Below are 129,823 nucleotides of genomic sequence, written 5' to 3'. Positions count from 1 at the left end.
TCGAAGAAAATAAGTAAAATATATTTGTCAATTATGTTTTATAAAATAAAAATTTCTCTCTCTTAATGAACTTCAAATATAAAATGAAGATTGCATAAGACCCTACCTACATAAAAAATTAAAAAAATATTTCTCAAATATCTTAAAATATCTCATTTATAAATTAAACTTTACACTCTAAATCATAGTTTTAAAACCCGTCCACCCCGGCAAATCGACCCAGAACTCAGCCGACCCGGGACTGAAACCAAGTTGGGTTAAAGAAAAAACAAGGAAAGGAAAAAGTCGGTGTAACCTGGTTGATCCGGTAAAACCCGATCAAAAACCCGGTTGCAACCCGTTGATTTTTGTTTGTTTTTTTTTTACTAAAACGACGTTATTTTGATTTTTTTTTAAAGAATCAACCCAGACAACCCTGTCAAAACTCGAAACCCGGGCCTTGGACCGGGCCGGCAACCGGACCAGGTCTAAAAACTATGCTCTAAACCCATAACTTGACTCGATAATTTTCAACATGATAGATTAAGATTAGGGCAAGTGTATGCTGAATTAATTTCTAACATTTAATTCTTGCACCGGTTTCAACTAGCTAGTCTCATTATTAAATACATCGTGATCTATTCTCTTTCTGGCATGCCCGAAGGTCATATATAGTCTAGGCGATTAATGGTGGTCGAAGACAAATGTTTCCAAATTCAATGCCTACCCAATTATGATGGTTTGAACTTTGAATTCAATATATTATTCCTTCAAAACCTCAATCAAGGGCCTGAAGAATCTAGCTAGAGATAACTTTTTTCCACGATACGTCTCCAGGGCTCTCTACAAATATTTTCTACGTGTAATTAAGCACAGAGGAAGAGATGCCGATGCATCAATTAATACACCTTTTTGTTTGTTTGATAGGCGAGGGAACAATAAGTAGTTCGAGAAATTCCACCGAGAAAGTGTGAAATAGTCTCCATTGACTCGATCCAGCTATGCTTTTTCCACCAGCATGGGCAGCATATATAGCGAATAATATCATAAAATTGTGAGTGACGTTAGGAGAAGGGAAATATGCCTTGAAGATGCCCCACCCTCACCTTTCTCGATGACCCGCAAGAAGCTTCGATTGGAATCACAATCGAGGAGATTATAAGTTCAAGGGCGTCCTGTGGCACAGGGTTTGACCAAGATAAGTGCCCAATTTCTATACTTCAATCATTTTCATCAAATACACATTAAAAATTATATCCATACAATAAATTGTCAAGACAAACAATGACAGTGCACACCACAGTTAATTACAAAGAAAATGATGCCTTGTAAAGCGAAAATAACAATAATAATAAACACCACCACCACCACTTATCTTATGTTTAGTATGCCTTGATAAATTAAATATCATTGCTTATTAATCTATTGTATAATATAACATATTTTGACTACAATTTTAAAGCTTTTTTATATATTATTGATTATTGTTTTATAATTAATATCATATTTTTAACTCGAGCATTGATTTTTTCAACCGGTATTGTTTTAGCAAGTACTACTTCGACAGTGAGGATTCTATCATCACCTTTTATAATGCATGGTGAAAAACTTGAAAAGTTTAATGGATTTAACTTTAAATTGTAACAACATAAAATATTGATTTATATACTCACCTCGAACTTGGTTAAGTTCTTGTAAGAAAAAATATTAAAGTTATCAAATAATAAAATTTGATTTTATTATTATGGTAGTTTTGGACATATGAAATCATAGTGATTTCGTGTAAAAAATTACATTTTGAATAGATTAAACAATATTCAATATGATGTGTATAGTTCAATAAAAGTGCAAAGACACTTTGAAAAGCTTTTAACAAAAAATTCAAGGTTGAAGTTGTCATTATGAAAATGTTTATAATCAGCAAATTTTTAAATTTAAGAATGACAATAAAGTTATTTGGTCATAGTCGTTCATGTATACAATATTATTTACATATATGTTACTATATATATAAAATTTAGTATGGTGAATATATATGATCTAGTAATTTTTATCTAAAAAGATTGAGTTTTAAGCGGGTCGTATGTGACCCCTTTAGTATTTTCTAGAAACTTAGTTAAAATATTATTCACACGATATTATTTTTATATACAGTATAATTCATAAGTAAAATGTTGATAATTAAACAAATTACAATGAATAAAATAAGGCTTAGCTAAACAACCTAACAAAATAACTATTATTAAAGTCAATATCAATGCGATTAATCATGAAGTTTTAGAAATGAACATGTTTATTATTTTTAAAGTCAATTTGATTATTCAATTATTAGTGATGGTGAGTTAATACTAGTGCTACAAAACATATATATGTTGAAAAAATGATTTTTTCCACTTATAAAGAAGTGGGTGGAGAAAACCCATACATTAAGAACTCATCAACCTCCAAGATACTAGGTATTAGAAAGGTCATACTCAAAATGATATCTAGAAAGCTTCTTATTTTCAACAATATATTGCTTGTTGATGATATCTAGAAAAACTCAGTGCCTAGCTTATTATTGAGCAAAAATAATTTTAAAATGGTTTTTTAGAATGGTAAATTTATACCAACTAAGAATTGTATGTTTGTAGAAAATAAGTATCTTTGTAATGACCTTATGAATGTAATGATTATTGTAATCATTTATAAGAATAATAATAAGAATGATTTTATATAAAAATTAATAAATCATGAATTATAATATTTTGTTATGATATTTGTATTGAAACCATATTCACTATTAATTATCATTTTTTTCAAAATATTATAACCTTTTATAAGATACACAAACTTTTTCTAGGCTATCAAAATATAGAATTACATTCTCAAATAATATTTAGTTCTTTCATGAAGGGTTTTTTCTAAGTGATGTAAGAAATCCTCTCGCTCGAATACATTCTCAAAATAACTCGAGTGCAACTCAAAACAACAAGGATGGCAATGAAGGAGAGAGATTTCAATATATATATATATATATATATATATATATATATATATATATATATATATATATATATATATATATATATATTCCTTTGTTTTCAAGGACCGACAGTACTGAAGGAGAGAGATTTCAATGGGTCAGTCCAAACCAAGTAAAGGCCCAATACATTTGGACCTTGAAATCAGGTTTAATCCAACACCGAGTTAGGTGCAAATTAACCAGGCTCAATCCAGTAAGTCTCACCTGAGATTTATTCATCAAATCTGTAGGTTTTAAATGGTTCTGTTCGAAGGAAGATGACAATTGACTTAAATGCAGTTTTTAAAGCAGGAAGTTTCAAATCATCACCCGCCCATATAACATTTGTTTTCTCTTGTTTCTTTAAAATTTTTGCCTCTATTTTTTCTTTTATTACACTTTATCATCTTTTTTTAAAAAATATAAAAAAACCGCCCATCCATTTTAACAAATCACACACACACATAAAAGGAGACGGAAGAAAAATAAAATACAAAAAAATTTCAAAATGCCATATTTGCTTGATTCTTATAAAAACCAAGTTAATAATGTAATATCAATAATACTAATGAAATTACATTTTTTATATTAAAAAAATATACTTAACTCTAATAACAATGATAAATAAGAGAGAAGAGAAAATGCTAAATGCCCAAGTTTGTTTTTACCCTTATAAGCATAGTTATTAAACCCGGCCCGGCCCGGCGGGTCGACCCGGTGGCTGGACCGGTCCGGGTTTAATAAAATACCGGCTGTGGCAACAGCCCGGCCAAACCCGGGCGACCCGGCGGGTCAACCCGGGACCCGGGCGACCCGGGCAAACCCGGACGAGACCCGATTTTTTTTTTTTTTCAAATGTGGGATTTGAAACCCATTAGTATATATACACTATGTTCCCATGAAAAAAACAATATTTTTTCAATGTGAGATAAAAAAAACCTTTTGGTTTAAATACTTCAACTTAAAAGGATAACATAATATCTTTTTAATGTGGGATTTGAAGCCCTTTCATATATATACACTAAAAACCATGTTTTTTCACTGTGGGATAAAAAACCTTTTGGTTTAAGTACTTCAACTTAAAAGGATAACAAAGTATCTTTTCAATGTGGGATTTGAAGCCCTTTCATATATATACTCCATGTTCCCATGTAAAAAACCATGTTTTTTCAATGTGGGATTTGAAACCCTTTCATATATATACATTATGTCTCTATGAAAAAAACCATGTTTTTTCAATGTGGGATAAAAAAACCTTTTGATTTAAGTACTTCAACTTAAAAAGATAACATAATATCTTTTCAATGTGGGATTTGAAGCCCTTTCATATATATACTCCATGTTCCCATGTAAAAAACCATGTTTTTTCAATGTGGGATTTGGAGCCCTTTCATATATATACACTATGTTCCCATGAAAAAAACCATGTTTTTTCAATGTGGGATAAAAAACCTTTTGGTTTAAATACTTCAACTTAAAAGGATAATATATTATCTTTTCAATGTGGGATTTGAAACCCTTTCATATATATACTCTATGTTCCCATGAAAAAAGTTATGTTTTTTCAATGTGGGATTTGAAACCCATTAGTATATATACTCTATGTTTCCAATGAAAAAGTTATGTTTTTTCAATGTGGGATTTGAAACTCATTAATATATATACTCTATGTTTCCAAGAAAAAAGTTATGTTTTTTCAATGTGGAATAAAAAAAATTTTAAAATATTCTTTTAAACTTCATAATATGTATAATCTATATTTACATGGATTTTTTTCATATGAAATATTAAAACTTTATTTTTTTTTTAATTTTTCCAGGTTAATCCGGGTTGACCCGGGTTGACCCATGAAACCCGAAACCCGGCCCCTTGGCCGGGTCAACCCCCGGGCCGGGTTTAATAACTATGCTTATAAGTATGATTTTGGACCTTTTAAAATAATAAAATCACAAAAGTTGGAGCGAAATACAATAACTCGCTCGTGGATCTCCCTGTATACGTACGTATGCATTTATTTATGTTTTTCAAAGAAATAAGAAGAAGAAAAAAGCAAAAAATTAAAATATTTATGTCACATGTGATCTATTACGGGCTAGATATTTTTATTTTTTATAAAAAAATTATATATGTAATGTTTTCAATGTATTTTTATAGTTTAAAAGATCTAAGTTCAAAGAAATTTTTTTATGTATACATATATTCAAATAAATCGAGAACTTTGTGTATGAATAAATAAATAAAAATTAATTAACGATACCTAAAAATAAAACTTGAAAAATCAAGAGATAAATATATATCAAAATATTTAATCTCGAAAGAAAAGATATTTACATGGTTGGTTTGCTAAATTTGTTTATTAAAATAATTTTTTATTTAAACAAACAATAATAAAATATAAGCACAAATTAAATCGATCGAATAAAATAAAAGAAAACAAAAACATGATGCAAGGCTGCACATATTAAAACTATTTTCTGAAAATAAAAAAATTATTTGAAAAAATAAAGCTCGTCCATACAAAAGAAAAAAAATAGATGAATCAGAAAAACTCTTCAAATTTAAATGGATAACTAAAAAAAAATCATCATTTAAAATAAAATCTCTAAAAAAATGAAAGAGAAAAGGGGTACCAATTTAAATATAAATTAAAAAAATAAAGAAAAGGGGTACCTCTTGACACACCTCTTCAACATGAAAGTCAATTAGTAGGATGTCTTCGGGAACATCCTCAGTTTGGACTGTGGAAATTTTCTCAATATTTATTTAAATGGAAGACCTAACCCTTCGTCTTCACATCAATGGTTGATTATTTTTAGAAGAGGAGCCGCTACTGGAAGAGGGCATAGCCATATGACTAGGCATAGAAGGGGTAGACCCACTGAATTTGGATTGATCGAACCTAGGTAAAGACTCTGCAAAAAGAAGCAGTTAAGGAATGAAAGGTATTGAAATAAAAAAAAATATATATGAAAGTGAAATTATCTAAAATTCCATATAGCCCTTTAGCTAAATAATCGATGCCATATTCAGTATAGAGATTGTTCAACCTAGTGCAAACTCTCCCCTCCTCTGAGCTCAAGAAAGGCTTGTCATTTACACTCATTAGGGGTGTCCTCCAATAATAGGTATAACCTTATATTGGACTATACTTGTTCGGAGGTCTGGCTAGGCCATCAAACCTCATTATTACCTATTGCTCCTTTCATTTTTTAAAGCAAGTGGAATTTCCCCTCATGATATTTTTCATTGACCCATTTTGCCTATTGATGAAAGTAAAAAAAAAAAAAACAAGGGGATTAAAGGTTTCTCTTCAATGTTACTGATCAAGATATAATATTACCTAAATACTTTGATCGTAAGCTCTTCATTCAGGATCCTCAATAACTCTTCAAATGAGGATAGAATGGTCCATCCATTACGATGAATTTGAGCAGGACTAAGGTTGTAGTACCTCAGAACATCATTTACAAATCCCTGTAAAGAAAATGAGTATCCAAACTTATATAGGCATAGGGGGCAATAATGATAATATCAACCTCACTATATTTGCTTTGCTGGTGAACTGAGAAATACAGTCACCAATTTCAGGGATGACCACTGTGTAATCTTATGGATGACTAGCATTGGCTAGGGTTACTTGGTCCCAAGTCACCAAATTCCATGTGTCATCCACAAGAATCCAGGTCAACCTCGGTTGTCCCTTCTAGTTTGAAACCTCTTGAGGAAAGTTCTCATCCTTTCTAGCAGTAGAAGAACATTGAGCACTATCCCTATCAAATCTAGGATCAATCCTTATGATCTGAAACTAAAATCATCTTCAGGAGATATGTTTCCTTTCTTTTTTTTAGAAGTCATAATGGTATAGGAAATAAAATATTGAAAGAGATTTTACGTAAACACAAGGGGAAAAAAATCTAGTTTACCTAGCCAAAGAAATCCTCTTTGCTGTTAAATTGCTTTCTTCTTATGAAACATTGAGAATTTCTAAATTAAGGAATACTGGAAAAAAGGTTTAGTAAAGTAATAGAAAGGAGAGAAGATATGAATGAAATACAGATGGCATCTCATCTATAACCTTAGACGGGTCAAAAGCCTATGATATTTATTGTGCGCCATTAGGTGGTCTTCCTAAAATATTTTTTGCTTTCTTTTCCCTAGAAAATCTTTTAGATCAATCAATAATGCCTCTTCACAAAGGAAAAGAAGAAGTGTACTGGCTCATTATCTACTTGAAAATTTCTTAAGCCTTCAATGCAAGATTACGCATTAAAAGCTTGGGGGAAACTGATAAGTCTGATTATTTGGTTAAGATTTTTATAAATAGAAAAAATCTTAACCAAATAAGATGGGCCTGACAACATGCTAGACCTAAAAAACTTGGCCTTGACAATCAGCAAAGCACAAGGTAGCCTAGGTCTGGCAAACAAGACAGACCTAAAGGACTTAGACTTGAAAACTAGCCAAACTCAAGATAGAATGGATATGACAAACATGTTAAATTTAAAAGAGCTTGGATATGACAATTAGTCAAGTCCGAGGTAGCGAGGGCCTGGCAAACATATCATGCTCAATGAACTTGGACTTGGCAGTCAGCTAAATTTAAAGTAATATAGGTCTGACAAACATACTAGGCTCAAAACATTTGGGCTTGACAGTCAGTCAAGCCCAAGACGGTGTAGGTCTGACAAGTATGACAAACCCAAAGAACTTGGGCTTGGTAGTTAAACAAGTCCAAGACAACATAGGTCTAGCAAACATGTCAAACCCAAAAAAGTTGGGCTTAACAGTCACCCAAGCCTAATATAGCGTGGCTCTAGTAAACATTGCAGATTCAAAAAACTTGGGCTTGACAGTTAACAAAGCCCAAGGAAACGTGGGCCTGGAAAATATACCAGACCCAAAATATTTTGATTTAACCATTACCAAATTCTGAAGCTATGTGCCTGAACCTAGATAATCCCTCTAAGTAAGAGCATTGAAGGCATGATAAATTGATATACTTCTCGATCTAGAATAATCATTCGTATTGATGTAATGATTTTCCTATACTTACAGGTGTATACAAAATCTCTTAAGGGACCCATTATATACTTGTTGTTTTATTAATATATGTAAATGATATTTGTTTCTCATTAATTCCGTCTAAAGCAGAGGACTTTTCAGTCTTTCCCTTCTCTGAAAATCACAAGATTCAGGGGGTATAAATACCCTCCCTGTACCATTAAAGTAAGGGTTCATAATGTTGTATCTTATAAGATAAACTCCTATAGATTTTAGAGCATTAACCCACTTAAAACTCAAGAATAAACATTTTTGTTTCTTGAATTTAAGGCTCTTTTAAGTCATTTATTGCCTTAATACATTTATTCTCTTTCTCATATATACTAATTTTATCATCGGAGGAGGGTCTTTAAGTCCTCCTAATGGGAACTATTTTTACAGGTACTCAAACTTTTACCGTAAGCCTGGAATTACTTAGACTAAAAAGAAGAAATTCAAGTACTTGAACATTGAACATAATCATCAATTATTATCTCAAACACTAAATAACTTATCAAATGCCGAATCGCTGAATAGGAATGCCTTCGATATATCATATTTTGATGAAAAGATTAATGAATGATCTAGTCCACTGGGAGTAAGGAACACAGGAACATATAATTGCGTCTTAGAAGGTGAAAAACCTCCACATAAGATAGGGTATTCTAATAACCAATACGCCGCAGTCTGTTCCTCCCAGGTTAGAGAATACAAGGTATGTAGGAAACTCTCTTCACCAGGAACTCAATTGAGACCGCATGTAAAACATTTTATACAACTATCTTTTTCAAGAATTCCTTTTTGTTATTTACATATCTTAGATTTTGAGACATAATTGCATGAAACAACTGTATGATATAAAAAAATTATCCTAATCTATTAAACTATTATTAATTCGAAGATAGTATAACAATATTAATAAAGAATGGTGCTAACGAGGCCTTCTTTTCTCTGGCAACCGCGGCGTCCCACCGGGGACCATATTAATTGAACCAGAACCACCCATCTAGATATGTTCTTCCCTAAGTGGGTCAGCCGGCCAGCATCAATTGCCATTTAACATCAACATTATAATTGTTGTAATAAATAATGTGCCTTTGTCTTCAGCGACACTTGGGTTCCAGCCACGTGGCATTTACAAGGTTATAATATTAATTAGGTGTCCTTGACCGAATACAAGGTTATAATATGTTTTCTATAATATCAGGTGTCATTGCTTTTTTAAAAATAATTTAAAATAAATAAAATATTTTTAGAACACAAAACGTGATGAAGACAATTTTATTATATATGCTTCCGGCCTAAACTCTTTCTTGCAAGTTTGTTTATCCATCCCAGGTCAGATTTTGATTTTCTTTCCCTTGCTTTTGTCTTTCCGAGTCAGGTGATTTTCAGACATTATATTTGGGACACGTCAACAGAAAAAATCAAAATCTGACCTATATGATTGTTATTTTTATTATTTTTTAATAGTTCATTGGTATTATTTTATGAGGATGAAAGATTTAATTAATATACATACTGATTTCATGACACAACTTATTATAAAATAAAATAAAAATGGTAATTCTATTGCAAACAAGATTAGACGGCTAATATTTATTAGAAATGTATAGTCGCACAAAAAAGACAGCATTTAATAAGGATATAAATAATGGGTGTATGCGCTGTTTCATCCCTCGAGTCTTTTGAGTTGTTTATATCGGCCCATGTACTTACACCATAAACATATCAACTCTTGTACTATGTAAATTCATGGTCCCTCAGTGATGCTTTTGGTGCCGATTGGAGCAGTGTTTTTTTAAATAGTGTTTTTAAAAAATATAAAATTTTTATGTTTAAAGTTATTTTTTAATATTTTTAAATTATTTTGATGTGTTAATATTAAAAATAATTTTTAAAAAATAAGTGTTAATATTAAAAATAATTTTTAAAAAATAAAAAATTATTCTAATGCATTTTTAAGTAAAAAACGCTTTGAAAAACAATTGTTACCATACTTTCAAACACCTCTGAGATCCATTTGTAAGTGTACATACGATGGACATCTAATGGATCGAGCCCATTTGGTATTATAATAGCAGTTGCTTTTCATTTAAAAATACATATAAATAATATTGTTTTCATTCTTTTAAATTTATTTTTCATATTAGTATATTAAAATAATATAAAAATAAAAAAATTATTAATTTAAAAAAATTATTTTTTTTAAAACCCTTTTAAAATATAAAATTAAATAAATTCATATAGAAATGACCGAATAAAAATTGAAAGTACATAAATGCTAATGTCCAAGATTAAAGTACAATGGTTGATTAGACGAATTTATTAAACATTATGCACTACCTCATGAATTGTACCATATATTAAAAGAAATCAATATTTTACTATGTAGTTCACAATAAAATATTTTTTAGTTTTTTTTAGTTGTTTTGTTTTTTATGCACTTGGGGCTTTGTTTTTTTTCTTCTTTCTTTGTTATTTTTTTATTTGTTTTTAATTTAGTTTGTTAATGTTAAATTTTTTTATTTAGTTATCAGACTTTCATGATACGCATCCCGGGTTTAACAGGTTAACCAGGTTTAACGAGTTAACCCATAATTTTTTTCTTTTTAATTAATTTTTGTTCGTTTAGTTTAGTTTGTTAATGTTAAATTTTTTTCTATTTAGTTATCAAACTTTCATGACACGGATCCCGGGTTTGACGGGTTAGCTAATTAATTCTGGGTTAACCTGTTAATTTTTTTTTCCTATTTAGTTATCAAAATTTCACGACATGAATCTCAGGTTTGACGGGTTAACCTGGTTTAAAGGGTTAACACAATTAATTCATATTTTTTTCTTCATTAGTTTTTTTTTCTTATTTGTTTTTTTTCTTTGTTTTTTTCTTTTTAATTAATCCATTTAATTATTACATTTTTATGACATGATCTTGCAGCCAAACTTATATCCAAAGCTATTGGGCCTGGTGTTGCAGCCAGACTCGCTTAAACCTGGATCATGAAAGTTTAATATTATTAATAATATTATAAATATTGCTCCAGTGTTAGATGTTGCAGCCAAATTCAAGATTTTTTAGTATAATTATGCAGAAAAATCTAACACTTTTAAATCTTAATTTTTTTTAATATTTTTTATATAAAAAATTTAACTCGCAATATCACGTGGATGAATATAACTAGTTTAACCTATAAATAATATCTCGGTGTGAATGGTTTGTTTTAAATTGGGCAATAAGAAAATGAAATTAGTACGGACACAAAAATCAGTTGAACAAAGTCAAAATCAGTATTTAATATATATAAATATAAATAAATAAATGTGGCCTCCAGCACTGAACATGAATTCAATGAAAACCTCACGAAAATCAAATAATGTTCCTTGTACACTTCGATTTGATATTGATGTCAGAGGAGATACTATTTTTTGAGGGAGCGGCGATCATGTACTTCTTTAGCAGGTGAACTCGGCAGGTGCATGCATTTGAACAACAATTATTATTCTGTTACTGTTTATAAACAGTGTTAATTGATGACATATGTCATGAAGTAATTAAATTCCATTTACAAATTATAATAAACATTCATGGCTAGATTTTCTTCAATTTATAGAAAAAAAAAGGTTAATTAAAAAAAGGTTCAGGGTTTTCGGTCATTTACTACTACTACACTCGAATTACTATTTTTTTTTCCTAAAAAAAATAAACAAAGGACTCTCTCTCCTTAGTTGTCTATAAAACCAGCGACAGCCTACGCCATCTACCATATTCATTACAACTCTTGTATCATATGGAGGAAACTCATAACACCGCAACCGCTGCCACCCCTACCATCTCCGGCGACCTCATGAGCAGTCATTTTCAATTCTCCGATCAGAATTCATTGCCTAAACCAGACGTCCAAATCCTCACTTCCAATGGCCTCCGCATCCCGGCTCACACTGGCATTCTCGTACGTCCCTTTTCTTTTTTCCTTTGTAGCTTTTGGCTTTCCCTTTTCTTAATTGATTCTCAAATCGAGTAATCTTCGTAAAACATAAAGGGTCCGAATCTTTTAGATCCTTTTTTGTTTCTATCATCAGCAAAATGTTAACAAACGGCAGTTTTGTTTTGAATTTTGATATTCTAATTGCTGATTTCTTTTATATTTATGATATGCTGAATTTTATATTTTGTTATTTTTGCTGGCAGGCATCGGTGTCACCGGTACTGGAAAATATCATAGACAGGCCACATAAACACCATAGCTCCGAGAAGATCATCCCAATCCTCGGTGTTCCATGCGACGCCGTTTCCCTATTCATTCAATTCCTCTACTCCTCAAGGTTTATTTTCATTATTATTTTTATATTATTATTCAAGGGTTATTTATTTTATTTAATCTTACACGTTTTTTCTTTTGGCGTAATAAATCTACATGCTTATCTCAGCCGATCATTCCTTGAAATCCAAGTAAATATCCAACGACCGAAAATAAATAAAAGTTGACGGCTTATTATTAAATTTTTTTACTTTTCTAATTTTGGCGTCCGGATTGATGTAAAACCTGACCACACGTATTTCGAGGGTATTTTGGTATTTCAGCTACGTAAGAGAAAATCTGATTAGTTTGAAGCTTAATTAATTGGCCTCCAGTTTCTGGTAAATGACGAGAGAGAGCCCCCCTGGTGCAGGTGCAGCGAGGAGGAGTTGGAGAAGTATGGAATCCATCTACTGGCGTTGTCACACGTGTACTTGGTTCCACAGTTGAAGCACATGTGTTCAAAGGCTGTTGGTCAACGTTTGACCGTTGAGAATGTGGTGGATGTACTCCAATTGGCTAGGCTCTGCGATTCACCGGATCTTTATGTCAAGTGCATGAAGATGTTGTCTGATAATTTCAAGGCCGTAGAAAAGACAGAAGGGTGGAAGTTCATGCAGGAGAACGACCCTTTTCTTGAGCTCGAGATTCTCAGATTCATTGACGAAGCTGAATCGGTGAGTTCTGATCGTTGGATTAAGAAAACATAATCAAAGAAAGGCAAACAGTACGATTGACACTGTTCAAATTGAAATTGTGAAATGGTGTGCAGAGGAAGAAGAGAACAAGGAGGCAGAGAGAGGAGCAGAGATTGTTCATGGAGTTAAGTGAAGCAATGGAGTGCTTAGAGCACATTTGCACAGAAGGGTGCACAACCGTCGGTCCATGTGACCTGGGACCTAGCAATAAACGTCGTGGTCCGTGCAACAAGTTCTCCACATGCGAAGGTCTTCAGCTCTTGATCAAGCACTTCGCCATGTGCAAGAATCGGGTTAATGGAAAATGCTCAAGGTGTAAGCGGATGGGGCAGCTCTTAAGACTACACTCATCAATCTGTGACCAAACTGATTCTTGCAGGGTTCCACTTTGCAGGTATCTGAATAAAATCCCTTTATTTTGTTAATTTCTCTAATATCGTTTATTTTAACTTGTTGGATCATGCTTAGTTATGAGCTTTGATGGTGCATTTGCATTATTATTCTTAATTACAACTAATTGGCCTTGCGTGTTTCTCAGGCCATCAGTTGGTCAAGGGGAAGAGAGATTTTTATTGGGATTAATTTGCCTCTTTTTTTCCCCCGGAATTGGAAGATTTTTTTAGAGAGTGATGGTGTGGTGTTTCATTCATATAATCCCCACCAATTAAGGAAGCGCTTTCAAGAATCTAAAGTTGAAGCCTTTACATCTTGGCTTTCTTCGAAAATATTATATGGTGGTCAAGAATAATTAGAAATATTATATTAATTATTTTTTAGATTTATTAAAAAAAAGATAAATATAAAGAGAAAATAAAATAAAACTCATAACTCATAAAAAAATTATAAAAATATCAGAGAACCACGTTTTAAGAGAATAAAACTCATAACCCCAGAAAAAACAGTCATACACTATTTTAATATGACTTGCAGAGTCTATTTTGCCACACGATACATAAAAATCATTTATAGTGGTTGAGACATTGCGTTTTTATTCAGAGAACCACGTCTTAGTAGCTACTTGTCATGTAGGTTTGGCTAGTGGATTGCTTTTGATTTTTCAATGTTTTTTTTTTCCTCCACTTGGAAAAAGTGGCCGTTGGCTGGTCACAATTGCTTAGCCTCCCCCCCCCCCCCCCCCCTCGAAGCTTCTAGTTTTTATCTAATTTTGTGTGGTTATTCTTTTGTTCTGGGTTCTGCATAAAAATCTAAGAGAAGGGTTATTTCTGCCCGTTTATTCCAATGAAATGATGGCTGGTTCAATCAGTTTTTGATGGAGAAGAAAGGGACATTGCACTAAGCTAATAAGGCTAAGCGAGGGCTACTTCAATGTGACAGATAAAAATGATATTTTCAACAGATTTTTTTATCTTCATTATGGTTTGTCCAACTATGTCTTCCGGCTGTACCTGGGGATGGCCCAACTGGACCGAGAGGAAGGCATGGAGCCGCATGGTGGACCACTTCCCTCTCAGCTTCCAGAAGGCGTAGCAACCACCAATTTAGCCCCCAATTAGGAACAATTGAAGGACTGTCATCAATGCTTCGATAACATACATGGCTTTACCTAGTCATAATTTATTGAAGACTGTACCAGTCCTGCAGTAACTAACATGGCTGCCATTTTCTTCACCTGTGACAGGCAATTCAAACTGAAAATGCAACGAGAGAGAAAAGGAGATGAAACCCTGTGGAGCTTATTGGTGAAGAAGGTTGCGTCTGCGAGGGTCATGTCTTCTCTATCTCTCCCCAAGAGGAAAAGAGAAGAACCGAGGGAGACAATACATGATCATGGTATTAGAAACTTCAGAAAGTAGTCGAACAACTGTACAAGACTACTCATTATAATTTTTAAGTTGTTTTTGTAGACAGTGAAGAGCTTGGGTTAGGCTTTTGTAAAAAAAAAAAAAAAAACTTATGTTTTGATAGTTTAGTGTTGCTTCTAGTTCTAAACCTATGTAACCTAGTCTTTGTTTTGTAGTCTGGCTTGTAACCCTACAGCTTCCATCATTTCCTTGTTGTAGTTGTGAAAATTATATAAGAAAGAGTATCCGATATTATACAGACAAAATTTTCAAAATTCAACGCCAGAAGAACATGCCCTTGATGCCATCTTGTACACTAATAAGATCGATGAAGGGCAAAGAACTTCCAATTAGCAATTATAGAAGAGCTCTGTGCTTTTGTATTCTATCTGGAGAGCATATGAGAAATGTTAATGGAAACCCATCATAATAAAGAAAATTAAATAATAAAAAAAATTCATCACTCTTTCTAGATTTCAAGTTACTTTTTTTTTGGGAGCAATATTGAAGTCCTAAACCACTTCAGTGAACTCTCTCATCTTCAATATAAATCCAAGTATGACATAACTAGCCTGTAAGATAATTGTTCATGAACAGTGCAACTAAATTTATAACTATAGAATATACTGTAAAACATCGTTTTTAGCTTTTTTATTTTGTTAATTATTAATTAATGTTAGTTGTTAATTAATTTTATTCTCATCCTATATATCATCTATAATACCTCCATGAAAACATCCTAGAATTAACTAGGCCAGTAACACTATCCTAAACCAATTCAAAAACATTAATAAAAACCTGAAGGAGAATATTGAGAAGTTATTGCAGCTCTAGGAAGAAATCACTATTCACTGAATAAAGATTTGATGAAATTATTCCTATCCCAAAAAACCTTTACGTACAATAATATAATTGTTCTTTACAAATTATATGGAGTTGGATTAATTATTTTATTTTTTATTGTAACACTGAAATAAAATAAAAATAATGTCAATTACTCAAATGCATTTTGGTATTTTTAGTTTTTTCAAAATTATAATAATGCCAACTACTCAAATGTGTTTTGGTATTTTCAACTCTTTCAAAATTATAACAAAATCAACATAACTCTCTCACAAGGATTATTTTGTTATTTTATATTGATTTTATTATAAATATAAATGTTACTCAGGATAATTATTGTAATTAATATTTATTAAATATTATTAAAAAAATTACTAGTATTTGCAAACAACCCCTATATTGTTGGGGTGACGTGTATAGAGCTATTTGTCTATCCAATATTATCTTCTAAGATGGTATTTGAAAATTCTCCACCCTCCTTACATGATGATGACTTGACATATTAACCAGACATGCCTCTAGTTTGGTAATGGAATTTTTTTTTCTTTTAAACTCAACATCAACCCTTTTAAAAAATCAGAAGAGCCCCTTAAAAAAAAATACAAGAAGACCGATTTTTAGTGTATAAATTTTTATCGTTTATCAGGTTTTTCGATAATTAATAGATGGAAAAGGTGGCATGAGAGCGGTTTTCTAAGTGAAGCTGAGATGTTCAGCTTATACGAGCACTGTTAAAGGCAGCGCTCATGCAAACAAGGAATCCGATCATGGCCCACTAGGATATCATTGCTTCCATTAGGATCGTCTTTTGCAGTTTTTGTGCCACTTCCTGGTTCAAGGGGCTGAGAAATGACCTAAGAGGGTCTTGCATCATCATGAATTAAGGTTTTCGAAGCAGAAAATGCTTTCTTTTTCGTTGAAAAAAAAAAGGCCATCGACAAATTGTAACCACTGGTGTAAAAGAGCTGCAGCCATTGTCGAGGACAGCTTTCTCAATTATGACACAAATTTGTAATTGGCCTGCTCCATCGGAGCTGGTTGGGCTCCACATGGGAAATTACAGTAGATCGGATGGGGGTGGCGATGAACTTCGATTAGCAATTATGGAACACGTACGGGGAAACTTTGTTCAGTCCTGAGGATTGAGGAGCCACTCTCTAACCTTTCTGCACAGTTTCTTTTTCTTTTTTGAATGATGTTCCTCTGCTAAATTTACACGCGGTGTCTCAGCGTGGAAAATAAAAAGAAAGGGAATGCTTGTTGAATTGTTCCTCTCGATCCGGCCGGTAACTTGTCTATTTAAAGCTTATCGGAGAGTTTTATTTCAAATCACTTTAAAGATTATCTGAATCAAATTCAAGTTGAATCCATTAATACAACAAGACTTGAAATTATATTAGATGAATTGTAAGATTTTTTTTAAAAAGTACATTTTTGTTTAAAATCATGTCATTTCATTAAAAAAATAAAAAGTTATTATTTTAAAATTAATTTAAATTTACTCGGATTGATATAAAAAATTTAAAACCAAAATCAAAATAATGTTCAATAACAATGATATTTAGGCATGTCTCCTTAAATTTCAATTGTTTTTTTTTAAATATATATTTTTTATATTTTTAAATCATTTTAATATGCTAATCTTAAAAATTATTTTTAAAAAAATAAAATAACATTATATATTTTTAAATAAAAAATATTTTAACACGCTATTGTTCTCACAATTCCAAATAATTTCTTAAAGTAATAGCAGGCAGGAAGTGGGTTCCTTTAGGCCTGCTCCGTCGTCCACATCTTCAAAGTTCCTCCTTTTCTGAATCATTAGAGGCCACACGCCGAACATGCATCCTGGAATGAACTAGCCCGGCAACATCTTCCTAAATCTGTTTCAAAAAACATTAATGTACTTATTTAATTATAATCCTAGACTAATAGTATCTTAATTATTGTTCCTGCCACAAGTAGTTTTTTAAACTAAGAAACTCATGAATGTATTCTTCCCCTTCCAATTTTCTATATTGCTATCCCTCCCATGGAGGACTCCGGCTAGCTCAGGAGTTTACATGAAAGTTACTATCAATAAAGTCTCCTCGTGTACTGAAAACAAGAAAAAGTATTATTTTTAATAATAAGAGGTGTAGTTTAATTGATCAGATTCTGAGTTTGTTCTTTAGAGATCACCAGTTCGAGTTTCACAAATCTCAGAGTCACTGAAAGCTTATATAGTTATTAACTTCAAGACTCGTTGGATTAGTCGAAGTGCATGCAAGATAGTTCGAATATCCATGTTAATTAAAAAAACAATTTCAATTTAAAAAATCTATTAACTTAAAAATTTTGTTGCAATGAGACTTGCAAAAACTATAGTTTTTGATTATTTAAATGATGATTTGATATAAATAAATGAAGATATGATGTACACAGATATAGATGATCTAATATATATTTTTATTGACTAGATTTAGTTAAAAAAAATGATAGCATTAATATATTTTTATTGACTAGTAGCATTAATCTGAGTCATCAGCTTAAAAAATATATATCAAGAAACCTGAATATTAAATCAAATTTAAATTTTTATGAGTAATTCTACTAGTAATTTTCTTAAAAACAATTATCACGTATCAACCATAATTATCATCCAGGACCGAATGATTTTGTTATTTTTCAAGTGGGATTTTCTAACCTTATAAACATATAAGTGACATACTTCATTAATTAGTTTTCTTTCAGAAAAATAAATTTAAAATTTTCATTTAAATTTATTTTACTTATGTAAATTGTTGTGAGTTTTATGTTGTTATTGTCTTCGTAGCTTTTCTTTCAGATGACGAAAACGGAATCAATTGGAAGACTGAAATTGCTGAATATGTGAAGCTGAAAAGTCTGGCATATACAAGCACTGTGATCTATCGTCATTGCTACGATTTTAAAGCTATTTTCCAGGTTCCAGAGGCTGAGAAAAATAACATAAGGGGGCCTTTAACGTCATGAATTACAATTTTTTTAGCAGAAAGTACTTCCTTTTTCTAGGAAAATGAATGTGTTCGTCATAAATTAATATCAAATGGGTCTCCACATTCATTCAATCCACAAAACTTGGAAATGAACTAAATATATACTTGCAACGCGTTTTATTATTTTTTCAAATAAAAATATTATATACACAAGTTTTCTCAACGAGTTTTTATAGTAAAAAAAATTTTAAATAAAAATAAAAAAGTTTACACGCACACACACACACACATATATATATATATATAATTAAATAAATTAAAAACTATATGTGTTAATAAATAAATAAAATTATAAATGATAATTAAAAAAATAAAAAAAAATTAAGAAACAGATGTAGATCAAAATATTTAATCTTATAAACCGGGAAATTTACCTAGTTGTGTTTGGTAATTTTTTTATTAAAATAATTTTCTTATTCAAACAAACAATAATATAAATAGAGGCACAAATTAAATTGATTGAATAAAATAGAAAGGAAAAAAAATACTATGTAAAGCTACACGTATTAGAAATATTATCCAAAAATAATTTTTTATTTTAAAAAATAAAGTTCATCTATACTAAAGATAAAAAAATAAAAATTATAGATGAATAAGAAAAAATTCTTTAAAATTTAAATTTATAATAAAAAATAACCATAATTTAAAAGAGTATTTCTAAATAAAATAAAATAAAAGAAGACATATTAATCTAAATATTAAAAAAAATTAGAGAAAAAAAACCATATAAAAAGGCATTAATTTATAAAAAGTAGAAAAAAATAATTTAGAAAAAAAAAAGAAGCAAAAGCAGCCTAACCCATTTCATGAAGGCCCGCACGATTAGGCTCTTATTTCTTTTTAATTGCAACTAGGATGAACATCATGTTATCTACCTTAATTTAAAAAACAAAAAACAAATCGGACGATGTGTAGTCTGATTTACCTAAATTCCAGCTATTATAGTGGATGGAAAATTAGACCTTATCTTTTTTGACCCAAAATTCTATTTTTCAACCTATTGTTTTGTCCAAAACATCAATAAAACACCTTAAAAATCATGATTAAACTAATTATTGGCATAAAAAAGACTAAAAAATCATTCAAAAAATCAAAATCAACTCGAATATAAAAATCAAACCGAGCTCAAATATGATTTTTCATGAAATTTAATCGATGTTAACGATCAGAATTTGATGATCCCCCCCCCCCCCCCCGATTTTATGATCCCCCCCTGATTTTAACTAGGAACTAAAAATAACAAAAATAAAATTTTGTATCAAAATTTAATTTGAAAAAATGAAAACAACAAAATTGTATAATTTGTATTATTTTTAAAGTTAACTGACTAAAGTATATCTTTCCCGAAACTTCTAGCATACCATATATGTTTGGCTGGGTTCTTTTTAATTTTGATCTTTATTCTTTTAATTTTATTATTGTCTAAGTAATTAAAATCAATTGATCTTTAATTAAGATTAAATCATTTAAAAATAAAATTTTAAAGATCAAAATGAATTTTTAAAAGATGAATAGAGTTATCAACAATGTATAAACAATATAAGCTACACAACATTCACCCACACGTTTTAGTTCTTAAGTAATTAAAGGAAAATCAACAATCGGAGAATATTATTTAACAATATCTTCATCATGAGAGAATAAGCATTACTCATTAACATTTTTTTTTTATCACAAAGAATATTGTTTTCATCAGTTCATAGGATATTTTTTCCAAAAAAAAAAAATTAGTCTCAAATTAGGCCTCATTCAAAACACCAATTCTCAATTGTGTCCCTAGTGTATCAAAGTTTATCAATTAGGCCTACCCATCCAAATTAGTTAATATTTCCCATCTAAAGTACCTATTATATACAGTAATTTTTTATGATAACTTACAAGTCTCGAAAATAAAAATTTCTTCAAACATAAACCCACAAAAGGCAACAACAGCCCCGGAAAAATAACAAATTTGGTGATCGTTGACCAAGGAGTACAATCTTTGCATGTGCCCATCAAAAAGACTAGATTCATTCTTTTGATTGGTGCCCTGTTCCCTGTCTCAGCATCCCAAGGAATCCATCGCTTCATCTCTCCCTCGCAACTTGCTGCAAAATCCTTACATATATTCAGCCGCTGAATATCGAGTCAGTCAACGATACAAAAGAGCAAAACCAGAAATGGCAACCCACACCACCAATCCTGCTCTGGATCCGGATCTAGACCAACCAGACAACCCCAATCACGAGTTTGCTCAATTCGGAGCTGGATGTTTCTGGGGTGTCGAGCTTGCCTTTCAGAGATTACATGGTGTGGTCAAAACTGAAGTAGGCTACTCTCAGGGTAACGTCCCTGATCCGACTTACAAACTTGTATGCACCAAAACCACCAACCACGTTGAGGTTGTCCGGGTCCAATTTGACCCTGAAGTTTGCCCATATACCAACCTCCTCTCTCTTTTCTGGTCTCGCCATGATCCCACCACTCTCAATCGTCAGGTATTGACTTGCTTGACTTTCCTGACAAATGGGTTTTAGATTTCCAATCCGTTGATGATTTTGTTTTGATTTTACAGGGTGGCGATGTGGGTACACAGTATAGATCAGGGATATACTACTACAACGAGGCTCAAGCTAAGTTAGCCCAGGAATCAAAGGAAGCTAAACAGTTGGGATTGAAGGATAACACGGTTGTGACGGAAATCCTGCCAGCAAAGAGATTTTATAGAGCAGAGGAGTACCATCAACAGTATCTGGAAAAAGGTGGGGGTCGAAGCGCTAAACAGTCTGCTGAAAAAGGTTGCAATGACCCTATTAGATGCTATGGTTAAAGCTTAAAATACAGCATCATTTGATGAATAATAGAGGAATTATATACTATTGGGGCTAATTTGAATGTGGAAAATTCATTTTGTTTCAGAATGGATTCCACATTTTAAACTGGTCTTAGCAGTTTGATTTCACTCTACTAGGTTGTCCTGCCCACTTGCACCTAGTATCAATAAGCTCATAGTGTGATGTTGTGTAGTGGTTAATGAATATTATGAAGACATCCTCGGTATCAATGAACTTTCTTGTTTTGTTTCATGTTTCATGTTTCATGTTTCATTTATGCAGACAAGATATTCTTGAAATATTTATTCATCCTGACCAGTAAATAGATTGGAATCATTTACAAATGTTTGTATTTATTCAAGAGACAAGAAAGCTCCGAACTTTGGTACAGTAAAAAAAAAAAGATGAACTGACAGAAAATCTGAAGTCAAGAATTTGCGTGCAGTTTAATCTGTGGGTCCTTTAGGATTAGTTGAGGAGTTCTTGATTGGGTAAGAAGCCTCCATTGCGTACCACATAGTCCCGCTTTGTCAGAGATGTCAGGCTGCATCTAGTTATACCCTTTTTTCTCCCCATTCAGGTGCCCAAGAATTACTTTAGTTCCATCTTTTGTTGTTCCATAGCCTACAATTGCAGCTCCATGACCAAGCTCTTTTCCATACTCTCCAGTAATACACCCTGCATTGATGCAAGTGCTCTATCACAAATGGCTTTGCATTCAGAATTTCTCAGCATCTTGGCTGGTGGCAATTCCTTCTTTCAATTCACTAGTTTTCAGGAACTTTTCTAAAGTTATAGCACCTCTCAGTAGAACAGGAAATCTGAACCTCCAGCATCAATAGCTATAGATACAGGTTGGTGGGCAACAACTTTGAGTAATGTATCTCGTTATTATGAGACGCATTCTCATGTCAATCAATAGATACTGCTGGCTTGTTCGCCTGCAAAACAAAAATAAAAAGAGTTTTTCTTGTAAGTTGTGCTGATATATACTCAAGCAATTGAATAATTCCATAAATCACGTTTAGTAGAACGTGAAAACCCCTTTTTAACATCACAAGCTCCATCATGAGCACGGTAAGGATAATTAGCCTCTGTTGTTTTGCCTCCACCTTTCTTAATGAACTCAAAAGCATATTCCTAAAACCAAAGATTAAAAAAGTGCATGCAGCAAGTATGAGTTTCTTCATTTTCATTAATTTGCTAGACTAGGACGCAACACAAGATGGGATATGATTAGGAACTATTGATTGCCATCTCGTAAAGAATGGAAGGAAAGGAATGGTGGGAGATACGTAGACCAAACTTCAAACCAGAGATAGTAAAAAACATGAAAAATAAATGAAGAAGTTACAATAGTTCCTTAAGGGCATCGATTATCTATAATAATAATAATAACCGATAAAATTACAGCAATCACCATCATATACTTTCAGTTCTTTTCATTGATATGAACTCCGCTCCCCTCCGTTTCCTTAGTTTTTTCTTTTCTTTTCAGAGTTGATCGAACTGTTAAAAAGATTATGAAATTGAGTGAAGTATTCTTTAAATGAGGGAAGTGGTAGCTGATAATTAATTTATTTTGGATTTTCCAGCAACTAGCTGACGAGATCATTTCTGTTTATTATTACATAGATTATTCAAAAAAAAAAAAAACGGTAGCTGATAAGTCTACTGCTTGCTTGTGATTCTGAATTTCTCCTTTTGCAGAACCAATTCGTCTTCTTGTTGCTGATAAGACCTATCAGGAGAACATATGATTAAAAAGTAAGAAAATCAATCACGGAGAACTACTACTCCTTTCTCTAAGGCTTTGACTATTCAGTTTGGCAGCCATGCATCTCTGTTTTTATTTAGGTCCCAGTAGTTTTTATAAAAAAAAATAAAATAAGGAAAGTGAATTATTCTGTGACGTTTGGTAGTGTAATAAAAAATAAGTTGGAAAAAACTTTTCAGTATTTGGTTATGTCATGAAAAATAAGCTAGAAAATAACTTATTAATGTTTTATTTTTATCAAATTTATTAAAATAATGAGGAACAAATCTTACAAATTAAAAAGTTGAATAAGAATGAAATTGAAAAAAAAATAATTTCATAAATTATCTCAAATAAAATAAATAATAATCAAAATAATAGAGATCAAATCTAAAAAATAAAAAAAAATGAAAGATGAAGAAATTAAAATAATAATAATTAACATTTCACAAATTATTTCAAAAAAAAATAAGTAACAATCAAAAGAATGAGGATCAAATTTGATAGATAAAAAAATTTCAATAAAAAAATGATAAGAAAAAAGCAAATAACAATTATAAAAATGAGGACCAAAGTTAATATAAAAATTAAATTTTAAGAGATGAAATTGAAAAATAAATATTCAAAACAAAATATATATAGCAATCAAAAGTTTGAGGACCAAATTTAATATAATCAACAAATAATATGACATTTTTAAATTTTTCACAACTTTCGGAAAGTGTTTTCCACCCAAATTTTCCAAGAAAACACTTTCCTGGAAATCAAGCCAAATTTTTCTTTGACTGGAAAGTGTTTTCTGTTGACCAACTTTTCTAATGTCAAACAAATACAAGAAAGTTTGAAAAGTAGTTTCTTGAAAAGTGAATTCCAAGAAACAAACATAGCCTTAAAGTGAATTCATGCATTGCTAGGCTCTTCTAAAATGAACAATATCATATTGAAATTTGGAAGTGGTAACTTCAGGCTCCGGTCACCACGTACCTCTGTGCCTAAGAAGTCAGTCAGTCTTCTGATTTTCTCAGTAGAAAGAGTACATGCTATAAACGTCCTTCTTCTATAAACAACCTAGCTAACATCATCCTTAAGTTGACTCAGAACATAGTAATCTGCCATTTGATTACATCATACTTGTAAACTGAAAAGTCTTTGCATCTATTTTCTTACGCATCATAGTTGTCCCTAAACTAGGTGAAAAATAGATGTCACCAATTTTTAGCATAAAAATTAGTTCTGATTGATTTGGTAATATTTTGAAATAAAGAAAGGTTTAATAGTAAATAACAACAATACCATTGGAAAAGTAAGTTTTAGGTATAAATAGATGAAGGGCATTTTACCAATTGAACAAAGAGTTGGTAAATATAAATAGAATGAGAAAAAAAAATTTAAAAATAGAGAGATCTGAAATTAAAGAGAGAGAATCAGAATGAGAGAAAAAAAGAAGAAAAATAAGAGAAAGGAAAAGAAAAGAGAAGAGAATTAGAAGAAATGACCTATATAGGTAAGGTTTATGCTTTAGATGATTTTGTTAGGAATAATGATTTTGAGATTAATTAGTTTAAGAATATTGAGAAATTGTGAAAGATCCTTACTGGAAATCTGGACAGTATGGTCTTGAGGTTAAAAATGATGAAATTTCAGTTTAGTCCCTCAATTTTAAAAATTTATAGTTTAGTCCTTGAACTTCGAAAAAAACTAAAAATTGGTCCCTGAAGCATAATTCTATATTCTGGACATAATTGAGATAAAATTTCATTATAGTTATGAATTTATGACATTCTTAATTTGGTCTTCCAATTTAAAAAAATTACAATTTAACCCCTAAATATCTGAGAAAATTTAGATTGGTCCCTAGCTAAAATTTTAGTTTTTCAAATTGGTTTGTCGAATAATTGAGGTTTATTTAATGAATTATTATCAAGTTATATGATTTGTTTTCTTTTGGATTAGATTTCGGGATACTGTTTGATTTTTTAATTTTTGAGTGAAAAAAAAAGATCAGTTTAGTTCATAAACATATAGGGTTATGCGTTAGACTATAAGTTAAGTGTATTAAATAGATTTTATGTTTTTTTCGAGTTGTTTTTTAGTATGTCTTATTTTAAATTTAGATAATCCTGATATTCAGTAGGATTGCATGTGACATTTATTTTCGTGTTATTTCTATTTTTGAGTCAGGTGAGTGGATAATTTTTTATGTGTTAGAGAATTAGTATAAATACTTAATTTATTAATATGAAATTGATCATGCCTCTTGGTAACTCTTATATTGTTATTTATTTTTTATGTGGTTGATGAAACAAGTGTAGGGGTAACTTACCCTGAGCCTGTTTCAAAGTTTCAGCAGCTTAGCTAGATCATGTGGACCTGGATAAAGTTAACTATAAAGAGAGATAAGAGAAAGGATAGAGATATACAATCATCATCCCACACTATTTAAAGAGTCAATGTATTATTAAATGACTTCATGAAGTTGACACCTTCTACCTTCACTAGGATGGACAACTCAGAGGATCCTTAAAGGTTCCTAGACGACATCTGGTGATGGTGTGAAACTTTGGGATGAACAAACCATTGGACTATGAGTTTGGTGTCATTTAGGTTGGAGGGAGATGTGGAGATCTTTTGGTTTGAGTATAGGAAAAGAGTAAAGTCGGCAAAGGCTTAGTGGACATGAAAGGAGTTTAACATCATTTTCTTAGATAGGTTTCTCTCTTAGAGTGTTAAAGATGCTTGATTTTATGATTTTGAGAGGCTATCTCAGAGGATCATGACATTTAATGAGTATGATCTGAAGTTCATTCAGTTGTCTAGGTATGTGGAACATCTTCTACCCACTGAGGAGCGAAGAGTGAAGAGGTTTATTAGAGGACTCAAATCCCCGATGTATGTGGTGATGGTATCTCAAGTGTTTTCATCCTACTCCTTAATTGTTGATAGCGCTATGTTGATAGAGGCGCAAAAATTAGAGGACATGGTCGCAGGCTAGTCTAAGAGGCCTAAAGAAAATGGTCATTTTTTTTAAATAGTAGGGATCAAGTGCAGGTCCATCTAGAGGATGAAGTGGCCGTCAAGGCTCATGGGTTCTAACAAAGATGGTGGCAGTAATTTTTGCTTTGAAGGCACTACCTGTATGGAAAAACGGATGAGATCTTAACAGATCATAAGAGTTTGAACTATATCTTTCAATAAGGGGATTTAAATCTGAGGTAGAGGAAATGAATGGAGCCGCTGAAGGATTATGATTGTACCATACAATACCACCCAGGCAAGACAAATGTAGTTACCGATGTTTGGAGCAGGAAATCATCAAGGAGTTTAGCTTATATTCAAGAGGTACAAAGACCTCTGATTAGGGAGATGCATGAGTTAGTAGATGAAGGAGTCATATTTGACCTCAACAAAGCTAAAGTAATGATTGCTCACTTTCAAGTTAAGTTAAACTTGTTTGACAAGCTAAAAATAACTTATAAGAGAGATGATTCGCTGCTCGAGATCATAGATAAGGCTCAACAGGGTAAATCTACAGGTTTTGTGATGGGTAATGATGATATGTTGAGGTATGAAAATAGGTTTTGTGTACCTGATGTGGATGATCTAAGGAGAGAATTGATTACAAAGGCACCTCAGACAGTTTACACAGTGCATCCGAGTTCTACCAAGAAGTATAAAAATCTTAAGGTGTGTTATTAGTGAAATAGGATTAAGGTTTACGTAGCAGACTTTGTTTCTAGGTGTTTGACATGTTAAAGGGTACATGATGAACACCAGAAACCTCCTGAATTGTTGTAAACATTATTTATTTTATAATGGAAATGAAAAAGGATCACAATGGACTTCGTAACATAATTGCTTAGGAGTCGGGAAGGTTATGATGACAGCCAACTTTCCTTGTTTTCTTTCATGTTTCTTAAGTTCTGCAACTTAAATTTTTGAAACTTTTATTCATCTTCAATATGTAGTTTAAGATTTTAAACAATTAGATCAAATGATCAAATGGGTGACCTCTAATTAAGGAGATGCATGGGTTAGTAGATGGAGTCAAGTTTAACCTTAACAAAGCTGGAGTAATGATTGCTCACTTTCATATTAAGTCAAACTTGTTTGATAAGATAAAAATAGCTTAAAAAAGAGATAATTCGCTACCCAGGATTAGAGATAAGGTTCAACAGGATAAATCTGCAGGTTTTGTGATTGACGATGATGATGTGCTAAGGTATGAAAATAGGCTTTGTGTACCTGATGTAGATGATTTAGGGAAAGAATTGATGACAAAGACATATCAGATAGTTTACATAATGCATCCAAGTTTTACTAAGATGTATAAAGATCTTAAAATGTGTTATTGGTGGAATAGGATGAAGGCTCATGTAGTAGACTTTGTTTTTAGATATTTGACATGTTAGATGATAAAGGGTAAACCCTAGAAATATCTCGGATTGTTGTAACCATTATTGATTCTATAATGGAAACGTGAAAGGATCACAATGGATTTTGTGACGAGATTGTCTAAAAGTCAAAAAAGTTATAATGACAACCAGCTTTCCTTGTTTTCTTTCGTGTTTCTTAAGTTTTGCAATTGAAGTTTTTGAAACATTTATTCATCTTCATTCATCTTCAATATGTAGTATAAGATTTTAAGCAATTAGATCAAATGGGTGACATATTATTTTTAAGATGCCAATATGATACAGCAGGAAAACAACTGAAATGGGTAGCAAATCTGAAACCAAATCATATGGAATGTGTAGTTCAGAATTTATCCGGGGGGGGGGGGGGGGGGGGGGTTCCGGTTCCTGAAGGATCAGTTAAGGAGTCCTGTCCTTGATAGGATATCGCATGTGTAGTTTAGAGTTCATCCTTGGGGGAAGATCTGGTTCTGGTTCCTGAAGGATTAGTTGAGGAGTTCTTGATGGGAAACGAAGCCTCCATTGCAATACCACAGAGTCCCTCTTTGTCAGAGATGCCACGCTGCATCCTGATGTAACCTTTCTCTCCCCATTCAGGTCCCCAGGAATTTCTCACGACCCAGTACTTAGTTCCATCAAGAGTTGTTCCATAGCCCACAATTGCCACTCCATGATCCAGCTCAGTTCCGCATTTTCCAGTAAATACACCCTGCATTTCACATTAAGTTCGTAAATTTATTGATTCATCTAAAATAAGCTTGTAAATATGTTGTTTTAAATGCTAGTCGTTTTTCCGACTACACAAATGAACATGCCAATTTATCATCTTCGCACAGTGGGAATGCTTGGATGGAATTGAAATTAACAAAGTATTTCAGTAACTTTCTGAAATTCACCTCCGAGTAGAACTGGAAATCTGAACCCCCAGCATCTATGGCTACCGATATTGGTTGGTTTGCAGCAGCTTTCAGCAATGCATCCTCATCATTTTCAGGAACTTTCTCATACCCATCAATAGACACTACCGGCTTGTTTACCTGTGAAAACAAGAGTTTTACTTTTGTGTTGTGCCGATCATAATTTAGTTCAATGTGACTGTAATATGAAATAAAACCTTTTCAACATCACAAGTTCCAGCTTCAGCTTGATAAGGATAAGTAGACTCTGTTGTTACACCTCCCTTTTTCTTAATGAACTCAAAAGCATATTCCATCAGCCCTCCATTACATCCTTGATTTTCTGTAGTGTCACAATCCACCAACTCTTGTTCAGACAAAGATACTAGCTTATTTGTCTTAATATAATTGATACCCTCAACTGCAACGATGGTCGAAAATGCCCAGCAACTTCCTGTACCACATTGAAAAGGATTTAAGGATTAAACTGCAAGCAAGAAAGGATCAAAATAAGCATTACTGTTTTATGATAGTTCTATGCTCAAATGTAGCCTTTCTTTCTGCTTAATCAAATGTATTTTTTGTTCCTTTGTACATCGGTGCTGGATGCATGAACGAATTATAAAATAGAAACAAATAAGGTGAACCTTCACTATAAGAAATAGAAAATGAACCTCACCACATTGACCCTGGTCCTTAACTGCAGTCACAGCACCCTTCTTCCTCCAGTCAACAGATGATGGGACTTCGTCAACCTTCTCATACATGAAGCTCCCATTTCCTCGAGGTGTCGTCCCACAAAACATCTTATGACGTTTAACCTTCGAGCCAGCATAAACAGACCTAAATTCATGGTTAGTCATGTCTGCAAACTTGTTCAACTTCAACTTATAGGGCTTATCCATCTTGTTAGTTTTGTGAACATGTATGACATTTTCCTTGAACACATTGAAACGCTTGTGTTTCTCATCAAGACTTGTAGAAACAGTGTGGTGACTCCTCCACCTCTCATATAAATCCCACAAACTTTCCTCAGATTCCAAATCCTTTCCATGAAAATCCAAACTTTCAGTGATTCCTAAAACCAAAGCTAAAGAAAGAGCAACAGGTAAGAATTTCTTCATTTCCATTTCCTAGACTAGAACTCAACACAACATGGGGTATAAGGAACTACTATTGATTGCTTTATATAGAGAAATGAAACAATAGTGGAAGATATTTAGATCAAATTGTAGAATAGAACAAAAGATAATAAATAAAGAAGTTACAAGTTTCTTATGGGCATCAACTATGTATGCATATAAAGGAGGATATGGTGATAGTTTTTTATAAAAATGGAGAACAAACTGCGTGTACACATGGAGTGATTTCAGATATACAAGCAAGTCCACATATAAGCAAGTTTAGTTCAATTCCCATGTAGGAAAAGGGAAGGATACAAGTTGTGCAGTTAACATAGAAAACTTCTGGGCATAGGGCATTTTACAGGATGATCATTGCATGCAAAACACGCTATTGCACAATATTAATTATGATATAAGAAAGAGAGCCGCAGATAGGGGGTGACGACTGATTAATAAAAATGGTTGCGTCCATGGAAGCTTTTGATCGAGCCACGATAGTTTTGCAAGTTGGAATAAAGTTGCTTGCAATTGCTTTGGCTTGAACTGAATCTACTCATAAAAATCTTTGAAATGGTTTTGTTTTAAGAGGAGAAAGAGACTGGAAAAACTCTCAAGGCATTGAGTGAATTCTGCAAGTAATTCTATTTTCAGACCATGAAACATGAGAACTCTCCAGATTATGGTATGGAGCCACTTTCTTTGCATATGTGTGCCCACAGGCCACTGCCAAACTTTCCCATAAATTGAGCTTAAAAGAGTGTTGAATGAAATGTTGATTTATTACCACCTGCTCCACCATGCAAAACTACACTTTAAGCTTTTCTTTTTCCCTTTTTCTGTTTTTTTGGGATTATTTGAAGGGCCACTTATCCCCAGGTAGGTTGATGATGTGTAGTGGTGAGACATAATGAATGGCGAAGTCCAAATTCTATAAATTGAAATTAACTACATTTGTGGGCAAGGTATTGCTTGTATGACTATTCTAGCGTAGTGTGCAGGGGACTTATCCCTTTACAACACAAAACACGCACAAAATAGAGGGAGAGAGTTATCACATACACGGTTACAGAACATCCATGAAAGAGAGCGAGTCCAGCTTAGCTGTACAGTTTCAGAATTTTTCAAAAAACTAGTGATCTCCCTTCTTGAATGATATTGATCTACTAATATTACTTACGAGCTACAAGACTGTCATGATCTTCTGCTAGAATTAAAGAGATTCCGTGCCTTAATCTTCAAAGAAATTATTGTAGGCATAAACTCTAGCTCATATTAAAACTTCATTAGATAACAAGAAGATCGAGCCTCAACCTACAAGGTGGGCATGAGAAATATATTTTCAAGACCAATGTGGTTTTGTTACTACAAACAGTTAACAGAAGATAATTGCAGGATGCAGGACCAACTGCAGAATGTAGAAAAACGAGAGTACCAATTGTCATCCATCTAATATTACGGAAGATCTATAAGCTACATGATCAACAACGGAGATACAGCAGTCCACTGAATCAATTTGACATTGCAGAATCATCTTAAAACAGTGGTCATGCTGTTTTTAGCATACCATATCTACCACACCTCAACTCTTATTGTCCCTTGAAGATTTTAACCCCCAGGTAAGTCCATCTGTTAAAGCTCAAGAACTTCATGTTCAGTAATTCAGTGATAGCAATTGCAGGTAAAAGAATTTTAGATATGATGAAGCTGAAATCACATCAAGCAGTCTAGGAAATGGAACGCCTATGTTCCTCTTTTGTCTTTAGAACCAAAGAATGCTGAAGAGGGTTTATTAATTAATAGCTCTTCATGTATGATCAATTACGGCATGTAACTCTTTCAATAATTGTAGTTATTGCTTCAATAAACATTAAACAATTTTGATATGTCATCCGTCAGGAATGAGGAACAACCAACATGAGGTAAGAAGTGTTGGCACGACCAAGCTAATTTGCCAATTCCTTTGTTTTCAGTGACACTGTTTTGTAAAGAAAGACCAACCAACCATGCAAGTAACTCATACAAGAGCATCCTTTCCTTTAGCTTGCTGCAATGGCTGTTCTTTGACACTCTTGATCTCCATCTCATTTTCAAGTCTTTCTTGCTGAAATGGTGAAAGAAAACCCAATTGATGGTGAGATATTTACACATAAAAACTGAAAATCCAAACATGAATTGATAGAACAAAAGGTATAAACGACAAGCTCCCTAAAGTAAGAAGAAGATGAATTAAAATTGTTCTTAAACGGCTAAACAGGAGATTTTTCTGACTGTGTATAGTAACTCTTCATGCTTTGCATGCATACTTTCAATTAAAATTCAGTCTCCTTATACTGTTATCTACAATACACAAAATTGCCATTCCTTCTCCAAACAATGAAATCAACTCAAACTATTTCAAAACCACTATATTTGTGTTCCGAAACAATTGTAGCTTTATTAGCTGCAGGACATGAGTTTTCAGCGAAAATCAGCCATATCAATGATAAATTCCCATGTCTGCTTAAAAAAACTTGTATCCACAAGAAAATGTTTCAAGCTTAGCCTCCAGAAACTTTACCCTATCAAATAACCTTCTCAAGTGTGATTGATATGAATTAAAAAAAAAAAAAAAGTGGCTTTGAAATTTCTTTTTTAGAAGTTAACTCATATTTTAATTAAATTGATAAAGTAAACTTTGAATTGACTTTTTTTTTTTTAAGGTCCAACCAAAGTTAGTGACGGATTAGCCGGCCTAATAACAATGCATTGAAATTGTAAATTAGTGTTTTCTATAATTTACTTCCTGTGTTATATTATGAGTTAGACTAAATTAAATGTAAAAAATATTCAAGTAGTTGGGAATCTTTCGATATTGTTATCAAACTCGGTTTAATGAGTCAAAATTGAAAGTTCTTGACTCGAGTCCTTATCAAGTTCAGGTTTTCAATTAAATCATGAGTTTTTTTTATATGACCCAGTTGACCTAATAAGTCCAAAAACAAATAAAAAATCAAAGGACAAAAAAATAACATAAAAAATAGACCAAACATGCATGTTTAAAGAAAATCTGGAGAACTATTAAAAAAGCTTTTGACTTTTTTAAAAAATTGAAATTGATTTTTTTTAACATTGAAACGATGATTTATTGAATTAATCTTAGTCAATTAATTAACTTATCAAATTTATGACTTGATTTGTGGATTTCAATAAGTTTAATAACATTTTTTTTATTTTAATTATATGATATAAAACAAAGACCAATATAAAATCAACTCAATATTAAATAATAAAATTAAAGAAAAATCATCATCATATATATATATATATATATATATATATATATATATATATATATATATATATAAACAAGTAAGGCCAAGCACACAGCCCTAACTAGCCCACCGTATTAATATTAAATAATAAAATTGAAGAAAAATCATCATATATATATATATATATAAAAACAAGTAAGGCCAAGCACACAGTCCTAAGTAGCCCACCGTATCAGGGCCTTAAAAAAAGCCTAGACATATGGGTCTGGTTCAAGCAATGTAGACGACCGATAAAAAGTAGTTTGTCTTTTAAAAAAAAATAAATTGATATCTTTTAAAAAAAAAACATTTAGACGATGACATATTAGATTGATTATAGTTAACATGAGTTAATACACAAAACTCGTGACTTAAGTTGTGAACTAATTGAAGTCCAAATCAAAATTAATCAATATTAAAAGATGAAATAAAAAAATTCATCAAAAAACCCAATGTTAAAAGTTTTTTAAAAGTGGTCCGGCTGGCGTATGGGCTTGAGTGACCCAACATAAAATCCCAAGTGAATGGGCACGAGTCATTCCCGCATTTTTGGGTCATTTTTTTTCTCTTATACGGGGTAGATGACAAAAACATATAATAAACACTATAAAAATCTTTATAAACCATATAATAATATCAAATACCCCAAAATCATTCAAGAAAAACAAAATCAACTGAACTCAACAAATCAAAATGAAACTCGTTATTTTTTTCCAAACATATTTTAGAAAAAAACCTACTATCATTAAATTCTTCTCGTCAAATAAAACTAAATAGCACCAAATTTAATCATTTCTATTGTCAATATTATTACAGCCAATTATTTGTTTTCTTCCATTGTTTACAATAATTTTCTCTTTTTAAGTCAGAAATTAAAAAATAGATAAAATACAATTTTAAATCAAAATAAAATTTATCATAAAATTTGAGTAAACAGTGTTTTAATTTAGAACTTAATTATATATAATTAAACAGTAAAAAAATACAATTGAAAAAAAATATTCATCAATGACCGACCTTAAGCCTTTTCTTAGTTTCTGGTAATTGGGACAAGTTTTGGAGCCTTTTCTAAAGGATTTTAAGAACGACCTTCAAGAAAAATTTTCACATCATGCGCACTCCAGCATCAAGATGCTGTAACATACAGCTACTAATAACTGAGACTAAAAGAACTCCATTTTCCATTCATTCAACCAAAGGAAAACAAATAGAGGTTAGTATAACAAGCTCTACAATTCCATGACACAGTTCTGTAACAAGAAGCAAGGCACACACTGAAAACCATGAATTAAACCAAAAAAAAAAAAATGCCCAAATAATTTCCCCATCCTTTTCTTTCCTTTCTACTTTCTTATCCCCTCCCCTACAGCATATTTAAACCATCAATTTTACAAATGATTTTGTATAGTTACCGAATTCTCTCCAACCAGTCGACACTCTTCCGTGCCTTCTCTACCTGTACGTCGACACTTTTTCTAGATTTATCATAATATTCCACGCTTCTCCGTGATCTCTCCATGTGCTCAAAGGAGACCTTTAACTTTTCTAGCTTGTCTGTGTGTGTAAACTTGAATTCGTGAAATTTCATTTTTTCAGTCCTATCAGTGCTCTTCCTCGGTTTCTCCCTCCGATCAGTACTCTTCCTCGGGGCCTCAAAACAATCAGTGCTTCGTCTGGCCTGTTCAAACCCATCTACACTTCTCCTGCCGGAACTTCTTCCAGACGGGGATTTCTCCACTGTTGTTATAAACTTCTTTAGATGCCTAAGATACTCTGGATACAGCTCCAAATTACAGTGATTACCTCCTTTGAGCCATAGAGGTTCATATTTCTCTTGGCACAGCTCCCAAAGTTGCTTGCCATGAGAACAGTCAACCACTTCATCAGCAGTTCCCTGCAAGAAGACAGTCATAAGGATTGATGCTTGAAATTTATTAGTAGGGTCCAACAAGAAATGGCCAAAATGGGAACAAGAAAGCCGAAAAGCATTGCATCACTTTAAGTTCATTTGCATTCTCTGAATATGCAATGATGTGCACTCCAAGTTCTAGAACAGGCTAATATCAATGGCTGATTCACAAGAAACAGCTTAAGAGCTCATCATTGCAACTACCCCCCCCCCCCCAAGCTTTTAAGCCATGGGCTTATAAGAAGAATGTCACCTCCCAATAACTAATACCACAAACCAGACCAGCAAAAATTTTCAGCCCCTAATAGGAAAAAGTCTTGTTAAAGATGATGATAATTAAAATATGGATCATTATATGATAGACTCTGCTCCTAAGTTGAAATATTTATTTATTGTATTTTTCTTATATAATTTTATAGTTTCTAAATATCAGCACTTTCTAATTGTTGTTGGAAATATAATGTGACTGTTGAGGAATGCATAATAAATTAGTGTCTGCATAACTTGAGTTGTTTTCTGGAAACAGCTAGAGAGGAGAAGCAAAATCTCAGACTGAGTTATCCAACATCTGATGCATTAGGTTATTGTTCTGTATAGAACCAAGAAGCACTTATAGGATGTGGTGGATAATTCCGGATTATGTTATTTAAGATTCCTCACTGCAAAACATTATTATGATAAAAACTACTGATTTCTGCCTATGAAGAGCTACTACATAAGATTTTGGGCTTTTGGACTGCAAGAATTTACAAGGTATGATTACATAGACATATTAGAAGAGAGAAAACATAGCCAGAGTCCTGAAATGGAGGCTCCTGCAAGGCGTATGCATAAGATGGCCTTTAATCGTCCTTTATCATCGGTGAAAATAAAAATGACAAGGAACACGAGATATAGTCTAACCAAGGAACTAGGGAAAAGGTACATTTTGTCTAATCTTCCAATAATTATTAGCAGTCAATTTTCAGATTGTTTATTTTTTTATTACTACAAGAACTTTCACATATGCGTTAGCCTAACTCCCTACAAAAAACACTTCAGTGTAGCTACACATCTTTTTCACAATTTATTGTATCCAGCTCAAACAAAAGCCTCTGCTTATAACCCATTCTCTTAGTACCTGAGATTTCAATGAATTTATGCAGTTTGTTCCAATTGCCAAAAAGTACCATGTCTAACTTCTCATTAACAAATTTCATATTATATATTTTACTCCAAGGCCACTCGTTTCAACCAGTCTTCTTTGTCACAAGAACCTCTGATTTCATACCTCTAGTTTCTAATAAATGTATTTTCATATTCTACATTATCTAAATGTTGTGCATTCAAATGATATCAAGACTAACTGAAGGATTTGCAGAAGGTTTTGACTACCCCCAACAGTTATTGGCTTGGAGAATTATAATTGCATGATTTTCATTAGCAGTTGACCAAACACCAATTAGAAAATGGAGAAAAACCAAAAAATAAGCTGTGTAATTTAAAACCACTGGATATAGAATTATAATACTTACATGGATTACCAGCACAGGACACTTCACCAGTGGAATTTTGTCTATATTCTGGAAAAATTTAAGCAAAACCATGTTCAGCCACATGGTAGATGAATAGATGTTCTTTAAAACACAATACATAACATTTAAGAAGATCAAGAAACCAAATATTAACCTTGTAGATGTCAAACCAGTATGTGCGCTTCACAGAATACATCACTCTTAACCCTGATAGTATAGGACTATGCAATACAACAGCTTTTAGTCGAGGTAAACGCGCAGCAAGATCCACAGTGGGGCCACTTCCAACAGATTGGCCATAAAGGATGATATTTTCCTGCTTGGCACCGTAGCTCTCTTCAAGACACTTGTAAGCAGCTTCAATATCTGCATATGTATTTTGTTCACTGGGCTGCAGAAAGCAATTGCATGAGCTTCAGAGGGTCCGTTTGCCACAAAAAGTTTAGATACATAAAATTGAAGAAGATTCTACATGGCTTACCTTTCCTGATGACTGTCCATAGCCAGAGTAGTCGTACCTGGACAAATTGGAAAAAAAAAAAAAAAAAGAGCTTAGATTCTTTTTCTATATCTGATGCTTGAGCGTTGGATTAACTACATAGAAAACTTAAACAAGCATGGATTGACCTCTACTCTGTAAGAGATAACCACCAATATATATATATATATATATATATATATATATATATATATATAAAAGTAGTCTTTGACCACTTAATTCTTTAGTAGGACACGGTAAGCCTTCAAGTGAGTGGCATTGGCACATAGTGTCAATGTCTACATGATGGTAGAGACAAAATACCCAGGTCTAGTCCCCCATAAAAATTCCTCTTGCATGCAAAAAGAACTCCTTATCACACCAGATTTTTCTCAAGTTTGTTGCATGCTTGGCCAGCAATTTTAAGTTGCACAACTTGATGCAACAAAAAGCTCTAAATAATAGATCCATTCCAGATAAGATTCAAATTGGGCACTTGCAAGTCTAGAATCATGCCAGTGAGGCAGATCCATGCACTTTTTTTTTTTTAATTAGCTGCCATGCACATGGAGTTCTGTCAAAATCTAGACAGAGAACCAGCAAACAAAAGCATGCTTCTGGATTTTTCTGAAACAACCCTCATGCATAAATGCTCGTTCTTCTTCAATTTTCTGGCCTATATGTTTGCTTGCCAACTTTTTATCCATCAAGCCACCCCAAATAAAGATTCAACTTCATCTTTCTTGATAAAATTGCAGAGCAAATAGAAAACACTAGTCCAGTGTTAACAACTTACAAGACATGAAGAAGATGGAAAACATGAGTGTATGTAGAACACCAGAAAGTTCTAAGCAGCGAAGTTAGTCTCAATTCCTTTAACCAACTTTTCGCCTTGAAGCACCTAATCGATCCAGCATGATAATTGCTTAGATCAAACCTCATAGGAGATCCCATCACTCGCCATCAAAATATCATAATTCTGGGATAAAACCAAGAATCTTAACCGATCTAAGAATAACATCATAGAATTATGATATCATAAAGAAGGGATCTACAATAAAAACAACTTTGCTTAGCTAATCTGTGAATCGCTCACAAACCAATCACTTGATCTCGAATTCTTCCACCCCCTTTAACCAAATAAACAAAGAAACTTTATAAGAAGATTCATAATTCCACAAAAAAATAAAAAATCACACTTTTCACCTACTTCTAACCTTTTCCAGTAAACCACAAAAAATCCCTTCCTTCTACACAAAGCAAACTAAAGTTTACTCAAAAATCCAACTGGGTATCACTAATTCTCATAATTTTAACACAAAAAAACACTGTCTCCACATGCACACTCTCATAAACCATAAAAAACCACACAAATCTTCAAAATTAAACAAAAGGGTACGTGAAAAAACAGTGAAAAAAATTACCCCATGAGATTAACCCGCAAATGAATACTCAATTCGATGAAGAGCTCATACATCTGACCAATATCAGCTGCATTTCCATGGGAGTATAGCAAAGTAGAAGTTGCCATTGGGTACCTAACATGAACAGCAACAATCTCAGTCCCTCGCCGAGTTGGGAGACGCAAGATATCAACGTTTTCCCGGTGAGGGAAGTGGTCTAGAAGTAAAAGGCCAGTGGCATCATCTGTAATTAGCTTGTATGATGGTGGGTTTGGAGGAAAAAATGCTAATTTTGCAGCCATTGATGAAGTCACCCCTCCCATCTCTCCTCCCCCTCTCTCTCTCTCAAATAAAAAAAAAAACTTCCTTTTTCTTCTCTTTTATAGTAACAACAATCTCAGCAGCAGTAGTGGAAGTAGAAGAAGAAGAGGAGGATGCAGGAGAAGAGCGTTCCTTTTTCTTTTCTTTACTTTTCTTTTGGCTTGTGAAGTGATGAGTGTTTTTCAAAGAAGCAAAGGTGCCCGGAGGGCAGTGATATGATTACAGGTTGGCTCATGCAAATGTGTGTGATGCCTGCCTGACTCACGTGCGAGACTGCTGTCCTGATTTTCTTTTTTTTTTAAGGAAGGTTTTGGTTTCTACTGCAGAAAACAAATAAATGTCCTTATTGGTTTTTGCGTACAACTTTTATTTATTTATTTATTTATTTATTTTAGGTCTCAAAAGAGACGAGGGAGAAATATGTGGACACCAATTAGGTCATGTCTCGATCATTAGCTACCTTTTTTTTTTTTTTTTTTTTTGGATAGCCTATCCAGAAGAGAACTGTCTTTATTTTGGAATCCGAACACTTTGGATCCATGTACCGGTCAAACCATTATGATGAGTTCTTGGTTTTTCGATTTTTTATTCTTTTAATTACTTTTCTTTTGAATGATTTTTTTTACCAAACAATTTAGATTTGTGTTCTAAACAGTGTTTTATAAAAATAATTTTTAATTATTTTTTTATGTTTTTAGATTATATTAAAAATAATTTTTAAAAATAAAAGAATATTAATTTAATACTTTTTCTAACAAAAAATAATTTAAAAAACAATGATTTTTACACTTTTAAACAACCATCTACTCTTTTCATAAAAGCTTGAGAGAAATTCAAAGCATATATACATTGTATGATTTTCTTTATCATAAAATTACTTTTAAGTTTTTTTAATTTGATTTGATAAAATCGTCTTCTTTTGGTCTATTAGAAAAGTAAGATATTAAAAATTATCAAAATAATATTTTTTTTAATTTTGATATCAGCGTATCAAAATAATTTAAAAACATGACAAAATTAATTTGAAATAAAAAAAATAAAAAAATATTAAAACATAAAAACAAACAGGAATTAAATTATTACAAACACTATTTAATCAATGAATTTCCTCGAATCTAGGTTCAAGGCAGGGAAAATCAATCAATAATGCATTTATTTTTATGTCCACTCCCTATCTATAAGGGTTTAGATTTAGTGAGTTATTTTATTTTTCATGTGATGCAGAAGTAGAATTCTTTTACACATCTTTTTTTTACTTCTAACTCATTAATTTATCATCTGAACAAATTGCATTATATATATATATATATATATATATATATATTAGAAATTAGAATTATTAAATTGATTTTTTTATTAAGAATTAAAAAAAAATGTGCCTGTCCTTTCCAGCATGGGGATCATTACCCTATTTACGTTTAAAATGAAAAACAGGAAAGAAAGTAAACATTGGCTTTGATAAAAATAAATAAATAAATAAAGACATCACCGCTAGAGGCTCCCTCCTTCCTAATAAACTCAACACAAGGGCATCCAGGCTGTCCCATTTTATTACACGTGTCTCTACTATTCCCAACAGGAAACATCCTTCTTCAACGTATAGAACCTTGACAACAAATACCTAAATACAATACACATGAAGACCGTCCTGTCGGTGATGTCCTAGTTTTTTTTTTTGTCTTGCACTTGGCAATGCTTGTTGATGAATAGTAAATGTTTGTTATTGTCTGATTAAAAATATGGTTGTGGTTGCTTTTTAAAATGTTTTTCATGCTGAAATGCATTAAAATAATTTTTTTTTATTTTTTTAAAAATTATTTTTGAGATTAACACATTAAAACGATCTAAAACATATAAAAAAATTGAATTTTTTTAAACTCGGGTACAACTGCTTTTCCAAACTCTCGCTAGCAAGCAAAAATTATTAATCTATTTATTCAATTTTATAATATATCAAATCAAATGAGCAATAATATAAACTATTAAATGTTACTCTCACTTCACCAAACCTTGAACTTTAAGGAAATGATCAGTTTTTCTTGAACTTTTTTATAAGCCATGCAAACTTTTTATGTAAACTCTTGTTGTTGTATGGACTAATAAGAATATGTAATATCCCTCATACAAGTTTTTATAACTTATTTTTCTCTAAAATCACAGTTCAAAAATAATAAACTAATAAAAAACTACAATAACTAAATAAGCAAGTAAACCCTAAAGATTATGAATTAGTTTTAGAGCGTGTTTGGCAGTGTGGTTGCGGGTGCTTTTCAAATAACTTTTCGTGCCAAAATGCATGCCAACGATGTTTTTTCATTTTTTAAAAATTATTTTTGACATCAGCACATCAAAACGATCCAAAACGTATAAACCATATTAAATTTTAGCAAAAAAAAAATTTCAAATTTTTTGGGAACGCAGCCGCAGCCGCGTTCCCAAACAGTACATTAATGTGATGGATGTGTTGTTTATGAAACCAGGGTGGACACTTGTATGCTGGGAAATCATGCAACATGCACAAATATAAGGTGAATATTATCAACATTGTCTTTAAATAAAAAAGGGCAAAATAAGCTTAAAAATATAGACGAAACAAGTAACTGTTTAATTATATATCAATCAAAATATTTTAAAAATATAAAAATAAATATTCAAGCCTTCAAAAATTTATTGGTATTGTTATTAAATTTGATTTAGTAGGCCAACATTAATAGCTCCTGAATGATTTTTGAGAAAATACCTCTTGTTGTAATTAAAAACTTAGAAACTAAGAAATTGTAATTTAACATAGAAAAGCTTCTATAGTATATTACATGGTCAAGCCCATTTTATTTCTTTAAACTGCAACATATATATTTGATTAACTCCTTAAATATACAGACACACTTAATTAATTGTTTATGTAAATATAAAATATATCAAAAAGATATTTGAAATGTAAAAATAAATTTTAAATTTTAAATTGTCAAATAGAATAAGAATTTGAAACAATGATCAGAGAATGATTTTGTACTAATATATATATATATATATATATATATATAAATTTTTGCTGAAATTTTGATAAAAAATAATCTCAAATTAAATTATGATATTCTTATTTATAAATTTAAGTTTACATAGTGGAGATTGTTACAAACACACAGTCATATACCCCATGCAAGAATGATTGATTGAGAAACATAAAAAAAAAAAAAAGAAAAAAAAAAAGAAGAAGAAGAGTAGAACATCAATGCCATCCCATAATAAGAATAGTAGATTAATTAAGAAGAGAGCACCCCAAAGTTTTGTTATGTGGTGGCGAAGGCATTTACAAGTCACTCATGACTAGACATTATGTTTCGTCACCAACCATATCTTGCCCAGATCCCAAAGTGATTAAAGCAGGCACTGCTCTGAAAAAAACTAGGTCAACAGTCCTAGGTCCCATTTTCATGAACATGGCAGCTTCCTAAGAAGCAAGCCCACTCGATTGTCACTGCTAGTGGTAGCTGGAGCCTCTTGATTTCCATATTTGTAGATCATGCTTCATAAATACACTATAGTGACCCTGCACAGATGTGATATACACACAGATAAACAGTTAAACACCCTCACAGGCCTGTAAAGTTGCTATACGGGGCTTGATGCACATGATCATAAAAGAAGAAGAAGAAGAAAAAGAAAAAGAAACCTTTGATGGAACACGGACGAAACAATTGACTTTTGCTAACTTTGTTTAGAAAATAAACACACAGATCATAAGAAAAAAGTGTGGTGTGAAAAAGATGGCTTAGGATCCTCTTCAATCACCTTCGCTGCGTCTCGGCTGCAGGAGAAAAGCTTCACAATCTTCTGTGTTATTTTTGTAAAGAATAATGGCTACACTATTCCTACTTACAGTCTTTTATGTGTTTGTGTATTAGTGTATACACTTAATTAACTGCTTAGTCTTTAATTAGTTTTTTTGTCATTTTTTTTTCGTTCAAACTATAGATTTTGGCATGTTTATTACGCACACCTCTGCGCTCCAAATTAGACAACTAAGCCGAGAAGCAATTGATTCATGCGCAATTCATATGGGAAAGCAAATATTTTGATAAAACAAATCGAGGCATCTTTTGGATCATATTTTGGATAGTTATCCAATCAATACAATCACTAATTATTAATAAAATAAGTACTTCATCGTAAAATAAAATCAAGAATTTTGAATTATTAATTAGTTGAAAAAGATACTTCTATAATTATTTGGTTGCATTCCTATATATACATTTTAATTAGTTGACATCTTATCATGGATTTTTTTTTATTTTTTTTAACACGGTATTAGAGCATGTGATCTTCTTATATTGAGTTCTTTGATATTTTAATTGGTTTTGTTGAAAAAGATACGGTAAGAGTGACATTGATATTATTTTAGATATAATTAATTTAATATCTGAATCTTTAAAACCAGTGTCTATTTTTGGATTCATAATTTCTTTTAATTATTAGATGATAATTCCATTATTTTTATCTCTGTTTAATTTTGAAGAGTTTTGCATTCATCACGATGTTATGGTATGATAACTAGTTTTATGTTATGGAATGAAGCATTTTCTTTAACATGAAAAAGGATGCAGACATTGTTAACATTTTTTTTACCATAAAGAAATATCTTGTGTACAAACTAAAAAGTTTACATGCATGTTTAATAAAATAAATTGATAATTATACGTGTCAATAAATCAATAAATGATAACAAATATGTTGATTCAAACTAAAGATTAGGTAAAAAAATTGAGATAAATATTTTATTTCTTATAAAGAAAAGGAGATTGAATATTTATTTCAGTTTTAAATTGGGTCTTTAAAGTTTTAATTGGTTTAAATCAATTAAATTAAAATTTAATTTGTCAAATCGAGCATTAACTTAGCATCAAAACTTTTATTTAACATCATAAGAGTTCTATGTAAAGCCAAACAAAATAAAATATGAAACTCAATTCTAAATCAACTTAAAATGAAATGATTAAATCAGAAATAAAAAAATTTAAGTGACAAATAAGATTTTTTTAAAAAAAAAATATTGTGGGTAATTATCGCAATTGTGTTTTTCTCCTATGTTGCATTTTCATCATTTTTTTTAATATTTCTTATATCTCATATTGCCTTTAAGTGTTCATGATTTTAAACATAATTTCATGGTTTACTTAGCATTAATTTTATGATACTGAACTACAATTATATATTAAAGGGAAGCAAAAGGACTCAATAAACACAAAAAAAGGAAATGGAAAAAAAGGACCCAATAAAAAAGGATTGGGATGATTTATATTTTGTAATTCAAACACCATTTCATGGTTTATCTATATTAAACCTTTTATATCAAACTAATCAAAAAGATATTGAAAAAAAAATATTATAACATGGTTAACATGTATATTTGAGGTGAAATTAAAAGTGAAATTCACTCATATTTGTAGTTAAGATTTTCTTTAAAGATTTTCTTCAATATAAGTTCTATACTATGAAATATTAACATATTTAAAAGCAATTTTAAATGAATAAAAAATTAATTTTAAAAAATCCTTAATTGGAAAAATTCTCAAACCTAAACTAAAAGTTATATACCATATTGAAAGATTGTGAGTATTTTTAATAGCTTAAATAGTAGTGTCTTGAAATGAAAAAAATTGGGTTCCTAAAGAAATCAGAGTTTTTGCAGGGGAGATGATCTAAGCAAGATCGACTTTGTGTAAGAACATAAGTGAGTACTTGGATTTGAGTTAATTGTATTAGTACAAGACATTATCTTCGTCAACCTATTATTATTTAATTTTTTAATTTTATGAAATCTATCAAGATTAATATTTTGTCCATCAATTTTCTTCTCGTTAATTACTCATAGTTTTGTCACTCCAAATAAAAAATTTTCTTTGATTTTTTGAAATTAAAAAAATTATAATTTCTATGAATTAATTCAAATTAATTTTATGGATATTTCAATTAATTTACTCACCCCTTACATAAATAGGGGTGGGGGCTTTTGTTTTTTAATAGAGAATTTTTTTGCTCTCTCTACTTTCTTTGTTTTCATTTGCTCTTCCTACTTTAACTTAAATTTTTGTCTTTGTATAAAGATGTTTGAAAATGTTTTCTAGTTTATTTGTCTTGATTGGTAATATATCCTTTCAATTTATTGTTGTAAGAATTATTGAATGCTGCTTGCACTAATGCCTGACAATAACTTGTTAATTGCTCTTTTTGAATCAAAATTTTGCAAGTATATTATATACATAGTTTCATGATTTGTACTCATCTCTAGTTTCATTTGTTAATAAATTTGTATATTATTCTCTTGATTACATGTTTATAGTCCATAGTAAATAATTTGAATATTCTCTTGATTACATGTTTATAGTCCATAGTAAATAATTTGAATCTCTCTCTTTCCACAACACACACACAAAGTGACCCGTGCTCTTGTCACGAGCTAAACAAAAAAACTTTCAACATAAAAAAAATGTTAAGGAAAAAAAAATCCAAGACCCGAGTCACTAGTTTATTAAATAATTTAAATAATATGATTAAAAAAATCAATAACAATAAATAAAGACAAAAAAATGACAATGGAAAAAAGGTAAAAAGAACTCAATCTGAGCCAACCCGAATTATAAAACAACTTAGTGATGAAGGGAGAAATTAAAAAGAAAAAAAAAACTCAGTTAAATCAGGTTAACTTGCAAACTTTATGACCATAGACAAAAAATTGGGATAATCTTATAAAAAGAAACACAAGAAAAAAAAGTTAGAAGACCAATTCTTAATAAATCAAATGAGAACATGATAACTCTACAAAAAAAAAAGAAGGTGAAGCTTAATATCTAGGAAGGATGGAAATTTAGAAAAAAAAAGTAAAAAAAAAAAAAACTCAATCTAAGTTCACCTAGGTCAAGATGCAAAATCTCTGATCCATTCATGATATCAAGGTGATCGAGTTCAAAAGCAAATTTAATAATATCATAAAGCTCAAATATCAAACAACTTAATGTTGAAAGACAAAAAATTTTTTAAAAAAAAGTAATGGAAAAAAATGAGTCATCCTGGGTTAATCCGCAAATCTTGCGACCAGGAAAATCTTGAAATCCTTGAACGAAGCTCAATCCAAAATCTCAATTCCCAACTAATTTAGTTTTGAATGATGAAATTATGAAGAAAAATATTAAATTAGAAAACTTGTTAAAAGAAAAATGATAGGAATAAAAAAAATGAAGATCAAATTTGATAGGAGCAAAACCCAAGAAGGATAATATTATATATAGAAAAAATGATCGGGATAACCCAACATAAAGGAAATGAAAAAAAGTACAATGATCAATTTTTAATAAATTAAATGTTAAAAGATGAAATTGAAATAATTTAATTTTAAAAAAAGTCCAAAAATAAGGTCAATCTCCAATAACCTTTGAAACCAATGATTTTAGTCATGAACTTGAGATAAATCTCATAACAACAAAACAAAAAAATCTTAGTTAACTCAAGTTAATTTATAAATTTTGCAATCATGTTGAAGTGTTAAATTGAAAGCATGAAGACCAATTTCAAATAAATCAAATGTTGAAGAATTAAATTGAGAAAGATTAATTTAAAAAAGAAAAAAAAATCAACTCATATTAACCTTTAAAACTTGTGACTACTAATCCCATAGAAAGCAAACCCTGAAATATAGTAAAGCAAAACTCTAAAAGCATGGTACAAAAAAAGCTTTTAAAAAGGAAAAAAAAACAAGCCAAATTTAGACGAAAACTTCTAAACTCGGTTTAATCTTTAAAACTCGCAACTCATAAAATCCTTGAACTAAGTGTAATGAAGAAGTTTAATTCTCAACTAATTTAATTTTAAATGATGAAATTTTGAGAAAGATATCAATTTTAAAACTTGCCAAAGAAAAAAAAAGATAGAAAAAAAAAGAATGATGATTAAATTTGAAAAGAAAAAAAAACTCATGGAGGATGAAATTGTAAAAAGAAAAAATCTAAAAAATGATCTCAAATAAAATAAATAGCAATTAGAAAAATAAAGATCATATTTGAAAGAAAAAAAATGAAAAGGAGTTGAAATCGAAAAACAATTGTAATTCTATAGCTTATTAAAAATAAAAATAAATTACAACAATATCCTTGAGTATCCTTGAAATTTACAATAAAAGCAATGGAAATTAAAAAAAAAAACTATTTGGTGAGAGTTATGTTGGTTTTGTCTTTAAGGACATCAAAGTAGTAATTTTATTCTAACACCATATAATTTGTAAAAAACAATTATGTCATAGTAAAAAAACTAGGAATGTCTAGTGTAAATATTTTTCTTTTTGTTCAAAGACAATTTTATATTTATACTATTATAATAAATAGTATTTTGAGTCATAGTGCACAATAAGAAGAGAATATATATATCGAAGTTAAACCAATGTTTGTTTTACATTTTTAAAAATAAAACAACTTAAACTAATATCATTTAAAAAAAATAAAACAAACTAAGTTTTGATTAAGTAAGTTAGATTTTAGGTTGATTAGTCAGGTCAACTAGATCATCAGGTCAACTAGATTATCTGAGATCAATTTTCATAAAAACAAAAAGTTACCAAGTTTTAACCAAGTTGAGTAGGTTGCAGGTTAATTTATTTGATATCACATAATATTACATCAACTGATTTAATTTGAAATTAGAATAAATCAAGGGCAAACTCGGTAGATCACTAGGTTCAGTAAAATTAGGCAAAACTAAAGATTTCGCACAAAAGCCTCATTCTGAATCATCTTTTTTGGCGTATTGTGAACTGAGGTCTTTGTGTTGGTTTGACAGATCAAGAACAGCGACTATAACAAAAGGGGCCTACTTCTGTAGTTCTGTACAGATCACTAAACTAGCAACAACAAAAAATCATAGAACAGATCATGGGAAAACAATTAGCAGAATAAAAGCAGATTTATGTTTCCATGCTTGTGTTCATATCTGAGAATGGAGATGGAAACATGAGAGGCCAGCTTGTATCAAGATGGACCCTTATGGCCCCAAATTAAGGGAGGGCACAGTCCTCCAATATTATTGCATTTGCCCTTTTCTAGGGAAGTGCAGAACGTAGAATCTCAGGGAATAAGACGGGTGTGAAATCTGCAGAATCATAGAGAAAGAGAGACCACCACAAATCTTCCTGGCCCTTGACCCTTCCATATATCTAAGACACCCACCACAGGAATGTAAGCAGCATGTTTGTGATGCCCAAGACAATATCCTCGAGAAAGAGAGAATACCCACATGTCTCGTCTAAACAAAGGGTTTGTAAGTTAATTGTATATAAAAAATTTAAAATATTAACTGAAAAGCTTAATCATTGTATTTATTAAATTTATTTATTTAAATTTTTAAAAGATAAATTCATATCCTAAAAATTTCATAATTTAAAAAATAAATATAAATAAAACTGACTAAATAAACACATGCTATAAAAAAGTATTAGTAAGGCCGAATACATCAACAATATCATTTAAAAACAAACTTTTTTTATTTTTAAAAATGAACTTCATTTGTATGAAACAAAAAATAAATTATTGATTAATTATAATAATATCTTGAAAAATTAAACATAAACAAAACAACTAAAAAAAACTTATATTAAAAAAAGACATGCATAACTTGTGATTTAAGTCATGGAATCGGAATAAACCTATAGAAAAAACTTGAAGAAAATCATAAAACCAATATTTTAAAAAAATTAATGCAAAATGATAAGATCGTACGAAGTCGAGTCCCCAACAAATTAAATATCGAAAGATGAAACCAAGAAAAAAAGTAAATTACACAAATGGATCTAAAAAAATGAGGGTGAAAAAAACATTAATTAGAGAGATAGAAAATTTCAATTGAAGGGTTAAATTGAATTGAAAAAATAGCTTTAATAAAAATAAAAACAAATCAAAAGAATAAGGGTCAAACTGAAAAAAAAACAAAAAATCTGATTGAAGGATGAAATATAAAGCTAAAAAAACTTCAACTAAAGTGCCAAAGAGAAAATTTAAAAAAGAAAAATGAGGACCAAAATGAAAAACAAAACATAGGAGAAATTGCAATTGAATGACTAAATTGTAAAAAAAAAAAAACTTCAATAAAATGAATAAGAACAAAATAAAAAATTAAGAGAATGAGAACTAAAATTAAAATGAAAAAAAACATACGAGAAATTGTAATTGAAGGACTAAATTGAAAGAAAATAAACTTTTATGAATGGAAAAAGAACGAAATAAAAAATAAAGAGAATGAATGAAAAATAAAAAGGACAATGATTTACATTACCTGTCAGAAGAGAGAAAAGAAAGGAAAAAGTCAAACGACCATTGGAGACAATCTGATCACCGTAAGCTGCCACATGTCACTCCACATGAAAAAGGATACAATGACGCATTTAGAAAGACAGTGAAAGACCAGTTTTGACCACCAAATGGTGTAACATGCATCATCTGAATAGCACGAACGTCAAATACTCATTGAACAACTTTTCTCATTAATAGATTAAAAAAAATGTGAAAATACAAAAATGTCTCTCATGACCCTGATAATTAAACAAAATACTCGTGTGAACATACAAAAATACCCCAAAATGCAAATGTTAATTTTTTTTGGTCTTTTTTAAGGTTAAAAATGTACTTTCACTATAAATGGATATTTAAAAACCTTAAAAAACCTTTATCTGGCAGTCCAATAATTTTTTGACACAAGGAGCAAATAAGTATTTTTACTTTTAAGAAAATTATGAAAAGCAAAGAAAGATTGGTTAACAATTCTAAATTTTATTAATTTTAAAAATAAAAAAATATTTTTACTGTAATGGGAAGTAAACACTCCCGTAGAAATTTTTAATGACCAATAAGCTATTAAAAAAGACCAAAACACTTCCATTCTCAAGATTTTTTTTTTATTATTAAAAAGTTAAATGATAATTTTACTGTAGCAATATATTGCACTGGTGAAACCCTCATAGATTTTAGAAATTTTGTTAATTGTTAATGCTATTATGGGTTGCCAACCACTGACCTTAGAGTCTGCTGGCTTTATGACCGTTATTTCTTTTCTAATTAATTAGCCAGAGTTCTTTGACAAAATGATAATTGTGGGAAATATACGCAAGCTTGACATTATAGAAATAGAATATTATCTACTCAACTAAAAAGAATTGGGGTTTATATGAACAATAAAGGAGCTTCATTCATTTTTTAAAAAAACATTTTATCTTCCATTTTTTTAATGAATTTTTTTTAGCTTTTTTTATTAATTTTATTTTTCAATATTACATTAATTTTAAATTAATCTTTATAATTTATTTTAATTTATTTTTTATAAAATTATCTCAGTATCAAACAAACATCCTGATATTTGTTTATACTCAATTTTGTTAGAATCTATTTTCTTATTATATCATTAAATGAAAAATAGTTAAAAAAATTACTAAACCTAGTAAAGTCCATGATTCGGATCAAGAGTTTGACAATTTAAACCGCCAAGCTTGAGTCAATTCAATATGTCATTGTCTTAATATTCAAAAAAAGACATCTTAAAATTTCTTTTAAAGTCAAACCACTCTTTTTTAATGATCGTCTAAGTTACCTTTAGATTCATCAAGTTAACTAGATCATGTTGAGGCAACTCTTACACGGGTTAACTTTAAATCCAGGATAGACAAAGAGTTGGGCCGATAGGGTTTCAAGGTTGAGTTGCTAGGTAAGGCACTTTTTGTCTCTTTACCTTTGTTCTTCTAAAAAAAATTCCATCTTCTAAATTTTTTTCTTTTCAATTGAAACTTTTTTGGCTATGTTTTTTTATTAATTTCAGCTTTTAATATTTGGTTGATTTTGAATTGGTCTTCATAATTTGTTTTGATTTATTTTCTATGAGGTTATCACAATCTTAAACAAATATCTTGGTATTTGATTGATGTTTAGTTTTGCGATTGTTTAATTTTGTTATCATGTCATTAAGTAAAAAATAGTTTTTTTTTAAAAAACAAAGTTATCAAATCTAGTGGAGTCCATAATCCGAGTTGCAGATTAAGCTACGAAGCCCGAGTCAATCTAATAAGTCATCACTGTCTTAATATTAAAATAAAAAAAATCATCTTAATTGTTTTTATAAAAAAATCAAACAATATTTTTTATTGATCATCTGGTTGCTAGTCAATTAAGTCAAGTCAAGGTAACTTTCAGGCGGACTAATTTTAAACCTGAGTTAGATAAGGAGTCAGATCGGGTGGTTTAAGGTTAATCTGCTAGGTCGGGTTTAATAACAATACTAAATAATTTTTTATAATATAAATAATTTTTTTCATGTTCAATATTTTTTATTAACTTGCAGCGTAACAAGAGATACTAAACTAGTTAGTAAGATATATGATATACAAGGGGATTAATTAGAATGAATACTTAAAGCCCTATGAATAAGAGAAATAACACCCTCCAGGGTTAAGCCTTTCGGGTCAAACTTCCACCGGCTCTAAAGAATTTTAGTGGTTTTTGGCTATTATAATTGACAGAAGGTGTGGGAAAAAAAACCAAACAATACTTATTAGTGGGTTTGTTGTGATGTTACTAAATATTTTACATAATTTAAAGTTGTTGAGAAGTAGAATTCAATCAATTAACTAAACATGAAAATTTATATTTTCTTTTAAAAAACACCATATCCATACATATAAGAATTTTTTTTGATGTAATTGTTGGGTTTCATAAAATACATGCACGTAACGAAATAATAAATTTAAATTTTTTCAAGAGTTTCAATATCTTGTTAAATAGATCTAGAGTTATTTAGAATTTATACAAAGATTACTTGAAGATCAGATGTTCTTTTTTGCTTTGAATAATTGCTTCACGGTTAGGTTATTACAAATCACAAGTTGTCTAAATGTCCGATCTCTAATGATAATTCACATGAATCACTAGTGAGAAATCTTCTAAATCCTTTTAAAAGAGAGAAATTGATACGCCTTTGAGTGTTATCTCTTTTATTTTATGTTTTCAGGTGTTTTGTACTATATTGTATTACCTAGAAAAAAAAAGGCATACTATTCTATTTATAGGAGAACCTGAAAACTTTATAAATAATAAAATATTAATTTTTCCCTTGAATAATATCAAATATATTATTTCAAGATAATTTTAAAAATTTATTCATTCAAGTCTATACTTGATTTTTCTTGGTTTAGAATAGTAATTATCGGTATAAATTACATTCTAGTTTTCAATTTCTAAAACTTATTTACAATCAAGTAATACTTGATTAATCATTACAATTTAAGTTATAACCAATAATTCTTTTGTGTGTGACCCATTATGTTGCTTAATAAGTCAAACCAAATATAAATTACAATCCTAAATAAAATAAAATAAAATAAATTATTTTATTATCAATTTAACAATTGTTTGATTTATATTTAAAGATAAATATAATGTCTAGCAACTGTTATGATCTCTTAAATATTAGAAAACTCATAAGTGGTTTGACTTAATCTTTTAGTATCAAGTTTCTCGATATAATTATTATCACTCCATCAACAATATTCTAATTTAAACATTATAGTATGAAGAGTATCTACTTTATCAAATCATGTTTATTCTTAATATCATAGCCATTGATTATTTGAATAAGATTTGAAATTTTTTTTTATTTTTTCTCACGTAAGGATTTATTTACAATCAATTATTTAATTGTATTTCTAGATTCTAGAAAAATAATTATTTGAATAAATATACGTTTGTCTAATCTTATGTTATACTCACCGTTTGGTTTTTCTGTCAATTGTCTTGCCCCCGTGTTCGCAGCAGTTTCGCCTTCGCCATGGATGCATCTCACTTTGTTCGCCCAACACCTCCTCTTTCTATCTTATATTCCTCATCCTTCGGCGATATTATCTTTGCAGAGCATGTTTATAATAATGATTTTTTTAAAAATGATTTTTTTAAAAAAAATGTGTTGCAATAATATATTTTTTAATTTTTAAAATTTATTTTTGATATAATCTATTAAAACAATATAAAAATATTAATTTTAAATAATTTTTCTTTCTAAAAATGCTTTTAAAATAAAAAAAAGTACTCATCTGCCTCAAATCCATCGAATAGTGTCCCTGATTTGTCTTTTTCATCAATAATAACTCATCCATATTGTCTTCGATCGTTACCAGGGAAGAGAAGATTGATGTTGACGTAGGAACGACCCAAGAGTACAGACCAGTTTTCTGTCCACACTTTAGTTTAAAGAAGTAGCCCGTTATGTGACGACATGTAGATTTGTAACTGTTGTTTTTTAAAATATGTTTTATTTAAAAATATATTAAAATAATAATTTTTAATTTTTTAAAAATTATTTTTAATATTGATGTATCAAAATAATCTAAAAATATAAAAAAAATATTAATTTAAAGTTAAAAAAAATAAAAAATAAAAAATTTATTTTAAAGTGATTTTGAAATGCAAAAACAAAGAGGGTCTTAGTGTTTTTCAAAACGCGATAAACTGGTTTTTTATAATTTAAATTTTTTATTTAAAAATATTTTTTAAAATTTTAAAATTATTTTGATATATTAGTATATTAAATAATTTTTTAATATTGATGTATGAAAATAATCTAAAAATATAAAAAAAATATTAATTTAAAGTTAAAAAAAATAAAAAAATTTTAAATTTATTTTAAAATGATTTTGAAATGCAAAAACAAAGAGGGTCTTAGTGTTTTTCAAAACGCGATAAACTGGTTTTTTATAATTTAAATTTTTTATTTAAAAATATTTTTTAAAATTTTAAAATTATTTTGATATATTAGTATAAAAAATATTTTTTTAAAAATAAAAAAATATTATTTTAATATATTAAAAAAAAAACATTTTAAAGCATAATCTTTACCGTATTCTCGAACCAACCTTTAGTAGTTTTCATTTGTAGTGTCGTTGAGTTTGTCCAGGACATAACTGAGTTGGGGTTAACTCGTAATTGAATTTGAAAAATATTTAAAATATAAATGAAGTAAATAGATTGCATATTGCATTAATAGATCATATTTTGCAACCAGCATTGACAGTCTACAACTTGTAACATGGAAATGGATCCCTAGCTATAACATCAAACAATCCATTCATTGTTCTGTAGAGAATCTTGCTCGTTATCTGATCTAGTTTGGGTGAGTCAAACAAGTAAGTTTTTTTTAAAAGTCCACTTTATTAGAAATTATAGAGCTTACTGATCACTTAGTAGCTTGTGTGTCTTGATAAAGGCAAACACTGTCTTCAAAACCCTGTCTGGTAGGATCACCTGTTTACGACAATGCACAGAGATAGAAAGCGAATTCACAATAAAGGTGACACTTGATTTGTATCAGCCCAAAACCTTTTCAGTGAATTCTAAGACCAGAACTGTGCTGTCTCGAAAGCAGGCAATATATTTGGACAGGGAGGTTCTAATTACTATATAGAACTACTGATTCCATGCAAAAACAAGTTTATGGTTTGGCTCAGTGGTATGCAACATGTCTTATTCAGTAGCAAAACAGGAATGACACACCTCAACTCCAATGCCAACCACTGTAAAATCGAAAAGGTAATAGCTTTATGAAACCCAGAGGACAAAATTCCACAACAATGATCAGCAAAATTTCAAATTATTGAATTCCATTCTGTTAAATAAGCACAGTAAACAACTACAAGATTTAGTACTTCCAAGCAACAAAAGGAAATCATTTTGCCTATGAGAATTTGTAAGCAAATACCAGAATAGCCACCAGGACATAAATATTATTACAAACAGAAGAACCTGAATTTTTCAAGTAGCTCAGAATCAGAAACTCTTACCCAGAGGAAAAAATTCCACAACAATGTTAAACAATTCAACATAATTGCCTAATGTTCAGAGTTGCACAAGCATTTGGCATTTATTCCAATGAGAGATATCAACTGACCTTGGATAACTTGCATATCTAAAACATAGTAGTAGGTGAAATAGCCCTTACGTTAACTGATATGCACAGCATGTTTTAAATCCCTGAGAGCATTGAGACAGGCAACATCATAAGGTATTATAATGCTTGAATATCCACAAGTTTCTCAGAGATTTAAAAATAAAAAAAAGAACAGGGAAATGAGCAAAATTTGCTTGCTATAGAAAGTAAAATCCACGGGCAATTAATGAAGGAGATGGAGGAAAGTTTCACAGAGCATAAATATTGAGAAAACTTTCAATTAATGCCTGCGTAATGCTGATTGAAAGTTTTCCCAGGTTGTTAATAACAAAACAACTCCTCTTGCCGCAAAAACAGCCAATTTGCATACACTAGAAAAGGCCTTTTACTCATTAACTCAAGTATTAATTGATCATTCCCCAACTGAACTTCTTACACATTGCTTTTATATTCAACCACAGCAACTAGACCAGTGCCCAATCTCAAAACTTTAAGGCCTAACAAAATCAAATGCAAGCACTGAACACAGAAAAAGAAGAATGAAAAAAGACATGAACTTTAACTCTAAAGAAGAATGAAAAAGACATGAACTTTAACTCTAACTTAACAAATTTATCCTCTACTCAGATTCAGTTGAACTCCTGTCCTGTACAATAGCCAGCCACAAAGGAATCAGTATATTGACAGTCAACAACTAGTAACAGGAAAATGCGCACAAGCTATTACATCATAGAATTCATTCATTATTCTATAAAGGTTCTTGTTTATGATCTAAATTAGTCTCAAGTAAAGTACCCGAGCAGGAGCTTTTTAGAAAACCCACTATGTTAGAATTCAAACTCGCTGATCAATTTGTACCTTGGGTGTCAAGATAAAGGCAAACACAGTGTTCAAAACCCTGTCTGGTTTCGTCATCTGTTTACAACAATGCACAGAGACAGAAAGCAAACTCAAGATAAAGGTGAAGCTTCATTTATAGCACCAAAAAATTTTCAGAGAACTATTAGACCCCAACTCTGTTGTCTAAATAACAAGTACCACACCCCCTTGTCTTTGCAAAGTAAGCAACATATCCAGACAGGAGGTTCTAATAACTATATTGAACTACAGGTTCCTTGCAAAAACAAGTTTAAAGTTTGGCTCAGTGGTATGAAGCTTTTGCCTTAAACATGTCTGATTCCATAGCAAAACAAGATAAGTACACCTCAACTCTTATCCCCATCACTAGCATGAAAAGGATGGCGGACTTGTGTGACCCCAAATTACATATTTCTACCCAAATAAACTCCCACAAGGATTGTTATCAACATTTCAAACTATTCGCTTCCAATTCATCAAGTAAACCCTTTATTTCAAATATCACTACAAAATTTAGTACTCCTATTCTACAAAATAAATAAATTGTATAAGCACGCCTGAGTTCTCCTCTCTTCTAATCCCTTTTGTTTATATAATACTACAACTATGCTTCTTAAAAAAAGAAAAAAGAAAAGAAGTAATATCTCTATGAAACCCAAAGGACATAAGTCGACAACAATGATCAACAACATTTCAAATTATTCAATTCCATTCGGTTAAATAAGCACAGTAAACAACTACAAAATTTAATACTCCCAAACAACTACAACATTTCATTTTGCCATCCAAAATTTGTAAGCCAGAACCAAAAAAGCCACCAAGACACAAACTTCTTTACCGATAGAAACACCTAAGAAGACTTTCTCCCGAGACGCTTCCTAAGCTTCTGGTACTTATGCTTGTTCATCTTCTTCTTCCTCTTCTTCTTCACACTATCAGCCCACAAAGTCCTTGAATCATCAACATCCTCCTCCATAGCCTTCACTTGACCAAAACCAGTTGCCGAAATAGGATTTAAGCAAAACCCAAAAGGGAAACTCGGGTAATAAAACTGCAAGGGTTTAACATCCTGTGTGGGTATAGGGTTTAAGAGAGGAATTGGGTTGTTTGAGAAATCTGATTTTGTTGTGCTGGGAAGGAGCGAGGTTGTTGTTGCTGTTAGGTAGTTGGGGTCAGAGAGTTGTGGAGTTTTGAGGGTTGAGGTTATGATTCTTAAAGAAGGTGTTGTTGGGGTTGTTTTTGAGATTAGTTTGTGGATTATGTTGGCCATTTTTTTTTAACTTTTCTACGAGAAAGAAGTGATCTTTGCCAAAGGAGAGAGAATCCGAGAGCATGGACTGCGTCTGGTTTTGAGGTTTGCTCTTCAAATCTTGCGGCTGCGAGGTTTAACATGGAAAAGGAAAACCCCAGAAAAGAAACAGAGTTTGTATCTGAAAAAGACACGTCGTCGTTTCGAATGAAGTAAAAGGAATTGTGAAAAAGATGCCCCCACGCAGTATCGAACTACGGACCTTCAGTTTACAAGACTGACGCTCTACCACTGAGCTATAGGGGCTTCCACTTAAACATCCAATTTATGTTCATTATAACAATCTAAATAACTAAACGACATTTAATCATTTATAGTTGTATGCAGGAGTGGAGAGGAGAAAATCACAAATAAAAAAGGAGGGAAGGGCTTTGAAGTTGCGAATGGAGGAAGTCACTTTCGATCCAGTATGCTTCTCTTTCTTTCTTGAATAAGGAAATTGTTCATATATATATATACATTGTTTGTTATCTGTGTTAATTTGTATGTTGTTGACATAATTGTTTAGGGTTTGATTCAAGCTATTTTCAAGCACATCTGGACCCGGAGAGCCCTAGGTTTGCATTTCCCATGACTCCCGCCTTTTTTCTTCTTATGGTTTTATTTCTTCTTGTGTTTGGATTTTAATAATAATAATAATAATAATTTATGAACATTCATGGCTATTTCAGAGCGCGAGAAAAACGAAGGCAATGACGGTACGGACTGCGAGGTAATTAACTCTGATGATTTCTTTTTCCTATTTTGTTTCAAATTCGGATGTTTATATTATTATTAATTTAGCAGGTTGGAACTGGAACATTGAAGAAGACTCGAACCACTTCTGGTATTTCATTATTCATAAGATTTCTTTCTCTTTTTTTAATGTGTAATTATGTGCAAAATGTTATTGATTTTTTTTTTGGATGCAGCTAATTCCAATGCCCTAAAACTGAGTTGCGAACTTCTCCGAATTTTTATTACAGGTTTCGAGCTTGATGATGGTTAAATGTCTGGATTCTTGTTTTGTTCCTTTACTATAAAGCATTGTTGTTAAACGGTTGGTATCATGGTGTGGTATGCATGTGCAGAGGCAGTGCAGCGTTCTGCTATGATTGCTGAAGCAGAGGGAGCTGGTAAGATTGAAGGGACTCACTTGGAGAGGATTCTTCCTCAGTTGCTTCTGGATTTTTAAGATATGTACATGGCATACATAAAGTTTGGTTTTTTTCTTTTACTTTTCTCTAATCCAAACTGTTCAATTTGTGGATTTAGATGGTAGTGCATTTTTTTATTGTTAGATAGAATTATTGACATGAAGATCATTTGATAATCTATAGTTGTCTTCCTGCAATACAATGGAATTTCTTTTCTTTTTTCTGTATTTCTTTCTTATTTGGTTCTGCGCGTGTCAATGGAGTTCACAATTTGGTGCTCTTGGTTTTTGTTGGTTTTGCCAAGCTTGCTGCGGCAAAATTAAGTCATTGAATGTGACTCGGGATTGTTTTTCATATGGTAGACATATTCTTGATCAACTGTTTTCTTTTAAGAGTAAATGCATTGTTCCTTACCAGTAATTGGATTTATTTGGAATATCAATCAAGCAATTACGGAATGGATGGTGCCGCTGAAACACACCTTTTGTTCAATAGAGCTATATTGGAAGAAGGATGAGAAATTGCTCCATGTTTCTTCCATTTTGTTCTTTAAGTTAATTAGGCTGATGTATCGAGTGCCTGTTTATTAGTTTGTAGAACTGTAATGTGGAAAACTTATCTCCTTGTCTGATGTGACCTTTTTTTCTTTCTGATATCTGGGACAACTTATGGGCTGTGTAGTTCTGAATATTGACCTAACAGAGATTGCTTGCAGAGTGTTATTTTACAACTTTTAGGTCTGACAATTAAACCCATGTAGAATTCCATTCTAGGAATTTAAATAGTTTTCCTTGGGCTTCATGTTTAACAAGCTGAAAACCATTGAAAAAGTGAACCCCTGATCCATTTCTAGCACTTGCTTGGCGTGGAAAAAGATTTCTAGCACTCTTCACATGTTGAGGGACAATTATCACGCTGTCATGGAAGTGTTGACTTGAATGTTTCTTCCTATTTGGCTTTCGATGAAAAGAGGGAATGATTACAAGTAGAAAGGGATTTTGTGGACTTGATTGGTTGCTTTAGAGGAAAACTCGTTTATTTTCCCCAACAATGTAGTGGAAGGCAGTGTCATGGAACTTGCATTCTTGAACTCTACTGGCTTGATCTTGTTGCAAAAACCCTGCCTTTTCAAAGTGCTTATTTCAAGAAAAATATTTTCGTGGTATGATTGCAAGTTGAAAAAACTTGGCATAACCACCGTGCAGTTCAACCATCCATGGATTTTTTATGCACTCGATTTTATGCAAGGCTTGTTTCACATATTGGTTGCATTTCCTGCTGATGTTTCTTCCATGTTAACCCAAAATCTTTTAGCTGCTTTCGAGCAAGATGATGTCTAACAGTTTATTTAACAAAGCAGCCTTTACGAGGCTGATTTTTATTCCATGGATGATTTCTAGCCCCAGATCTAAGATTACCTGCTCCCGCTCCCTGCAAGCATGACTGGATTTGTAATTGATTTGCGTGGATATCACTTCTGTTTTGATTCAAATGAAGAAATGAGTTCCTCGTCAAGTGTGAATCCATATACTAAAAGAACGCTTAATCAAGCAGCTTTCTTCCCTGGAAAGAGCAGAGGGGAGAGAAAGATTCGTGTTCCAGTTGCCCTTGCCACCTTCAGAATCAACGCAAACACGAGTTACATGCTATACAAATGAAAAGATCCGATTGGTAATCAAGATTTATCCCTTTTTTCTTTCTTTCTTTCACATTTAATTTCATAACAAGAGCTACCACTTTCTTTCCTTTGCGATCCGCTTTGTCTATAAGATTATCTTCTTCCCCTGTCTCTCGTTTATAGCAGAAAACTCTCCTGATCGTCAAGGGTGTATCTATGTATGCCACACATTTTTCCAAGTACAGTTAAGAAAACTTGACAGTAGTAGCCTCCTTGTGAAACTCCCCATTAGCATATGTAGTCCAAAACGCAGACACAAGGGAAGAAATGGGGGTAGGTCATGGGATTTGTACTGAACTTCGATATAAACATGAACTAGCAGGATGTGATGAAAATGTTAAAGAATATGTTATGTAGTCAGTTGAAGAATATTTTATGTAGTCAGTTGATTGGTTATATATAATATTGTTTTTATTTATGAAAAATATATTTATTATTATTAAAGATTTTTTTATTTTTAATATTTAATTATATTTGATTAATGAATTTATAGTAAAGATAAAGTCCGTAGAACAAAGATATTTTACATGGTAAATTATAAAGTTATTATAATTACGAGATTCTTATTACATTAAAACATTGTTCTTAAATATTTCTGGTCAATGTTTTATTAAAAGTAGACATTAATTAGAGTTATTGAGATCAATACATATTATGTTTCTTTTTTTATGGAAAAAAAACAGTTGCTCTGATAAACTAAGGTATGAAGGATACCTAAAACTAATATTCAGGTATTTGTCAAATGACATGTACATTGAACTAGTTTGCAAGAGAATTATAAATGGAGAGATCACTTATTTCTATAAAAAAGCTCATGTTATAGTTGTGTAACTGATTTTTAGACTTGAAATTACTACTTTATTTTATATAGGTAGTGTTATGTTTTGATCATGATTATATGTTGTCCTAATCAAGGGTAATAAATGAGCAGATATTGAGTTTAACATAAACTATATAAAGGTATTTGAGTAATCAAAAGAGAATTCATCAACTTAAGTGAACCAGGAAAAATATTTTATTTGTTCTTAAATAATACCGATTGTAAAACTCTTAGCCAATGTGGAATGAGATTGAAAAGAGTTTCAATTTTTATTTAAAGAAACATGACTATAGTGTTGAGAACTAAAATGATTTAACAAAATAGATATACTTCATGCTATAATATCTAAAACGAAACATTCTTAATAAAGGAATATTAATTACACTGAGAAAATGATCATTAAAAGGTTAAGTTAAACAACTTATGACTTTCATAATATTTGGCTACTTGATCTTCAAATATAAATCAATCAATTGTTGAATTGGTAATAAATTATATTATTTAATTAATTTAATTTAATGTAAAATTATGATTTATATTTGGACCAACTTATTAGAGAACTTAATGGATGACACACACAACAACCAATGGTAATAAATTAAAATGAGATGATTAATCAAGTGACTTGAATGTAAATAATTTAGAAATTAAGGACTACAATGTAATTAATACATGAATTACAATTCTAGATCTATATAAAATCAAATAGGGACTTAATTGAATAAATTTATAAAATTATGTTAAAATAATATATGTGATATTATTTAAGAGGTAAATTGATATTTTTATTTATTTATTTATAAGGTTTATAGATTTCTCTATAAATAGAATATTATGCTTTCTATTTTCTGCACATGATAGTACAACAGTACAATACAAAAACATCTAAATACAAAAGAAAAGAGTTAACACTCAAATGTATATCAATCCCTCTTTTTTAGATGGGTTTATGAAATTTCTGATTAGTGGTTCATGTTGATTATTGTTAGAGGTTAGATATTTGGACGACTTGTGATTTGTGATAACTTGACCTTGAAATAATTTTCAAAACAAAAAAGAAATGATCTTCAGATAATTTTTATATAAATTTTAAATAATTTTAGATCTGTGTAACACAATCCTTATAATTTCTAAAAAAATTTAAATTTATTATTTTCATTGTGTATATATGTATTTTGAGAAAATCAACAGAAATAACTCGACTAAAAAATGGGATAGGTCATAGGACTCGAGTTTAGTAAAATTCAGATTGAACACACTCAAATTATGTATTTTGGACAAATAACAAGAAACACGTTTTACAGTCCTTCCTTAGATATAAACTTAATAGTAACAGTGAATACAAATTCGAAAGATAAAATGAAAAGACTTTACGAAGCAACCCTTCTTTCATGCTTCATTATTCTTGGTTTCTTACACATCATTGCCTTCCATGCTTGTACTAGTGTTTGATTTGTGACAGCATGCACCCAACATCCTTACTGTTAGGCCTCTGTTTTGGGTCATCCCTAGTGCAGAAGCAAGCAATTTTAAGAACTAGCAGCATTTGGTCCTCTAGCCCATGGCCTATCAGCTTTGGATCAATAGCTTGACTTGGATTCTCTGATATCATAATATTTCTCATCCACTTAACTAAACTTAATTCACGAGTACTTTGAAAGAACGCATCAGATGGAAGCTTTCCCATCACCAACACCCCAAGTACCACACCAAAACTGTAAATGTCACACTTGTCTGTGAATTTGAGTGTTTGGTGATACTCTGGTGCTATGTATCCCACTGTTCCAGCAATATTAGAAGTTGATATGTGTGTTTTAGCGTCCGGCATTGCTTTAGCAAGTCCAAAATCGGCAATTCTAGCTTCCATGTCGTCGTCAAGAAGTACATTTGCGGGCTTGAGATCTCTATGGATAATCTGTGGACTGTGACTTAAGTGAAGGTACTCAAGTCCAGATGCCACTCCTACTGCAATTTTGTGGCGAGCTAACCAGTCCAATTCTCTTTTCCCTTCAGTAACTTGGTTCAACACATCTTGTAGACTACCATTTTTCATGAATTCGTAGACAAGATAATGACAATCAGGACGAGACACGTGAGCTAGAAGAGGAAGAAGGTTTCGATGCCGAATGTGGCCGACGGTATTGATCTCTGATTGAATTTGTCTCATTTTCTTATTTAAAAGCTTGCTATCTTCTTCAGATAACTCGGCAGCATCTTTTGGAGGTTGAATTATCTTCTTTACAGCAATCATTTTTCCATTACTTCCAGGCAATTCAGCTTTGAATACTTCTCCACATCCACCTCTCCCGATGACTTCCAAGTTTGAAAGCCCCTCATCTTTTTCCAAGAAAGCTAAATCCTCTGCTTTCTTGATCAATGGACTAAAGATTGCAGGGCCTACATCTCTCCCTCCACCTTTTACTGCTGCCAATACAATCTTAAACAATAATGAGAACACGAACCCAGATAAGCTCCCAGCTACTGAGCCAGCAAGAAATCCAAGGAGCCACCCGGCGAGCTTTCTTTTGCTATTCTTGTGCTTGTGTGCTGCTGCTGATGATGGTGCAGGAGCTGGAGCAAGTTCAGTATATTTGCTTGCAGAAGAATTATTCTTTGATCCTGTACTTGTATTCTCCTTCAATATGTAACGTTTTGGGTATTGGGGCCTTGAGGATTCACCTTTGCCAATCACTGGCACAGGTCCTTCAAGAAAACTGTTTCCTGAGAAGTCGAAGAATTGGAGATTGCGAAATGAACGTATAGACTTTGGAACCTTTCCAGTGAAGAGATTATTTGCAAGAGAAAGACTTTCCAGGTTGGGGAAGTGCTTTAAGAAACTCAAATTCCCAGAAAACTCATTGCTAGAGAGATCAAGAACTCGAAGACGAACAAGTGATGATAATTCAGAGGGAATTTCACCGGAAAACTGGTTGTTTGCAAGCTCAAGAATCTCTAGTTTCTTGCACTTGACTATTTGGGCAGGGACCTGGTCAACGAGCTGGTTGTTGGTTAGTGAAAGTTCCTTGAGCTCAGACAGCCTTCCAATTGCCGGAGACAAGAACCCTGTGAGCCGTTGAGACTTGAAGACGAGTCTTGTGATTTTGAGCACAAAGGTGCTGTTGGGAGAGAGCCTCCTCTCACAAAACACCCCAGGGGTGTTGCATGGTGTAGAGGAGGAGCTTCGTTGACTGTTGACGCCCAAGTCTTTTTGGATGGTTGAGAAGGCTTTGAGGTCCGAATGGTCAAGGTTCAATCTTGCATCAGCGAGGAGGAGGATAGATAGGAGAACGAAGATGGAGAGGTGGTGTTTATGGTGAAGGACGGCCATTTTTGGTGGTGTTTTCAGGCTATATTTTGGCTTGGGACCAATATGTATAGTTTGCTTGATTTTATAAGCACACACCGTGTGGAGAAAACTGGAACAGTAGGGTCCACGACACGTGTGGAAAAACGGGAACAGTAGGGTCCACGACACATGTATTTCGTGTCTTGTTCTGACTAGCAATCTCCATATTATATTAATACATAATATCATATTTTAATTCGAAATTTGGGCATTAAAACATGATTATGAAGCTAATTGCCAAGAACATTTGAAGCTACCACTGAGTAATACACTATCAAGAAAATATGTTACAATTAGTTAGGAGCAATGGGAGCAATTGACCACTAAAATATATTTGAAAATGGAATAACAATTGTGTTTTAATAAAAAATTTATTAAAATAATATATTTTTTTAATTTTTAAATTTTATTTTTGAGATCGACAAATTAAAATTTAAAAAAATATATTTTTTTTTTGAATTTTCATCCAAACTACAATCTTAAAGATTTTTCTTATCTTTATTTATTTATTCTAACAAATAGCCAGCTAACAAGGTCACTAACATAACCTCCAAATATTTGCACTGGATTATAACTAACAATGCCCCACGTTTACGGCGAAATTAATCAAATGAGAAGCTTCCCCGAAGTCTTCAAGTCAACAGGTCTGGCGTTTTTTGGCTGGGTCAAGTCAAGCAAAAAAGTGTAAAAATCTTTAGGCTATTTTGAGCTGTCGATGTGATTGTGCCCTCGCTGTGCAAGTTGAAGGTTTGTTTTTAATTCTTTTTTAAAAAATTTGAAATATTTTTATTTTTTAAAATTAATTTTTTTTAATTTAAAAAATAATGATCAAATATATAACTAAACAAATGATAAGCTATTAAAACAAAATATGACGATTTTTATACAATTAAATATTTTTCTTAGAATTTGAATAATTGTTCAGTGTAATTTCAATTTTATAGTATGGTAGAAACCTGTCAATGTATCCTTACATATTACATCATTTATAATAAAATTGCTTATAAAAAAAACCCGACCGGTTGTACCATTTAGTTTATTCTTATTTTTTTAATGTAATAAAATAATTTATGTTCATATAAACTACATGAAATATTTTCAATATAAAACCATACTTTTCTAGGATCGAATTATGCAATATTATATTGACTTGTTTACTTTTCTTAAATAATGATATATTGATGGGTCTCTCTTCCTCTTCTTTTTTTTTTATTTTTTTTTATTTTAACGAGTTCTAAATTATTGGTAGATCAAAATAGTGTATTCTCCCTGTCCAATCACACTTTGCCGTCTCCACAGGTCACGGGCCATGAGAAAATTCTTCATGAAAGCTCTATCGAATTTCCAAGTTGTTTCCTTTTAAAGTGAAGGGCTGATCGTCTCATATACGAGCAAAGTTCCAAATCAAGTTAAATTTCCAGGTTAATCCGTCCAGGACACATCCCTTATTGGTTTGCTTGATACCAATCAAGTCAAGATAGAAAAAAAAAAAAACAATAGAGTAAGTGTTCTATAAGAGTTTGGAATTAAGTGGTTTACTTTTCCTGTGATTTCAGGTTCGAACCACGTGGTTGTTAATATGATGACCACTAGAGATTTACATGGTCGTTAATTTCAAGGGTCGTGGGATTAATTGAGATACACGCAAACTAACCCGAATATCCATGTTAATAATAATAATAATAAAAAGTCAAGTCATTCATCAATTATCAATTAAGTACACGAACTTTAATTTTTGTTTTGTTTTAGTACACTATTTAAAAAAAAACAAATTTCAATCAAGTAATTCTATCATTTTTTTGTATTTAATGACATGTTATTTTTCCTTAAATCATCACCGGAAGTCCAGCTTTTATTTTATGATAATGAAGTACATGAACTTTTATGTAATAATTGGCATTTGATCTAGCCCTCAGTGAATTTAGGATGATGTTATTTTCAATCATCAGCTATTAGCTTGTTATTTCTATTGTACGATCTGTTTTTATTATTTAAATATACCAAGATAATCCTGCTGATATTAAATATTAGTTTTATATTTATTTATATCTAGAAAATATAGCTAAAAGTACATATTCTTTTTTTTAATAACGATAATTAAGATTTACCTTTTTAGTCACCAAATTTAATTTCCTGGAAGATTTTTTTTTACTACCGTTTTTTTCCTTCTAAACATTACCCACCAGAAAAATATATATTTCAGAGAATTTAATAGAGTAATAAAATTTTTAATAACTTCAATTTTTATATCTTATTATTTTTTAGTTAATTTTTAATTTTAAAAATTAATAAACTACATTCCAATAATATTTTAATTATGTTATAAAAAGATACCTCATCATTTTACTAAAAACAAAGACCAATATGTTCTATCAATATAATTTATTAATAATTTTATAGTAAATATGGTTTTGAACAGAATATGGTTTTTTTGTTATTTTTTTTTAAATTAATATTTTTTTAATATTTTCAGATTATTTTGATATTTTTAATATATTTTTTAAATATTTTCAAACAAAACACATATTTCTAAACACCTTCTCAATTATAGTTTTGAAACCCGGCCTAGTTCAGGGGGTCGACCCGGGGCTGGAACCGAGCCGGGTTGAAGAAAAAACAGGGAAAAGAAAACACAGTGTGACTCGGCTGACCCAGCGACCCGGTCGACCCGGCAAGACCCGACTACAAATCCGTTGATTTTTTTTTATTAAAACGATATCGTTTTGATTTAAAAAAAACTGACTTGACCGGCCAGGTCAAAACCCCGTAACCTGATTAAAACTCGAAACTCAAACCTTGAACCGGACTGTATCATAATAAAACTATGATCTCAATGCAGTCTTTCCAGTCTTGACTGCTAGGCCTCTGCCCCCAAAAAGCAGCTTGATCATCTTCTACCCGAATCGCTTATGTGACCTCAACATGATATCATTTTTTTTTTTTTAATTTTAACGAGTTCTAAATTATTGGGAGATCAAAATGAATTATCTCTGTCAAATCACTCTGCCGTGTCCATTGGGCACGGACCATAGGAAAATTCTTCATGAAAGCTCTATTGATTTTTCAAGTTGTTTCCTTCTAAAGGGAGGGGCCGGTGGACTCATATACGAGCAGATATCCAAATCAAGTTAAAGAAAAAAAAAAAGAGAGTCAAGTCATCCATCAATTATCAATTGAGTGCACGAACTTTAATTTTTTCGTTTGAGTACACTGATTTTTTAAAAAGCTTTCAATCATGTATTTTCACCCACCTTCCATCAATTTTTTTTAATTTAATGACATGCTATTTTTTCTTAAATTATTATTGGTACTCCAACTTTTATTTTATTATAATTGAGTACATGAACTTCAATCTTTTTCATTATATTACACCAATTTTTTTTATTATTCAAAACAGGTGGTTCATATACTTGATTGAAAATTATTAAAAAATCGATGTATTCAAATAAAGTTTTTTATTGATTTTTTTTAAAATTAAGTACGAAAGTACTTGATTGAAATATATACTAGGATAAAAGGTGGATGAAAGTATTTGATTGAAGATTTTGAAAAAAAAAAGTGTACTTCAAAAAAAAATTAATGTTCTTAATTGAGAAAATATGTACAAATGGTGCACTAATAATGTCATTATTCCATACTAAAACAAAAAACTAAAATAGAGTGGTATTTTTTTATTTATTTTGATTCCCAAACTTTTGTTTCATCAATTGAGTCCTTTGATTTTAAAATTGATACCCAATTCCTTCTTATCTGTTGACCATGGACAAAAAAAGAAGAACCAAAGTGGAAAAGATACAAAGATATAAAATGCACAAATTCAAATCTAAGGACCAAAATGAAAATGATAGTTAACTTAGGGGCTACCAATTGAGTTTGACAGGGGTGAAATTGCATGAAATTAAAAGTTTAGAGATAATTATTGGTGCAATTCAAAGAAATTTGAAGAACAAATACTCAATCAAAATTTATCATTTCTAAATTTAAAACCCTAAATGACACATAATTCAGATTTAATGAAGAGAATGTGAATGACACGTCGTTCGATAGACTGACCTCTGTTTTGACAATTTTAGCTGATCAAGTTGGCAACTTAAAACGAATGAATGTAGAACTATAAACCTCCAAATTGTACAAGGTTGGATCCAAATAAAATGTGTGAATCCCCTCTAGTAACTTCAGGTGGTTTTGGGTGACGTTGACATCAGATTGCTCCAATGAGGCCTTGAAAGTGGGCAACTCAGCCAGCCATGATCGAAACATAATTGTGCGAGAAACGACTTTCTTTTCATGTGTTCATACACAAATGCTCCTAAATGGGTTCTTATCAAGGTTTTTCAACATTTACCTCAAGATCATGGGGTTAAAAATGGATTCAAGGCCTCTCAAAATCCTATAAATACCCATTTAAGAGCTAAAGAAAGGAAGAAAAAAGTAGAAAAATATTCATAAAAAAGCTAAATGTAAAGATCCAGGACCTAACATAAAAGATCTCATTACCATAGAAACAATTGTAGGTTAGTGAGAGACAAAACTTTCCAAATAAAAGCAAAATAAAGAGCAGTTGTTCTAGGTATATTTTCTAATCCAAAAGTAAGTCCTTGTGGCCTACTTAAGATGTTTTTTTTGTTTTTGTTTTATATTTATGTTTACAAGTATATAAAAAAGGTTTGGAATGTTTAATAAATGATTCTGTATTCACCTCTTCAATGCTATTTTTTTTATTGAAGTTTTTTATATAAGTTTTATGATGTTTTTAATATAATAATGTTATTGTTTAACTTGTACACACACACACAATGTTGTTTTAGTTGTTGTTTAATTTAAGTAATGAATGTTTAAGTAATAATGTTTTTCCTGGTTATGTTAGGTCTGTTCATCACCAAAATAAATTTAGAAGATCTAATTTTGAATTCATATTATATGAATATGTGGTTTGTTTTAAGTTGGTAGTTTTTGAATTTGTTACCTCATGTATGATTTTGATGTTATTTGTTAGTTTTTAGATGTATGGTAGTGTGACATGTTGGGATCAAAAAAGCATATTTTAGAAGCAAAAAATACCCATTTCCAGAGCTTAGCAATAGTTGGGTTTTTGTTGGGTTTCTAGGCATGTTCTTTGTGTTCTTGTAAAGAACATTGCCTCAGCCCCATGATTCGAACTAGTTTTGATCCATTTCTTTACAGTAAACCCTTTGCCAACTTAATTAATTGATAATTTAGGGTTTATTTAAATAAAAAACAAGTATTTTTTATGGAATTTAATCTTAGGGTTTTAATATTAAACCAAAACTCATTTTGACAAAATCATATTTATTTTTTATAATAGAAATGAATGGATGTTATATTATTGATCCTTGTATGATTCCTAACATGTAGTTGCTTTTTTTTTTTATCGTATCTAGTTTAATTTGGAATTCAAGTTATTGGGTTAGGTTTAAGCATGTTCTTCATGTTTTTGGAAAGAACATTGCCTTAGACCCTTGGTTGGGATCAATTTTGGTCTATTTCTTTGCACATAACCCTTATTTATGCTTGATTAATAAATAATCTAGGATTTATTTGCATCAATAATAAGTTTTGATGGATTTTAATCCTAAATTTTCAGATGTTTAAGTGATAATTGAAGTGAACAGATGCTAGATTATTTATCCTTGCATGATTTCCAATATATCTATGCCTTTGGGTTTAGGTTTAAGACCTTATTTGGTTTGCCATGTTTTTGTTAAAGGTTTTATGGTTTAAGGGTGTATTTGACAAACACCCTTTACGTCTATTTTGGTAGTTTTATTACAAGGAAAATGAGGTTTTTTGCCAAACAAAGCCTAAAAAATAAATAAATAAATAAATTTTTTTTCCTGACATATGGCCAAATTATAAAATTTTCATGCATATTTTATTTTATTTCAAAATACATTTTTATCATACTTTGAAAAAAAACTACAAGAATCAATCTAAGGGAATCAGAACTAGTTTATGATTATCCGTGAGAACTTGGCTTATATTTCAAAAAAATTAAAAAAATATTATTTTATTTCTTTTAATGTACAAGATTATGAATTTATATGTAAGATGTATTCTCAATAGAAAATACAACATTACTTTAGTTTAAATCAGATAAATAAACAATATAGCTTACCTTATGTAAGACATATTAGAGGGCAATTGGTTCCCTTACCCAAACTTTGAAACTAGTTAGGGTTTCTAGTAATTAAAATACTAGGTGGTGACTCCTATTTCCCCTCTTTTACCGATAAAAAATAAAAATTCCTTGTACTTTCCACCCATATTATTCATGATTATCCCGATTTAGGAGGATGATCATTGCAACCTTGCATATATACAACATAAATCATACAAAATTAGTTGTTGATTATGATGAGTGTCCATGTCGTCTATCACATTATGTTGTTTACTTGTTATGATAAATTTTATTCAACATTTACACAGAGCTCGGTTAAAATCCATACATCAATATCAATTTTCAATTCTATAAAATATAAAATGTATATTTCTAATATGGTAGAATATATGAACAAACAAATGTATTCATGAAATTAGATTTAAAATAGTGTACCAATGCTACATTATAGGTAGGATTCAAGTTAATTTTTAACGCAAAAGAAAAATGAGCTACATTAAAAATGTGTTTTTCAGTATCATGAATTTTTAAATTGAAAAATAAAAAGATATTGTTTATGCTTATTAATAAAATAAATTGAAAGAAATATATAAGAATTGATAAATAAATAAAAATTATTAACGTTAATTAAAGAATAAGATAAAAAGTTGATCTTCATTGTAAAAAGAAAAGGATAGATGCACATGTATATATTTTACTTTGAATATCTTTTTATTTTATAACTTTATTTATTTATTTATTTTATAAGTTAATTTTGATCACTGCAGATAAATAATTGTTTTTCTTATAAATACATCTTGTAAATACAACTTATTTATATAAAATTTAAGAGAGAAAAAGAAGGATAAACTACAATAATCTCTTTAAAGTATTATTGTAATTATATAAACAATTCAAAAGATCATTTAGGAATAAAAGTTCAACTAACACTTTTAAAGTGTAAATTAAAATTTATTTTAAAAAACGATTAATGAAAAATTAAAAAAAAGGGTCTTATGCTTCTAGATTTCGAAGGCCAAGCCTGGTTAAGTTTAAATGTAAACACATATATACTCAAAAGTTTGAACTCTTACCAAAAAAAAAAAAAAAACGGTAAGAAAAGGAGCACCAAACTTTTTTGAGGCACATACTGAAAATTTTGAACTCTTGCAAAAACCTAGTAAGAAACGAGAAGGAATTCTCGAGAAAGACGCTTAAATATATTCTTCAATTTATTTATAATTCTTCTAAGTACATAGAAAGCACACTCGTTGAGTGGAGGCCGGACCAGCAGACACCCAACTAATTATATATAAATATCAAGAAAGAGGACGTTGGCCATAGTGGATAGACTCTAAAAATAAAATAAAAAAAGTTGCAAAGCACACATTATTATTCTCGTAATCGAGTACGAAACTAGGAGGTCGATGTTTCAGAGCACGGGAAAAGCTTGCTCGAAGACTATTTATCCGCGCAGCAACGATACACGAAGCACTTCTCCATGGAACACTCACATCCGTCCGAACTTAGCTTCTTGCTTGGGATTTCCTGCCTCTCCCCTGAGAGGATAATGCGGCTGCAACGTTGTATCTTCTGTGATTTTTTGATGTAATTGCTTACTGCCTGGAAAAGATCAGCATCTTTCCTCTCACTGAACTCTTTCATGCTCTTCAGAGCTACATCTCCCTGTGCCAAGGCCATTTCAGAAGACCCTTTACAAAAGAGAGCCCATCCTCTGTCACTGTCATCATAGCTGAGCAAAGTTGTGACCTCTTGCATTATACGGTCATTTTTTAAATTCTTGCATTGTTGCATTTTCAAGTAGAGCATGCTCTCCAATCGGGTCCAAAAGAACCAAATGGAAGATAAGTCGTTCCAATAGCGACTAAGATTCTCCTCGTCAATGGTTTTGATGATATTTTCCACTTCCTTGATTGCATTGTTCTTGCCCACATAGACCAACTCAAAGCTGGTGCCAGAACTGATGTTCTTTACAGCATCTTTTGTTGCTTTCGTGAACTCCCTGATCCACTCAATATCTTCTCCTCCATACAAGCACACGATCGTACCTTGTTTCGTCTGGCAAAAACCAAGGCCCAACAAATATAATTACAAAGTTAACTTGCTATAAATTCAATCTATCTTTATTAATGTGAAGCATAAAGTATTATTTTTCGCTTACAAAGGGTATAGATAAATTTAGAGATAGTGAAATTACCCAGTCAAGTACGAGGGAGAAATTGTTATCAATGCCGCCTAGAAGTTGCTCAAGCGTCCAAGTCTGTTGAACCTCCCATATTGATTCCTCTTTTTCATTATAGATGGAAGAGAAAGCCTTGTTTCCCCGTACCAGAAGCATGTCAAGGGCATTCAAGGACCCCACCTTTCCTTGTCTATCTAGCGGCATCAAAATCATCTTGTTCTCGAAACGCCACTCATTTTTTATGTACTTGATGACCTCTGCTTTGATCTTTGAAGGTTCAGGCATAGCGTACCAGGGCATCATGGCTAGTATCTGCTCAAATTTTTGCTGTTTCTCTTGGTCCCAAGAGATTGTCTTTTCCACAACTGGGATCCACACTACTTCATATTGAACCTCTCCCTTGGATTTAGCCTCTTGGTACAACTTACCAAGGATATCAATCTCTTCTTTTGAGATATCAAGGCCAGATGCGAGCAGGAACACATGCTTTTCCCTTAATTCCTCAATGTGAATTCTCTGTATATAAAATTGACAAAAGAAATTATTTTATAACATTGTTGTTTTCCTTTTATTAAGATACTTCTGATGCATTGCTTCCTTACTCATATATATTCACAAAAACATTGTATCTTAATAATTGACTCATTTTCTACAATTAGCAAGGAAGCAACTGTACAAGGAAATTAATTATTTAATAATTTCTACGTAACAAGTGCCAAAAATAAAAGGAATTTAAGAACAGACCTTACTGGTGTGACCCACGAGGTGTTGCTTGCCATCCTTGGCTAAAAGCAAGGTTTTGAGAACCGTCATGTTGTCCGAGTGAGTTGAGGAGAAAGTTTTGACGAGATCCCAGTAAGCTGTTTTACATTTCTCATCTGCATCTCATAAATAGTGGTCTCTTTTTAGTCCATTACAGCTTTATATGAATTCTCTCTCTCTCTCTCTCTCTCTCTGTGTAGAGAGAGAGAGGGGGGGGGGGGGGGGGGAGGGGGAGTGGGAGGGAATCTAAATTAAAATTTATATCTCTTAAATATCAACATCAGACTACTGAGTTTGAACAAAACAGGTAAATCTGCATGGCAACAACCCCTTAATTTAGTTCAAAAAATTCGATTGGACCTAGGATTCTATATTCTTTTCCTTTTTTGATTTGATCATTGAACCAATGATTAGTTGTAAAATTATGCACCAACTTTCCAAAAAGAATGGTCTTCATCATAAATATGTTCCCTGGTTAATTAATGCTTTGACGAAAGAAATATTTTGATACTTCGCTTTATCTCGTCATCGTGAACTCTGTTTTAGAAAAAAAAAACTAAGGTAATTCTACGGTTAGAGTATCCAGGGGTTACCTTCGTACTCCTTGTAAATAGTTTTGTAGCTCTTCAGGATCACCAGCATTTTGCTGCCTTCACTAGCCAGTCTTGAGAGATCTAATAATTCCGTGGTTTCCTCAGACCTGAAATTATATGATTTTAATATATCTAGCTACCTGTGATTAATTTATATAAAATGGATTCATTAAACATGCATTCTGTCAATATTTAAGACATACACATACCCGCTGACACTAGCAATATACGAGGCACAGATCACAACACTAAGCATTGTCCAGTAGGCAGCTTTGGGGATGTAAGCCATGGCATTTGACATTGGTGCCTCGTCAGTTGCAATGGACTCAGGGGGTAGATTATGCAATTCGACAATGTACTTGGTTACAGCCATGATGCCCTTGATAAGTTTAGTAATTGCATCGATTTTAGCTTTTGAGAACTTAGCATGGTCGGTAATGTCTCGAAGTTGCTTAAGGAATGCTAAAGATTGAGCAAGTGCTGAATTGTTAGCTTCAGATGATGTGAATAGAAGGAATTCGTGACCGTAGTTCACTATAAAAGCAGCTACAGTTAGCACTACTTTGGCATCCCACGAATAGCTTGAGAGGGTGTCGAGTAACATCATAATCGTTGCATGCACATCTCTGCCACCCGAGCACGTACACTTGCAATCCATCTGCAAAAAAACATGCACGATGAATAGAGAATTTAAAGAACAAACAGTGATTAGAAAGAGGTTTTGATGGGTCATGATATAGTAGTTATCTTAACTCCATAGGGAATAATGGTCTGATTGACATTGCTGCTCGCCTTGAATGTTCCTGAGAGGATCAAGTTGTTGTGGGAAAAGAGCTGTTGCAAGAAAAGAAAAGAAAAATTATGCTAAAAATATAGTGATTCTGATAAAGTATTTATTTTCATATACATGAAAGTTCATAGTTTTATGAACAACGCGAAGGCATTGGACTTAATGTAATTGCTTGTATATATATATATCGTCATCAACCTCAGAGGAGACTTTTTTAATAATAGAAGCAAGAGTTTTAAGCTTGGCATCCACATCAGACCGACTGAATATTTCCTCCTCCAGAAGACCTTTATCTTCATATGTACCCTACAATGAAACAAGTGGCATATCATTACTAGCTGTAGTATAGCCCTAATTAGGCAAGTGAAATTCGTAAGTTTTCTTTTAGTTTGTGAGACATGCATGCAAGAAAGCTTATCAACGTGGACAATGAATTAAGATAATATGAACCTCTACGATGGCAGGAGCAGCCCTAAGCAAAATGTTGTCGATGATACGGAGCATGGGCTTGACATCAACTTTGCGACCATCAGGAGCATGGCTTGCCCTGACGGCCTTCATCATTGTGCTATCATTAGATTCCAAGGAGACCCAAAGTTCATTAGGAATCACTTGGTTCATTGCAGGAGTGATCTGCATGCTGTTTGAGGCCATTTGGTAACTCTAAATAAGGTGATAGAAATGGAGGCAGCTGGACTTGAGTAGTTTAAGAGATCTAGGGTTTAGTATTTATGTGTGTGTGTATATATAGAAACGCCTTCTACATATATATAGCCATATCAAGGAGGCTTGGTTCGGAAAAGCTGTCTGGCATCTGCCAGCTTAGTTATTCTTTGCTTGCAAACGGTAACAGCTATTTATCTGAACTTTATAAATTATTCTTTGCAAAAATTATTTGTAACAAAGATCACGCCTTGTATACTTGGACTGGCATACACACACACACACACACACACACACACACACAGAGGTTGGTTACACTCTCTGTCAGGACACAATAGTTCCAACTCCCGACTTTATATAAAAAAAAAAGAAAGAAAAACAATCATAAGCTTCAATTTTAACTTTTCTTTTCTTTTATTCCCTCAATCAGAGTCTTCTGACAGAAAAATCTTCAGACAAAAAAAATCATCGTGGGCCAGTTGCCAGTAAATCTGGTAAGGGATTAGGGATAACTAAGCTGGCAAACTTCCCATCCAATAATTACGATGATGCTATCTATATATATGACGACATCCTAGAAGTCAAGTCATTCTAGATTTTAGTAAAGATTATTCTCACAATACAGTACGAAGAAGAATTTTGAAAAAAAGAGAGAAGGAAAAAAGGAAGAAGCAGGAGAGGCGATGATAGATTTTACCAAAGACAACCATATGCAGGAGCTACTTTACACCTTGCTGTACTGGAACTTTTGATTGGGAAACAAGATAGGCAAAGGATAAATCTTTAACTAGTTTTCTTTTTCAGACAGGAAATAAACCAATACACTGAAATCAGAAATCCTAGAAATGGTGTTTTTGTTTAGAAACACGATGTAATAAATTTTATATTTATATTTTTTGTTTAAAATAAAAATTTATTTTAGATTTTCAAATCGTTTTGATGTTAATTTTTTTTAAAAAAAAAATTTTATTTTAATACATTTCTAAGTAAAAATCACTTTAAATTTTCACCGCCACCACAATCTCAAACAGGTTTTAAAGGCTCAAAAGCTGTTTCCTGCTTGCAACATAGACAGTGTTTGTTTAACCGGTTGGACTGTATTTTTTAAAAAATAAATTTTATTTTATTGTGTTAATATTAAAAATAAAAAATATGTATATTATTATATATATATATATATATATATTTACAAATAAAAAACATTTTAAAAAATAAAATTTATTAAAATCTCAACCTCAAACATGCTAGTAATATGATTTATTACGTACTATTTTTTTTCAAAGCATGTTCAGCTATAGGCTAATCAATACTAATTGAGCTTATTCTTTTAATACTTGAACATTTTGCACTAATTGATTTCTTGCAGTTTTTTCCTAAGAGGAAAAGCCAGCACGTGTAGTCAATGAGTCTTTGGTTTAGTATTGATAGCCTTTTTTCTTTTATTTTTTTTCTCTCCATCTTAATTTTTACACTGCCCTTCAAGATTTTTAGTGAGCCCTTCAATTGTTTTCTCCTTCAGATTTGAAGCTTGTTATTTTGATCATTATTCTCTTGTATGAATTAATTTATCAAATTAAATTTTTTTTTAATTTCATTATTTTTTAGCTTAATTTTTCATATATTAGATTTGATTTATATTTATTTTATTTTATTTGAGATAATTATTAAAATTGATTTTTTTATATATAATTTCATCATCCTTTGGGTTTTTCCTATCACATTTAATATTTATTTTTTTTATTGCAATTTTTTTCTACTTTGAAAAGTTTTTAAAATTGATATTTTTTGATTTCATTCTCCACATTAAATTGGTTGTTAACTGAGCTCAGGATTTGGTATTTTATGAGTTGTGGATTTAGGATATTGACTTGCATTTAGAAAATTCATTGGGGTTTTTTTTTTCCCTTTGATGAAGCTTATATTTTTTAAGTTGGACTTACGACTCTGATTTTTCTTTATTGCTTTGTATAGGATTTTTAACTAATTTTTAAAATAATTCAGGTTATATCGCCCATAAATATTGGGTTATTTAGTAATTAGTCTTCTTAGTTTTAGTCAATTTATTATCGAAAATATTACCCTGGTATCATAACCAGGTCGTTAATTTTACATGTTGACCCGAGTAGACTTGTAGACTTCAATTTGCTTATTTTGACCTTTTTTGGATTATTTTCTTTGATTTTGTCGTTTAATATTTTGTTTACTAGAAATTGAGCTTTGATTTTTTTTTAAATTTTACTTTTTATGAGATTATTTAGCTTTTTCTTCAATATTAGATAAAACTCTTCAACATTTGATTTTTTTTAAATTAATTTTTTCATTTTAATTTCATCTTTTAACATTTGATTGATTGAGAGTTGGTCTTCTTGTTTTAGGTTTCTAATCTATAGGGTTATCTCAATCTTGTACCCACAATCACAGAGTCAATGGGTTAACCTAGTTTGACTGGAACTTTTATTTTGTTATTTTTTTTATTAATTTTTTTTAAGTTTCGCCCTTTGATATTGAGTTATTCGATGATTAAGCTTAATGATTTTATTCAATTTGATTTTAATGAGGTTACCCTTGTAACCCAAAAACAAATCATATATTTGGTGTGCCAACTTCTATAGGCTCAAGTCAAGTTTTTTTATCTTTCTTTAAGTTATCAATTTTTTTTATTTTATTTACTGTCATTGTATTTTTTTTTGTTAATATAATTAACTTATTTGATATTATTAAACTTAATTGAGTCAGTTTTGGTTTTTTGTTTTTATGGATGTTTGCATTGCAATAACATCCTTTTTTATAGGTTAAGAAAAATTAATCAGCTCGCAGCGTATCACTAACTACTTATTTAGTATATGTCTATGTATTAACATACACCATTTATGACTTCATCTCATGTTAAAATGGAAGAGCGGATATTGATAAAAAAAAAAGAGCAACAGAATTGCCAACAAAAAAATATTTCATAGCTTTTTTACTAATGAAAATTGTGACAAAAATTTACGTTGGTAATTTTCAATAAAAACAAAGATGGAATAAAAAAATTGTAAAATCCTTTTTGGCATTTCTAACATGGGAAGACAGTAGAGAGGATACAGCACTCCATGGTGATCATCCTGTGTCCTAGCACTCCATATATGGTGATCATCCTGTGTCCTGCACTCCATGGTGATCATCCTGTCTGTGTGATCATCCTGTGTGTTAGCACACATATCAGCACAAGTGACTTGAATAGCAGCGTACGTAATCTTCTATATATACAAATTGAGCCTTTTCCATGTATCTAAAGATCCAAGGGAGCAGGATTGCCGAGCTTAAATTGAAGACGCCTGAAGTTTCAAGGGAAAGATTTTACTTTTGGTCAAGAGAACCAGATGCTGGACGTATCAGGTGTTGATGCGTGTACAAGGCGCCTCAAAACTATAATTGATGCGTGCATCACGTTGTGATTCCATACAAGCTATATTGGAAAAGAATCGTTCAAAGAATTTAAAGATTTAATTTAGTAAAATAAAATCATTAATAATTAACTAAATAGGTCTGGATTGCAGTAGCTGTTACGGTTCAAAATATTTTTTTGTTTAGAAATGTTTTAAAATAATATTTTTTTTATTTTTTTAAAATTATTTTTGAAATCAACACGTCAAAATAATATGAAAACATTAAAAAATAATTTTTAATAAAAAAAATTAAATTTTAAAGGAATGCAGTTTCAACCGCGTTTTTAAAAGTGCCCTTAGTTTCATGTGTACCAATCTGATATCAATATCTAGTTTATTGGTTGTGTTTTTGCTGCCGTTAAGACAGGAAAAAAAATTAAAGTAAATAAATAACATTTAGATTGTCAAAATTATTTTAGCATTGTTATAAAACTAAGTAAAATAGTTTAAATTTGAAAATTTTCAACTCAACTACATGTTTAACTTATATTTTAAATTAAATTATGTAAAAATTAATGCAACATGGCTTTGTTCCCTTGGTATATCCAAAGAAAAAAATTAATTTAATATTGAAAAATAAAATTAAATAAAAATTTCATGTTAAATAATAAAATTAAATAAAAATAATAGACAAAAACCCAAAAAAATTAAAAAACCCGTAATAATTATGAAATTGAAATAAAAAAAAGCATTAAACCAAGAAAAAATAAAGAGCCACAAGATTTTGTTGTATAGTAAAAAATATAAAAATCATTAAAAATCAGCTTATCATCGAAAAGAGATAAATAAAGAGGTCAAAAAATACAAATGACAAATAAATAAAAAAGTCATTAGCTTGTTAAAAACAACTCAAACACGTGGCTTTGAGGATGACTTGCCTCTTATTATTTTTAAATAATAAAGGAAAAAAAAATACCTATTGCCTGTGGAATGAAAGTAATTTGCTTCCATTGCAAATTGAACATGCAAACTACTATGTTTATTTTTATTTGAAAGTATTTTGGTTGTTTTTTAAAGTATTTTTCATTTAGAAATATAGTAAGATAAGATTTTTTTATTTTTTAAAAATTATTTTTAATATCAACACATCAAAATTATTTAAAAATACTAAAAACATATTAATTTAAAATAAATAAAAATTTAAATTTTTTTAAAAACACTTTTAAAATACTAAAACAAGCAATACGCTGCAACCTATCTCTAAACATGTGTGCAAGTGAAGAGTGGAATGTCCGTAGCTAAATGAATGGTTTCGCCTATCTTCACGTGCATTTATTTTTCTTTTCTTTTCTTCCAAAAAATAAAATAGTGTTATATAAGTAAAATATACTTAAAACTCGAGCCTACTAGTAAAAAAAGAAATAGTTATTAAATAAATAATTTTTCTCAGATTATTCAGTACAAATCATACAATAAACTTAAACTATATAAAATTTCACTCTTTAAGAGGGTTTTTTTTTTTAATTGAAATTTCACTCTTTAAATGAGGTTTCTTTGAAATTCTCCGTATTTTTAATGGAATTGATGAAGTCATTTTACAATGTCCTTTGATTGTTTCGATTTTCTTTTTTATTTTTGGTCTTCAAAGTTCATTTATAATTAATATTGTTGTATTTCAATTCCTAAATAAAGTAGAAATTCTAGAGGAGAGAAGCCATCGAAAATAATTGTTATTTCGAGGCTATTTCCTACCACAATGGCTAATAAAGGGTGCATCGTGATGTGTTGAATTCATTATTATCCACAAATACTTCCTTCGTGACTTGGATTTTGGTTAGATGGACGACGGAATACGTTATGAAACCTAGCAGGGTGTTCTGTGAGCACTTGAGGGACTGTTTGGGATTATAATAAGATTTAAAGTAAATTTTTATTTATAAATATATTAAAATAAAGTGTTTTTATATTTTAAAAATTATTTTTGATATCAATATATTAAAATAATATCAAAATATAAAATAAAAATCATTTTAAACAAAAACAAATTTAAAATTTTTAGGAGCACAATTTACATCCTAAGAGTCAATATTGGCTATTTTATAAATTAGTACAGAACAAATAAACTTTGAAAAATAACACCCTACAGCTCCCAATTGCAGTGTTTTTTTTTTTATAAAAAAAATCGTAGTTTATAATTAACTGTTTTAATTAAACAAATCAAAGTTTCAAACGGTTAGCCTAGTGGTTGGATTATTATTTTGTTGTTTTTTAAAGTTTTTTTTTGTAATTTTAAATTGTTTTAATATGTTATTATCAAGAATAAATTTTAAAAATAAAAAATTATTTTAATATATTTACAATAAAAATATATTTAAAAGAAAACGTTTATTAATTATCTCAAACTCTCCCAAAAAAAATTATTTAAAAGAAGCATACGTTTATTTAAAAAAAAAAAGAAGCCTTAGTTCTCACCTACAATTTCTATAAACCATAATTTCCACCTGTGATTTCAAACGGGGGCATGCTTTTTGCAAAAAACAAAATCACCTGTGCTTGTTTGCTATTTTTATTTAATTGTGCTAATTTTCAAAAAAAAAAAAAAAAAGAGAGAGAGAAGAAATAATTCGCTATTTGGAGTCATAAATGGTTGTTCACTTTCATCTCTCTCTTTTTTCGCTTTTTATACATAACTCTATATATAACGGGCCTAGTACACCTTGGGCAAGCCCCCACAGGATGGGCTTATTAAGCCCAGTATTACATGGGCTTCTATTCATCACCAATGGCCCAACAAGACAAATGTAGGCCGCAATAGACGCTAGCCCAGAAATAACGTCAGTAAACAAACCCACATATTTCCTCTCCTGTCGGCCTAGAAGCATACGTGTCACCCATACATCCTGATTAGCTGAAGAACTGACACGTGTTTATTTTTATTTTTTTATCGAAAAAAGAAAAAGTAAACTAAGGGAACGAACGATGAACATCATTCAAAAAAAAAAGAAAAAAAAAAAAGAAAAAGATAGATGCCCATGCTTCTTATGCTTATGCCTATGTCTCTATCCCTCCCAGCAGGAGTAATAGCGTATGGTTTCCGCAATTGTTCGCCCCCTCTGAAGTGTCTTTTAGCCAGCAGTAACACCACCAACCTTCACCATTACCATCATCTTCGCCGTCGTAACAACACTATTCCACCTCAACTTAACACTCTCTTCTCTTTTAATTTTTTCCCAAGGAACCTTAATTGTCTTCTCACGGGTAATTCTCTCTTTTTCAGGATGGAGGTAAAACACTAAAACACTATTCTCTCTTTTTATGTCCTTTATGTGTTTTGAGTGTTAATAAATGATGGGCCATCTGCTAAAGTAGAGAAATGATTGTTTTTGTGGTTGTATTACAACAAAGTAGTGAGCTTTATTCTTTTTAGCTATGTTGTTGAATTTAATATTTTGTTTGTTTGATGTTTTCGGAATCTGTATGTTTTTGGGCTGTTAATAGATTATTTTTTTTTTGAAGTGTAGAAATGAGCTATTGTGTTTGTATCAGGAGAAATCCATGAAATTGTTTTTTATGTTTTGAGATACACACACATATTTATAAAAGATAGTGGTCTATTTTTCTTGTTGATCACTACTTTCTGTGAATTGGTTGATGTGTATTTTCTTCCTTTTCAGATTTTCTTTCTTTTCCCATAAAATCTTACTATTTTCTTTACTGAATTGATGGATTGCTATGTTCACATTTGATTTCTCTAGTGTCGAATTTGTCTTGTAATAGAATTCATATGATCTGGAGTTGTAATGCCGGGGCATTGTTCCTTAAAATTGGCTATCGAATGGTTTGACAGTCAAAGTTGGTTGTTAGGGCGAACTAAAATTCATTCGCTAATCACTTTGTTTAGAATGCAAGTAGAAATGCAACGGAGTGGTTATGAGTAAGTTTAGGCAACACTTTTAAGTTATACTGTTCTCAACAGAAAGATAAAAGTATCCCTCATGCAGGTTGGTTTCAGCTATGGCTGCTTGACTTATCACCAAATATATTTTTAGGTACTTTGAAACAATAGAACCCAAGGGCTTTGAGTTTTTACTTGAAGTATCTTTAAATATAGTCCTTGATAAAGTTGTAGAAAATAGGATTGATGGGTTTGCTTATGCACAAAAGTATGGTGACTTCAGATTGTTGTCTTCTGAGAGAACTTTTTGAGATGAGTTCTCAATAAATGCCAATCCTTTTTGGGATGTTTGAGGCACATAATTTCAGGGAAATCTATTTCAAGTTCGGTGAACATACTATGTCCTAATAGCTTTTGTTATTGGGGCTCATTACTTTTTTACTAGTGGTACACAATTTTGCACTAGCCCAGGTTCTTTAGACCTAAAAAGTCAGCCCATAGCCATCTCTGATGTGGAGGTCAATCATGAGAAGATATTTCCTTTGAAGATATCAGCTCCATGCTATCTACCCGAGGTTAATGCATTCTTGTGTCTTTGCCTTGTAAATAGTGGTGTTTATTGCCATGCTTCCTGGTTGCAGCGCTGCTGATATCAGCTGCTCTTATCTATATATGAATAATTAAGCTTTTATGTGCTTATCTATATATGAATGATTGGTGCATCCTGTTAGACATGAGTGTTATCATATTTTTGTTTGAATAATGCTTTAAACATTCCTTTTGGCAATTTCCAGCGATTCTGGTCTGGAAGTAGCATCAATAAAAATAAAGCATTGGTGGAGCAATTGCAGAATTATGGAACGATCAGTTCTAAAAAGGTCTCTGAAGTAATGGAAACAATTGACAGGGCTTTGTTTGTCCCAGATGGTACCCCTGCTTATGTTGACAGTCCCATGGCAATAGGTTACAATGCCACCATTTCTGCTCCTCATATGCATGCAACTTGCCTGCAGTTGTTGGAGGAGAATTTGAAGTCTGGCATGCATGTCCTGGATGTTGGCTCAGGTTTTTTTCTCATGCATCCATTATTTTTCCCACCTACAAAAAATCTTTCAAACTGCTTGATGAATTACTTCTAGCAACTGTATTCTCAGGGCTAGGTGTGTAGGACTCCTGAAGAGTTAGTGTTAACCCACAAACATGATGATTTTAGCTGTGTGAAATAACTAGGCATTAAGCATATAAAAATATTGGATAATGCTATAGTTTGTGATGCTGAACAAGTTTAGGATCTTAATCTGTGTGACCAGATATTCCTAGTTTGATCTAAGCAGGGTCTTGAAACAGTAAGGGAATTTTGATTTACAAATCCTGATTCATCAAGGAAGTGGACTAGAACTAGTAATTTTTTAACCACAAGAAACAAAGCAACTTTAGAAATTTGTTTTAATTTGCTCATTTTCTCTAAATTTTTTCGATTGCTTTTTACTACAGTCCATTGAACTCAATGGTCTTGATTATTGTCTCTTGCTGTGCAAGCTTTTGGAAGACCGCAGGCATATTACTAACTTGTTAACTTGGTCCACAAATCAGCTTGCTTAGCATGGTTGTAATGCAGTAGATTCTTTAAGAAAAATGCGAGTCATATGCATTTATCGTTCTAGAAAGTTTCTCTCTGCATGCAATCCAATCCTGTGTTTCTCACTTTGTTTACTTTTGAAGGGACTGGGTACTTGACAGCATGCTTTGCTCTGATGGTTGGACCACAAGGTCGTGCTGTTGGTGTAGAACATATTCCAGAGCTGGCTGGTTCTTCCATAAAGAATATCAAGAAAAGCGCAGCAGCTCCATTGTTGAAAGACGGTTCCCTCTCAATTCATGTTGGTGGTATGTTTTGAACCTTGCAAATAATAATATGTTTTCCTACAACATATTAAATGTTTTGTAGGCTAATCTATTGGCAGCAACAGAGCAATAACTTTAGATTTTCACGTCACTTATTAAGGTGAAGATTATTTGGAAAAAGAACAAATTGTAATAGGAATTCATATGGAAGTCTTCTTTTTTAATTTTTGTTAGTGTTCTATCTCCTGTAAGTAAAGCTCATTAAGAATGGATTTCCTGACAGTTTTTGTTTGTTTAACTTGATGTGCTTGCTGAAACACGTTGAATTCTCTACTGATAAATTTTGCAAAAGAAACCAGCTTAAAAATTGTTAGTAACTAAGCTCTGATGTTAATGTTGCTATCTGTAGATGGAAGACAAGGTTGGCCAGAGTTTGCTCCATATGATGCCATTCATGTTGGGGCAGCGGCGCCAGAAATCCCACAGCCACTTCTTGATCAGTTGAAACCTGGGGGCAGGATGGTGATTCCGGTTGGTAACATATTCCAGGATTTGAAGGTGATTGACAAGAATGAGGATGGTTCCATTAGTGTTCGTAGTGAAACTTCTGTCCGTTATGTCCCTTTAACAAGTAGAGATGCCCAATTGCGGGGTTATTAGGTGCCCAATTGCGGGGTTTCGGATGTCTTTTTTTTGTAGGTGAAGTGCTGGTTCCATCAGTGTTGTTTTGGATTTGTGCATATGTACGAGATTCTGTCAAAGTATGGTGTTGACAAACCCTCCTAAGCTCCTGCATTGATGGAGTTGTAAATAGTAGATGCTGATCATCTTATGTTTATATCATCTCATTTCAAGACCTTCAGCTTACTTTTCAGAGGAAGCATCTGTTTGTACATCTATTATGACAGGTCGTCCTTAGTAGCTGCCTTTCCAGTTGACAGGCATTAACCCCACGACATGATTAAACTTCCTGTCCTAATTTGCAGCGGAACATCAGGCATGATTTTACTCTGAGAAGAGCTGGCTTAGCACTCAAAACAAAAGATTAGTTAACTTGCCTTTCCTTTTTTCTTCGGTGTGAGTTGATATTACTAGTAGTATCCATATTTCAATTGGAATCATTCAACTGATATAGAGCTTCTTGTTAGTTGTTTTTTGAAATAATATTTTTTAATTTATTTTTTATATCAGATAGGTGGTTGTTTAAAATATCTAAAAATATCAGTATAGTAAAATTTATTTTTTATTAAATCTTAATTAAAGTGGTTCTTTAAAGATGAATCCATAAAATTTTTCATAGAGAAGCACAAATGCCCAGAATAAAAACAGATACAAACCTTGTCACCAGCAAGCCCAGAGCATAGCCAGTCTATGAAACCAAGTTTTAAGTCAAACGTCCTCGTTGAAGTGCTTGGCCTCACAAATTTCAGTACCCAGTTACTAGTTTCATCTTCTCAGACTAGATGCTGTGCCAACAAATTAAATATTATCTCATAGAGCCCAATGTACTCGAATTTGCGCAACAATTTTTAAGGAACACGTTAAGACAGTTCAAGTACAAAACTCCTAATGAGCTTCCCATGCAACTGGCTAAAAAAATTAATACCACAAAACTGAAGAAAAAACAGAGAAAGGGGGCAGACATCTATTTAATTCATATAACTTCAAAAGGCGCGCCTTGGTCTTTCTTCAGCAACATTTACCCTGATTGGTCTCCCATCCAGATTCTGCAAAACCAGAAGCTCATGTATATCATGGAACAGAAAATTGAAGGGCATTTATAGAATAGACAAAGAACTGATCTACTGTTTCATCTATTTGTTCTCCAAACTACAAGTTCATGATATTGAAATAAATTGATGGCAATCTTCTAAATATAATCCGAAGAACTCCTAATCATCAGCCATCTTTCTTTCATTCTTTCATCGTTTTACTTGCATGAATCAACCATGCTTATAGTGTGATTAGTTCTTTTCCACATACAAAAATTACGAATCTAAAAAATTCAGCATTGTATTTCCACAATAGTAAGCACTCATCTCATACCTGTCCATCAAGTGCAGCTATGGCATCATTCAACTCGCTCTCCGTGGACATAGTTACAAAGCCAAAACCACGTGAACGGTTTGTCTCCCTGTCAAAAACCACCCGAGCACTCACTACTTTACCATGCTCGCTAAAAATTTGCTCCAGGCGACCACTATCCACATCCCATGGTAGGTTGCCCACATAGATTCTATAACCAGGTTCAGACACACGAGGAGGGCGCTCAGGCCTTGATCCTCTAGGAGCAGCCTTATTTACAGTCAGAAACCTTCCATCTAAATCCTGTTCAATATAGAATAAAAAAGAAAATATCTTGGTTAATGGGAAAAAATTCATGGTAAGATTTGAAGATTTTCATATCAGTTATGTCCTGATTAACAAGCAGAACATCTATCACCAATGTTGATCTTCAGAATCAACTCTAACAAAGAGTAATGGCAAAGCATAATCCACCATGCCAAGTACGATCAGCAATTCTCAGGCAAAGATAAGGTGCATGACTATTGATGCAATTGTAATTTTATTCTCTTCAAACAATCCCAAAACCAAGGATACTTTCTCAATAAATAACAGGCTTGTTTTACTAGATAAGCAAGTTCTCAACCTTTCCAGTAGTATTACAGAGTTAAACAGCATTTTGTGCAAAAATCACATGAAACTGAAAGATTACAACATAGCTTTATGAAAACAACAAGCTCCAACTGACAACAGCGGACAAACTCGAAAAAAAAAAAAAAAAAAAAGGTTGTGGCCAACAATATTTTTCTTTTACTCCTGTAATCTCTAATTAGCATTATCATGTCCTATCTCCGCACCAATTGGTCATTATTTGCAATGTACACCACCCTTAATTGCAAATAAAGTGGACTCGCCAAACAACATTCCTTTGGGGTATCACCACATTCTGTCTGATTGTTTATTCAAATGATCTAACACATCACTCTCAACTCTCTTCACTGTTGCTACTTTCACTTCCAAACCCAAGAAGCTCCTGCCACCATGTCACATGCTGCAATTGAACTGCGTTTCTTTAATAAACAGTTAGATTTTATTTTTGTTGCCTCCTACTCAAGCAGCCACAGTTCTTGTTCACAAATTAGCTTTACTTATGCAACTGCTTGAATTTCAGTCATATGAGACTCCCACCTCAGCAACCAATAACAGTTCAAACAGCACTTGTAAAATATCTTTCTGTGCTGCCCATTTCAGAAAACCCCTCACACTCTCCATCCAATTCCATTAAATAAAAATCATCTCAGACCCTCAAGACTATCCATCACATGTAACATGTTTTTCTACTCAGTGAGGCAAACCAGACACCTCACCCTTAAAAAATCAAAAGCTATCCAATTACGAGTAACAAGTCTTTCTACCCTGTGAGGAACATCCAGACATCCTTACTCCAACTTGATCAAATGCTATATGATTCCCATTTTCTATAGCAGAAATACTCAATGCAACTACTCTCCTGAAGGTAATGTAACAACTTCATCTCCTATAATTAACATCTTTAGTTGAACCCCACATGAATTTTATCTTCAAAATGAAAAAAGAGTACCATTACTCAACCAAAAAAGAGAATTTCTCTTCCCATATTATACAAAATACTCAGCCATCCGAACCTAACAGGTGGCTCAATTAGTTAGAGCAAGGAAACTTCCAAAAATCCAGCATCTTTCTTCTTCTAGCCATAAAGGCATAGAAACGGCATCTCCCACTCTGCCTATTCCCTTTCACTCATTTCTAGCAACTATCATAAGTTTATATATAGTTTTAAATCGTCCCAAACCACACATAGCCAAAAGTTTCAACAAAACAAAGATAGGAAGAAACTTACATAACGATGAAGCATTTCCACAGCCTTTTCGGATTCTTCAACAGTACTCATCGTCACAAACCCAAACCCACGACTTGTATCAGTTTCCCTGTTGTAAATAACCTACAACACCACAAAACAAACCTCCATAAAACCCTTGAAACACTCTAAAACACAAAAAAGCAAGTGCATTTATTTACCTCAGCAATCTCAACAGTTCCAGCTTGTTCAAACAACATAGCCAACTTCTCACTGTCAACATCATATGGCAAGTTCCCTACAAAAATCTTAGCTTCCTCTGGTGGCTCTACAAATCCCTCCTCGTCACCACTCTCTCCTTCACCTCTAATAGCTTCGGTAGCAGCTGCATCCTCTCCTTCAGCCTCCCATTCAGATACTTTACCTTCAAAATCATTACTTTCTTCATTTACCCAATTGGATTCTCCTTGTTCTTCTTGCTCCGATTCAGTTAAAGTGATAGTGGTGTTGTCTTCTTCTTCTTGTTGAGCCCAATCCGAGGTCTGAGTTACAAACGGGATTGTTAAGGAGAGATGGGTTTTGGGTTTTAGAGAGAAAGGTGATAAAGAGTGGGAGTATGAGAGTTGGAGCTTGCTGGGTCTTTGTGAGATAGGGAGAGATTTAAGTGGGGGTTTCGAAGTGAAAGTCGAAGGGAGTGAACAGAGGCATGTTTCTGCCATTAAGAGGGGCATGAAGGTGAAAGCAGATGCAGCAGACATTTTGAGAGAGAAATAGAGAGAGGAGGGGAGAGCTGGAAGAGGAGAGGAGTGGAGGGGGTTCAGAGGGGTTGAGGATAAGAGGCAGACTGGGAAGAGGAGAGGGTTTTTAAGAGGAGGCAACTTTATTTCTTTATTTCTTTTAATTTTTTTTATGGACTGAAATTTTGGGCCTCTTGGATGAGGTAATGGGCTTTCTCAAGATATTTTATGGAATTGGAGGGCTGTCTTTTTTAACAGACGACTTGTCATTTAAGTTGAAGACCAGCACATAAGCAATATGACAATTGACCATGACATGGTATAGCATGTCCAACGGTGCGCGGAAAAGCTTAGCTAGCATTTATATTTGATTATGCGAAGATATGCATTGGTGTTTTCATCCTTTCATTGGGTGGTAAAAAGGTTAATTGTGTTTTTTTATTTAGTATTAAAATGAAAGATGAGTTTAATATAAAAATTATAAATATATGGAGCTAGGTTTAGGAAAGTGATATCATACCTTAGTATATCCACTAAAATTTATTCGAATAATTTTATACATGATGTTATTTTTCTGTGTCACAAGTTATAGGATGTATCTAACACTTTATATAAAAGCTCAGGGAATTTTAGGATCAATATACTTGTTTATGTTGGCATTTATGGTGACCCAATCCTTAAATAGATAAGTTTATAGCACTCTATGATAAAATATAGAGTCTTCTATATTGTAGGAAAGATGTTCGAGACTTGATATGGTTTCATGTCTAAGTCTTTTGCGATAAGAAGCATATGAGCGAAATTAAGACTCAAAAGAAGATTGATGATGATAGTCATGCTTATGGATAAGGTTTGTTAAGGAGTGTTCACTCTTTTAAAGAGTTGGAGTATCATGCCTTAAGTTGTCTTTGTACACCTGGTGTATATAACAGATTTGGAGTTGTGTGTTGTGTTTGAGTGTGAAGTTGTTCTTGTATAGCTAGAACAATATTATTGAGTATTTATACTTGATAGAAAAGTTATAGAAAAGTTATTAGAGATCCGGAGGGGGTACATTTTTCATGGTGGGGAGGTTAAGTATTTTCTCATATTCTGGAGTTTTGTTGGCTATTATAAGAATTTTGATGAAAAATAAAATAGAAATAAATTAGCCTTTTGTTTTGATTTCTACAAACAGAGTCATTAATAAAGTCATGAAAAAACTTTACACATAAATTGAGTTTTTTCTGGTTGTGTCTTGGGCTTATAGGGTGATGTCACAAGTTGTTCCTGAAAAACCAATTCTTTGTGAGAATAGGGAACACTCTAATGTTTAAGTTAATAAATATATGAAAAGAGAATAATGTATAGAAAAATAAAAATAAAACAAAGTTTAGGGAGTAGGAAATTTTTCAAAATGGTATAAGCTAGTCACTTTATTTGTTATATGATCAAAGGCACTCGAATTAATTACCTAAAAATTATGCGTAGTACTAGCAACTAAAACAGTTTTAAATGCAGTTAAAATATCTTTTAAATTCTCTTATGATAGATGAGTAGAGTTTGCTAGGAAGCCATCAAACTTACCAAGAAGAGTCGTGGGATCAAAATTGCTCAAAGTTGTCAAGCTAGTATCACCATTTTCCTTTAGGTAAGTAGCAAAATCATTAAGAAGAGCAACCAGGTTGGTAGAAAAATTTACCATGTCACTCGAAGAAGAATTATCAATAGGATGAGTAGCCATATGAGCTTTATGTTCATAACCCTTTTGAAGTCCATTTTTTTTCAAAATAGGCTTCAACTCCGGATGAAGGATCCAACACCGTCTGATTGTGTGTCCAAGATCATGACAATAATTACACTTCAAATCTAGTCACCTCCCTTTATAAGGTTTGTTATTTCTCATTTGTCTAGTAACAACATAGGCACGAGTTTCTGGTAAAGTAATTTTTGGCTTCGGATTCATGACCTTCTTGCGAGCTTCTTCTCGTTAAATTGTAACACATACACTCGTAAAAGATGGGAGATTAGAATTCATAAGAGCTCGACTGCGAAGGTCTTCATAATCTGGACTTAGACTGGATAGCAATTGAAATATTTTGTCTTCCTCATCTCGTTTCTTGAATACTACAGCATCAATAGTGTGAGGACGATACAATGCAAGTTCACTCCACATACCCCTTTAACATTCCAAGCAATTACATAGAAGTCTTGCCATCTTGCTATAGATTTGCAAGATCCCTTTTGTTTTGAAAAACATAGGCTGCATTGTTTCGATTTCCATATATTTTTTTCATAGCCTCTTAGAGATCCAATGAAAATTCTGAATAACTGAATATTTCAGCAATATTGTTCTCTATAGAATTGAGTAACCAATACATAACAAGTTGATCATTGCATTGCCATGCTTTATAGGTTTGTGAGGAAGGATTAAGTAGTTTAATATGGCCATTAACATAACCAAGTTTAGACCTGACACCAAGAGCATTTGTCACATTTCTGATCAAGAAAGATAGTTGAGTTCATTCAATAATAATAATACTGAGCTTAGATGTTGGTTTGGATTATTTGGTTCTCCTTCCAAAATTTTAGAAGATATGTTGATGTCATCAACACTAACAGATTTAGAAGAGTCTTTCATAGAAAACTTTAAACAAAACACAGGTCGATCAAAACATGCTTTAATATCATAAAAAAAAAGAATGGAACAAAGTTGTTATTATTATTATGTATTATTGTATATATACAGAAAAGAAATCTAAGAAAAGAAAAGAAACAATTTGCTAACAATCTTTCTTCTATAATCTTGGCATATTTTTCCCGTACCATATTGGCATATTAATCTTCTACAATCTTGGTATGTATATCAATCTTCTACATAATAGATATCTAAAGAATTGGTAAATATTTAGCTTTCCTTCAATAATATATAAGGACATTCAGAAAAAATAAAAAAATAAAAAAATTCTTACAATCTTTTTAGGATTTAAACATTAAATGACAGCTTGAAGATCATAGTCACTTGTCACCTAAAATATAGTGGTTAAGTATTAAAAACATGTTATTTTGTTCAACACAAGATTTGTTGTCATTAATGTCGGGATAAAAACATGAGATTTTCTCAAGGATTTAATCATAAAATTTATTTCTGTCATACCTTATGAACAATTTATTATTAATTTAATGATATCTTTTACTTCTAAACTATTGGGTTGTGAAAAATAAGGTCTGATAATTATTTTTTTAATAAATGATGCTATTTTAAAACATTTGAATTTTTTCACAAATACAATAATTATAGAAAAAAATAGAAAAAACACATAGGACTTATCATCATTCAATGTTGTCCTTTTAACAATTCAAACAAATTTATTCGAGTTGTTAAAAAAATTATATTGAATGACAGTTTGTTTAATGTTTGTTTTTTTATACTTCTTTTAATTAATTTTATTTATAAAAAAATTAAATTGTTTCAAAACCATATTGTTCATATCATTTAGACCAATAAGAAGTTTTTGAACGTTCATATTTTCTAAGAATTTCAAAAAAAATTTGTCTTGCTTTATTTTCTATTAATATATCCAGACAAGTAAAACCATATTTCTCTCACTTTCTTAAACCAAAAAATAAAATAAAAAATTCCCTTCTCTTCTTTTTTTTCGTAGTTTAATTTCCCTTGTTTCTCTAATTTCCATACAAACTGTAGTTGATTAATCCTAATTAATCTGTTTTGCTAAACTATATGGACTAAGTTATAAATTACACTTGTTCATATCAATCTTACGAATCAAAAAAGATCTACTTGTATTTGGTCTCCAACTGGACCCTGAATAAGCATTGGAATGGAAACAAAATGTTTTGGTGAAACCTTAAGAAAGAAGAGACTTAAACAGGCAGCACTGCAGCAATCATATTATTTAATCAAACTACGTCTGCAACTACTAATCAAGGCTGTCGGCTCTGGAACCAGGCTGATCAAACTATATAGCTAATCAGGATGGCTAATGGCAATGAAGATGGAAAACTGTTTTATTTACAAGGCAAAAGATCTTGTGAAAACTCCTTCCATCTGATCTCTTATGCACATCCATAACAAGTCCTCTCATCCATAGACATAACTGCAATGAACTTGGAGTTGCAATAATGACAATTGAGAGATAATGTCTTGTGACAAGTACAGAATCTTTTGTTTTTCATTTCTTTCGAAGAATGCCAGTAGATACCATTTAATAGAGCTTTATTCTGGTGTGGATGGTGCTTCGACAAATGGGGCATGACTGGAGATCTTGACCACAGTCACAGCATGTCTGCAATTAAATAAAGCTTAACATAAGATGCATCCTATCTATATGCTAGAGAGATATAGAGAGAGAAATATATTTACCTGATGTCCACAACCGAAGGCCATATCCTTAGGGTCGGTGAGGCAAATGGGACAAAGCTGCTCATGTCAAAAAAGTTCAAATTCATTACTCTCACTTCAGATATAACATTGTAATCTTGTTCCAAGAGCAAATGCACTAGCAAGACTATAATCAGGAAGCTAGCACAAAGTGAAATGAAAGAAGTCTTTTAAATATTAATTCAGCAACAGAAGGGTATGAAACTGTGAGTACATGATTATCAGAAGCAGAACTTGCAGGAAGTGCTGTGCCAGCCACATCATGTCTGCCAGAAGAAGATGCACTTGGATGAGTGCTGCTTGATTGGGCAGGTTTTGGGTTTCTGAATGAAGTTGAACCAGCACCATACTGGGGAGGGGGAAGAGGAACCCTATCTATAGCCTTCCCTTTAGTAGCACTGATAAAGAAATGAAATAAAATACAATTTGCATTCAGCATTTCAAGGGCAGTATTATAACTTCTGTGAAGTGTAGAGAAGTTGAAAGTTACCCCATAATATTAAGCTCTAGCGTTGCTTTATACTGAGAAGGTATTTCCATCAAAGCAGCTAGAGAAAACTCCGCTTCTTTTCTGGACCGGTCCATGTTCTTTGACATTATTTCTGTAAAATTCACAAACTACAAATGGTAGAATTTTCCCAGTTTAGCACTGACCAAGTACAAGTTAGGGAACTACAAAACTTGCAAATAAAAGTGAAGATAAAAACTTCTTGCCTGGAAATTGTCAAATGCCCGAGCAGGGATGTTATCATCAAATTCCTTCATCATGTCCCATGGTCCATCTCCTACCCCAACTAATATAATGGACAAGGGGTACTCACTGGAAACTAACAAGTGCATCAAAACAGGTTTTGAGAAAGAAAAAATTACTTACGTGACAAGGCTAAACATTTTACCTTGCTTTCACAATTGCTTCAACTGTTCTCTTTTCCTGCGGGCTTAGATGGCCATGCTCAGTGTCGACACTTCTTGTCACCTGTGGCAACCCATAGATCATGGAATCAATCTCAAATAGATGAAATAAAAGGGACCATGTGTGAAATTTGGACAACATATTTTGATGTTGAAAGTAATAGATATTGAGTTTGGAAGAAATTTTAATCATAGTTGCTATAATTCTAGTTTTTTGAGGTCCAAACACCAAACCTAGTAATAATAAGAGCTCTCACTTGCTTTATGATTTTTCTGGAAATACTAATCCCTTTGGCCAATCAGGAAACTCATCTGAGTTACTTATTCATTAGGATGTTTGGTAAGACCAGCTATAAAACCTGAGTTGCTGCATGATGCGCAAAACAGCTAAATTCCACAAACAAAATAACCAGAAATTAAATAAACAAGAAACTCTGGCATTGCCATTGAAACATTTGTCCAGTGATTAAGGACTTAAAAGCTGAGACTTAATGGTCAAAGTTCCATTTCAAATCACCCCCACTGGAAAATATTCAAAAGAAAAAAGAAAACAAACAAAAAGAAACTCTTACAATTCTTCTTTTGATCATATTTCCGTGAACATAATATATTCCACTAACAGCAAGAATGCTCAGTTACAAAAACATGAGAGACTTGAAATGCAGCTTTCTTGCCTGAAACTACGCTTTAATAGAAGTTTATGACCAGCAATCAAACTTACAATTACACTAGAACAAAGTAGTATCTTTTCTAATTATTTCAAATGCAATGCAGTTGAAACAAATTCTACAGAAGGTTTGAAATGTCATATATTCAAATGGGATTAAAAGGGTGAAAAATTCATATCAGTTGCACACATATGCTGGTGACTCATCGCAAACTATGAAATATATATACAAAAAAAAAAACAATTACCTGTCCATCAGCTATTATAAGTAAAACATGGTACTGGCCACCACTTCGCTCAACTATAGTAATAGCCATTTCAATGACAGGAGCAAAAGATGTTGGTCCTATCACAAAACAAAAAAGTGAGAGAAATCAGTAAGCAGAAATGCAACTGAGAAAGAAGCTAAAGAAGGGGGTCAAATTTGCAACCTGCAAGTCGTAGACAGGGGACCAATTCTCTATAGCGTCTCAAAACTTCTTCAAATCCATTACAAAACCTCTCATCCGGATAAAAACTGAAAACTTCTTGGTCATGTGTTGATGCTGATATTTCATAGAATTACATTTATAAGTTATAATGAGGATTAAAACTTTTAACTGTCAATGCACACTTGTTCTGAGAAATACCATCTCCAAACCCAAAACAGGGTATTAAGTTATCCTCATCAAAGGAAGATAGTGTTTTTCCTATGATATATATTGCTTGTTCATAAGGATTTTGATCATCCCCAATGTGATGCAAGCTTCTGTGGCTGAATGACCTTGCACCTAATATTTAAGCAGGCTAACAAATTAATGCAAGTTGGAAAAAGAAAAAAATCAAAGAGCTTGAATCTGCACATTTGAGGTCAAACCTGTCCACTCATTGCTTTTTGTGAAATCAATACCCACAATAAGATTTGAAGACTCTAAGCCAGCACGTGCCAGGGCTTCAGTAACCTGCGAACAGGTTGATTGTGGCACAAGATCACACTCTTTGTAGCAATAAAATGTTATCATAATTAACATCAGAAAGTTGATATTTAGTTATTTTCATGAGAGATTAATATCTTGGTTTTGATAGAGTGATTCACCCTGTCTCTGGTAATAGTAAAAAACATAAGATAAAATAAAAACCCAGCTTCAAGCAAATTTTCTTCCAAGCGAAGCAAATCTAAAACGCATTCTCAATGATAACATCTTCCATACTTTCCAACAACTATTTAGCTAGGTCCTCCACAACTATAGTATGGACATGATGATATGAAGAGAAACAAGAAATAATATTTCACCTGCACCAGGCTATTGTAATTATCATCTATCTTTGAATACTTTCTCTCCAACCTCCTGGAATTTGGTGCTGGATCACCATAGCTCTGAGGCGGAGGTGCATAGTGCTGGTATTGCATATATTCTTGGCTTGGTTGAGCATATGGTGACTGGGGATAGCTGTGATGGCTCCATGAGTGTGAACTAGAAGGATGGCGAGAGCTTGAACGTCTGGAGAGTATCCCGCCCATTAATGCTACAAACTATCAATTATCTGCAACTCCAACGAATGCAAAAACAATTCACTCCCCGAATTGAAGAAAATGAAAAAATCGTCCTAATGGGAACTGAGTAGAACAGGTCGTTCAGAAACTTTTTGTTCTCAAGCTTTCTTTGTATGAATATAATACTTTTCTATTCACTTAAAAGTCTTAAAGTCTATGATAAAGACTAAAACAAATTCTAAGAAAAGACTTGAGAAAAAATATAATAGAAAGCCAATTGAACTCCTGATTATACGATTAATTTCTCTTTTAGACCCTCGACTACATTGTTTAGAAACAAAATATTGTTTCAGGAAGAAAATGTTTCCAATAGCGATAAGCAAGAAATTTCTGGGAAAGCAAGTATTAGTTCATAATTTCAAAGGCTGAAATTCAACAAAATGAACTTGAATACGAGGAAATTCATGCATGCCAAACAAAACAGGTCAATGTCATACAATTTCCAAGTTTTCTATCTGTCATTGAAGTGGGACCTGTCAAAGTAACTGCAAATTTTATCCTGATGCAGAAGCAGATCCATTTAGTCAAGGCAAGACATTCTCTGGCTCAAGTGGGTCATCCTAATTCTTCAAAAAAATAATTATTATTTAAACTTATTTTGCATTATTGAAGCAGTATTTTTTGCCACAGAAAATCTAATATCGAAGACTTTTCTCATCCGTGACTAGCCAAGAAAAACAGTTCCAAAATTCTTAACTGAAATTGCAGCATGCTTTTTACTACTCCTTCATAATTCACACCAGTTATCATACAAGTTTACAGTCACAATCTACATTCACTATGCAAGAGAATCTCATGCTTTCCAAATTCAAGACTGACCCATGTTAGAATTCAGTAAATCCAGTTCAAGGAAAGAAACAAGATTTTAAAACTAGAAGTTACCTTAACAAGAGTGAGCTTCCACGGCATTAATTGTTGCGTGTAGATTGATACGGACAAAGGCTGAGAATGATATCAGTGGCGGAGAAGTCCATGAGAGATAGAGAGAGGATGGAAATGGTTGTTGGGTTCAAGTTGAAATGACAAAGGAAGGCAAAGTGGGCATGTTGTTGTTTACTGCTTTGCAAGTTGATTGGTTCTTGGAAGTTTCCCTGCACTTACTGTTCCTTGTTATTGTGGCATAGGGACACCCCAACTCTCACTTGTTCATTTATCTCTTCGTGTTCCCATTCAATCTCCGGACTTTTGTTCCGCAATCAAAGTGAGTTTGCTTCTGAAAAATGTCAGAAAAAACATCTTTTTTAAAGTGATTTTTTATTATTTTTTAACTGGATTTCGATGTAAATACATTAAAAATATTTAAAAATACTTAAAATAATATTTTTATTCATCTAGGTTGGATTTTTTTCACTTGTTTTGACTTTAAAAAATTATTTTGATATTTATCTATTACCATAAAAAAAAAATTAACTCCTATCACATATCTTAATATATTTTTTTAAGTCCTAAAAAATATTGGCTCACATTAAATTTTTCATGCAACACAATTTTTCTTGTCAAGAACCACCACTCACCAACTTTTTTCACCAATTACATGATAATTATAGCAAAGTATTGCAACACTCCTCATTATAAGACATTTGCACCACTCTCAACTCATCAAAAGATATTGCAGTATTACTTTCCATGAAAAAATCATCAATATCTCCATCAATGGTATCCTTTTATTAACTATGAAGCTCTCCATCATTACTCCACTTTTGGTAAATTGCACATCATGAGAAAAATTGTAATAAGTTTGACTAAGGTCTATAAAAACCTCTAGTTGCTAGGTAAGAAAATATACAATTTCATCCTAACATTTTTAGTAATAATAAACAACCATCCAATACTTCTAATAACCACAAACAAATATACAATAATTCTAGGAATCACTAAGAGCCATTCAACAATCCAACAAGTTTACACAAAACACCCAACATTTATAAATCTTTAGACACAATATTGCACTAACTCTTAAGAGTAAGAATGAACACCATTCCTACCAAAAAAGAGACTTTCTACTTTATTAAAGAGTTTTATACACTCATATCTTTAAAGATTATGTGGCCACAAAAACTAACTTGGATAACTATAATGACCTTATAGATCATAAAAATCACATATAAATTGTTAAAAGTATTCCTACCGAAAAGGAAACTTGTAACTCAAAAGAGTGATGTAACATGCAAAAAATTTTCTATTTCTTTTCATAGATTTGATAGGGTGTGATATTACAACCTTAAACTTAACTTCATTCTTGGCCTTCATAATCTTTATGTTGAGGTTGCCTCACATAGAGAATATCTTCCTCGTGATGCAGGTGGCAATTAGCTTTTATTGTTTATGTTTGTATTATATGTTATGTTGTATCAACTTTATGTTTGTTTATATTGTTTATATCCATAACACAACCTTTTTTAGAATAAAATATTATTTTGTGTCATAAAGATTTTTCTTAACCAAAGATATGGAAAATAAAATGGAGACATAAATTTAAAGACACTTAAAAACCAATCATGCAGAATCAATAGAGTAATCATAAAGATACAAAGAAAGTCATAAAGGATTAATCATTGAAGACGAAATAAATTCATTATCACAAAACAATAATATGGAGTCCAAATGGAGATTAAATCATTATCACAAAGAAGAAATGTATTTCACTTGAAATACATTTTCAAATGATTAGAGTGTCAGTTATGAGAGAGGATTTTCTTTTTCCCCTTATGTCTTGTAGATATTATGTTCTAGACTTAATCACTCTCACTATTTTAATGGGTCATCCTATTTTGAAGCTATTTTTTCTTTTTCTTTGTCATAACTTAGTTTCAAACCCTCTATTTATTTTATAAAACGTGTATATTTTTCTTTTTTATTAAAAAATCTAAAATCTAAAAATATTTTCGAGACACGAGAAGATAAGCCTTTAAGCTTCAAAAGACCTAAATACCATAAGAATAGCCAAATTATGATGTTTTGACAAAATGGGATGAAAAAAGAAAGAAAATTAAGGTTGGCATCCAAGCTTGACCAAAATTGGAATAATTAATTAAGTTTAAGGACTTAATTAAACTTTTAATAGGTTTATTTGACTTAATTAAGGACTTAATTAAAGAAAAATTAAGTTTGAAAGTCAAGTGGGCAAAAAATTGAAGAATTAATTAAGTTTAAGGACTTAATTAAATTTCTAATCGGTTTTGTGGATTCATTCACTATCTCAATTGAAGAAAAATCAAGTTTTGGGGTCTAATTCAGATCAATTTGCAAAGATTGAAAGATTAGAGACACAATTAAAACTTTGAAAGACTAAATTTATGTAATTAGGAGCTTAATTGAAAGAAATTTGAAGTATAAAGTTTAATTGAGGACCACATTGAAGAAATTCAAAACCAAGAACCATTTTGTAAAAAGCACTAAAATTTAAAAGTCTAATTGAAGAAAGCTAAAGGTGAAATTACAAGAAATACAAAAGATTAAGGTTGATTGAGGCTCTATTACAAAGTGTCAAAAGTTCAAGGATCAAATTGAAAATGACCATAATTTCATTATCCATTTTCTTCTTCCCTTGAAACAAAAATAAAAAAGATACCCAAGTAACCACACCTTTTATCTCTAATTTCTCTTTTACCCCTTCATCATATTTCATTCTAAGCTAAAACTTCAGCTTTTATTATATTAAAAATACTTGTAGATTTTTTTTCAAAAACACTACTCAATATTACTCTGCTCGCAAAAAAGCCTTGTGATGAATGACTAAGATTTATTTTTTAACATCAAGATTAAGATCCCATCAACCCATGAGCCCGATAACCTTTTCATTTTTATTTTTTTTATAAAATTCACACAAAATCCTCACTCAAGCTGCAGGAGAAGTGTGAGGAACATTGCCATCAATACTATCTCCTAACCAAGACTACAGCAACCTTTCTCCTTAATCTTTCCGGCTTGAAACAAACCTAGAGACAGTCGTCGTCGTCATCTACCTCCTAGTCGTCCATTCCCATTAATAAAACCAGGTATTACCATAACCTCTCTCAATCATTGTCTCCTGCTTACAGTGGAACCAGCAACAAAAAATCAAACTCATTCTTTGTCTTCTTCATTCCCATAATCTATTGCCACTGCCCTTTACAAAAACAAAATATGAACCCATAACCAGGAACCATCCTCCAGCTCCTCCCTTGCACAGCCACTGCCATCAATCATCCTCCATAATCAACCGTCAGCTTTAAAAACCAACCAAGAGTCACAGCAGAACCGTTAGTCAACTCCCCCCAGCAGCGATCTCTCCCCAGAAGCTGCCAGCACTGCCACCGTGAGCATCATCTCTCACAACCTCTTAGACTAGCAACCTCTAATCCCATCGTGAGCAAGCTGCAGGGGTTTCTCTCCAGGCATATGCAGTTTTCTTTTCTAGCCGAGAACCTCCTCTACATCAACTCTAGACCGAGAGCAACAACATCCATCAACAGCTGCATCTCCTTTTCACTACTATAAGTTTCTCCACAGTAGAAATTAACAACCATGGACGAAAATCACGCCAGTAGCTCCATCTCAGCTGTAGCGGCAGCATCGTTTCTCTTCAGCAGTTCTTTTGTACTGTGAGCAGCAATAAAAGCAGCAGCGATGACAAATTGATAATGAATTGTATTCAAATTAGGCATGCCTAGCTAAAACTTTTAAATAAGAAAGGGGTTTACTACTAATTACAATTTATAACTCACATGTTAATGCTACAAGAGATTTTATCTTCTTCAGTCCTGATTGCAGACTAGTAGTGGGCTTTAAAACCAAGCTCCCTCCTTGCTAAACTAATATTAGCATGAGTAAATAACATATCCTCATTTGCAGGCATTGGAAACACAGCCTTATTAGCCTTAACTTTCAGCGATTTCTCATAAAACTGACTATATCGAGAACCGAACAAAGTGATAAAGGACTCGTAACATTGAATTTCAGTTTCATCTACAGAATCAGTCTCTCATTCTCCATATAAATTAGAAATCATGGTACAAATACAAGCTGTTTATAAAAACTTTAAATTGAAGTAAATAAGAGACATAGCCACAACTAAGAAAAATAGGATGCTCTGGTATTATTTAAGCCATCTTATTTATTGTTGTTTATGTTAACGTAGTTTAATCTTGGACTCAATTTTTATATTCTCGAAGTGTATTCATTGAACATGTATAGGGTAAGTTTGTGATCATATTGCTTTAATTGTGGAGATAGATCTTCTAAATTCAAGTGATGTGCTTTAAGATTTTAAGTTTGATAAATGTGACTATTATGACATGTGTATATTAGGGAAGGAAAAGTAAAGATTTTTTCACTAAGGGAAGTTGGGTATGTGGAATAAGCATGATGGGAATAGTTTTACATGGATTTCTTCCAAGTATTGCAGTGGAAGAGGGTCCAAGTTCCAGCAGCAAGGACTAAGGCAGGAGTTAAGTCGCGCCCAAGTTCTGCTTTCTTTTTACAAGCAAACCACAAGTAGTAACTTTTATTCGGAAAGAAAATTACAGATTCTAGTTGACAGACTAATAAAATCCTGACACTTCTTGCGTCAATCGAAGTGTGGTTTTGCAATGACGTGCAGGGGAACTGTCCTGTGCATTGAGATGCCGAAAGCTTCTGTATTGTCTATATCCTTTGCTTCGAGACCAGGAGGAAGCTTCCAATCAAAGCTGTGGAGGAGTTGAGCTAAAGCAATTTCAACGGTTGCGACTCCAAATGTGATGGCTGGGCAGCTTCTTCTACCCGCTCCAAATGGTATCAGCTCAAAATCTTGCCCCTTGAAATCTATACCGCTGCCCATAAATCTTTCCGGTTCAAATGTTTCAGGATTTTCCCACAGTTCTGGATCCCTCCCCATTCCCCAGACATTGACATAAATCCGAGTTTTAGCTGGAATGTTGTAGCCATCAATTACAACATCTTCTAAAGATTCCCTTGGGACTAAAACTGGAGCGGCAGGATGTAACCGGAAGATCTCTTTGATAACAGCTTTCATGTAGTTCAGCCGGGGCAGATCACTCTCTTGCACCACTCTTCTGTCTCCGACAACACTTCGTACTTCAGCTTGTGCTTTCTCCATGACATGAGGATTCATGATAAGCTCTGTCATTGCCCAATCAAGGGTTATGAAGGTGGTATCTGTTCCTGCAGCAAACATGTCCTGCAACAATAGAACAATAATTATACCCTTTAGTTGTAAATTGTGTGCAAATGAACTCATCTACAAGTAATTTGATGCTTGGACCACTGAAGTTGAAGTCTTGAAGGTATAACTAGACCAATAAAATCTTCACTGACCAAGATGACAGCTTTAATGTTATCCATGGTGAGAGGGATTTCAGAAGATCCATCCTTCTGAATATCAAGTAGAACGTCAACAAGGTCCTTCTTCTCCTCTTGTTTTCCCTTAGAACTGCGGTGCTCAGCTATCACCCCATCGAAGAACTGATCAAACCGTCTGAAGGTGTGCTGGAGTTTCGATTTCATTCCAGTTAGACTGTGCACAAACTCCATCGAAGGAAAATAGTCTCCAAGACTGAATCCTCCAAGCAATGCTTGATAATCGTCAAGCATTTTTTGGAACCCGTGCCGATCATACTCTCCTCCTCCAGAGAAATCCCTTCCTAGCGCAACCCGACAAAGAACATCATTGGCATATAGTGCAATCATCGAGCTTAGATTGGTGATGCCAGGATAAGATTCTGCAATCCGACAAATCAAGCGAGCAACTTCTTCTTCTCTAACAAAGCTGTACCAATGGACACGCTTGGCACTGAGCAGCTCAAGTATGCAAATTTTCCTAATATTCCTCCAGTAGGCACCATAAGGAGCAAAAGCAATATCAGTGCAACCATAGAACAAGTGTTTGGCTGAAAAGAGCTGCGGACGGCTAGAGAGTACAAGATCATGAATTTTCAGGACTTCTTTTGCCAATCCAGCTGATGAAATCACTACAGTTGGGATCTCCCCAAGCTGTAAGAAAATGATGGGACCATACTTCTTGGCAAGCCCTCGGAGAGAGATGTGAGGCATATTACCAAGCTGGTGAAGGTTACCAACGATTGGCAATTTTGCAGGGCTTGGTGGGAGATTGAGCTTCCTCTTTTCCAGCCTCGCCTTCATGAGAAACTTGAGCACCACTACTAGAAAAATAGTTACAACGAACAAGGTAGGTTTGGAGCATTCTTTCAGCCATTGTAGTAAAGCCATTGATGGATCTTTTCCCTTGACAATTGAAGTGGTTTGAGTGGGTTAGTGTTGATACCACAAATTAAACAGATAAAAACCCCTATATAGGAAGTGATACGACTGAAATTTAGGAACTAGTTTTTGCAAGAAACAAATCCATATCCTTGGTGGAGTGTACGTATTCCCTCCTTTTTTTTATATACTAATTTTTTTAAAAAAAATATTAAAATAATTTTTTTTATTTTTAGAAATAATTTTTAATATCAATATATAAAAATAATATTAAAAAATTAAAAAATTTTAATTACATTTAAAACACAAAAATAAAATAAAAAACTAATTTAAAACATGAACAGGGCAAACTAGTCAGTTGAGGCTCCTACCACGAGAAATTTTTAATTAATATTATTGAACTTAGTAAAGATTAACGGGTAAACATAGGCTCTATCGACCTGGCCTTTAAATCAAGTAAGTAAACCATGTAGGAGAGCTTTGATTTTTTTTTTATATAAAAAAATAAAATAATATTATTTTAATTTTTTTATAAAAAAACATTGAAATAAAGTTATTAAACTTTATGGAATAACTAGGGTTACCAGAATCAATAAGATTTTTATTGTGCAGGAAGTAAAAATGATATTATTTTGATAAAAAATAATGATAAAACAAAATCAACGGGTGTTGATATGATTTTTTTTTCCTAACTAATCGCTTAATTTTTTATTCGACTAAAAAGTAAAAATAGTATTATGTTGGATTAAAAAAAATGGAGAAAAACATTCAATTATGATCCTCTTTCTTTTGATTGATTTTTGTTTTTGATTTTTTTTTTGTTTCATCATTTTTCTTTTGATTATGTTTTATTTTTATATTAAATATGGTACTCATTCTTGATTTTTTATTATTATTTTCTTGTTTTATTATTTCATTTTTTTATCTTTTTCTTAATTTGTTTTTTCATTCAATTTTGTCCCTTGGAATTTTTTTTTTATATTCATATAATTTTGGTTATCATTATTTTAATTGCTCTTTTTTTATCAGTTTTCTTTTTTTATTTTATTTTTTGATGAAGTTTTTCATTAGTTTTATATTAGATTTGGTCATTATTATTATGATTGCTATTTGTTTTCTTTTTAATTTTTTAATGATTAAAACTTTTGTTCGAGATTGTTTTTGGTTTCTGCATGATTATCTCAGTTTCATAATTAAAATTATAGGTTTTAAAGATTAACCTGATTTAATTTTATTATTTTTTTAATTTTTTGTATTTCATTATTTGATTTTAAACTATTGAAACTTGAACTTTTTATTATTTATTTTTTGAATTATTCTCAATCATGAGTTAATCAAGCTAACTTAGATTTATTTAAATTATCACTATTTATTAATTTTTTTTTGTTAGATAATTTTTTTTTATCTAATCCTCTAGCACAAAAAAAAAAATCTAATAAATAAATAATTGTCATCACATCAAGCCTGAGCACATGTTAAATATCGTCATGGTTTAGGTTCTCTTGTAACCTTCTAGTATAGCTGTACTAATTCAGATCTTTTTTGCATAGGAGGCCCCATTAGCCATCTCTGTGATGGCCGCCGTTGTCTTTACACACACACACACACACACACACACAGTCAGTTTAGTTTTGTATTTTAAAATTTTTTTAATAAAATTAATTTTATTTTTATTTTTTATTTTAAAATAATATATTTTTTAATATTTTTAAATTATTTTGATGTGTTAATGTAAAAAGTAATAATAAAATATTATTTTAATATATTTTAAAATAAAAAATATTTTAAAATACATTCTCATACCTCAGAGTCATCGTCAACTTGGCTGGCTATTCTTGTCCAGTTGTGCTCGGTGTCCCCATTACACATTCTGCTACTGTCTTTACTTTACAACTTCCACATCCTTTAAAAGATGCAATGTTGAATATCAACAACAGAAAATTAAATTTTTTTATTCATTCGATCATAATCTGAATATTGAATCTTATAATTAATTAAATGATCCATGTGAACTTTTAAAATTCTTCATTATTATTATTATTAATCTTTATGTATTGGGATCCAATTTTCATTTTCTGATATATAAAATCTCACCCTATTTTCATACGGTGAAATAGAATTTTATGCGCATTAGATTCTCACTTGTGATAATGCAAGGAACAGACTAGAAACGTCATTGCCAGCTTCAAAAAGTCTATATATATGGGTTGGTGATGGAGATTGAAGGTAGAAATTTGTCTCGGAGCTCCGTTTTCCAATACATGCACGTCAGTGTTAAAATCAGCGAACGACTGGCGATTCACAGCCTCTGGAAATCTTGCATTTCACTACACTATGTGAGGTTTGGTGCACTCATCTTAAGGTGTGATATTCCAAGGAAAATGACATGTCGTTGGAAAATTTTACAACCCTTCTTCTTGGTTTTTTCCCCCTCTCTAGAAATACAAGGTGGAGAATAATGACTTCCAAAACACTGAACATCACTCATTTCTCACTTCATCAATATCTCATTGACTTGGTATATAATGAAATAATATGAAGCTTTCAGGAAAGGTCGTAATCTCATGGAGAAATATTCTTGGAACGCTCAACAATGGCGTCAAGGAGAGTTGCATTGCGACTCTTCTCAAGGCTTTATTCATCCCCTTGTAAATACCAACTTCTTCTTGTGGTGGACGCTGCAGTGGCTCGGGAAATGTGATTTGTGGTTGGAAAATGTTGGGGAGGATGAAAGAATTCGTCATTCGAGGGAATTAAAAATTCCCAAATTGAAAATGTTTAAGAGATTCAATCTGAGTTAGTAATTTTTATATATATAAAAAATTTCTTTCCTGTGAAATATTATAATTATTTATGTTTTGTAAAATTTGTTTTTATGCTATAATATTTTGATATCATTCATTATTTGAAAAATTAGGTTTTAAATGCACTTTGTATTTTGGGACCCGAAAGGTGTTGTTCATGCAATTTAAAAGTATCTTTATGGTAAAAACTAATATAAATCATATCATGAAATCTCATCTAATAATTTAAGCTATTAAATTAAAATAGTTTTTTAACATGATATTAGAGTTTTGATAACCAAACAGTTACGAGTTTGAATTTGCAAGTTTCAAACTTAAAAGGACTTTCACTTAAGATGGTGAGTTAGAGAATAATGTAAATCATATCTTGAGATCTCACCTAATAACTTAAATTTTTAGGTTAAGATGGTTTTTTAACAGTTTAGTATTGCATTTCGAAAGCATTTTTAAAAGAATTTAGAAATTTTTTATTTTTTTCAAATTAATATTTTTAATATTTTTATATTATTTTAATGTGCTAATGTCGCAAAAATATATATTTGCAAATAATGATAATAAAAATAAATATTATCACAACAATCACAATTAACAAAATCATGGTATATAAACACCCACAAAATTTATGGCAATAAGTAAATATTATCATTAATTCATCAAAAAGATTTCATCAACTTAACTACCTGGAGAGTTTAAAGCAAAATTTACGAGAAAAATAAACTTCACCGATGCAATTTTTACTGAGTTGAAAACATTTTTTACACGCGTATACGTACAAATACACAGAAAATGGTGACGACGTACAGCCTTAAGAAAAACATCTAGTATTTTGTGGACATAGAGTTGACGATTTCTGTGGATTAATTATTTCACACTGTTACAAATAAAAATGGTCAACAACACTGTTTTAAAAAAATGCAATAAAAAAAAAGTGTGTAAGAAGTTGATGATTTTTTTGGATTAATTATTCCTCATTTGTATATTTATATAAGTATAATTAAAAAGTCGTCATCAAAGACATATACGATGATTAGCAAATCAACCATAAATAACAAATATGAAGCTATGTCACCTATTAATCTTAGATCACAAAACATGATAAAGAGAATAACATCTTAAAAACTAAAAAAACAATCATACACAAATAAATAATTTCATATCTTGATTATCCCTACGTTCATAGGAAAAAAAATTGAACTTTGAGGAATAGCTTAACTTATTAAATTTTAAATTTATTCCTAAATAATCACAAGTTTAAATCTTTTTAAAGTTATTAGAGGTTTAGCTCAATTAGTTAGATTTTAGATTTGCTTCAAATGGTTATGAGTTCAAGTACTTTTAAGATAACTGCAGGCTTACATAATCGTTAATTTCAGGACTCATAAAATTAGTTAAAAAAATATACAAACTAGTCCAGATATCTATATTAATAATAATAAAAAAATAGATAGAAATTTCATTATATCACAATGGTACAAGTTCAGAGAATTCTTAACTCTATCTCCAAACACATCCATCACCAAATCCTCACACATATCAATGAATGGTTTGCATGGAAACTCTCTGAATAGATTTACTTTAGCGCATGGTAATTTTTTAAAAAATATTTTTTTATTTAAAAATATATTAAAATTATTTTTTTATTTTTAAAAATTATTTTTTACATCAATACATCAAAACGATCTAAAAACATAAAAATATTTATTTCAATTTATTTTAAAAACACTTTTAAAATATAAAAATAAATGATCTCTTAAACCTCCTTCTAAACCCAGCTTCATGGCAAATCCTTTATAAAGTTAATTGTCATTTGTCATGTATAAAACATTTTACTCATCAATTAGTAATAAAAATGAACAAGATTTTCTTATCTTGTTCACCCCAACTATCTCTTCTCTATGTATTTTTTTTTTGAAATGATTGCATTCTCGTATTACATAAAATCTGAACACTGTTTTTTCCTCTCTTTTTTTTTTTTATCTATGCCTCGTATACTCACCTAATTAAGGATGCGTGAATATATCTATATCTTGATGTTCATTAAGAATTGTATTGGTTATACTTATATTTGATGTGCAAATTAATATTCTCTTGTTAATTTCATATTTATAAATAAATTGAAAGAGTACAAACCAAACGAGGATCTTCTCGCACTTCCTTCATTTTTGGGTGATATTTCTTATAATTTGTTTAAAGACAAGTTTTGACAAAAATTGCATGTGGGTCGTTTTAATCAATTACATTTTGAACTTTTCTAGCACCTTACTAGCCCAACAATTGTTCATTTTGGTGTCAAATAGCTTCATCATGGTAAGAGGCATTTATTGATGGTGATTCCTAATCTTGAAATTGTTAAAAAAAAAGAGAGAGAAGAGATTGAACCTTGAAATATAATTGAATTTTTTAATTTAATTTGGAGTTTCTATTTTTCATTTCTTTTTATTAATTAAAATGAGTTTTAAAGTTGAAATTGGGTTCTTAAGAGCTTGATGAATGATCTTGAATTATTTGTGGTTAAAATGGTGAAAGAATTGAGTTTTAAGAATAAAAATTGAGAGTTTATTAATGGTTAAAATGATTTTAGGTGCGTCAAAAAAAACTAGTCAAATCCAAATTACTTAAATCTGACAGAGGCTTTAAGCCCAAATAATTTAGCTCTATTATTACTATCAGATTTAAATTATTTAGAAACTGTTTGGAAATACGGTGCAAACCGTGATTCTAAAAAATCATTTTTTTTGTTAAAATTTAATATAATTTGTATATTTTAAATTGTTTTAATGTACTGATATCAAAAATAATTTTTAAAAAATAAAAAAAATTATTAATATATATTTAAACACAAAAATTATTTAAAAAACAACCGTTAGTATATACTACCAAACATTCTTTTATTAAACCCGCGTACCATCAAATCTAAATCGAATATTAAAACAGTCATAAATTTAACTTTTAACTGTGATTACAATTTACAATAACTATTTGTATTATTTACAAATGTACCGCAGGCCACCTATCTTGTTAACTATTCAATAACAAAACGCGGCAAGCTCTCCTTCACTACTTTACATGCTAACTTAAACTTGAGTTTAACACTGTAGCCTAGCACCCAATGGTCATCTATTTGAATTATTTCTCTCCTGATCTCCTTCGATCCTCTCCATTGCAAGAGCCCTGTGACAGTATGCAATTCAACTTTCTAAAAAAAACTCTATTCGATGCTCGTCCCTCCTTGGAACGGAGAAAGGTACAATAGCTTTACTCGCGATGCTTTCTCTGTTTTTTTTTTTTTGTCAAACCCAAATTCCGGAATTCTAACATGGTTCGTCACTCATATTTTATTTGATGACGAACTAGTGTTTGTTATTGTAAATTTCGTAATGGCCAAGCACTTTCTGTTACTATCATTGAAATCATTTGTAATGTCGCAGTGTGGAGGTCGGTCTTACGTTCTTGGTGAATGCTGATATTTTTCCATTATTGACTCGATCATGTGCTTGCTTGTTATTTGACAAACTGGTAATTGGATCATTTTATTTTATTTTTTTCACCCTTTTTTCATTTTCATTTATAGGGAACTTTTATCTTGCACAATAACTACTTGGATTGTATCCTCTTTCATCATTGAGTTAGTGATTTTGAGTCCGTTTGAAGGAATGGGCTAAATGCTCAATTCGGATTCCAATCTTTGAATTCGATAATAATTTTGATGCTGGAACTGTTGCAAAAAAGATTATAAATTTTGTGATGGGTATCTTACGTTTCCCTCTCTCATATATACAAATCTTTACAAATATTATAATTCCATATCAGTACCAGCTTAATATGCTGTCACGTTTAATGGAGCACCTGAACAGAAACTTAAATAAGAAGAATGTTCCTTGGGCATAGTGCAGTCATCTTACATGGCTTGTGTTTTTGTAGGAGGTTGGTGGAAAGGTCCAGGAGAAGTTCCCGAAAGATGCAGACCTTATTGTTGCATGCCAGAGAGGATTGAGGTGAACTCTTAGCTTAATAACTGGCGATATCAATCTATCAATATGCATTTGTAGGAGTAAATTTGTCATTTTATGTTTGCACTGATTCTTATAATTCCAGAAGAATCATTTTATTGTAGTTACATGTCAAGCAGGACTGTTATACAATATGTTGACTGCACAATGTAATTTATCACTGAGTCAGACATGCGACTGTTTGATTTTATGTAACTAAGATGGATATACGATACCACTCAAACATTTCAATCTGATTCATTTCATAGACTTGAGCTTTATAGCATCTTATGCAATAATTTTATTTGAAGGAGTGAACTTTTGGCTTCAAATAACTTGGGTAACTGTGAGAACTTCTTGATATTCTCTGGATGTCCAAGCAATAGTAAACACATTGATTGGATGATCAAGATGAGAATTCCTTTCTTTTCTAATGCAACATAAGGAAACCATGAGATGGACACTGATATATATTGAAACTCGATGGCTTTAAGAGAATTGGTGGGCAATTCTTTTCTTTGGCTAATCAAGTAAAGAAATGTTTAATGATTCAAAACAAGGATTTTGTCAGTGAAGGCCCTCAACCTTGTAAGTTTGCTGGAATTGATGGGGTTTCAGAATTCCTGGGGCATGCCTCGTCTTTACTACCTTTTAGTATTTAACTTTGCAGGGAAAAAGTTTGTGTTACCATTGAATACATAAGTTTTTTCCATGATGTTTTCATGCCCAAATATGTGGAAAATACATCCATGACTTTCCATGAACATGAATGATCAAATTCCAGTAAATACTTGTAAGTTAAATTGGCTTTATTACTTTGATCCATGTAACTTTGAGTATATCTGCTTGTAGGCAGGCTTCCATGTGGGACTCGTTCTTTTCCTGTTAAGAAATTCCTAGGATGCACTTTAGGTTGACAGATGAATGTCTTTGGCCATATAAATTTTCAAGCTGTTAACTTATATTTGACGTTTCCATTTTTTGAATTTATAGCTAATTCCCCTATGACTTTCAGTTGGACAGATCAACAAAGGGCTGCTGCTGTCAAAGAAGGTTGGGGTTATCTATTATTGTTCTCTGCTCGTCTGGTAATCATAGTGTTTTCCTTCCATTTTTTTTCCTGTAAAATCATCTGCAAAGTCCAGTTTTTAGATTAGTAGGATATTAATGTCTTTGTTTCCAGCACAGGTTGGAGTATTTCTTGTTGCAGATGCCTTGTTTATTGGTGCTCAGCAAGTAGATCGTGTATTCAGGATATAAGATCACATTGAGTTGAGCTTGAAGGCAGTTGATTGATTCACCAGAGAGCATGTCTTTGCGTTCTTAGTGACATATGAGATTGAATGGTATCCCAATTTTTAAACCAAGAGTAGTTTAGAATGCCCAAGCACATACCTCCATATCATGTCTTTAATGTTCAATCCTGTTGTATCTAGGCATGGGTTTCTTCCTTGTAAGATGATGTATATGCTCTGAATTATGTCTCTCTATAATCAATATCCATAAACAGTTCTCAATGTCATGGATGGTGCTTCCTTTCTTTTTTGAAATGTCAAGCTATCTGGTTCCAAGGCAAAGCAGATCAGGCATCTACTTGCTGCATCGTAGACATTCGTTTGGTATGAACCCCTTTGTCTTTATCCCATTTGTTGAGCCAAAGAATGCATTTGATGAAGGAAAATGGTTTTTTTTTCTTATTTATTTATTTATCTGACATGAGGAAATGAGTATTTTGTCCTTGCAGTATTATGATTGATTGAACCTCAATGGTGACACAACTTATAACTGATTCTAGTGTCCGAGTTCCAGCAGCAAGGACTAAGGCAGGAGTTAAGTTGCACCGAAGTTCTGCTTTCTTCTTACAAGCAAACCACAAGTAGTAACTTTTATTCGGAAAGAAAATTACAGATTGTAGTTGACAGACTAATAAAATCCTGACACTTCTTGAGTCAATCGAAGTGTGGTTTTGCAATGACATGCAGGGGAACTGTCCTGTGCACTGAGATGCCAAAAGCTTCTGTATTGTCTATATCCTTTGCTTCGAGACCAGGAGGAAGCTTCCAATCAAAGCTGTGGAGGAGTTGAGCTAAAGCAATTTCAACGGTTGCGACTCCAAATGTGATGGCTGGGCAGCTTCTTCTACCCGCTCCAAATGGTATCAGCTCAAAATCTTGCCCCTTGAAATCTATACCGCTGCCCATAAATCTTTCCGGTTCAAATGTTTCAGGATTTTCCCACAGTTCTGGATCCCTCCCCATTCCCCAGACATTGACATAAATCCGAGTTTTAGCTGGAATGTTGTAGCCATCAATTACAACATCTTCTAAAGATTCCCTTGGGACTAAAACTGGAGCGGCAGGATGTAACCGGAAGATCTCTTTGATAACAGCTTTCATGTAGTTCAGCCGGGGCAGATCACTCTCTTGCACCACTCTTCTGTCTCCGACAACACTTCGTACTTCAGCTTGTGCTTTCTCCATGACATGAGGATTCATGATAAGCTCTGTCATTGCCCAATCAAGGGTTATGAAGTTGGTATCTGTTCCTGCAGCAAACATGTCCTGCAACAATAGAGCAATAATTATACCCTTTAGTTGTAAATTGTGTGCAAATGAACTCATCTACAAGTAATTTGATGCTTGGAGCACTGAAGTTGAAGCCTTGAAGGTATAACTAGACCAATAAAATCTTCACTGACCAAGATGACAGCTTTAATGTTATCCATGGTGAGAGGGATTTCAGAAGATCCATCCTTCTGAATATCAAGTAGAACGTCAACAAGGTCCTTCTTCTCCTCTTGTTTTCCCTTAGAACTGCGGTGCTCAGCTATCACCTCATCGAAGAACTGATCAAACCGTCTGAAGGTGTACTGGAGTTTTGATTTCATTCCAGTCAGACTGTGCACAAACTCCATCGAAGGAAAGTAGTCTCCAAGACTGAATCCTCCAAGCAATGCTTGAAAATCGTCAAGCATCTTTTGGAACCCGTGCCGATCATACTCTCCTCCTCCAGAGAAATCCCTTCCTAGCGCAATCCGACAAAGAACATCATTGGCATATAGTGCAATCATCGAGCTTAGATTGGTGATGCCAGGATAAGATTCTGCAATCCGACGAATCAAGCGAGCAACTTCTTCTTCTCTAACAAAGCTGTACCACTGGACACGCTTGGCGCTGAGCAGCTCAAGTATGCAAATTTTCCTTATATTCCTCCAGTAAGCACCATAAGGAGCAAAAGCAATATCAGTGCAACCATAGAACAAGTGTTTGGCTGAAAAGAGCTGCGGACGGCTAGAGAGTACAAGATCATGAGTTTTCAGGACTTCTTTTGCCAATCCAGCTGATGAAATCACTACAGTTGGGATCTCCCCAAGCTGTAAGAAAATGATGGGACCATACTTTTTGGCAAGCCCTCGGAGAGAGATGTGAGGCATATTACCAAGCTGGTGAAGGTTACCAATGATTGGCAATTTTGCAGGGCTTGGTGGGAGATTGAGCTTCCTCTTTTTCAGCTTCTCCTTCATGAGAAACTTGAGCACTACTACTAGAAAAATAGTTAAAACGAACAAGGCAGGTTTGGAGCATTCTTTCAGCCATTGTAGTAAAGCCATTGATGGATCTTTTCCCTTGACAATTCAACTGGTTTGTAGTGTCAATACCACAAATTAAACAGAGACAGACCCCTTTATAGGAACTGATATGAGTGAAGTTTTGCAAGAAACAAATCCCTATCCTCGGTAGAGTGGATGTGCTACTTGCTCTCAAACACGATTTATTCGTTTGGAACGTGAGCAGGGTAGACTAGTCAGTTGCAGGCGCGCTACTGCGAGGAATTTTTCATTCATATTACTGAAGTTAGTAAAGATTAGCGGGTAAACATGGGATCTATCGACCCGGCCTCTAATAAATCAAGCTGGCTTTCATAGTAAACCATGTAGGAGAGGTTCGATTTTTTTTCTTAAAAAAATTAAAAATGATGTGGATTTAATTTATTTTATTACACAATATTGAAATAAGGTTATTAAACTCGATGAGAATTATAATTTAAATCATGGATTAGACAAGTTAAACTAATTTGACTCGGGTTAATTTAATATTTTTTTCTTGAAGAAATATTGAAATAATGATGTTTTGGATTGATATAAATTAAATTAGGTTAACTCGTTTAACCTATAACTTTGAATATGACTATCACTGAGTTTAACATTTTTAATTGTTGTCTTAGAGCGTGTTTGGTAATGTAGTTGTGACTGCTTTTCAAATAATTTTTCGTACCAAAATACATGCCAATGATTTTTTTTTATTTTTAAAAAATTATTTTTGACATCAGCACATCAAAACAATCCAAAACATATAAATCATATTAAATTTTAACAAAAAAAATTTAATTTTTTTTAAAAATACAGTCACAACCGCAGCCGCAGCCGCAGTCGCTTTCCCAAACAAGTCCTTAGCCTTTTCCATATGAAGTAATCATCAACTTGGGCTTGGCTATTCTTGTCCAGTTGTGCTCGTTGCCTCCTTTACATATATTTTTTTATCAATACTCTTAAATTAATTATTTATCAATCTGAATTTGAATCCCTTATAATTAATTGAATGATCCATTATTTAAATGGAAAAAACATGTCATTTCACTAAGATGATATTTAAGAGTATAGTAGTAGTTGTTTTTCAAAATATTTTTTATTTGAAAATACATTAAAATAATATTTTTTATTTTTTAAAAATAATTTCCAATAACATCACATTGAAATAATCTAAAAATATTAAAAAAAATTCAAATTTTCCCCATCCCCCATTTTAACGTAATGCCAAACGATAACACCTCTTCAGTTTAAAGATTTTAAAATTAAGTGAGTGTTATATATATATAAACAGCCTCTGCAGTTTTTATGGGGTGTTTGGGATCCAATTTGCATTTTCTGATACATAAAATATCACCCCATTTTCATAAGGTGAGATAGAATTTTATGCGCATTAGATTCTCACTTGTGATAATGCAAGAAACAGAGTATAAACGTAATATATATCCACTCATTGAGAGCTTCAAAAAGTCTATAAGGTGATGGAAATTGAAGGTAGAAATTTGTCTGATAGCTTCGCATTCCAATTCGTGCACGTCAGTGTTATAATCAGCGAACGAATGGCGATTCACAGCCTCTGGAAATCTTGCATTTGACTGATGGTACAATCATTTTAAGGTGATTATTCCAAGGAAAATGATTTCTCGTTGGAAAGTTTTACAACCTTTCTTGGTTTTTTCCCGTCTCCAGTAATATTATAATTAAGGTGGAGAATAATGACTTCCAAAACACTGAACATCGCTCATTTCTCACTTCATCAGTATCTCATTGAATAAAATAATATATATAAAGCTCTCAGGAAAGGCCATGTTGGACAAATCTCATGGAGAAATATTGTTGGAACTTGGAAAGCTTCAACAATGGCGTCAAGGGGAGTTGCATTGCCACTTCTGTATGTATTTTCTTAAAATGATTGCATTCTCTTATTACTTAGAATTTGAACTCTCTTTTTTCTTTTTTATCTTTGCCTCTTATACTCTCACCTTCATTTTTGGGTGGTATTTCTTGTAATTTGTTTAACGACAAGTTTCGACAAAAATTGCATGTGGGTTGTTTTCATCAATTACATTTTGAACTTTGCCAGCCATTACTAGCCCAACAATTGTTGATTTTGGTGTCAAATAGTTTATCATGTAAGAGGCATATTGATGGTGATTCCTAATCTTCAAATTGTTAGAAAAAAAAAAGAGATTGAACCTTGAAATATAATTGATTTTAAAAAAAAATTAATTTGGAGTTTTGATTTTTTTTCTTTTTATTAATTAAAATGAGTTTTATAGTTGAAAATGGTTTCTTAAGAGCTTGATGAATGATCTTTGAAGTATTTGTGGTTAAAAATGGTGAAAGAATTGAGTTTTGAGAGCAAAAATTAATTATTTATGTAAGAAGAAATGTCGTGTTTCAAATTAAGTTTAGCTTAAAAGACATCATTTTCAAGTGAAATAAAATTTAATTCGAGCAAACATACATAATTTTAAAGGGTGTTTGGGAGTGTAGGCCGCCAGAGGAAGGTTGTTTCTGTTTGTTGATGACATTGAATGCATTTATCCTCATTATGCTTAAGAAGGGACATCATCAGGAAGCCATAGCTAGCTAGTATGAGTTATTTGCAACAGCGAACACGTCCAATATACTATTTGTCGATTGTCTTGTTTGCAGTCCTAGAATTTGAAGCCAAGAGAGCTGAACTACCGAGAACCTTTTAGCGGCCTGCTGTGGTTCAGGCTTGTAGCTATTTGGTTTGTCTTTTATCTGTAGACCTTTACCTATCGACTATTCTGCAAGTGCCTGATGCCTATGTCGATTTTGAGACTAAAATAAAGTGTGCTTGACTGGTTTTTTTGCCCTGGTACAAGTACCCGTGTTTTTTTTCTGCTGCAGTTGCATTTCCAGGAGCATCTTTTGACAACTCAATATTGCTGTCTTGCATTTTATTTTTTTTAACAAATCCAATTATTTCCATGGCTCGAGTTTTATGAGACTTCATAGCATTTTTAAGCTGATGCACCTAGATCCGCCTTTGGTTCAGGTTTTGCTGGAAGGACTCCCTCCAAATGCACTTAACGAAGATACAGAGCGCTTCCTGTCTGGCTGTGAATTTGTGAATTTGTTCCATCCTCTATCAGGAAGCTTGTAAAGTTACTGTAGTAGTTTGCTTTCAAGTTAAACTGTTATAGAATTGCTAGAATTTCTTAAGTTCATTGCTTGAAATATTACTGCAGGTATCCAGATCCCGTTATGTCTGCAGGAACAAAGAATCCCACCACTTTTGAAGAATAAACAGATCCCACTACTTTCTGAAGAAAAAAGAGATCCCATTAGAATGGCTACAGTGCTCTTTTCTACACGGACTGAGGCGATGAATGCCTTAATTAATTAAAAAGAATCGAGGCTTCTGTCCCATTAATCAAATCTCGGTGCGGGTTCTCCATTAAAGGATTCTTGCCTGAAACACAGCATAATTTATTAACATAGTGGAGGTCATGTTTTTATGGAAGCATTGAATATTTTTGACGTTTCAGTTATCATGAAGGAATACAAGCTGGCAGCTATTGCAATTTCTTTTTTTTTTTCTCCCACGACTTTTAGATGGGAATTGGCAGCTCTCTGGTGGCTCTTTAGAGCACAAAAGGTTGGTTGTCATTCCATGTGCAGCAAATGGTTGGCACCAACCATTGACTATTGGCAGCCACCATTGTTGAATGAGCTGGAGTTTGGCAGCCACCAATGTTGACAACAAAGCAAGAAGAGCTGCCATGAAATGCCTATAAATAGAGGCATTATGTGAGAGCAAAATGTGAGAGTTGTGAGAGTGAGGAAAAACATGAAGTGAAGAGAAAGAGGAGCTGCTGCCATGGGCAGCAGCCCTGCTGCCATATGCAGCTGAGTGTGTGAGTTGAGAGATCTTCCTCCATGTATTTATTGTATCCTTTCTCTATCCCTAAATAATATAAACTCTCTCCCATGGATGTAGGCGAATTTGCCGAACCACGTAAAATATTGTGTCAGTGTGCTTCCCCTCTGTTGAGCAACTATCAGTACATCACCGGTCGGAATTCCCAACAATTGGTATCAGAGCACATGGTTTAAAGGGGTGTTTGATTTTTGCTCAAAAATGAAAGTTGTCAAAATTGTGTTTTGACCATACCACTGTGTAGAGGAGGAAGAGACGAAGCCACTGTTGAAAACCGCGTCGAAATCGGACGTCAGAAACCTCCGCACGCGCCGTCACGCTCCGGCGAGGAGACTGCCCACGCGCACAGACGCGCGCCATGCGTCACACGCGTCTTCTTCACCCGGATGAGCTGACCCGACCCGAATACCAGACGACCCGACCCACGTGCCAGACCCGGATAAAGATGACGCCATCATGACGTAATCATGACGCCAGTACACACAGTCAGCATGCATGTCAGCGCCCAGTCAGCAGACACGTCAGCGTCCAGTCAGCATGCCATGTCAGCAACCAGTCAGCAGACACGTCATCGTCCAGTCATCAGACACGTCAGCACGGGGGACCCACTGCCACGTCACCAGATGCGAGCCGAGCCGAGTTGAGCCGAGCCGTAAGCCGCAAGCCGAGGGACAGGATCCAGTGTAGCTGATCCTACGTGCAACCGGATCTGAGATTGAATCTGAGCCGTTGATCAGGCCAGAATTGTTTTGATCAAATCTTAGCCTTCTGAAGTGCGATTTGAACGATTTCAGACTTGTTTCCAGCTAATTTGATCGTTCTGGATGCAATGGTACGGTCCGATCGTTGAGATTTGAGACCAAAAGTGGTGGTGGTGAATTAACAAAAAAGATTGCCCGATCTGGAGGTATCTGAAGGGCATCATGGTGGTCGATGGAGATGAAGAAGAAATCGCACATGTTTACCCAATTGCATGTGCTGAACTGCTAAGTGGGGAGAATTTTAATTGCCTTGAGGGAAGGCAAAATTGGGACACTCTAGACACCCGATCATGTGGATAATTTGAGATGAAGAGTGGAAATTGATGAAGACCAATCTTGACGTATCTAAGAACTGGTAGTCTCGCCAGATGTTGAGAAAGCATGTATTAAACCAGTATATTCCAGATCACTTATAAAGGAAAGCCGCAACAAAGCTAGCAAATGGTTGTATATACGGAAAGACAGTACGATGGATAGATATGGCCTAAGAAGTTCTGTCTAGGAGGTTGGGTTTTAAGCGGGACCAGTGTGACCCCTCCAATCTTTCCTGGGAACTTGCTTAGTGGAAGGATTATCCATACGGTATTATTTTCGTATATATAGCAGTTTGTAATGAAACGATTGAAGACTAGCAAGATGACGGCACAAGGGAACAATTGGGTTCCGAAGGTTCAAGGATCTGATGAAGTGGTGATTTCTCCAATGAAGTTAGATTCGGTGACTGTGATTTCTCGAGGGAGAATTGATGAAGACCCTAATAATGGAAGAGAAATACAGTAAGGGGATAAAGATTGGCACCCTATTTTGACTTGGACAGATGTTGTGACAGGATGAGCTGCTGTCAAACATAAGCAAGGAATAGGGAAAAATCTGGAGAACAGAAATTGCACGAGGGCACACGGAGATTGTGCAGGGGTACCCGTAGGATCCAACGAGGTACTATTTTGAGACAACAGGTGCAAGGAGAAGAAGTGTTCCCAGACGAAGCTCAGAGCAGAGACTGTTAAAGTTTGTACAACAGGAAGTCTCTTATGCTCTTGATGAAGACAACAAGCGAAGACCTTTCAATGCATGCAAGGATGGAAAGAGAGCTGTTGCAGAGGCACCTAATTGAGGGGGTGCAAACGCCTATGATAAAAGGCGACCGCCTATGACGAAAGGCGAAGACACCAAAGAGAGTTGGTGTAGGTGGAGTTGTCAAGCAGAAAGGCATAGAAGCTCCAAACATAGAAATCGAGGTGGAGGATTGCGAGGAGTATACCGCAAGTTTCTCTTTCTATGTGATTAGTGGCAGCTATCTCTTCCATAGTGCACATGGTGGTAGAGAATTCTGGAGCCACTTTGAAGCATCTCAGCTGAAGGAGGATGCGACCGCCCCATGACAACTGGCGAAGACACCTTACAAAAAGTGTGAGGGCCATGATAGGAGCCCGGATCAGATCGCCCCATGACAACGGGCGAAGACACTTTAGAGAAGGTGTGTGGGTTATAATATGAGCCCAGTTCAGAACGCCCCAGAGCCAATGTGATGGCTAGATATTAGTGGACAGGTGTATAGCCAATGAAGTGGCTATGATGAGTATGGAGACAAATGCAGGATTGACTTTCATGGATATTGCCCCCATGCTAAAGATCAATGAGCTAAAAGACATTTGCCTTGGACAAAAAGTGTGTGACTTGTGGAGCATTAAGACGCGACTGCTATGAAGAAGCAGAAGGGCATGCGCAAGTTCCGAGAACGAGTTGACTCTTGTCAAGGTGGTGAGCTCGATAATGGCATTGTAATACTCAGAGTATGAAGACAGATATGGATCAACCTTGATGGGCTGCCCCTATGGTTAAAGGTGGAGAGCTACCTGGACTCTTACGACTAAGAGCGAGAGACTCACGGAGAAGTAAGGCGTGGTTCCTAGGGTGGAACAGAGGGCAGGCGCAACTCCTGGATGAGTAGACTCTTAGAAGAGTGGTGAGCTCGTGATCATATTGAGATACTCAGATAATGACTGTCGCACTTGGAAAAAGAAATTTCTGTTTGAGGGGGTGTTGTAAGCCTTGATGAATCATTTCGGACCGAGCATGGTTGATACGCTCGAAGGGGAATGCTGTGTTCCAGAGATAAGCGTTAATACTCTTCAGATGTGAAGTGGCAGACCATCTGGTTGTAGTGATTCTTTTGTGTGAGAAAAGGTGTGCTTTGGTAACTCTGATGTTTGAAAGGTTTAGCGAGTACCTGTAAACTCGGTCACAGATGCTCTCGGAATGGTAAGCTTGGAAAAGCTGCAAGATGCAAGCCTGTGCTGAAGAAACAAGAGGACAGTTGCCCCACATGAATGGCAAAGGGGGTGATTGTTAGGTTGGTTGCCATTGCATGTGCAGCAAATGGTTGGCACCAACCATTGACTATTGGCAGCCACCATTGTTGAATGAGCTGGAGTTTGGCAGCCACCAATGTTGACAACAAAGCAAGAAGAGCTGTCATGAAATGCCTATAAATAGAGGCATTATGTGAGAGCAAAATGTGAGAGTTGTGAGAGTGAGGAAAAACATGAAGTGAAGAGAAAGAGGAGCTGCTGCCATGGGCAGCAGCCCTGCTGCCATATGCAGCTGAGTGTGTGAGTTGAGAGAGTTGAGTGATCCTCCTCCATGTATTTATTGTATCCTTTCTTTATCCCTAAATAATATAAACTCTTTCCCGTGGATGTAGGCGAATTTGCCGAACCACGTAAAATATTGTGTCAGTGTGCTTCCCCTCCGTTGAGCAACTATCAGTACATCACCGGTCGGAATTCCCAACACTCTGGTGGCTCTTTAGAGCACAAAATCGGATGTTCTTTCTCCATTCCTGCAAGAAAAATTTTCTTTATCCTTTTGTTTTGCAAACCCTATATACCATCCATGAAAATTCGCTTAATCCTGGATAATCCTATTTTTCTGGGATATTAGTTGCCATTAAACTCTTTCAAAAATTATGAAAAAAAAAACTTTTTTGCTTCGTAGTTTCTCTTTTCTACAGGCATTTGATAAAATCATCTCCCAAAATTTTGTCTGCGACAAACAAATAAAACTAATACTTTTTATATTTCCCAAATTTAACAGGGAGCTGGCTCAGCTATACTTTTTCTCGTTGGAAGTGCTCAAATTAGACACCATGTGATTTGCTCTGCTATATTGGAATTGAAGGGCGTGTCCCAGGTGATGATTTCAAAATTCTAAAACAAATCCACTTTAATCCTCAAACTTTTCATATTATAACTTTTTACATTTATTAATTTTTTTTCTTATTTAAAAGAGAAGACAGAAAAATTACTAGAGAAAGATCACTAAATTCCTACAATTAGGAGAGAAACATTTCGTTGCTAATGATTATGGTCACCAAAATAATTGATATTTATATTAAATGATTTTATTTAATGAAAAGAGGAGTTCAACTTAGATATTTTTTTTATCTTAAAAATGTCTAAAAACATATTTGAGCTCAGATTTTTTTTATTTCGGGTTTTAGGATAATTTTCTAGATATTTTAGGCTATGAATAGATTTATGAAGATGCCAGAAATGTTTTCTAGATATTTTAAGTAAAAAATAATTTAAAAAATAGATTTTTAAATAAAAAAAATTCAGTCTTGATTTTCCAACCATTGTGGTGACTGGAATTTGAGCAAAGTCAAACAACATGTTAGCTGACTTTTTTTTTCAAAAAACATTGGAGCATATGATATTTTAAAAAATAAACCAGCGTGCGGGCCCTCCTAAATAGGCCAGGTCCAACAACGTCCTAACCTCTTTTTTTTTTTCATTTTGCCTTAAAAAACAATCATGCTTTTTTTTATATGTGTTTTTTTAATTTATATTTAAAATAATATCCTTTATCTCTTATTTTTTATATTTTTTTAAAAGTGATTTTTTTAAAGTATTTTGTAGGTATTTAATTTTTGAAGAAATCTTTCCAATTCATATATATCATGTTTTATACAATTGAAATTTATTTATAAAAAAAAATTTATTTTTTGATAGTATTTATAATAAGTGCAACATTGCGAGATATTTAATTTCCTTTTTTATTTTATATATGTATTTATTTCTACTACCGTTTGATTAAATAAAAAATAATATTAATAAACAAATTCATTGAATATAATTGAGTAAATGAACTGTATTACGAGATTAAATATCTTAATCTTCATTGTCTCTCAACTTTTCTATATATATATATAATTATCATTAATAACTTTTTTTTTGACACATATTATTCTTAATTTATTTAATTAGAATTATACATAAATGTTTTAATTTATACTTGATATTTTCATATAAAAAAATATTGAAAAGGCCTATATTTTATTTTTTTGAAAAAAAAATGTTTGACTTATTATTAAAAAAATATCTGATTCGCGGCAGAATGCAAGTATGATAGCTAGTTTTTCTCAATAGCTCGAGCTTTTATTGCAACCTCCGATCTTAGTATAGGTGCATGATTAATAAAAGTATATTTGACAGTGTGGTAGCGGTTGCTTTTCAAATAACTTTTCGTGTCGAAATGCATGTAAATGATGTTTTTTTATTTTTAAAAAATTATTTTTAACATCAGTACATCAAAACGATCAAAAATATACAAATTATATTAAATTTTAGTAAAACATTGTTTTTAAATTTTTTGGGAACGCGGTGCCCAAACAGTGCAAACCGCGTTCCCAAACGGTTTTTTAGTGGTTGAATTGTAATTTTATTATTATTTTTAATTTTTTTTATTATTTTAAAATTTTTATATCGTTTTAATATATTAATATAAAAATAAATTTTTAAATAAATTTTTAAGAAAAAAAACTTTTTTTAAAAAATTGGGAAACAGCTGTTTAAAATAATTCTGTCAATGAGTAAAAAAAGAATTAAAAAAAAAAAGAATTGGGGAATGATATTATGTTATCCAACTATCAAATGAACGGTTACGATCAAGTCTTTTGACCTGCGTGTTTGTAACGCTTCGAAATTATTGTCATGGTCAACAAAAGCTATCTCAACTCAACCACGGTTAAATCCTAACTGTAGCCACCAAACAGAACCGTGGAATCAACAAACACATGTCAGACTCAAATCCACGGATAAAATCAACCCACGTTGTCGGTCAGTTCTCCTCCTACCTTCATCCCACGTTATTTATTATTCACATTAAAACAAGGGTTAGCTAGAATTCTCTCTGCACCAAAAATCGTGAAAATTTCTCTGAATTTCTCTTCGATCATGGAGTTGGAACACGTGACCGTCTTTCCCATAACGCACCTGGATCGACCAAGGAAGAGAGCGCGTTTTGGATGGGATGTGCCTCAGGTATTATCAGCGTTTGACCTTTTCAATCTTAATTTGATAGATCTGATGTATTTTAATAGTTTTTGAATAGATCAGATCTTGAATTTAGTCTCGGTTCGTTTTCTTTTTTAAAGATTTGGATCTTGGACTTTTGATTTTTGATCTGTTTCGATTTGTTTTTATTTGCTTACGATTGTAGTTTTGCAGATCTTTGTTACAATTGATTATTTTTGTATATGGCTTATAATTATTTATTATAATGTATTTAATTGTTAATAATTTTGTTTTTAGTATGATGAGAATTTCTGTAATTTTTTTTATAGAAATTCAGAGAAATTTGCGTTTATTTTATAACTAATTAGTCAGATTATAAATGGGTTTAAGAGTTATGGATAATCAATTTTATAAGATTTGTTTTTCAATCCAGATTTCTGTTCAATTATGCAAGAAATATGATATGATATGATATGCATTTTGTTTTTATATTTTGTTACTCTCACAAATGAGTTTTTGGCAAATAGTGAAAGGGGATGCCGAGGGTGTATGAAGGTATCAGGTGAAAACTTTTGATTTTAATATATTGAGTGGTACATAAATGGATGGCTGTGTGTAGGCCCAGGTAGGAATATTTTGTGGACAAGAGGTTGGAAATGTAGCAAGCTATGCATCTTCAGGAGCAATCTCAGACCATACTAGTTCTCTGTTTGTAAAAGGAGTGGCTCGAAATGGTTCTCCCCCATGGAGGGAAGATGACAAGGATGGTCATTACATGTTTGCGCTTGGAGATAATTTAACTTCCCGCTGTAATTACACTTTACCACCCATAACTTATAAACAATGAATATGCTTATATATGAAGTCCTCAAGTTGCAAACCTTTTTGCTACTGGTGGGACTTTGAGGACCATTTTTCCACCAATTATGGATATAATAGCATTAGTCTATTAGTTAATTTGACTTTGATTACTTTGTTGTATTGAAGTCCTATCAAGGAATAGGCTCTTCTGATATAGTGAGAACTTTACATGATCCCAAGTTGTTGGAATTCTCATTCCATAGTTGCTAGCTAGTACTCTTGTCTTTGGAGATATTAGAAGTAATTCTACTGAGATTTTATCTTGACAGGTTACTTGTGATAGTCTCTAACCAAGTTTTGTTTTTTGTTCTCTCTTGCTTCTACTGTTGCAGACAAGATACACAGCAAAATGGGAGAAGGTATGCCCTGTCACCGATTTGCATTCCTTGTTGTAGTTTTCCTTCATCAGACATTGTGGCTTTATACTATCTGTTCCTTGTATAGGCACCTTCGGTCAGGTTTTGGAATGCTGGGACAGAGAAAGAAAGGAAATGGTCGCCATCAAAATTGTACGTGGCATCAAGAAATATAGGGAAGCAGCTATGATAGAAATTGAAGTGCTGCAAAATCTTGGTAAACATGATAAAGGGAGCAACCGGTGAGTTTCCCTGATCTGTCCTAACCTGCTCTATTGCCATTGCTGGCCATATGACCTGCTTTCTTATGCTTCTGTGTCAATGGTTAAATGGGTTTATTCCTTGCAGTTGTGTGCAAATACGGAACTGGTTTGACTATCGTAACCATATTTGTATTGTAAGTATATATGATTAGTTTGTGATGGATTAATTTCCCCAATTCACAAATAACTTGGGGGTTAAAACTTGTGGGTGAATGTAAATGGTTTTAACAGGTATTTGAGAAGCTTGGACCAAGCTTATACGATTTTCTTCGCAAAAACAATTATCGCTCATTTCCCATTGATCTTGTCCGTGAGATTGGCCGACAACTGTTGGAATGTGTAGCATGTGTGTAGTAATTACTTTAGCTAGTTTCTTTTTATGCATTGTTTTTCTTTTTTCTTTCCTTTCTTTTTTCTGTCTTTTTATAATATTAATGTTTAGTTCTTAACTATGATGGAGATGCATACTAATGTATTTCTGACTTAGGCAAATTTTTGGCTGTCATTTGTCTCTCTTTAGAGTAGCTTGTTGGATTGTTAGGTTAAATTGAGTAAGGGTTTTCTTATGATTCATTTACTCATGTTGGTTCTGCCCTTCAAAACTTGCAGTTATGCATGACCTGCGTATGATACATACTGATTTGAAGCCTGAGAACATACTCCTAGTTTCTTCTGACTATGTAAAAGTTCCTGATTACAAGGTAATGCTTAGCTTCTTGACTTGTTATTTTATGTTTTGCTCTTGATGTGTTTTGTAGTTTCCATGTGGCATTTGCTTTGTCCTTCTCCAATTCTTTCTGGATGACTTGACTTATTAAGGTCATTTACATATGTTGCTTTGCACAGAACTCATCTCGTTCACCAAAGGACATTTCCTACTATAAAAGAGTCCCAAAATCAAGTGCCATTAAGGTAATTGATTTTGGTAGCACAACTTATGAGCGACAAGATCAGAATTACATTGTATCAACACGGCATTATCGTGCACCAGAAGTTATTCTTGGTAATTCTTGGTCTTATTTTCTCTGTTTTTTCCTTTCCTTTACCTTTCCTTGTTTTGAAATTACAACTTCCTATTATTATTATTGCAGGACTTGGATGGAGTTATCCTTGTGATATATGGAGTGTTGGTTGCATCTTGGTGGAGTTATGCACTGTATGTTTCTGTACCTGTACTTAGCTTTTCTTGTTTTCTACTGTGCGCACTACAATGGCTAAATGCAAATGATTTGTTACAACTTTGCATATGTTGAACAGGGTGAGGCTTTATTCCAAACACATGAAAATTTGGAACATCTTGCAATGATGGAACGTGTGCTTGGTCCTATGCCACAGCATATACTGAAGAGAGTGGAGTAAGTTATATGTATATCTATACATTGATATATGATCACATGTTATCACTTAAGCTTTCAGCTCTAAACCTTTTCTTCTGCTTTCATAGTCGACATGCAGGGAAGTATGTCAGAAGGGGTAGACTGGACTGGCCAGAGGGAGCTGCATCAAGAGAAAGCATGAAAGCTGTTTTGAAGCTACCCCGACTTCAGGTTTATTTTTCCCCATGTATTTTGCGTAATTGCTAAGAATGTTGTTCTTTAATTTGTTCTATTCTTACCATCTCTTTCCTGCATTTTTTCGCAGAATCTAGTAATGCAACATGTGGACCAGTCTGCTGGAGATCTTATACATCTCCTGCAAGGACTGCTTAGATATGATCCCTTGGACAGGTTAACAGCTCGAGAAGCTCTGAGACATCCCTTCTTAGCAAAAGTTCAGCAAAGGAGGTGAGGAATCCAGCTGGTCATGCCAAGAGATGAGGGCCTGTGATTGTGTGTGCTGTATTGTTGCTTTTTTGGGGCTGTGGCCACGAATCCAGCTGGCAATGGTGAAGTTCTTACGTTAAGAATCTGCGTTGCCTATTTTACCCCAACCATTGGAGAGGTAGGCATCTGTGAATATCTGTGGCATAAATTTCAGGCACCTCTGCATAAATGTCAGGAACCGCTGCTGAGCGTCTTGCGTAATGTGCTGCTTGCTGGGTTGGGTTTGAATGTATTGTTAGAAGTTGCTAACCCACTCCCAAGAGTGTACAGTAGGGAAATCTTGTTAAGAATTATTAATAGAATGTTGATTTGGAAGCAGTCCGTCCAATTCTTTTACCCTTTTTTCTTGATTAAACAAGTTCCATTCGTTTTATTTTCCTTTTTAGTGGTTGCCTTTGATGCAGTTTTATTCTGTCAATTCTGAATGATCATTTTCACAAGTTAAAAAAGGCTTTGTTCATTATCAGGAAATTGTTTCCTTTTTATATATCAATCATGAATCAGGATATTAGAAATCAAGAATCTGGTGAATATTATAGATTTATTTTATCTAACCACCGGTGACTAATGCAATTAGGTACAAAAACGTATGCTAGACGGTTGTTGCAATTTAAAAGATTACAAATTATATCAGGATTAAGTTTGTGCAATTATACTATAATTGTTTCAGATAATTTGCATGGAATTATAATTTCATGTTTAAAAGAATAATCATATAAATAGTTCATCTAGTAGGGTTGCTCAGTAAGTAATTAATGAAATTATATAAATAGTTTATCTAGTAGGGAAAACCTATTAATTTCTAGGGGTTTTCTTTTAAGAAGGTCGCACACAGATCTCTAAGGGCTTACCTCGAAGAAAAAGTCAAATATAAAATGAAGAAAATGAAATTTTTGATAAACACAAAATGATAATATATATATATATATATTCACATAGTATTTCTGTCATACTCATTAATTTTTTTTTAAAATAAGCATAGAGAGTAACTAATAGAATATCTCTAGTTATTCTATTAATACTATAAAATTTCTCCATTTAATATCACTTTTTATTATTATTTTTATTACCAATATTTACAACTTCTCTTTCACATTTTATAGCCATTTTATAGCTTTATTGTATCTTTATTTTATTTTCTATTCTTCTAGTGTTTGTTATTTTTGGCATTATTCTAAATTTGTTAGGATCAAAATTAAAATTCCATATCTATTTATTTTGCGAGGCTGTTATATATATACCAGCTTAAGTTTCAAATTATTGTTTCCCTCCTACGAAAGAAATAATGAAGAGCAAATAGCATATTCATCAAGGAATCAATGATCATTTGACAAGTTGATGATCAATCTCTAAGACTTTCTTTATGTGTTGCTACCGATATCATAACAGTTTTTTTAAAAAAAAAGAAAATAACATATATCTGAAATCTTTGTTTTTTTTTTTTGAAAAAAAAAACTAGTTTAAAGAGTCTTTGCTAAGTATTATAGTCGGTAGGAATTTTGATTGGTCTATAAAGATTATATAGTATAAAATTAATTATAAAAAAATAAAAGATATTATCACCTCTGAAGCATAATACTTAGTGTATTGATTCAAGTTGTACCACTAATGTTTCTAATACAATAGAGGAATTCCTTTCAATCCAAACCACAAGTAGGCTGCTATTTAAATATCAGGAGTTGACTAGAAAATTTTCAGAATTATTTTTAGATATTCACCAATCTTAAATGTATTTTTCACCATAATACGTGAATTGTGGAAAACTATTTTGCCTTCTAGGATAAGTAAATCTTGTCAGGGTATCTACATGGTCCCTTTTCCATAAGAATTTATCTGGGCATGCAAGCCCATAATAAATTCAAAATATCAGATATATATTGTAAGTGTATATACTTAACATGAGCCATATACTGACCATCGATTAAAAACTTATCAAAAACTTTAAACCATATGAAAACCACACAATGCAACTTACCTCAGGTAAATTTCATTACATGTGCTAGTATCTTCCCTAACCATAACCAGTCTCTTACCCTAGAATTTCTTATAAAACTAGTATACCCGGGTCTCCTAGTGACTCTGAACCAAACAACCAGGTAAAAACTCCTTGACCCTCGATGCCGCTTGCCTACGTGCGACAATATCTATACAAAAAAATGGATGTAATTAATTTTTTTTTACCATCCGCTTTGCATGCAAAATGAATGTAATGAAGCCACCGATGTGCGTCGTGACGAAACCGTGAACACACCAATTCCGATTCTCCACACTGGAGTGTGATCATCGCACGAAATGTTTGAACATCGCGTGCTGCATATATGCCGCTCACCCAACCTCTAAGACGTACGGCGGTCTGAAATCCTTCCACACCACTACGGCCTTTCAACCTGGAAGCTCTCTTTCTTTCATATATTTTTAGCTTTTTTTTTGCGCCATGTGCAAAAAATCATGCAACCTATATGGTATAAATGAATTATTTGTTAATAAATAAAAAATAAAATTGAATAAAAAAATTAAACAATTTTATCTTGATTTTAATTTTATCTAGTTACAGTGTGATTTTCCCAAACGCTTACTGCAAAAAGCATGGTAGCTTGTGTCCGAGATACCCTGTTGCTGGCTAGTCCTCCTGCAGAACAGACAAATTAGCTTGGTAATTAAGATACGATCTTCATCATATTTTATTTGAAGGGCCCATTTTTTTATATAAAAAAAATTATCTCGTTGACTTTTGAATGCTAAGTACCAGATCACTACGTACCAAACTAAAATCATCATCGTGAATCATGTACCTTAAGACCTATTTCATATATCAGAGTCCAGCTGTACATGCCTCTGTTTTGAATTTCTTAATGCTGATGGTGGCAAGTTGGAAGTGGCTTTATGATATTAGGTTCAGTATCAGTTGATTTATCAAGCTGGAAATGATATTTTGTAATCAGATTAATGCATCTCTG

The 129,823-nt window shown here is 32.3% G+C and overlaps 16 protein-coding genes, 2 long non-coding RNA genes and 1 other non-coding gene across 26 annotated transcripts in view; 8 read left to right on the top strand and 11 right to left on the bottom strand.

Annotated features, from left to right (window-relative positions):
- The first annotated feature begins 11,768 nt into the window (after nucleotides 1–11,768).
- On the top strand, nucleotides 11,769–15,087 carry LOC133677940 (BTB/POZ and TAZ domain-containing protein 1). The gene is made up of 5 exons (XM_062100085.1): nucleotides 11,769–11,973; nucleotides 12,213–12,346; nucleotides 12,695–12,998; nucleotides 13,094–13,413; nucleotides 14,659–15,087. The coding sequence occupies exons 1-5, from the start codon at nucleotides 11,812–11,814 to the stop codon at nucleotides 14,831–14,833; spliced, it is 1,095 nt and encodes a 364-aa protein (XP_061956069.1). The 5' UTR covers nucleotides 11,769–11,811; the 3' UTR covers nucleotides 14,834–15,087.
- A 5,505-nt stretch (nucleotides 15,088–20,592) lies between these two features.
- LOC133677911 (peptide methionine sulfoxide reductase-like) lies at nucleotides 20,593–21,746 on the top strand. Its single transcript, XM_062100047.1, has 2 exons — nucleotides 20,593–21,158; nucleotides 21,236–21,746. The coding sequence occupies exons 1-2, from the start codon at nucleotides 20,841–20,843 to the stop codon at nucleotides 21,488–21,490; spliced, it is 573 nt and encodes a 190-aa protein (XP_061956031.1). The 5' UTR covers nucleotides 20,593–20,840; the 3' UTR covers nucleotides 21,491–21,746.
- A 6,355-nt stretch (nucleotides 21,747–28,101) lies between these two features.
- Nucleotides 28,102–29,692, bottom strand: LOC133677954 (vignain-like). The gene is made up of 4 exons (XM_062100100.1): nucleotides 29,238–29,692; nucleotides 28,777–29,012; nucleotides 28,559–28,699; nucleotides 28,102–28,371 (listed from the first exon to the last, which is right to left on the bottom strand). The coding sequence occupies exons 1-4, from the start codon at nucleotides 29,686–29,688 to the stop codon at nucleotides 28,102–28,104; spliced, it is 1,098 nt and encodes a 365-aa protein (XP_061956084.1). The 5' UTR covers nucleotides 29,689–29,692.
- A 4,438-nt stretch (nucleotides 29,693–34,130) lies between these two features.
- On the bottom strand, nucleotides 34,131–38,795 carry LOC133678972 (uncharacterized). Of its 2 annotated transcripts, none has more exons than XM_062101509.1 (5): nucleotides 38,298–38,795; nucleotides 36,877–36,913; nucleotides 36,550–36,786; nucleotides 36,396–36,443; nucleotides 34,131–34,866 (listed from the first exon to the last, which is right to left on the bottom strand). In XM_062101509.1, exons 1-5 carry the CDS (start codon nucleotides 38,597–38,599, stop codon nucleotides 34,381–34,383), a joined length of 1,110 nt encoding a protein of 369 aa, XP_061957493.1. In that variant the 5' UTR covers nucleotides 38,600–38,795; the 3' UTR covers nucleotides 34,131–34,380. The 2 variants fall into 2 exon arrangements, with proteins under 2 accessions (XP_061957493.1, XP_061957494.1); XM_062101510.1 differs by lacking the exon at nucleotides 38,298–38,795 and adding an exon at nucleotides 37,670–38,249.
- A 14,850-nt stretch (nucleotides 38,796–53,645) lies between these two features.
- Nucleotides 53,646–55,473, bottom strand: LOC133678022 (uncharacterized). Its single transcript, XR_009835884.1, has 2 exons — nucleotides 55,416–55,473; nucleotides 53,646–54,640 (listed from the first exon to the last, which is right to left on the bottom strand). It is a non-coding gene; the product is annotated as an uncharacterized LOC133678022 (long non-coding RNA).
- A 607-nt stretch (nucleotides 55,474–56,080) lies between these two features.
- LOC133678019 (uncharacterized) lies at nucleotides 56,081–56,822 on the bottom strand. Its single transcript, XM_062100169.1, has one exon. It carries the CDS (start codon nucleotides 56,683–56,685, stop codon nucleotides 56,266–56,268), a length of 420 nt encoding a protein of 139 aa, XP_061956153.1. The 5' UTR covers nucleotides 56,686–56,822; the 3' UTR covers nucleotides 56,081–56,265.
- A 76-nt stretch (nucleotides 56,823–56,898) lies between these two features.
- Nucleotides 56,899–56,970, bottom strand: TRNAT-UGU (transfer RNA threonine (anticodon UGU)). The gene has a single exon. It is a non-coding gene; the product is annotated as a tRNA-Thr (tRNA).
- Nucleotides 56,971–56,974: 4 nt separating this feature from the next.
- LOC133678021 (protein MHF2 homolog) lies at nucleotides 56,975–58,087 on the top strand. 2 transcript variants are annotated; one of them, XM_062100170.1, is made up of 6 exons: nucleotides 56,975–57,131; nucleotides 57,233–57,281; nucleotides 57,396–57,436; nucleotides 57,508–57,550; nucleotides 57,636–57,689; nucleotides 57,795–58,087. In XM_062100170.1, exons 1-6 carry the CDS (start codon nucleotides 57,108–57,110, stop codon nucleotides 57,896–57,898), a joined length of 315 nt encoding a protein of 104 aa, XP_061956154.1. In that variant the 5' UTR covers nucleotides 56,975–57,107; the 3' UTR covers nucleotides 57,899–58,087. The 2 variants fall into 2 exon arrangements, with proteins under 2 accessions (XP_061956154.1, XP_061956155.1); XM_062100171.1 differs by having other exon boundaries at nucleotides 56,976–57,131; nucleotides 57,511–57,550.
- Nucleotides 58,088–61,591: 3,504 nt separating this feature from the next.
- Nucleotides 61,592–63,709, bottom strand: LOC133678103 (leucine-rich repeat receptor-like serine/threonine/tyrosine-protein kinase SOBIR1). The gene has a single exon (XM_062100301.1). The coding sequence runs from the start codon at nucleotides 63,684–63,686 to the stop codon at nucleotides 61,800–61,802; it is 1,887 nt and encodes a 628-aa protein (XP_061956285.1). The 5' UTR covers nucleotides 63,687–63,709; the 3' UTR covers nucleotides 61,592–61,799.
- A 7,322-nt stretch (nucleotides 63,710–71,031) lies between these two features.
- On the bottom strand, nucleotides 71,032–74,919 carry LOC133677950 (protein SIEVE ELEMENT OCCLUSION B-like). Its single transcript, XM_062100097.1, has 8 exons — nucleotides 74,621–74,919; nucleotides 74,369–74,476; nucleotides 74,134–74,214; nucleotides 73,590–74,038; nucleotides 73,381–73,487; nucleotides 72,770–72,903; nucleotides 72,041–72,541; nucleotides 71,032–71,901 (listed from the first exon to the last, which is right to left on the bottom strand). The coding sequence occupies exons 1-8, from the start codon at nucleotides 74,822–74,824 to the stop codon at nucleotides 71,284–71,286; spliced, it is 2,202 nt and encodes a 733-aa protein (XP_061956081.1). The 5' UTR covers nucleotides 74,825–74,919; the 3' UTR covers nucleotides 71,032–71,283.
- A 6,272-nt stretch (nucleotides 74,920–81,191) lies between these two features.
- Nucleotides 81,192–84,808, top strand: LOC133678041 (protein-L-isoaspartate O-methyltransferase 1-like). Its single transcript, XM_062100200.1, has 4 exons — nucleotides 81,192–81,485; nucleotides 82,891–83,161; nucleotides 83,819–83,983; nucleotides 84,351–84,808. The coding sequence occupies exons 1-4, from the start codon at nucleotides 81,228–81,230 to the stop codon at nucleotides 84,599–84,601; spliced, it is 945 nt and encodes a 314-aa protein (XP_061956184.1). The 5' UTR covers nucleotides 81,192–81,227; the 3' UTR covers nucleotides 84,602–84,808.
- Nucleotides 84,809–85,408: 600 nt separating this feature from the next.
- Nucleotides 85,409–88,629, bottom strand: LOC133678040 (28 kDa ribonucleoprotein, chloroplastic-like). The gene is made up of 4 exons (XM_062100199.1): nucleotides 88,004–88,629; nucleotides 87,825–87,926; nucleotides 85,988–86,269; nucleotides 85,409–85,668 (listed from the first exon to the last, which is right to left on the bottom strand). Exons 1-4 carry the CDS (start codon nucleotides 88,538–88,540, stop codon nucleotides 85,606–85,608), a joined length of 984 nt encoding a protein of 327 aa, XP_061956183.1. The 5' UTR covers nucleotides 88,541–88,629; the 3' UTR covers nucleotides 85,409–85,605.
- A 3,649-nt stretch (nucleotides 88,630–92,278) lies between these two features.
- On the bottom strand, nucleotides 92,279–97,176 carry LOC133678016 (E3 ubiquitin-protein ligase RGLG2-like). The gene is made up of 12 exons (XM_062100167.1): nucleotides 96,896–97,176; nucleotides 95,753–96,003; nucleotides 95,336–95,420; nucleotides 95,109–95,249; nucleotides 94,911–95,024; nucleotides 94,728–94,825; nucleotides 93,797–93,876; nucleotides 93,615–93,720; nucleotides 93,391–93,518; nucleotides 93,115–93,298; nucleotides 92,883–92,939; nucleotides 92,279–92,805 (listed from the first exon to the last, which is right to left on the bottom strand). The coding sequence occupies exons 2-12, from the start codon at nucleotides 95,978–95,980 to the stop codon at nucleotides 92,725–92,727; spliced, it is 1,302 nt and encodes a 433-aa protein (XP_061956151.1). The 5' UTR covers nucleotides 95,981–96,003; nucleotides 96,896–97,176; the 3' UTR covers nucleotides 92,279–92,724.
- A 4,122-nt stretch (nucleotides 97,177–101,298) lies between these two features.
- On the bottom strand, nucleotides 101,299–103,375 carry LOC133678277 (cytochrome P450 71AP13-like). The gene is made up of 2 exons (XM_062100556.1): nucleotides 102,311–103,375; nucleotides 101,299–102,173 (listed from the first exon to the last, which is right to left on the bottom strand). Exons 1-2 carry the CDS (start codon nucleotides 103,220–103,222, stop codon nucleotides 101,562–101,564), a joined length of 1,524 nt encoding a protein of 507 aa, XP_061956540.1. The 5' UTR covers nucleotides 103,223–103,375; the 3' UTR covers nucleotides 101,299–101,561.
- Nucleotides 101,628–102,332, top strand: LOC133678280 (uncharacterized). Its single transcript, XR_009835945.1, has 2 exons — nucleotides 101,628–101,767; nucleotides 101,840–102,332. It is a non-coding gene; the product is annotated as an uncharacterized LOC133678280 (long non-coding RNA).
- A 5,700-nt stretch (nucleotides 103,376–109,075) lies between the features above and the next one.
- Nucleotides 109,076–113,699, top strand: LOC133678279 (rhodanese-like domain-containing protein 11, chloroplastic). Of its 5 annotated transcripts, none has more exons than XR_009835944.1 (7): nucleotides 109,076–109,261; nucleotides 109,446–109,533; nucleotides 109,939–110,012; nucleotides 111,022–111,094; nucleotides 111,195–111,352; nucleotides 111,517–112,161; nucleotides 112,234–113,699. XR_009835944.1 is itself a non-coding variant. In XM_062100561.1 (6 exons), the coding sequence occupies exons 1-5, from the start codon at nucleotides 109,233–109,235 to the stop codon at nucleotides 111,264–111,266; spliced, it is 336 nt and encodes a 111-aa protein (XP_061956545.1). In that variant the 5' UTR covers nucleotides 109,078–109,232; the 3' UTR covers nucleotides 111,267–112,161; nucleotides 112,234–113,699. The 5 variants fall into 5 exon arrangements, 3 of the variants coding, with proteins under 3 accessions (XP_061956545.1, XP_061956542.1, XP_061956544.1); XR_009835943.1 differs by having other exon boundaries at nucleotides 111,195–111,625; nucleotides 111,751–112,161; XM_062100561.1 differs by having other exon boundaries at nucleotides 109,078–109,261; nucleotides 111,195–112,161.
- LOC133678278 (cytochrome P450 71AP13-like) lies at nucleotides 111,859–113,616 on the bottom strand. Its single transcript, XM_062100557.1, has 2 exons — nucleotides 112,705–113,616; nucleotides 111,859–112,567 (listed from the first exon to the last, which is right to left on the bottom strand). Exons 1-2 carry the CDS (start codon nucleotides 113,614–113,616, stop codon nucleotides 111,956–111,958), a joined length of 1,524 nt encoding a protein of 507 aa, XP_061956541.1. The 3' UTR covers nucleotides 111,859–111,955.
- Nucleotides 113,700–123,369: 9,670 nt separating the features above from the next.
- LOC133678060 (serine/threonine-protein kinase AFC2-like) lies at nucleotides 123,370–127,239 on the top strand. Of its 2 annotated transcripts, XM_062100232.1 has the most exons (12): nucleotides 123,370–123,590; nucleotides 124,183–124,372; nucleotides 124,757–124,783; nucleotides 124,869–125,022; nucleotides 125,129–125,177; nucleotides 125,275–125,389; nucleotides 125,653–125,744; nucleotides 125,890–126,046; nucleotides 126,135–126,199; nucleotides 126,301–126,398; nucleotides 126,488–126,590; nucleotides 126,685–127,239. In XM_062100232.1, the coding sequence occupies exons 1-12, from the start codon at nucleotides 123,504–123,506 to the stop codon at nucleotides 126,829–126,831; spliced, it is 1,284 nt and encodes a 427-aa protein (XP_061956216.1). In that variant the 5' UTR covers nucleotides 123,370–123,503; the 3' UTR covers nucleotides 126,832–127,239. The 2 variants fall into 2 exon arrangements, with proteins under 2 accessions (XP_061956216.1, XP_061956217.1); XM_062100233.1 differs by lacking the exon at nucleotides 124,183–124,372 and having other exon boundaries at nucleotides 123,415–123,590.
- Nucleotides 127,240–129,723: 2,484 nt separating this feature from the next.
- Nucleotides 129,724–129,823, top strand: part of LOC133678255 (cytochrome P450 71A1-like) — a 2,571-nt gene continuing 2,471 nt past the window's right edge. The window contains exon 1 of the mRNA XM_062100520.1: nucleotides 129,724–129,823. This exon is cut by the window's right edge and continues 1,175 nt beyond it. The gene's annotated coding sequence lies outside the window, so the exon portion shown is untranslated.

The sequence above is a fragment of the Populus nigra genome, chromosome 18 (genome assembly GCF_951802175.1).
Source record: "Populus nigra chromosome 18, ddPopNigr1.1, whole genome shotgun sequence".
In the NCBI taxonomy this organism is placed as follows: Eukaryota; Viridiplantae; Streptophyta; class Magnoliopsida; order Malpighiales; family Salicaceae; genus Populus; species Populus nigra.
The sequence above is the reverse complement of the archived record's forward strand: the minus strand, read 5'-3'. Positions and strand labels throughout refer to the sequence as shown.

Bases quoted from the DNA above. Each gene is read 5' to 3' on its own strand.
- LOC133677940 (XM_062100085.1), top strand. From the start codon at position 11,812: ATGGAGGAAACTCATAACACCGCAACCGCTGCCACCCCTACCATCTCC. The intron at 11,974-12,212 runs GTACGTCCCTTT...TTTTGCTGGCAG, and splicing joins CGGCTCACACTGGCATTCTC to GCATCGGTGTCACCGGTACT. The intron at 12,999-13,093 runs GTGAGTTCTGAT...AATGGTGTGCAG, and splicing joins TCATTGACGAAGCTGAATCG to AGGAAGAAGAGAACAAGGAG.
- LOC133678019 (XM_062100169.1), bottom strand. From the start codon at position 56,685: ATGGCCAACATAATCCACAAACTAATCTCAAAAACAACCCCAACAACA.
- LOC133678972 (XM_062101509.1), bottom strand. From the start codon at position 38,599: ATGGGAGGGGTGACTTCATCAATGGCTGCAAAATTAGCATTTTTTCCT. The intron at 36,914-38,297 runs GTAATTTTTTTC...CAATTTGTCCAG, and splicing joins TTGCGGGTTAATCTCATGGG to GTACGACTACTCTGGCTATG. The intron at 34,867-36,395 runs GTAAGTATTATA...GTCTTCTTGCAG, and splicing joins GTCCTGTGCTGGTAATCCAT to GGAACTGCTGATGAAGTGGT.
- LOC133678277 (XM_062100556.1), bottom strand. From the start codon at position 103,222: ATGGCTTTACTACAATGGCTGAAAGAATGCTCCAAACCTACCTTGTTC. The intron at 102,174-102,310 runs GTCAGTGAAGAT...CTATTGTTGCAG, and splicing joins ACATTAAAGCTGTCATCTTG to GACATGTTTGCTGCAGGAAC.
- LOC133678040 (XM_062100199.1), bottom strand. From the start codon at position 88,540: ATGTCTGCTGCATCTGCTTTCACCTTCATGCCCCTCTTAATGGCAGAA. The intron at 87,927-88,003 runs GTAAATAAATGC...GTGGTGTTGTAG, and splicing joins GAACTGTTGAGATTGCTGAG to GTTATTTACAACAGGGAAAC. The intron at 86,270-87,824 runs GTAAGTTTCTTC...TATATTGAACAG, and splicing joins TGGAAATGCTTCATCGTTAT to GATTTAGATGGAAGGTTTCT.
- LOC133678103 (XM_062100301.1), bottom strand. From the start codon at position 63,686: ATGGCCGTCCTTCACCATAAACACCACCTCTCCATCTTCGTTCTCCTA.
- LOC133678041 (XM_062100200.1), top strand. From the start codon at position 81,228: ATGCCCATGCTTCTTATGCTTATGCCTATGTCTCTATCCCTCCCAGCA. The intron at 83,162-83,818 runs GTTTTTTTCTCA...TTACTTTTGAAG, and splicing joins TGTCCTGGATGTTGGCTCAG to GGACTGGGTACTTGACAGCA. The intron at 83,984-84,350 runs GTATGTTTTGAA...TGCTATCTGTAG, and splicing joins CCTCTCAATTCATGTTGGTG to ATGGAAGACAAGGTTGGCCA.
- LOC133678060 (XM_062100232.1), top strand. From the start codon at position 123,504: ATGGAGTTGGAACACGTGACCGTCTTTCCCATAACGCACCTGGATCGA. The intron at 124,784-124,868 runs GTATGCCCTGTC...TTCCTTGTATAG, and splicing joins ACACAGCAAAATGGGAGAAG to GCACCTTCGGTCAGGTTTTG. The intron at 126,399-126,487 runs GTAAGTTATATG...CTGCTTTCATAG, and splicing joins CATATACTGAAGAGAGTGGA to TCGACATGCAGGGAAGTATG.
- LOC133678016 (XM_062100167.1), bottom strand. From the start codon at position 95,980: ATGGGCGGGATACTCTCCAGACGTTCAAGCTCTCGCCATCCTTCTAGT. The intron at 93,877-94,727 runs GTAATTGTTTTT...GGGTTGCCACAG, and splicing joins TTATAATAGCTGATGGACAG to GTGACAAGAAGTGTCGACAC. The intron at 92,940-93,114 runs GTACTCACAGTT...TGACATGAGCAG, and splicing joins GTTCTGCTTCTGATAATCAT to CTTTGTCCCATTTGCCTCAC.
- LOC133678021 (XM_062100170.1), top strand. From the start codon at position 57,108: ATGGAGGAAGTCACTTTCGATCCA. The intron at 57,132-57,232 runs GTATGCTTCTCT...ATAATTGTTTAG, and splicing joins AGGAAGTCACTTTCGATCCA to GGTTTGATTCAAGCTATTTT. The intron at 57,282-57,395 runs GTTTGCATTTCC...TGGCTATTTCAG, and splicing joins CTGGACCCGGAGAGCCCTAG to AGCGCGAGAAAAACGAAGGC.
- LOC133678279 (XM_062100558.1), top strand. From the start codon at position 109,127: ATGGTCATCTATTTGAATTATTTCTCTCCTGATCTCCTTCGATCCTCT. The intron at 109,262-109,938 runs GTACAATAGCTT...GTGTTTTTGTAG, and splicing joins CCTCCTTGGAACGGAGAAAG to GAGGTTGGTGGAAAGGTCCA. The intron at 110,013-111,021 runs GTGAACTCTTAG...TATGACTTTCAG, and splicing joins GCATGCCAGAGAGGATTGAG to TTGGACAGATCAACAAAGGG.
- LOC133678278 (XM_062100557.1), bottom strand. From the start codon at position 113,616: ATGGCTTTACTACAATGGCTGAAAGAATGCTCCAAACCTGCCTTGTTC. The intron at 112,568-112,704 runs GTCAGTGAAGAT...CTATTGTTGCAG, and splicing joins ACATTAAAGCTGTCATCTTG to GACATGTTTGCTGCAGGAAC.
- LOC133677954 (XM_062100100.1), bottom strand. From the start codon at position 29,688: ATGGAAATGAAGAAATTCTTACCTGTTGCTCTTTCTTTAGCTTTGGTT. The intron at 29,013-29,237 runs GTGAGGTTCATT...AATGTGGTACAG, and splicing joins TAAGGACCAGGGTCAATGTG to GAAGTTGCTGGGCATTTTCG. The intron at 28,700-28,776 runs GTTTTATTTCAT...TTGTTTTCACAG, and splicing joins GAACTTGTGATGTTGAAAAG to GTAAACAAGCCGGTAGTGTC.
- LOC133677911 (XM_062100047.1), top strand. From the start codon at position 20,841: ATGGCAACCCACACCACCAATCCTGCTCTGGATCCGGATCTAGACCAA. The intron at 21,159-21,235 runs GTATTGACTTGC...TTGATTTTACAG, and splicing joins CCACCACTCTCAATCGTCAG to GGTGGCGATGTGGGTACACA.
- LOC133677950 (XM_062100097.1), bottom strand. From the start codon at position 74,824: ATGGCCTCAAACAGCATGCAGATCACTCCTGCAATGAACCAAGTGATT. The intron at 74,039-74,133 runs GTTAAGATAACT...GTTTTTTTGCAG, and splicing joins AGACCATTATTCCCTATGGA to ATGGATTGCAAGTGTACGTG. The intron at 72,904-73,380 runs GTAACCCCTGGA...TATGAGATGCAG, and splicing joins TATTTACAAGGAGTACGAAG to ATGAGAAATGTAAAACAGCT.